Source organism: Pezoporus flaviventris, unplaced genomic scaffold (genome assembly GCF_033815535.1).
Source record: "Pezoporus flaviventris isolate CSIRO_AGI_PZ_B2104156 unplaced genomic scaffold, CSIRO_AGI_Pfla_v1 ptg000007l, whole genome shotgun sequence".
NCBI classification, from domain to species: Eukaryota; Metazoa; Chordata; class Aves; order Psittaciformes; family Psittacidae; genus Pezoporus; species Pezoporus flaviventris.
Genome location: NW_026892555.1, coordinates 38,395,828 through 38,540,006, shown reverse-complemented (window position 1 = coordinate 38,540,006; position 144,179 = coordinate 38,395,828). Strand labels below are relative to the sequence as shown.

The 144,179-nt window shown below is 40.2% G+C and overlaps 1 protein-coding gene across 2 annotated transcripts; it reads left to right on the top strand.

Moving 5' to 3' along the window:
* Positions 1-28,018: 28,018 nt before the first annotated feature.
* Positions 28,019-138,118, top strand: FAM110B (family with sequence similarity 110 member B). 2 transcript variants are annotated; one of them, XM_061448430.1, is made up of 3 exons: positions 28,019-28,150; positions 58,419-58,542; positions 134,863-138,118. In XM_061448430.1, the coding sequence occupies exon 3, from the start codon at positions 135,165-135,167 to the stop codon at positions 136,275-136,277; it is 1,113 nt and encodes a 370-aa protein (XP_061304414.1). In that variant the 5' UTR covers positions 28,019-28,150; positions 58,419-58,542; positions 134,863-135,164; the 3' UTR covers positions 136,278-138,118. The 2 variants fall into 2 exon arrangements, with proteins under 2 accessions (XP_061304414.1, XP_061304415.1); XM_061448431.1 differs by lacking the exons at positions 28,019-28,150; positions 58,419-58,542 and adding an exon at positions 79,932-80,102.
* The last annotated feature ends 6,061 nt before the right edge of the window (positions 138,119-144,179 follow it).

Genomic DNA, 144,179 nt, shown 5'->3' with positions numbered 1-144,179 from the left:
GTCTTTTATTGACTGCATTCAGCAGAGCCCTAATGGCAGTATGGTGAGAACCCAGCTTCCTTGCTGGGCTGATAAGGTTAATTGAGAATTCTCTAATGTCTGGTTAGTTCATGTTTTCAACAGGCATGATTTTATGTTGCCTAACACTGAAATTCAGTTGCCATCATTCATTTGGAAAACTGAGGTCTGAATAATCCTCATCACTCTCTTCTAAGTCATCTTGACTCATTTTTTTCCCCAGTGATCACTCCTCCTTTTAAGTCACATAGATGTGTATACAATAAACACTACATACCTTAACAAGCTGATGTATCATATCCTAATCTTAACCACACTCTTTATCACTGCTTCTCCACCTGCTCTTCTTGAAACCAGGTCATGGGTGGCTACAAAAGACTACAGCAGCTTTGCTGGGGAGAATGCGCTTCACAGCCACGTGAGAGCAAGGCAGCCTGAAGGGAGCCAGTGATGAGCAACACAGGCTGCAAGCAAGGTAAGGTGCCAGTTATTATCAAAATGCACTACTTCGCACCATCATTACCTCTCCAATCTACACCATAGGTATTGACAAATTAGCAAAACAAATCCATATGTTACTACAGACCACTTCAGATGCTTTAGAGGGTTTGAGTGTGGGATTGAGGTTGATAATATATGTTGCCCACATCTGTCTGATTTGATAAAATGCCAGGAGGAAAAGAAACTTTATTTAAATCTCTGCTATGACTGTATTTCAGTCTTTATCAGGCATTTCATAACAATAAAAAATGCATCATCATTTTTCTCACAGCAATGAAACTATCAGTATTTTGTAAGGCCTGTGGTTTCTGTTCCAGTATAAAGCAGTTCATATTTCCTTCTTACCTAATCCTGACCCTTAGACTGCATCCTGTGCTATTGAACAGTACAAGTATTTCCTATAAGGCTTGAGAAACCTACATGAACTTGGTAAATCTACTTTTCCTCTTTCACATGGAATAAAGCTCCTGGGAATCATAGCGGATAGTTTTACACGGAAATCTGATTGCCTGAAAAACAGCCCTCATTTTCCAGAACATACAGGCATTCAGATATACGCCAGCTATGAATTTGAACAAGTTTGTCCAAGCTAAAGATATATCTTTGTAGAAAAATCACTAATAAAGCTATTGCTGTGCTACTGTTACGAAGGATGGGGGAAATAGATTTAACAAAACAAAATGCTCTGATATATTCCCTCCAACAGCCAAACTCTCATTAAATATTTTCAGGGTACATCAAAATTCAGTTGATTCCCTGTTACTTTTAACCTTCTTCATACAAGGGCATCTGCTTTCATCCTATCCTTTAACCAGCTGCATGACTATAGGAGGATTGTTGTACACAAGAGCTGCAGATTCACTGGAGGAAGGAAAGTTGTCTCTCCCAGGAGTTTCAATCCAATTTTTCACATCAGAGTTGTGATAAACTCCAGACACATTTTAAAAATACTGGCACTATATTAATTCCAACCACTGGACTGTTTGGGTTTGTAACTGATGGTCTGGGCAGGAGATGCAGAAGCAGCTGCTAGTCTGGGTAGTGTTTTGTACTGAGCTCTAGATCAGAGCAAGTGATTGACTCCCACTGAGCTTACTCCCTCTTTCTTTGGCAGACCTGCCTTAATTTTCATCTGAAAAACAACAGTTCAGTTTAGGCACCTTAAAACAGTAAGCTGAGGAGGCTGGCATGGCTCCTGCTGTAAGGACTGAATTTGAGGCAGACAACACTGATTTTCACTCCTGCCTTCACAGTCTGACACCTGAGTCCTTTCAGGATGCACAAATAGCTGTGTAATGTCTGAGCTGTGAAATACTTAATTGGTGTAATATTGTCTGGCAATACTAGCAAAAACTATGAACCTATTAGGAGTACCTGAACACAGAATCTTTTCAAAACAACAAATGACCCATATTAACAGATAAAGTTTATTACAATGTATTATGAAGACAAAACAATGAGAATGGTCTTCCTGTTCTGGGAAACCGCTGAGTTTTTAGAACTTAATTTTCACTCCCAAAACAGGTCAAACAATCAATACGGAAAATTTCCTCAACTTGGTCACCAGTAATGACAAGAAAGAACAGAAATTATTGAAGCCTTTCAGCACAGAAGTGGTTCATTTTGTTTGAACGTTCTCTAATTCTTTTTTCTTTCCTACAAGTTAAATCAATTTGCCTAAATAACAGCCATCACAGCATGAACAGTATGGGGTTTTTTGTTTCAAAATAGAATTCATTTTGATCAATTCAGAGCATTTTTAAAGAAAACAAATCCCAAATAAGAAATTCATTCAAATCAGTCATTTTCCATAAATACACTTGAGTCTTCAGAGTAAAAGCTTTTGATAAAAAATAAATCCAATTTCTCTTTGCTCTTTGAGTAAACCAGAAACTCACTGTTCCTCACATCTTTCTTTTGCAAATAGCAGAGAGCTCCAACTCTTATAACAACATGATTAAAACCGTTATTTTTCATTTGCATAAATATTTTAGCAACTGCTGTAGACTCCAGTGTCAATGTTTTTATCTCAGTATATGTAGGAACAACTCGTCCTTGGGAATCACTTCTCCTCACTTTCATAAGCTTGTATAGATATGCTTAAACCAGACTCAGTAGGAAATGTGCCATCAGTGCATTTCATGACCATGGCAGTTTTACTACCATTTGATTAGGCTGCTTCATTCATTCCAGTTATCTTCCTCAAGGTCAGAAAAAATCAGTCCCGCAACAGCTGTTTTCAGTGTACTTTTCCTGTATACTAACCTATACCCTCCCAACAGCGCGAGGGCAAATAAAGTAATTAACTGTTCATAAACAAAATGGTGATGTATTATAATCACAGACAGGGAAAAAAAACCCACCAAAAAAGCTGCTACTTCCTGTAAATGTAAAGAGATGTGATTTTCAATAAAGTGAAGGGGAAAATGGCACCATTCCCAGTTTTTCAAGGCTCCAGTATAAGGATCCATTTATCACCTCAGTGACAGAAGTTCTGGAACTCTTGTCATTAATGCTGAAGGAAAATACATTTGAATGTCATGTCAATAAATCATTTGCCAACTAGAGGGTTGAAGGGTTTTACAGTTGTTAATCTGGCTGGTCTGGGAATAGAATTTACACACCATTTTCATTCATTACTAGGAACAAAATAAATCCAGATTAGTGCAATCATAGAATAAAAGAGTGAGCCTCGGTTTCAAAGATTTTTAAAAATTAAGAATATACACAAAATAAAACTGTTTAATATGAGAAACATATTTTGATAAGAGGTGATGTGCTTCGCTTTTTTTACTCTGATCACTACATGAAAAGTGTGCAAAATCCAACTGCTTGCCAATTACTTAATAGAAAAATTTTTTTTTTTCTCCAAATTAATTGCACTGTATTTTGTCAAGAAGCAGACAAAGCAAAAGAGCACTGAAGCACAAGCTGAAAATAAGCTAATTCAAAGCTATTCTGGGCAAAGGACAGGGAAGCATTACAGACTTGCAAGCCTATAAGGTCAACATCTGTCAGCAGTTTACTCTGTCCTATGAAATGGAGGTCAAACATCAGCATCTCGCCTGCCTGTAACCATGTCAGTGAATCAAGAAGGGCATATGTGATGGGATCTCTCAGGCAACCACAGCATGGTTGTTTAGTCATTGCTATATTAGTTTATGCTCCATTTATGTCTTTTAGAGGATACAACTTTATATAGTGGAAGGCACCATCAGAGCAATGATAGGATAGAACCCAAAATAGCTTCTTCAACAAATCAAATCTTTATAATGTTTGTATTCTAATTAAAAGTGACAATCATCTACATCTTCAGAATATGAGAAATGCAAAATCCTTTCCCACCACCACCTTAACCAAGTGCATCTCTTGTATTTTTGGGGTGAGGAAAAGTTCGATCAGAACAAGAGTTGTTCACATAGAAGTTTTCAATTTTGAAGTGTATTGTGCTTTTCATAGGATAAATAAGCCAATGGGCCAGAATGGCAGCATGGTGGATGAAGAAAAGACAACAAAAAAAAAGCTTGAATGCCTTAGAGAAATGCTGTGGCTATATGGTGGCTGTGGTGAGCATTGTAAGCTCAATTCTGAAAGTGTTATGTACAAGTTCCTTGAGCAATCTCACTCTTTTTCTGACCTCACACCAGGGATTAGGAAGTTAGTCAAAGCATAAATATGCACACGGAATCCAGTGAAGAAACCTGAGGCAGCTGAGGCAGCTGCTATACCATAGAGACCCCATGAATTCTGGTGTTTGCAACTCAGCTATTGGGGAGGCTCAGTGCTTTTGTGTCAGCTCTCTTCTAAGGCAAAATGCCAAGGTAGGATGTTGGTTTTGAATTAACATATAATATAGTAAATGTGCAAAATACCATGGAGCTGTAGGGTAATATAGATGAATCTGATATATGCCAACTTTACAAAGAAAATAACAGAATCATAGAATCATAGAATGGTTTGGGTTGAAAGAGACCTTAAAGATCATCTAGTTGGGTTCCCCAAAGTTAGCATATTAAACTCAATTACATAGCTCAATTGGTTGCAGAAGACTAAAACTTTGGACCAGATAAAAGGTTTCTGAATATTTATGACTGGTCTTGATAGTGTACAGAAGAATAGATCATGAGTAGAAAAATACTGGAGTACCAACCAAGCCCTCATGAGCCATGCTATTTCCACCCATGGCCTTCACAGAATGAAAGTGTTCACCCCAGGCAAAGTGACATGACATTCAGGTGCTAAATAGGATTTCATATATGAGCAAGGACTGCTCATCCCCAGGGAAGAGATGAGCTGCTGGAAGACACAAAATGCCTCCTAGAACATCTGGGACTACTGAAGAGCCTGGAGAGCTACCAGTCCTCACAGATAGTGCTCTTTGCTCTTCATGCACACAAGTACAGCTTTGCTGGCTGCTGCAGGGAACAGTCTTGACACCCCAGTTGTCAGTGATCCCAAAAGTATTGAAAAGAGAGATTTCTACCCTTGGGGTTCAGAGATTCTTGGGCTTAGTTTCTCCTGCCCATTTAAGAATAGGGCACAGTTTCATCAGAGACAAGTTCATGAGATGTGGGGAAATTAACAGTGCAGAAGGTATTCTAAAAATAAGGCCTCATTAATCACTAATTCATGAGATCTTCAGAGAGGGGATTATGTCAGAATTCTCTCTTCCTGAAGAGAGAACATCTTATAAATAAGCATTATATTATGCATATTAATTAGTCTAACAGTATATGCTTTATATTAAGAGGCCATATGAGAGAACAATGACTCTTGAGGGGACAATTAAATGGGAAGTATGCTGTTGCCAGATTTAATAGACTATGCTTAATATACCTCTGAGAGCAAAACATGCTTGAAGAATGTAGAGAGTAGCTCGTCTACTGATTTCTTATAACTTCTTCTGCCATGGAAATTAGGCTGTACATAATAGCCCTAATTGAAACTTCAGTTACACGCTTGCAACGTGCAAGGCTATGGTAGAGTTTCCCAAATATAGCAGGGAGCAGGTCTGTTCTTCGGCAGTAGCAAAATTTATCTTGCAGCTAAAGAAGATGATTTAGAGAAGCTTAATTCTGGAGAAGTAAAGATTTTTTTTTTTTCCCAAGTGTACTCAATGAATATCTTCTTGAATAGATCAGCATAAGGTGGTGTTCATTAATCTGTCTGAAATTACAGGAAGTTTCACTTTGAGTTACGTCTTCTTATAGTAAAGAAAATTCTGGTGAAAACTGTCATATTTTAAATGTTGACTGCAATTTGCATCCAAGGGGTTATTAATGACTTGAGATGTTCATTTTGAGAGAGCAATTGAGTTTTTAGTTGAATATTAATGCCTGCGTGGCTTATGAGAGAAATTTCACTTCTAGTTCACTCAGTTTAAATGCTGGTGTAAGAACCCCTGGTACAATTTTCACATTCAAACTAAGGTCCGGGTCCATGGGTTTGGCATTAGGCCACGATAAGCCCCACAAAATAAATTCCTTTTAATTTTGAGGATCGTAGTAGCACCACCAATGGTTAGGATTCACCCATAAAATATTAATGTAGGATGTATTCGATAACTAGAAGGTACAGTCTTTAGTTTCCTTGTTTCAGGAGCTCAAACGAGCCTCATTATCTTTTTTAGCTTCTTAATGCATTTGTTCTTTTGTTCTGTCCAGGCAGGCATTTCATGATGCTGGTAGCAGGGGATAGAAGGGAACTGTTAATTAAGGAATCAGGTCTGGGGAGCAAAGACTCTTTGAGGAGACCGTGAGGAGGTACACAGGGTCTGGGTGTATACCCACAGAAGTCCAAGAGACAGACAGCTGATGAGTAGGAAAGCTGTGGGAATAGAGTTAGCTCCTGCTTGCCCAAAGCAGTATCCACAAGTGGACCAAAAGCAGGGATGGATGCAATGGCAGGCAGCCTTGGGAAGGCACAAAGCATTTTAGAAGGACCTAGATTTAGCTAAAAGCTTTTTGAAAGACACTTAGTATGATGTTTCTAACCCCGCTATAATGGCCTTTGTCAGGTGGATGTTCACCGCTGAGGTTTTCATTTTAAGCTGTCTGTCAAAAAGAGAGAGAAATAAGCAGTCTCAGGCAGCAGTTCAACTGACCTATTTTAATGTATTGCTGAATAGGGGGGTGAATTGCCCAGAAGTGGATATTTCTGGTCAGATGAATTTATCAAATAGTCAAATTAAACCCACATTTACTCTCAGCTTTGGGAAGAAGAGATTTATGAAGAGGAGCCCAGAGTAGGAAGAATGTGAATGGCTATGGGTCGATTATATTTGTTTTAGGTGCTCTGACCTTATTTAAGCCTGTGTAAGGTAGTAAATGAATATGATGTTTGATGATGACAGAAAGTGTCAGATTCCCCATGTGTGCTGCACAGATGGTCCACAATAACCCCAATTGTGTATTTGCTGTGCATTTGTACCACACATATGCAGGAGATTTGAAGCCTTCCAGAAACATCAGCCTCATCGCACACATGGTGAAAAGTTAATCCTCACATAGCAGGAAACCTGTGATGAAGAAACTATCCCAGATTGATTCTTTGTTATCTGTAAATCTCAGGCAAATGTACACATTCCTCACATGCCACCATGCAGCTCTTCCAGAGAGCCAACAGGAGGATGTATGTGGGGAAATCCAGATACTAGATAGCCCTTCCATTAATGTCATTAGGAGAGCAATCCTTCAGAGGGATCAGTGAGCTAAAGTACCATGATGGCAGACACTTGGTGTAGCAGAGCTGGAGACGGCTGTGTCATAGAAGGAAAAATACTTTGAAGGTTGATTTAATCCAGGCTCCCAACAAAGAAGAAGCTGGAAAGTCATATAGGAATCTTATACAAGACTGAAATTTGCCTCCTATTTGTCCTAAAAGAATCATGTATTTAGAAAGATCTGCAATTATCATTGAATTTAAATATCTTTTCTGTTAAGTAATCAAATTTTAGTGTCTAAATCTGGTTGCTTTTCCTCAGTTCAGCTAATATTTTGCATCAGTTCTGAGAAAAAAACAAGGCACTACATTTCATATACTCTGCTACTATTTTAACTTCATAGTTCAAAAGGACTATACTTTGCAAAATGACAGTTTCTCCCCATCTTTCAACTGGCTGTCACTGATACTATGCCACCAGATTTTCTGTTTTCTATAGTCTTGTGCAGTTTGGGTGGTGTATACAGTGGTAAATCAGTGTGAGGCTCCTGGACAGTCTAGACTTGCTCCTGTTTAAATTACACCCAAATCAGGTATTTTGGGCCATCAGGTCTTGTATGACATGCTAATGTATGACTGTAAGATATTAACTGGATCTCCTCTGAAATTCTACCCATTGTTTTGGTCAACTACCAAAAGACCAAAGCTTTAAAACCAGTTTATTTGAATTAAAGCAATGAAAGCCTGTTCATCCTAAAGCCAGTTGTACCCTTAAGTGAATTTTGCCTACATGTCTGAGTAGATTTAGAAATGAGAGGTAAAGGAATCCTCACTGAGCAGCTAATGGATTGGGACACTCTTTCTGGACCTGAAAAGACTGAGTTTGATGTTTTCTCCAGGTATAAGAGCACTTCTTTGCTCCACTAGAGAATACAATATGGTATGGGAAGAAAACTCTTAAAGCCAAGTTAGGTTTTGTACAAGTCCTTAAAGACTTATTGAAAAAAGGTAAAAAACTCCAGTACAGTCAGGGAAGTGGGTTTTGGCTTGCCTGAAGAAGAGAGAACAGAAATTTAATTCCCCCCTTTGTTATATGAATGGTTCTCAGAGCTCCCTTCATGTTTTCTCTCACTAGAGTTTGTTAGTTGCCCTGATTGAAAATGAAATGCTATAATTTTGGCATGCCTTGTTCTTCATTGTGAAAACGGGGAACAAAATGCTTTCATTTGGTTAAAAATGTTCTTTTTGATTTGAAATAAATTTAACCAAACTTAGTCAAGGAAACCAGAAAAAATTAATTATCCGCTTAATCCTCTAACTGGAAAAAATGAAAGAAAAAAAACCTAAGAATTATTTTATGGTGGAGCTTCACAGATTTACACATAGGATTGTGACAGCAGTAGCCTTTCATGGCACAGTCAAAGTGGGTCTTCACACTCCTGTGTTTCTTTAAGGTTTCTCTTTAATATGAGTAACAGGAAGAAGCTGAAATTCAACTTGAAGTGTCCAAAGACAAGGGAAGGATTTTTATTTTCCTTTTTTTTTTTTTCTCTTTGAATGAGAGAGCAACTGAAAACCCTGTATTGAGGAGAGATTGAGGAGCTGGTAGCCATGGGAACCAGGCTGATGCTAGTGTCTTTGTCGAAAGGAATCAAATCTCTCAGAACTCCCAGAAACATCTTCATAAGAGCAACAGCAGCAGAGCTGACAACAGAAAGAACAGCTATTGATGCCCTGCCAGTAGAAACTGAGAAAGTCAGGACTTTTGAGCACTGCGACCACGATTTAAAAGGAAATCCATAGTATATGCAAAAAAAAAAAAAAAAACCCAGAAAAAACCTCAACAAATGCAAAACCAAAAGCTACAAAAGATACTGTGTAGCAGCTGTTGGGAACATGGGTTTGAATGTAGGAGGGAATGAGTCAGTCCTCAAATAAGCAAGATGTGCAGGCATAAGTGTTACTTGCATGCAAATAGGATGGAATTGGGTTTCCAGCTCAGAAAGTGGGGTTGGCAGCTTTTAACCCTTGCACTGGAAAGTGAACTGCATGGCATATTTTATCCCTGTGTTATAGAAAATCTTTGGAATCCTGCACGGCTCCTTTTCAGAAGTGCCAGCCTTCCTAAAGGCTGAATACAGTGGCACCACAAAAATGTCTGCCTACGAGTAGAACTGAGACATTCCAAGCAGCACGTCCATCATCACAGCAAGATGGAAAATGGTTTCATAGCTGATATGGGATAAGAGCATCCCTAGGCAGATGGGACTTGGCCAGGGAACCCAATCACAGGAGGCTGATCTCAGAGTACCATCCTGCCCAGGGCAGAAGACACACACTAGCACCTCTCCCCACATGTGCCAGAAGTCAACGCTTCTCCTCAACACTAGACCACACCAGTGCCCAAAGCTGCTCCTGACCTGGCAGCAAGCACAGATCAGGATCTTTAAAAATGTGAACATAAATCCAAACTTCCCTTCTAAAAGCCTAAGAGTGGTCTGATCTGTGAAGAGGCCGAACCTCTGATCCTGCAGATCAAAGGGACTATCTCAGCTGCATAGAGCTGTGCTGACTCCTGGCCAGCATGTTCAGGGCATTGCAGAGCTCAGCTTTTTGTGCTCCTCTTTGACTGCGCAGTGCGTGAGAAAATCCCGTTTTGCTCCCAGCCCATACTTTATGTAGTAGTTAAAATGCAGCAATAGGATACCTGGAGGAAAAAGATCTGCATTTATACATGCGCTGTTTCATAAAACAGATTAAGCCCTAGGGAGCTGCTAGCAATAGGCTAATAGGCATTCACCCAGCCAGACATCTTATGGGAACCTGGTTTTACTGATGATCAATAGGAAAGTTTCTGGGAAGTGACACAGAGCTATTGTCTCAATGTCATATAATATCTTTTGAAAGAGTGGGAGCTTCTGATGTTTTAACGCAGTAATTTCTTGAAAGGGTATCTGGAAGGAGTAGTAAAGATATGTAAAAGTGGCATTTGTTGGAGGCAGATATCCAAAATGGGGGAATTTCTGGGATGAAAACGCTGGTTAAAATCCAAAAGTCTGAGCCAAACTGTTTCAGCTGCATTGATGACTCCTCTGTGAGTTTGTTGAACAGTTATTGTATGATCAAGTCATGAAAATTTCCCTCCCTAAGGAAGCAGTAAATGTTTCTCATCACAGCCAAATTGGGAAGTTTTATTAATTAATATTGGAAATCCTGACTTGTAAATGTTTAAGACTGAAAAAGAGTTGCTTTTATCTATAAAGTTCTTTTTCTTTGTAAGCTTAAAATTTATGATGCCCATATAAATTCTGCTCAATATTCTGAGTACTCCTCCTATGCTGCCTGATACTTTAAGGCAATACCCATTTTTTAGTGCCAGATAAATATGATGTAATTTTTTTCTCCTTTTCTATATGTATTTGGCCCTTTTGTTTGGTGCCAACCACAAAGCAATTAGACTTTGTGGTATTTTCACCATTACTAATGCTATAATAACTTGAAGTAGTACCTGGGAAAGATCACAGAGCCTTTATTTCCAGCAACAAATACTTTACCGCATATGTTTTTACATTTCCATATCCATTTATCCATATCTTTATTTCTAAGGAAGTCAATATTCATTTACAAGAATACATTTTAAAATGTGTCATCATGGCAAAGCATTCTTTATGGGAGGTAGAGAAGAAATTGCAATCATTTTCACATTCAGAGGTTAGTATAAAGAGATTTCACTTTTTTTTAACATACTCTTTATTTTACCTGAGAACTTCCATAAAAGTCAGCAGACTAATGTCTCAATAGGGAAAAGAAAGCTAAAAATATTTTTAAAACTGAAAAATCTGCTTAAATTCAGCATCTTGCAAAAAATGTCCCTTTAAATGATTCCTTTTATATCCTGAATGCAAAATTAATCTAATTAATCACTAAGCTGTCTTAAAGCACAAATTGAGTAGAATACTTATTTGTGTGCATAATTGCAAGTATATGAGGTGTGCAATCCTGGTATCTACAGTGACGTCACTCACAAGTCTGAGCAAAAGCATGTGTTTAACTACTTTGCTGGATCAAGACTTTCAGAAAATTACTGTTGCAACACAGAAATGAAAGTCTCACTGATGGAGCTCGACTGTTGTGAGTTTAGCATGGGTGATACCACTTACAGAAACCCTTTGCGGGGCAACAACATACAAACAGCAAAGCATTTTCTTCTTGTTTAGAACTCTAATTAATAACTTTCTTTCCCTGAGATGTAAATATTAGACAGAAGTCAAAGGCATTACCTCTGACTGATTCTGACTTCTATTCTGGTTTTGTTGATTCCAGGATGAAGTATTTTTTTTTATCATTTCGGAGTATTCAGGTGAAAAAAGAAAGCCAACAAAAAATGAAGGAAAAATAAGCTTGCTCAAAGAGGATTACTGGGGGAAAAGGCATGAAGGGAAATCCTGGCAATATCTAGATTTGAGGAGAGCAGAGAGAAACTACAGGTGAGAGATTGTCAGATAAAAGCTGCCAAGAGTCTTAAAAAGGAGGATAAGGAAGCCTGAATTGTATAAGGAAGATATACGAGGACTCTGGTGAGTGAACCTGAGTGTTCGGTAAAGTTTATTTGAAATGGTGGATGTTGGGTAGGTTAAAGAAAGGCCAGTTAAAGAGAATAATAGGAAGTGGTTAATGCCAGTTATGAGACGATCACTGCTGGATTCTTTTTTATCGCATACCTACCAAAAAGGGGTGTTATTCTGAATGCTTCAGGGTAAGCAAAAAGATTTAGTGACAGTCTCCAGGTGAGGAGGAGAATAAAAGGAAAAAGATCAAAGCTAATTCTGAGCTTTAGCATTGCAGAGAAAACTGGTGATGGAGCAATAGTGGAGGGAAGGCATTTTAAGAAGAGAAACTCTATTTTATTGCCGCTTGATTTTGAGAAGCAACAGGAGCTTCAAGAGAAAGAAGCGGAGAAACAGATGTAGAAACAACACGCTCAGAGGCAAAAGAAAGGATTCGGATTTGGGGGTCAGAAGTACTGAGGTGAGAAAGAGAATGAGAATTAGCCAGGCCACAGGCAAAGAGCAGTGAGCAATAGAGTTTGGGAATCAGTTCTTGGAAAATCTAGTTATTAAGTGATGACATCTGAAAGCAATGGAAGCATGTTTTTTATGGGGTGATGACGCTGTCAAAATTTCAGTTCTACCCCTCCAGAATGATGCCAGGAATTGAGGAAAAAGGAAGAGGAGAAGCAGGATTTGGGAAAAGTTGGAGCCAAGAGAAATAAAGGCAGCAAATTATATCAGGATCATTCTGAGTAGCACAGAAGAACAAGAAAGAAAATGGGAGAAATTAAATGTGAGGCTATTGCTATAAAATCTGAAACACTCTTCAGGATGGACTGTTTCAAACTTTCCCGCAAAGAATTATACCCTCTGCAGGATAAGGGTGTGTTCATCTAAAATGGTGGCTTTTACGCATCTCGAATGGTATTTGACCGGTATTTAATGGGATGCATTGCAGTTCAGCTGCAGGTATAAAGCAAATGATGCATTTCTTTGCTTGAGGCCCTCATTATGCTCTGTAAACAATCAGAATGGAGATTTATTCTTCACTCACTGATTTCCTGCTCTCAGGGAAAGCATGAGGGGCGCATTAGAAAGAAAGTGCTAAGATACTGATTATCTGTTTCTCCAAGCCAAATTGATTTAGGTTTATCTAGGCCTCCTAGCAACAGCTTTATTATTATGGAGTTATTTCCCCCCAAATACTTTTACAACAAGTAACACATTAATGTTTCAGATAAGTAGTAAGCATATTCATTAATTCTCACAGCTGGTCCATTGAAACAGGAACTTCAATGAAACGCGTAAGCATGGTGCTAGTACGGTTTCATTTTGGTATGCTGATTTTGCTTGGGTTTTTTACATTATTTAACAATGAATAGTTAATGATGTTCAATATACAATACACCCACTCTATAAATGAGAAAAAATAATTCCTGTTAGCAAATATTTTTCTGCATTATTAGCATATTTCATTTATTATCTTTTAATCTAGCTGTAGATATGAATCACTGTACATACATGCATCGCTTCTGTTTACTTACAAACCCGCTATACTGCTATACTGCATATTATGTTGGAAGTAAACATATATATGAAGAATTTATTCAGATCTACAATAATTGCAGTTTCTGTTGTTTACAACATTATGGAATTCAGATTTCTTATAATTTCCCAGGAGAATTATGGTACATTATAAGAAGTGAAGTAATCTCATAAATATGTATTTTTTGTTTCATGGTAAAATTTTCAGAAGCTGTTATGGTACTTAGACTCATACCTCCTAATAACCAATTTTTTTAAATCCTCAGGTAGAAAATCTATTACACAGTCTCATTTTCAAAAGCAGCTTAAACACCAACAAGTCAATGAGACTTGGGCTTACAGGGCAGTTTCTGAAAAAGTATTTCTTCAAGCTTTGAAAGACAAAAGAAGATGAGTATTTTCACTGCTGTTATGTAGACCATTACTTATAATTTAATGAAGAAAAGATGTAGAAAGGAGTACTTTTCTCATTCCCTGACTTTCCTCCCATGGCACAACTGCAATTTTTCAGGAGGGACAGTGGGTTTTTTTGGTGCTATCTCATGCTTTAACCATAGCTATAACCATCCCCATTGCTTCCTAGGGGAATGGAGGCTGAAAACTTCTTTTTCTTTTCCCCTATTCATTATTTGGCTTCATTATGAGATGCCATAGGGATAAGATCTCTGGTCGGGACAGCAGCCAGCTTTGTAGTATCACTTCATTCAACTGCACCATGATTTGCAAAGCTGATGCTGCAGGACACACGTTTGCCAACACAGGCATGCTCTGCCGCTGAGGGAATGTGGGAATGTCCTTATGAGTTTTCTTAACAGAGGACTTTCTTGAGAGAGAGGAAATGAAGAAGGGGTAATCCAGGTATCTAGAGTTCAGGACTAAAGATGTAGAGACTGTTACATCCATATTGCAACACTCAGGTGCTGCTTTGGGTAAAACGCAGAATGCCAACAGTTTGGCCTGCAAGGTCTTTTTGTCACTAGAAATCTTACTGGTAACCACAGGACATGACTCTCTTGAAGGCAGTCAGTTTATATCTGCTTAACTGTTCCTAGACATTGCTGTTCTATTCCCTCCTTCAAGAAAAAGGCAATAGACCAAGGAAAATGTACTCTGTAGCCCGTTTTGGTAAAGGGAGACTGTGCAGGAAAAATTAACACAAAATTAGTACTAACCTGTGTAAAAATTAAATAGGATTTCGCTTTTATTGAAAACATTGTGCTTCAAGCAGTTTTGCATTTAGCACCTCTTTATGACTGAACTGAATTCAAGTGGAAGCAGTTTCCTAGTTGTAGTACATGTAATGAAAAAGATCTAATATTAGAAATATAGATTATTTAAGAATATTAGAATGGATAAAATATTATAATATTAGAATAGGTAATGTAAAACATTAGAAATATTATTTTTATATTATTAATAATAGAAATATGGATTACTGAAAGACAGCAAATCTTATTGTGAAACAGAATGGTGCAAAATATTTTGAAGCATTAAAAAAGAAACCTTTCAAAATGTCAAGAAGATTGAGAGAATACACATTAGATGCTTCCATTTAATTTCACCTGAGGCCTAGGAGGATAGTTGTTTATAATACAAGATTTTGTATGAACAGTAGCAATTTGTAGCATAACGTAGGGTGATGGCCCAGAGATGAGTAGTTCTAACTTCCGACTGTGTTTTGAGCGTTCAGTATCATCAGCAAAACCATACTTTGAGTTTAATACACTCCTTATCTAAAATAAAATAAATAAGATGAAATCAAGTAAATAAAATAAAATAAAGTCTTAAGGTTGTGGTTGCCCCATCCCTGGCATTGTTCAAGGCCAGGCTGGATGGGGCTTTGAACAACCTGGTCTAGTGGGAGGTGTCCCTGCCCATGGCAGGGAATTGAAATATATGGTCTTTAAGGTCCCTTCCAAACCAAACCACTCTATGATTCTTCCAGTGAATGTGGGACAATGAACAGGGACAGCCTAGGAGGTTTCAAGAAACAGAAGGAAAGCTGTTAGCTACAGGGCTGAACTCAGTATTTTTATTCTTTTTAACTGGTGCCACATCTAGAGGACCAATTGCAACCTTTCCCTGCCGAGCAGGTTCCCCTGGCACCACACCATCTCATGGAGGGGTCAAGAAATCCCTCGAGGTCTGGACTTACCCATAGCACTGAATTGAAAACATGTGATGCTTGTACATCCTTTTATTCTTGAGATGTCTCCCTCTGGTTTGACCAAAGCAACTAAAATCCAGTGTCTCCAGAAGAAAGAGTAAATACAGTATGAACTCTGATTCTTTATAACTTCTGTGAGTTCCCCCCAGCCAGCTCTCTGGCTAGATGAGTGATGCAGTTCTGTGTCCACCATATTGCTATGGGCTGCCTGAACACAGTGAAATAATACTGGAAATATATAACCAACATTACTTATAAGAGATAAATTATAGAATCATAGAATCACAGAATAGTTAGGGTTGGAAAGGACTTTAAGATTATCATGTTCCAACACCCCTGCGATGGGCAGGGACACCTCACACTAAACCATATCACCCAAGGCTCTGTCCAGCCTGGCCTTGAACACTGCCAGGGATGGAGCATTCACAACTTCCCTGGGCAACCCATTCCAGTGCCTCACCACCCTAACAGTAAAGAACTTCTTCCTTATATCCAATCTGAACTTCCCCTGTTTAAATTTTAACCCATTATCCCTTGCCCTGTCACTAGAGTCCCTAATGAAGAGTCCCTCCCCAGCATCCCTATAGGCCCCCTTCAGATACTGGAATGCTGCTATGAGGTCTCCATGCAGCCTTCTCTTCTCCAGGCTGAACAGCCCCAACTTTCTCAGCCTATCTTCATACAGGACATGCTCCAGTCCCCTGATCATCCTCATGGCCCTCCTCTGGACTTGTTCCAACAGTTCCATGTCCTTTTTATGTTGAGGACATGAGAACTGCACACAGTGCTCCAAGTGAGGTCTCACAAGAGCAGAGTAGAGGGGCAGGATCACCTCCTTCGACCTGCTGATCATGCTTCTTTTGATGCAGCCCAGGATACGGTTGGCTTTCTGGGCTGTGAGCACACACTGAAGCCAGCTCATGCTCATTTTCTCATCAACCAACACCCCCAAGTCCTTCTCCGCAGAGCTGCTCTGAATCTGTTCCCTGCCCAACCTGTAGCTGTGCCTGGGATTGCTCCGACCCACGTGTAGGACCTTGCACTTGGCATGGTTAAACTTCATGAGGTTGGCATCAGCCCACCTCACAAGCGTGTCAAGGTCCCTCTGGATGGCATTCCTTCCCTCCAGCATATCAACCGAACCACACAGCTTGGTGTCATCGGCAAACTTGCTGAGGGCGCACTCAATCCCACTGTCCACATCAGTGACAAAGATGTTAAACAAGACCAGCCCCAACACCAGTCCCTGAGGGACACCACTCGTTACTGGTCTCCAGCCGGACATGGGGCCATTGACCACAACTCTTTGTGTGCGGCCATCCATCCAGTTAATACACTAATATTAATATATAATTATTAATTAATATGAAATATTAAAATGAATACAAATTAAAACTATGTCAACAGTATACAGTACATAAGAGGCTTTTTTTGGTCATTTCTTGAAAAGAAATCTGTTTAGCCATATAGCGATGTTACAGAAATGGAAAGGTTTTGGACAATAATTTTTTTTTTGAAAGATCGTAAGGATTTGTAGTTTCTTGTTTTCTGACTGGCAAGAGACTGGTGATTATAAGTGAACGCTGAATCTGGTCCAGAATGAGGTCTATACCTGTGCTTTGCATCTTAGACCCAAAACTTGACAAAATGTTTTTGGTTTGTTTTGTTTAGTTTTTTAACAGGTGTCAAGGCAGACACAGAAGGCACAAAATACCATAGTATTGAAATGTTAATTCATTTTTCCTCAAGAAAAGAAATTATTAAAGCACCAACAAATATTTGGAGTCTGCTTCGTATTCAACCTAACATTATATGCTTCATGCTTCTCAAAATTCCACTGGGAACTAAATGCAATAACTTGACATTTGCACTGATGTTTCCTGCCTGGTATATTTAAATTTCTTTCACCAAAACAAAGTAGATATTGCTACAAATCAACCTCAAATCTAATAAAAAGGCAAAGGACAGAACATGTTGATCCCCATGTCCATAATTGGATGGGTACAAACCCAAGCCATCCTTTGCTGGTACGATGATCCTGCACAGCAAGGCACAGTGTGAGGGGAACAGCATGGTCCCTGCAAAGCTCACACATGAAATCCCCAAAGTTTTCGAAGTGCTGGGGATTTTAGGATATCTGAGATCTCTTTCTGCCAAAGAACAGCTGTTTTCCATGGAGACTTTTATTACTTAAGGACCCAAGTTTGTTTCTGCATTATTGAAAATACCTATTATATCGTACAGCAAACAAGCAATGATTTATTATGGACTCAGGAGGATTAGCAACATAGTTTTGTCACTTTCTTTTATGAATAAAACATATTAGTAACAGCTTTATATAATGAAGGTAGGGCATAATATGCTAAGGCATATAATAAATAAAAGTCATAAACTTTAATAGGCAAGAATATTTGCTTATTTCTCTCCTTGAAATCAACTGTATGAAGCCTTCTTAACTATTTTACATACCTCTGAAGAAACTTCCTTTAGCATACCACTGAACGTATTTAAAGTTGAAGATATGCTTAAATTTAAATCTGCAGCATTAACAACAAATAATTCCCAAAAGGCTAACAGCGTTCTGTCCATATTATTTAATAGATTATTAATATTACATATACCTGGTCAAAATTCAGGGAAATGCTTAAGCAGTAGTTGAAGTCTATCACTGAAAGCATGAACTAAACATTAATTAAGTTTGAGGCATCCCTCAAAAGGGATGCTTTGTACTCAGGATGTGCTTTGTATTTGTCATAAACCCTGCAAAATTAGGAGTTACAATTGTAAGTAAAGTTACACATATAGATTGTGACAATATGCCATTAAATATCACACAGTGGTTTTGCTGCATCTGTGAAACGTATTTGGGCGCTTAACGGTGTGTAAAATGCAATAAACCAACCTTTCTTCACATGCACCAACAGCTCCCATTGTTTCATTCGCATAAAATCTCCTTCTTGCTAGTGAAAAAGGGTTGATGAGTAAAGTAGGATATATCCCAGTATATGGAAACTTTAATATAACATCTCCCAGTTGAACAGCTGGGAATTACTTTCGGAATAGTTCCAGAAATTCTGGAAAAGAAAGAATAAATAAGAATGACAATGTTAAATACATTTATTTAAAGAATAAATCAATTTTTTATAGCCAAGTCTTTGTTGTAAGTCATACTTTCAGTTTCTGTAATGTTACTATAATGCTACACCACACCTTTGCAGAGTGTTCCTTTCCTCACAGAAAACCTCTTATAGTTATTTTGCACACCCTTTCAAAGATAATTCTACATGACACTGACATTTCCACAAAACATCTACAACAAATCTGCCTGGTGTAAAATAAATGCTTGCCTTGCTTCACATAGCAATCAACTAAGCAACCTGTTACTCTTTTAGTCTAATCTATTATATAATAAAGGTACTATATACCTAGTTGTGTGTAGTGCCTTCCAGCCAAGACCTCCCTGCTATTTACACATCTTATCATATAATTTTGCAGAGGCCCTGCAAAATGAGGAAATAAGAAATGGTTATTCTGTTCCAGGACCAGAAACATGTTTTCAAAGGTAGCATCTCGGTTCACAGCCCTGGAAGCACAAGCATTTGGATGTAGTTTGGCACCTGCAGCTGCTGTGGAAGTGGAGCTGAGTGCAGTCCTTACCTTGCCTTACTCAGTCTTGGCTCCATCCCTTCCTAAAAACTTAATGTAGGGCTTTTCTGCTACAATTAAGTCCCACAAACAGCCAAATCCAGAAAGGAGGCAATTGATGCTCCACTTCTGTAATACAGTATTAAAATCCTATATTTTTTAACCTGTGGATAGACAATGGGACTTTTCCATGATTTATGCTATTTAAACATTCTGACTTGCATACTTTTCCTGTTATTATGTTCAGTATTCTGAAAAAGTGTGCTGACTGACATCAAGTTTTATCTGACAACTCTTCTATGTAAAGCTGCTCTTTGACGGTAACAATGAGACTACCACGTGGGAGCTGATACTCTGCCTCAGCCATTGACTTACCCTGGAAGACCCTCATCTCTCTTCTGGTTTTCTGATGTAAAATATCTCCTTTAGGAATGTACTTCAACGAATGTAAAGATTTGCCCTCTGATAGATTATACCTGCTCCTGATTTCAAAGAAAGTAATAGGCAGCGTGTGAATAAAGAATAGAGAAAAAGTACATATTACCTCACAGTTTATTACTCTCATCACCATTTTTAGCCTACAGAAAATTAACAAAGAAAAGCAAAAAGTCTGAATGAAAATACAGTCATCAGCTTCACTGCAGTCACTGAAAGAGCCCCAGAAGTTCATTCAAATATCTTCCCTTGCATAACTCATCTCTTGCTGAAATAACTGCATTGTTCTTATGGGGGTTAAACATAATATTTGTTTTACAGCTCGACTTCATCACCATCCAAATTGCTTCTACACTACACATACACACCACCCCACCCACTCCTGCTGTGTATTTTAAGTAACTTCACAGAATCTTCTTTAACTTGCAAACTATAAATGGGACTTCAACACGTACTTGTTTTACAGTCATTATTGACTGTATATAGGAATTCAGACTAAATTTACAAACACTTTCATAGTTTTTTTCCCCTGATCTGTTACACTGCGATTCCTTTCTTCAGTTTTTCTCTTGCTTTTTTGCAATTTTATTAGTTTCAATCCATTTGTATGTCCCTATTCTCCCTTTTAATACTCCTATTCCTTTTTCTCTTTATTAGCTTATTTCTACTTGTTTTTTCTCCTTTTTGGTTACTCATTTCTCTCTTCTGTGTTTTCCCTCATCTCCTCTCCTTCCTTTCCAGCTAACAAACATAGACTGTATTTACAGAGTGGATTTTTTTTAAGAATAACATACCAAAGTCAGACTACAAATATTACTTATGCCTGATGTCAGTTATTCACTGCTTGTCACTTTCAATGCACACGTCGTCAAAGAGCCTCCACTGACTCTCTGGCCCAAAGTATAAACCCTCTACCACTACATTTCAAAACATAACAAATCTTTTCATGTATGAGCTATCAAAAGAAGCTCTCGGATTAGCTAGCAGAGGAAGGGACACAGTCACTACCCACACACACTATATAAGCCACATAACTACTAGAAGCAAGAGCTGATAATTCTGGGAGTGGAGAGCCTCTTCTGAGCACCTCCAATGCAGTAACATAGGCTTATATATATATTTAAATCTGCCCTTGCCGGTGTATTTGGTGCAGTCCTGAAAGCAGGGTCTAGGGGGAAGCAGCACCTGGAACGCAGCTGCAGCACTGGTGGAGGAGTGCCATGGGTGAGTACCAGCATGACATTGCACACTGGGTGTTAGACAATGAGTAAGGCCATCCTTTGCTGTCTGCTGAGCTGTTTCCAGTGGAGAAGCCAAGTGAGAAAGAAAAAACAAGCTATGGAAGGTGGAGTAGCTCCAAAAAACTGCTTTAAATAACCTCTTTCTGATAACCTTACCACAGAGGGACATTCATGCACCCCACTACACCCTGGTAGCCAGGTGGGTGATAGAGAAGGTGTAAGAGAGTTGCTGCCAGCTCTAAGCCAAAGGGGAAATGAAACCTCTCTTGCTACTTAAAACTAATTGGCCTTCTAGATCTCTTTTCATGTAGACTGGAAAAAAAAAAAAAATGGGAAAGAACTGGTTCAGGGCAGCAGTTCTCACAAATGCAGCTCTTGGGAAAGGGGCACCTGTTCCTTCTACCAGAGTGCTTTAAGGAAAAGGAGTTAAAAAAATGCACATAGCTATAAATAGAGTACAAGGTTTCATGTGTTAATCTTATGCTTCAGCCTTAAAGCTTTTTGCTTGTCACATTAGTGTGTTACTTTGATTGCAAAGTACTTCAGTATAACCAGATTCTCCATACTTGGAAAACTGCACAAATACAATAGATATCATGAAATAAACATGATTATCTTTATTTTGATAATCATAGTTGTTCAAATAAATTATTCATTCCTACATATAACTCACTTCATGCTCATTTTCTAATATTCCTTCCTTTTCCTTAACCATTTCCAAGCTCCTGGTAAAGCGGACCCTCTTTTCTGAGAGTAAATAGGTAAATACGTCTTTAGAAAGGCCTATAGTAAGCTTACTTTCAGAAAAAAACCCACCACTGTCTGGGTTAATGTTTAACCAATCCTAATCATTTTTAGCTCTTGAGAACTAGGTGAGTTGTTCTATCCTCTTCCCCATGTGTTTCTGAGCTAGTTTTGCACCTCACACCTCACACGCCATCAAATAAAAATAGATCTGCTTCAATAATGGTGAGACCCTGAAATCAGAACTCACTGCTTCCGGTTTTATTCACACTCTGACATCCACACTGCAATTCAGCTGGCTTGAATGGTACTCAGTCATGCTTGGCAATATTGACCCATCTCTCTTCATCTTGAATTTTCTAGCTCCTGGCAGTTGAAGGGGAAAGCCATGTAACAGGCAGTAAATTACTCTTGTAGCAACTCTCTGCCAGTGTTTACTGTGTGCTATAGGAACTACTAGATATTTCTCATCTCCTCTTCTGATCCAGCCTTCCCTGGCAACATCGCTCCCCATGCTGGCTTGATTAGCAGAAGAAATGCCTGCCTGGTGCTTGAGAGCTGTGCAAGAGCCAGAGAGCTGCAGGGTAAAGGAGGGTGGGGGCTTTTTCCATGGATAAATTTTGCTTCGCAGTCTGATGTCATCACATTTTCTATCTGTTACTGATTCTATTATTATGTGCCATTCCCAAATGTGGTCATGAGTGTGTTTCTACATTCCTCTGGTACAATAACGAGAAATGTGATGCTCTGTGGTTTTAGTCCCTGTAATGAGAACAAGACAGCTCTCCTCACAAACAAAACCTGCATTTATACAAGAGTATATTGTGTTACTGGCAACTAATTAGAACTCTCTGTTGAGATGGCATTACTTTATTACTTACCATTAACATAAAATGTCAACATTAATGATATTTTTAATATGAAAAATAGGCCCATTTTTGTAAGTGAAATCAATGAAACTACAGCACCTGAAATATTATTATTTTAACATATTTTATATTGTTGCTGAAGAAGCATGGTCAGAACTTTGCCATATAAAAATAACAAAAAGGGAATTCTCCCTTTTAAAAATGCCAGTGATTATTCATTTTGTCTTCTGCATGTATGATGCAGATTAAATAAATTCAAAAACACATGAAATGCCAAAAGGGGGTGGTGGTGGGTGGGTGGGCTGAAAGTATAGTATTAAGCTCATATTTCCCTCTATATTCTTAGAACAGAGGGCACACATTAACTAATTTACTCTCCTTTTCTGTGAAGTAATATTATTATCATATTGCATTCAATTGAAGTGAAACAAGGAATTGAAATGAGTTCCTCCTGGCCAGCCAGTAAGTAAAATAAAATACTGTTGCTGGGACAATGACACAGGCCTTTGCTCTTCAGAAGTGGCTGAATATCAGGATATCCCATACACTTCTCACTCATGGATTTAACTGAGGACAAGGACAGTAAACTATCTGTTGTTAGTGGAAAGCTGTTTTGCAATGACAGGTACACACAGAAAGCAAATAGGATGTTCAGAGATTGACTGAAAGCTTCTTACTACCTCTAACAGGTTTAGGACTAAAATAAGTGTATAATCACTTACTGTAAGGTTGTGTGATTTATTGGAGTAATCAAGCAATCACTCTTGTAGTGCATTTACATGCGAGGTTTGAATGTTTGTAAACTAGATAATAAGCATGTTTTTCATCGGGGGTGTGTAAGAGACATTAGTGAATTCAAGCCGTATTTCCCAAGGTACCTGTTCCTTGACGATAGTATGATGTTGGTAACATATGAAAGCAATGTGAGGGTAACATTCCCCTGGCAGCATACTAAATATGCTGCAAGACACATAACCAATGGATATAATTTGTAAATGCGTATGGAGAATCGGTCTTGACAGTTTTGTTTACAAAGGCAGGCAGCTATGTGCTGAGAACAGATATGACATGCTATTCATCTTGCTGCTACTAAGCCAAAGGGATTGTAACTATGATAACAAACTGTTAGGTTTGATTGTTGGAATGCTTATGCAATGCTAGTAATAAAGGGTGTTTAAAAGCATATCTCATTTGTTCTTGGGCAATCGCATGGTATTTCTTATAACAATTTTCCTGGGGCACTTGAAAGGACAAGACTAATTAAGGAACTGATATCTGTCTGGCTCAGCTTTAATGGATCTATGTTTTCTAAGTAGGTGTATGTCGGAATAACAAGCAGACATGTCTTTAGTTCTCTGCTTGCATGGGTTGAGGCAGAATGTCAAATGATGTAGTTGTGGCCTCACACCTTTCAGTTTCTCCATTTCAGCTGGGGTTACCTCCACACACTTTCTGAAACCAGAAAGTAAACACAGCTGTAACAACCTGTAAGTAAAACCCAATGTTATAGTAGAGAAAAACAGGAACAAAACTAATGCCTTGTGCTGGACCCTAAATATAGATAACTTCAAGTTGATGGGGAGAATACAGTGACTGAGGGAAAACAACTGCAATTCCTCCTATGTAGTGCTGAGGCCTTCAAGGAGCTGAAAAGGCGGATTCTGGCTTCTTGTGGCATTTGAGCACCAGAAGACCAGGTCAGCATGATTCTCACAGCTCTCTGTTGTCACGAGCCCCTGCATATTCCAACAACACTGAAAAAACACTTTTCCCAGCACTCCTAAATACCTGTCCCATTTACAACCTCCACTAAGATGTTGCTCACACATTTTCTACAGAGCTCATTATTAAAGTAAAAAACCAAACCAGTCCTCCGCACCCCCACAAATGTCCCACTGCACAAATACAGGACTAGAGTGTCCTTGTTTATGCAAGGAGCTGGATGTACATGAGGGGTGGAGAAGGAGAAATCAGCCTTTTTGTGGGAAATACTGCTCAGTGAGCTTCACTGAATGTGCAGACACCACTCAGTGATGCGTAGGCATGGGCTGATCCAGCTGTCACAACTAAAAGAGGTGCTTTTCTCCAGCCATCTCACTCCCACCTCGGCAGGCATGGCTGAGGTCATGGCTGGATGGGCTGAGCAGGCAAGAGCAGGCTGATCATCAGAAACCATGCACATGCCTCACTCATGGAGTTAACCAAGTACAAATACACTAAAACACTTGGTGGTAGTGTAGATGTTGTAGGTTACAGCTTGGCCCACTAGTGCAGGCTGTTGCTGACCTTGGTTCACACCTCCTGGTCATCAGACTAGAGGGTGTTGTACAGATGTAGAGGTAGTGAGGAAAGCTGTACGTTCAGTACTTGACTTCTTGGGGCTAATTCAGCTTGAGTGCCACAGTACTTCAGGCAGCAGTCTGCGTTTTGAAATATATTTTGATCTTTTCTAGCACAAGCAGAACAGATTCAAACCCCAAACATTCTGCAGCCAGGACTCTGGAACTAAATGGAGGGAGATGAGCTGCTTTGCTCTTACTCACAGTTACAGGTGACTTTGTGAATAGCATGCACAATGCCAAAATACAACTGACGTTCTCTTTGAATGCAAGCAGGCCTTAGGTTTAGAAGCAGCTGTGAGACTGAGCCTTACTGTTAATGGCAGAATCAAGAAGCATGAACAATAACAGCACATTGTTTCAGGTGGACAGAGCTTTCTTTACCATTGTGTTGAGCTGCATTAGGACAGGATCTTGAGAACTTGTGTTAGTTAACACTATTTTAAGTAGTGTCAGATGTTTGTGACTAGGACAACAAATAGTTTATTCTCAATTTTGTAGAAACCTGGATTTAGGAAGACAGTTATGATCAACAGGTGGGGTTTTAATTTTTGTACCTCAAACCTTTTGAAAGTTGCGAAGTATTTTAATAGACTGACAAGGTCAATGCATTTCATAATAATCTGTTCTTAGGAAAGTGTAAAGAAGAAATAAGTCTGGAACAGGGTAATTTTATGTCCATTTCCAGAAGTTCTCAGCTTAGTTCCAGACAACACAATTTCTTATGTACCTTTTATTTTACTCTTATTAAGTGGTTTTATTGAATTAGATTAGTTCAATCAAGTATATGCATGTTTATAGAATTACTTTCTTGACTTAGAAATTATTTATAAATCAGGGGTTATGGCATCCCAGCATGCAGAGTTCTCTGTACAAGGATAATAATTTAAGGTACCCTCAAACCTTATCCTGGGGCCAGGGTGCTGGTTCCATTAATGGGATTTAGAACATCATGAAGTCAGTAGGTGTTCATGACCAGCTCAGGTCAGCAGCTTGCCTTGCTGTGGGATCTCTGGCTGCTGCTTCAACAAGATGGTCATCTATCTGAGGCACAGGCTAGGCTGTCTCTGGTCCTGAAGGTGAGAATGAAGAATGTGTTTTAGTAGCTATATTAAAATTAAAAGGTGAGGCATTAAATTGTATTATTCCATACTACTTCCCAGATGCAGCAGCTGCACAGTGCGGCATAATTTAATAAAGCCATCCATCAGGTGATGCCTGGGTGTGAAAAACTTAGCAGTGTAAGAATCAACTCTGTAGTTCTAGTTTTATCAGTAAGGGCACAATAGAAGTGCACATTCAATACACATTCCTAGGCTCTAACAAATGTTTGTATATTGATCTGGAATTGAAATATTTGTAAGCCTCTGTTCTGACCAGGAATGTGGAAATCTTCTGGCCAGAACAGGTTATCTAATTTTTCACATAAAAGAAGATGAGCTGCATTTGCCTACTCCTCCCCCAACTACAATTATCCAGCCTAATGAATGAAAGGCAAAATGCACCTCCTGTAAAAGGTGGTCACAGGAGCCAGGGAGCCAGGGTGCTTGTGTATTGATCATGTGACAAACAAGCACCCCACTGTGTGATGTGCTCCTTTTTAGCACAGGCTACGGGACTGACGGTTGGCTTCTGACCCCAGTGAATAATGCAGCAAGCAGGTCTAGTACCTAGGATATATGAGGTAGCTTATGCCTCTAGCACATTGGCTTTACTTAAGGCTGCCTGATGGCTTAGGCAGGCTTCTCCACATTTATTACATTGTTTTGCATTTTCAGACTTTTTTTTTGTCAGCAGGATATCAATTACCCTTCCTTTTTTAATTTTAAAATAAATAAAAAAAAACCAAACTTATCCAGTCCCCTCCTCCCCCCAACATAGCTACAGGAGCTGATATTTAAATCACATACTTTTCTTTCCCATTCTCTATTGCAGCCATGCTAATATGTGCAGGGTACAGGAGGGGCTTGTTAATGACGTGAAAGAGCTCAAGTCCTGCATAATCTCCTCCTTCCTCACACCTGTGCTTTGCAGCAGGTACCACATGGGTCTCACAGACAACTCCTAGGCAGTAGCTCGAGGAACTGATAACACACTTAAAGAGCACACCAAAGTAGCTTAGTTTAGTACTAAGCTCATGGAACTGGTTTAGCACCAGCAGCCTTGAGCTACCCTATGCCTTATGGCCTAACGGGCAGAGCTCTGGGCAAGCAGTGAGAGCTCCCAGGTGGGACCTTTTAACTGCTGAGCATTAGGGGGGGAGCTTTTAAGGGAGGCTGCTTAGTCAACAATCTTCTTAGTTTATGCCTGCTCCTAACAACCCCAGGATGGTCTAGTTTTGTCATTGCCTTCTTACAAAGGTCACTTGTAGAGAGATGGTTCTGCAGTTGAGTTAGTTCATTTGTTCCACCTCCATACAAATAACTGAAATCTACCTGCCCATCAGAGAAGGCCTCATACAATAGCATTTGTGAGTCTGTTAGTCTCTACTAAGTGAGACATGAATGAGAGGAAATTCTCCCCTCTTTACTATTTTAACTGGTGTGACAGTGCTACGTGCATTGGCTCTGGTACCCGAACAGAAGAACTGAAATCAGGAAGGTTGGAGGAGGTTTACAGGATGAGCAGTGGAGTACTATGGCAAGAAAATGAGTGTGCTTTCAAAAGGTACCTCAATGGTCAGTGAGCAACTGGATGTGTAGATGAGCGGCAATATTTGGAAGAAAATCTGAACTACCACAGACAATGGAAGAGTGTATCTGAAATTCGTTTACTAGTTTTTGGTGCCTGCCAAGTGCAGAAAGCAAAGAAACCACTCTTCATGATCCCATCTACTCTCTGCAATAGAAAGCAGAAAACACCTTAATTTATCACGAGTCACCATGCAGCTCCTGGGGCATAAACAGGCAACTGCAGCACTGTGTGTAGGCTGACTTCAATGCCGATGCCGAGCAGCGTTTGGCACAGGTGGAGGGGGTTTTTATCACAGACCCAGATTAACCTCAGTGAAGTTACCCTCTGCCTCCCAGGGCCGGAGGAACAATCTCCGGGTGGGAGAAGCGCCAAACAAAGGCGCCACTGCCGGGTCCCCTTTGCGCAGCGCAGGCAGAGGCGATCCCGCCCGTTTGCCCCGGGCTCCCCGCCCAGCCGGCACTGGGCGTGCCCCACGCCCCGGCCCCCACGCCCCGGCCCCCGCGCCCGACCCAGCCCGGCTCCTCTCGGCGGCGGGTCGGGAGGAAGCGCCGGCTGCGGGGCGGGCGGGAGGCTGCCAGCCGCTCGGCTCCCCCGGCTCCGCCCCTCCGCCACCGATCCTCCGCCCTCTCCTCCTCCTCCTCCACCTCCTCGCGGCGGCGGTGGCTTTTTCGGCCCCGGCTCTCCTCTCCTCTCTTCGCTTCGCTCCTCTCCGGGAGGCTCCCGCGCCGCGCTGGCGAGGACGGTGAGGGCGAGGCGCTGCGCTGGGCTGGGCTGGGCCGGGCCGGGCCGGGGCTCCGGGCGCGGAGCCGCCCGGGGCTGAACGCGGCATCGTCCCGCAGCCGTTTCCTTGCTTGCTGGGGGCGGCCCTGGGGATGGGAGCGGGCGTGACCCCCACCACTGGCGCCGGCGGAGGGGCCTGGGGTGCGGGGCTGGCAGCTCCGCGCTGCCCCGGGGACGGGCGGGGGGCTCGGCCCGCTGGACGCTGCGGCAGGAGCCGCCCTCCCGTGCCCACCCCTGCCCTGCCCAGCTGCCTGGGGTCGGCGGGCGGCTCCTCCGGTGACAGAGAGCAGCCCCCACGGGCTCGGTGCGCTGGCGGGTGCCCCGCGCGGAAGCGCGGCCGAGTCGGCTTCGTCCCCTGCCTCAGGGGACGGCGGTTCCGGCCGCCTGCCTGCGAGCGGGTCCGGGGCGTGCGGAGCGGTTCGGCTTTTCTGAAATAGCTCGCTAATGTCAGGGGAAAACAGATGGCCCAGGAGAAAGCGGCTGGAAGTGATAGGTCTGAACTCCTCCGAGTTATGTCCCCGGGTCGGCGCGGAGTGTGAACTTCCTCCCCTGGGTGCCTTTTCGGGGGTGGGGGCCGAGCACATGGCTGCTGCCCCGAGTGGGCGCTCGCTCTGCCCCGGGTCTGCTCCGCATCTGTCACAACACCGCCCGAAACCGGGCCTGCCGCTTCAGAGTGCTACCCTGACCTAAAGAAAACTTCAGCTGGGAGAGGGGAGGAGGCTTGTTCGAAAGGTAATTTACTTAAATACGGATTTTCGTTCCTCCTTCTTCCCTTACTCGGACAAGGCATCGCTGAAAAGAAGGGAAAGCAATGGAATGATTTGTGTCCTGCAGGGTCAATGTATATGGCAGCTCATAGGGCAGAGAAGAAGTTTAACTTTCAGAGACCTGGCACTGGCAAATTACCATATCCAGTGAATCATAGTATTAACTTTTTTAAACATGAATTTTATGGTCGTTTGCATGTTGATCCTTGCTTGTGTTTAAAGTCTGCAGTTACTGTGTTCAGATATTTAAGGATGAAACATCTCCTTTGTGCTTAAAACGACAATGCTGTTGTGTTTCATAAGCAGCAAGACAACTTTTACTTTGATGCGAACCTTTTTATCACTTGCCTGTAAATACTTGAATTGTTTGTAAATCTGCCACTGGTTTGGGTGTTTTTGCAAAGGTCACTTTAGTTCAACTTAATATTTTTATAAAATGCCTGTATTGATTTAATATGATACTGGGTCAGAGTTGGCATTTATAATTTACTTAACATTAAGTGCCGTAAGAGCCATGCTTCGTAAAGTCACTTGTCCTTGGTTCTGCCTGTAAAGCCCACTAGTTGGTCTTGGTGTGTGTTGTACAGTAAGTGTGCAGCTTGGCTTGTGTCTACTGTTAAGTGTCCTACTTATTTAAAAATGTTGAGAGCTCTAAAAGGGTCAGTGTAATCCATACCCCATGTGCGCTCAACTGACCTAGAATTAATAAGATAAAACACTTTTAAGCACTTCTGGAGTAAAAGGTGGCCTGTTGCGTCCTTGTTTTCAACTAACAACAAATTGTTTTTTTGAGGTGTCCAGTGCCATGCTCCTCATTTTGGAGGGCGCCTGAACACTGTGCTGCTGCAGAGGATTGGTTTGAGCTAGTGAGACTGGTCATGAGAGCAGAATGCCAGCAGTGTGAATTTGCTCCCTGGGGAGAGGTGCCTGTTGGCGATGGTGGCCGATGGAGGTGGGTGCAGGGACCACCATCAGTTCCTTCTGGGGCAGCTGGCAGTCCTTGCCATGATGAGGAGCTGATGGAGCTGACAGAGCTGTATGTGTGCAGGGGCCCCATTTTATGTGGATTAGTAAGTTAATCATCATAGAGCAGTTTGGGTTGGAAGGGACCTTAAAGCTCATCCAGTTCCAACCTCCTCCCATGGGCAGGGACAGCTTCCACTAGACCGAGTTGCTCAAAGCCCGGTCCGACCTGGTCTTAAACACTGCTAGGGATGGGGCAGCCACAGCTTCTCTGCACAACCTGTACCAGTGCCTCACCACCCTCATAGTGAAGAATATTTTCCTAATATTTAATCTAAATCTCCCCTCTTTCAGTTTAAAGCCATTCCTCTTTGTCCTGTTCCTACATGCCTTTGTAAAAAGTCCCTTACCACATCAGTTGACATTTCATGCTGCAGTACTGAGTTTCTCCTCTCTGGGTTTCAGCCTTTCTAAGCAGGAGGTAACAGGCAGGTGCCTGCACATGGTGTTGGAGATGCAGGTATACCAGGAATGTTGTGGTTAGTGTGATTTACTGCCTTGATGGAACTGATAGCCTATGCCAGCAAGTTCACTCTCTTATATAGAAGGCTTGTCCGTGTTAAGAAAATTATATCACAAGCTAAAATTAAGAGGGAAATGGTGTTTTCAGATTCATACGGAGATCATTTGCTCTCACTTTGCCAGAGTGGTTTTTTGTCCTGCTGTAGCACTTGGCCATTAGGCCTCCTTCCCTGGTCCTCATAGGCTTGTGGTGCGTATGCTGGAGGCATCAGATCTCAGAACTGTTGCTGGAGGCACTTAATATGGGTGCAGTCTTCCAGTGAACAGGAGGTGGCTTTCTCCTGAAGGTTCATATTATGCTCCAAAATCTAGGGGGCTAACATTGATTTAGTGAGGTAAAACTGAGTCAGATTATAGACCATAGCCTTGTAAATGTGTTCTGTTTGCTTAGAGCTACAGAGCGTTTTTGAGATGCTGTGCTAAGTGTTATAAAAGGAACGTGTTTCTCAATTGTGCTTTTATGTTTCCCAGTGGTGGCAGAGTTAGATTGGAAATCAATACAGTGAAGTATCCTAGGGTAGATTTTGGCCATTAATTGTAGTGGAATGCAGAGTAAATGAAGGCTCATGTTTGCAGCCTGCCTGAAACTAGAGGGCATATCTCTGAACTCTGGGTAAGGAATGTCTCTGGTCTCTCTGGGGCTGACACTGGGTCTTGCTTTCTCCTGCTGGATTATGGGTCTGGTCCTCAATGCCTCAAGCATATGTGTTGATTAGCCACAATTTAATAATTTTAAATTAAACTGAAGGATAAGTATATGTCAACTACAAGGTGCTTTTATTTCAAGGAAGTTTTATTTTAGCAGGGCAGGTTCTGAGAAGTTAGAAGAACTAGTTTGTGAAGTCCACAGGGATAAAGACACGTAGGAGTTGGAGGTTTAAAAAAAATAGGAAGAAAAAGAAAAGAAAAGGCTTGGACTGTTTTAAGTGGAAGGTATGATAGCTGCTTGGAAACTGCATTTTAAGGAGGAGGAGAAGCTTGCCAAGTGGGGCTGTGGACCTTGCTATGAGAATAAGATACTGCAAGTTACCAGAAAACCTGTAAGGAATGAAGTTGGAGATTGATCATCAGAGAGCAGAAACTGCAGGGGTAGCACATGAATTGCCAAAAGTTAGAGCATGGAGAAATACAAGATGATGGGGAAAAAAATGAAAAGAGGAGAAGAGGACTTGGCTATGATAATGTGAGGACCAGGCTATAGTTGAAAAACATGTCTAATGCCTCCAAAGTACCAGTTGTAACCAGCTTTAGATAGAGATGAGGATTCGAACATGGTGAAAGATAGGCTGCCAAACAGAAATGAGCAGAATAAATATTTTGTGCCTGCTTCCATATTTAACGCATTCAGACTAAGGAAGCAAAGGGTCTCTGCTTTGGGTCTCTGAAACAGTTGGTGCAGGACACTGGAACCAGGTTAAAAAAAAAAAGGATTGATTTTTAGCTGTCAAGTTGAATGCATCAGTTACAATACAGCAAAAGAAATATACTTGTATTTATTTTTAAAAGGAGAAGAAATTGAAATCTTCATGTGTTTTACTCTGGTCTAGATAGTATTCAAGGACTTGGAACAGATTTGGAATGCAAAAAGCAATTAAGTATACAAAGATAAGTGGAAAACAGGATAAAAAGCATCGGGGATTTGCCACAATTAGGTCATGGAAGACTAAAGTTGTGTTATTACTGGTTAAATATTAAATGTTCTAGACAAAAGGAGCAGAAGTCTTCAGTTCAATGTGTATACACCATAGCAGGCGCAATGCCAAAAATGACTAAATTGGAAGTGTGGGGCTTGGCTCAAGAATGGCGAGGTGTCTTCTGAAGGATAAATTGTGACTGTCTGCATGAATAAAGGAATTAATGCTCTGGATTGGTATTAGTGGTGGGCTGGTCATTTTACTTCACCATGCTGGTTGACATAACTATACGCGAAGGACGATTGCTGAAGAGGCAAAGTTAGGAAACGTAGTCGGCACCAAGCAGAGTTGGATTGTTGCACAGGAAGAACTGAATGCCTGTGATGACTGAAGCAATAGGAATGAGAGGAAGTTAAAAACTCTAAAAGCGGAGTTATCTATGAGTGATTGTTAAGAACACATCTGCTGTCACTGGCAGGTTATCCCTTGAAACAGGCCTGGAGGAAAGGCCTGAGTGCTGTACTGAAACAGGGATGACTATTTGATGGTGAGCATGAAATGAAAGCAGATGTTATCTTCAGTGAGAGCTTTTCAGTGAAGACAGGCAAGTTATTATGCAAGTCATCAGGGAGACTTCATATCAAATACTGTATGTAGTTCTGGTCACTGGAGTACAGAAGGTATTAAATTCCAGTGGAACTTGTACAGGGACATCCAGGCTGCAAACATGACGGGGCGTCAACAGTCTGGAGTTAGATGAGAGACCGTCTAACTGTGCTAACATTTGCTGTCTTTTCTAGCTTGGTAATGGCAAACAGGGGAGATAGCAGCTGCTTATAAATTCCCTGGAGCAAATTCTTGGAGACAAGGAAGGGTCATAAACTGAAGTCTCATCTGTAACTTTGGATTAAAATCTTGATGTACTGGAGGATGATCTGATGGCTTATTGAATGAATGTTGGAATATTATGCACAGAGAATTCAAAATGAGTTTCCTAACTGTCAGATTTTGGATGCCCTCCCAGCTGTACATCTCTCGCGTCCCAGTGTAGTGTTGAAGTTTGTATTTGATGGTTAAGGAAATGGGTAGTTCAGGTAACTGAAGCTACAACAGATTTTATGCTTTGGTTTTCGCTGCTAATTAACAGAAATAGAAAACACTTATGTAAAGGAGGTGTGATGAGCAGAAATAATTTGGGGATATGTTGTCCAGTCACTTGATAGTGAATGGAATTTATAACAACTAGAATCCCCCATCTGTGGTGTTAGTGGCTGCTTGTTTTTTCTTACCTTTCTAGGGTATAATGGAGTGGAATTGAGTATAACTCATAAAATATTAAAGATAACCACAAATTAATATGTGTGGGACAGAAAAATGCATAAATGGATGTGCAGGCTGGAGGTTAGGATGGCTGACTTGAACCCATAAATAAATAAATATGTTCTCCTGTTGAGCGTGTGACTGTATCTATCCTCTGCTTGATTTCATGCTCTCTGGTCTTATGAGTGCTCTGTGGGACTGGCTTCATCCTCTTGTTTGAGGAAGAGGGAGGCATTGCCTGGGGAGGGCTTTGGACAGAGCCTTTCAGAATAGCTGAAGTGCAGGACTTATGAAGACCCAGTGTTGACGCTCCCAAATGTGAAGACGTGTGCTTTGTTTTGTAGGTGTAATACCTGATCTAGGTGCTGGTGCTGAGCTTTACAAAGGCCAATACAACCTAACTGCCCAGAACAAATGGAGGCATGAGATATGCCAGTTTAGGCACTTCCTGTGCTGACTGTTGAAGACTTGTCTGGTATTACACTGGAGAGGTGTATGCTGCATAGAAAGGGTAATGATGGTGTATGTGGTCTGAAGGCTACAACATGTTGACTTAATTTCACCTTCGCTGTAGTATCAAGGTCTGTCCATTTATAAGCTCCTGTATCTGGCACTTGTATGCTCAGTTAAACTTCTGGACATTTAGAGACGACTCTTCAAAAAGGAAGAAGAATGTAGTCATCTGCATGGACAGATGTTGAGAAGAATTATTGAAAGAATAAGTAATTTTGAGTGTGTTTATTCGTGAAAGCAGGGTCAGTCTCTTGATACTGCTTTTTGTCTATTCTTTCTGGTGTCTTTCTTAGAAATATTTCAATTGCAAACTCCTTTCCAGGATAGTTTTTTAAAAATCTGAGCTATTAAGTTTTAGGTGTTTGCTTTAAACCCATGTGTGTGTCTTTCTTTAAAGAGGAGCTGTGTGAGGAGCTTAATGTGTCATCATTCCCCGTAGGAAATAAACGTGAAAAGATTGTGTTGAGCCATCAAAAGAATAATTTAACAATCCCAGGGAAAATTGAATTTATTGTCTTGGTAGCTTTTAGCATGTATTATTAGGTTTTTCGCTTATTGTGATTTTTTCATCTACTCCTGTTGCTCTTTTATGAGAGTGTTGGGTGTATCATTGAAAAAGATGAGACTAGGGCGATGCTTTGCATTTGTATAACGTCTTTCACTTGACAGCCTTCGAATTCCAAATATTAATGGATAATGTGGAAAAGTTATTTCAGACTTACAAAGGAGAGATTCAACCTTTATTCAAATAGTCTCTAGAAAATCGAGGAGCAGAACACTTGTCTCCTAATGCTGTGCTGTGTTCTTTTAAACAAAATCACTCAATAATTTCCTGTTACAATTTGAGGTCTTGGAAAAGTCTGTATTAAGAAATGGGAGGAAATGTTTTAAGACTTTATTGGACAGGGAAGATAACAGCATCCAGCATTGTCTGCAACTCAAGCAAATGGAAAGGAATATCCTTCTTGTTAGTAGCTCAAGGGACTGTGTGTTTTTGGTAAGCATGGTCAGACTGGGAAGCAGAGAAATGGATTGGAGCAAAGAGCAAGTTATACAGGAGATAGAGGTAAAACCTGGAAAATGCACACATGAAAAAATACAAGAGAAAAGTAATGAAAATGAGAATGAAGTGGAGACTGAATGAATGAACTGGTGGACAGGTAATTGAAGGAGAAATACTTGTGTTACACATGAACTCAGTATGCATGTTAACTTGTGTTCAAATTAAATTGGGAAGCTCACATTTTATTCATCACTGTGAAGTAACGGTGGGGTATCTATTAGCTGTTCAGGGTTGCACTGTTTACAAAAGTACATTTTTAAATCAACAGAGGTTGCAGTGGGGAAGGAACAAAGCAGAATCTTAGATTAAACTGCAGGGGGAGCCTTTAAAGGTGTAAGTATCTGTAATTACACAGTGTCTTGTATAATTCAAAAGTAAAGGAAAAGAGAACATTTGTGGAGAGAAGAATGGGGCAGGAGTTTGTTCTTCAGCCTTCAGTGGTTTAACTTTTAGATTTCCACCTGATGGGCTTTTTGTGCAAATAAGAGCTGAAGGAGTGTTACCGTTGCAAACAGTTTTCCTTTCTGTCCAGGGCCTTTACATAGTATTAGACAAGTCTTTTAACTAACTACCCAAAATCATGAGTGAACCCAGACCTTTGGATTTGTAATGACCTTTGTTATGTTGTCATTCTCTATTTGACAAGTTAATCTGTGTGTGTTACCATTTGGGAGGTTAGAGGGCCACTAGAAACCATTTCTTGTGTATATATGTGCACATATGAAGCTTAAGCTTGGATGGAGGAGAATCATTAAAGTAATGGTTGGGTAGAACATTTTTGAAGTTATGATGATGCACATGGTTTCAGTACTTTTTTATATTAAAATAGTGATGTTGCTGTGATCTATTTGACAGACTGCTATTTTTCTTGTCCACCTCCAACTGTTTTAGACCAGTTTTTTTAAACTCTTAATTGTATCACTTCCCATATGCACGCATGTACTTCAAGACTACATTTAGAGAAATTCAAATTTAATACTAACATCTGTAAATTAGTCATGGAAGTACAAGTACTTACAATGTGATAGATTTCACTTGCATGTTGTATTTAATTGCAAGATTTTTATTGTCTCTGTTGTTTTTCCTTTCTGAGCTGTGATATTACTGGAGTTTATTGCTGTATAGAACTGTTGAGTTCTTCCAGTGTGTTAAGTTTGGATGTTGAATGATAATCGCAGTGACAATCCTGAATGTTAGGCAGTGTGAATGGGCCTTCATGGGATGTCTTTTGCTCTGTTTGGATAGATGTTATTTTCTCACAGAAGATGACTTGGGGCTATCTGACTTCTCTCTGCATAATAGAACTTGATATAATATGTAGAGACTTACTGATGAATCGGTTAATTCCATTAATGAATATCTGCTAATCAGAAACTAGAATCCCAGTTCTGCAACATGTGAGATTTCTGGACTGTGTTTGTGTAAATGCTTGGGGAGCATCTGCAGATGTGAAAGTCTGCTCATTCAGATTTCCTGCAAGGCCTCCACATGTTTGCTGAAAGATTTCAGATGTTTTAGTTAGTTTTTCCTTTATTTATTGTCCCCATCTTGCAATGTTTGCTGTGCAAGTTCAGGGTGTTACTGCCATTGTAGTATTGGGTCCTATTTCAGTAAATGAAGGGATGCATATTAGGTTGAGCTTCAGAAGTTCTAGCTGAAGTGAACCTCCCACATCTTTGTGTATTTAAATCCATACATTCCAGGTATTTCTTTCTTCCTGTGTGATAGACTGTGAGGAAAAGGAGAATCTGACTAACAAAGCATAGCATATAGGAATGCACAGTGTAATTTTATCTCTAGATTCAAGTGCTTTTCCTCTGATCTTTGCTGTAATGGTTTGAGGTGTTCACTTGTGACTGTAATAAATACATCTGTTTATTTAGGGGGAAAAAAATCTCAGCTAGATTTTTATTTTTATTTTTTTTTCCTGGTGGCCTGTTTGTTGTAGTGAGTTTGTGCTATCACAAAGTTTCTATTTTAGGAATGAGATATCTCCTTCACCCCCCCAGTTTAATTGAAAGATGATTAGTGTCATTTCTCTCTTCCTTCCCTTTCCATCCCCCTTAAAGCAAAACAAAACCTTCAGTCCTTAAACAAAAATGTCTTTGTTTTTACATTTGTTTTATGAAATTGCTTAAATCCTTTGGGAAAAGCTTTCCTCTCACAGGAAGAGAGGAAAAAAAAACCCAAACCAAAACCTAACCTAACGAAACCAGCAAGCCTGCCAGACATCAGTGTTTTGCTATCTGAATCGTAGCAGATTGCATAAAAGAAGCAATTTTTCATTTTAATGAATGAAAAGTGCAGTTGCAGAAATGCACAGAAATAGACATGGTTTTCACTCAGCAAAAGTAAAATTGGTAGAATTTTGGGAAAAAAATTGCTGTGTAGCTTTCTTGGAGCTTCTTTGGTAGTTTTTTGTCAGGAGTGGAACTTTAAATGGGATATTTCAGAGTTCTGAGTGATGGGAAAATCTGCCAGCCTTCCTGATTTTAGTTACATAAATATTATATATATAAAAAAATCATTCCTAAAAATCTCTTGGTTCTACATCTTTGGGCTGTTCTGATGCTGTGGCTTCAGTTGTGAAGTCATCCATACTGGTACACTAGTCAGATGTGTGAATTACCCTCTCCTGATCTAGGAACCTGGCAATTGATGGCAAACATGAGTTAAGTGACATAATGAACCATAAAGACCAAGAGCTATGTGAAATGCCGCCCTGCTAATTTGTCTGCATGGGCTTTATCCAGAAAATATACTAAGGAACAGGAATGCTGATGAGCTAGAACAAGGTTATTGCAGCTGACTTTCTCCCAAATGTAATAAAAATGCAAAACCAAATCAGTGGCCTACTGTCCTCAATCACCTGTATTATGTGGGCTGGAGGGATCAAGGATGAAGGAATATTTTTCCAAGCAAATGCTGAATGTGAATGAAAAAATAGGGAGGCCTCCCATAACACAAGGAGGTAAGGGCTTATTTTCTGTAAAGTAGGAAATCAGACACTGGACTAAAACAGTCGTACTGAGCTGTTCTAGAGGACAGTTTTATAAGCGTTATATGGAGAATTTGGAGTATGATAACCTCCCTGGGACTCAGTAGTATCTCCTGTAGCATCTCTATGCATCTTGGGCAGCCCTTGGACCTTGCTTGACATTCCTTCTTTGTCCCTTCCGTTGCTCCTGTCCCCAAAGCCTGTACTGTGTGAACGCTGACAGCATGTGTTGGACTTCAGTGTGTTTGTAGCCTATGGAATTGCTGTAGCTTTAATACTGTGCAGCCATGAAACAGCTGTGTCCTCGTGACTGGCTTGTCCATAGAGTGATGATGAGCCTGCATGTCGTTTTCCTGAGTTGTTTTTATACCCTCACCTCATAGGTACAGCTGCTAATCCTTTCAGTGCCCAGGAGGGAAACTGTGCACTTCATAGTACCTTCTGGAGTAGCATCCTTACCATTCATAAAGAGGCTTATGCAGAGATGGTTGTATGTATGTTCACCTTATATTTGAAACAATTTTAAGTGCCCTTCATGAAGGCTAAACCAGAGACTTACAGGCTTTGGGGAGACAGAAGCTAAATTAACTCATGCTTTGCTGGCTAAGCAGTATTAATTACTAAAATGGAATAGGTAAAAGCTGTAGGGGGAGGCCCTGCCCTCCAGCTGTGCTGGGTTTAATGAAAGATAGGATTTTTCCTTCTAAACTCTCATTACCTTTAAAGCAGTTCCTGGATATAAAATATGCTGTTTAGATTGTTGCAATCAACTAATTTGATTTCCGTATTACTTCTAGATGACTGTTACTGAAAAGACTATAAGGCTCCCCACCCCAATATGAAATCAGATCCTCACACTCCACCTCCTATGTACATTTTACTTCATGGTGCGGACTGCACTGCTCAGCCAGGGAGTGGAGATTTGCCTCCTGCGCATTATTGACCATCATTATGGTCAATACTAATCAAATACTACTGGTGACATTAGGTTTGTTTTGGTGCTGAATAGCAGGATAATGTTGCATGTTTTAGTCAGAGGGGATTGGTGGAGCTGTGGAGTGGGAGAGCTGTCCCCCCTATAGATCCTTGCTCACTCTCCCAGTACCCTTTGTTGCCATTTTGCTGCAGGGTCAAAACATTTTCTCCTAAATTTGCGTCCTGTTGCATGAGGTGGGACAAGGTGGAGACTGGATGGACAAAAACTGATATTACCAAAGTCCTGGTAGTATTTGCACTGAATAATGCTGCTGTGGCTTAGGAGTGGGCTTGGTTAATATTGCAGTCCTGCAGGCCAGTGGTATGTCACCCATTACTGCACTTTAAGTCTGAAGGAATTGTACTGTGAGTGGGAGAGGAAGGCAAGGAAGCAGTTTATGTTACGGCAGTTGTAGAGATACTGCCTAATACAAAGTTGTCTCTTGTATGGTTCCAGTCTTTCTGCTACATCTTTCCCATGCCTAGAACTTCCACTAATTTGAAGTTGAATTTCTAATGAGAAACAAAACCTGTTCCTTAATCAGTGTGATTTGTTTTCATGAATATTTAATTCAACTTAGTGCAAATTTTGAAAGCCATCTAATATTTTAAAATGAAGTCAGCTGTTCTTGAACCAGACTGAAGAGCGCTACCAATCCCTGTGAAGTTCTTTCAGTGAAGTGTAATTTGGTACTGTAATATACTGAGCTGAAAGAAGCAGTAAGATCTGCACTTAGACTTTTTCACAGTTCTGGAGTTGCAGCAGAGGATTTACCATTGTTTCCTTGATACCTTTCTCTTACTAGGGAATATATAGAACACCAAACTCTTAAAATCCACTGTAAGTATAATCAGAATAACTGTTGGAGTGGAGAAAATATTCTGTTGTTCTTACTTAATAATATTCATGTGGATGCAACATTTGCTGTTGATTTTTCATTATTTATAGCTGTTTTGCAGAGTTACACAGAGCTGCACTGATCTTCCTAGTTCAGGATTTTTCTAAAGTCAACATCAGAACTCTTTCATACTTGCAAAGATTGAGGTCTCTGTCACTGATGTACACCTCACTTTACTTTTGTTTATCTTGTTCATCGAGTCAGACAGCTCTTACAGTTATTATCCATGATCAGCTAGCTCATTGGCATGACAATTAATAAAAGTATAACTGAGAATGTAAGAAACTTTGTGATTGCCACGCTACAAACTTGACTGGCACCTCTAGTAGCATCCTCTAAGGATAAGGAAGAGGCAGAGGTTGGTAGGAATATGGAGGAAGGAATTGCAGTGCTAGAATGCGACTGCTGTGCTTTGTACCTCTGAAGGCATCTGAGAAAGGAGGGAGTGTGCCATTGGGTTGCTGTCCAGAGTCTCTTTTGTCAGTTTTAATATTATCATGTCCTTGGTCACAGCTTTACAGCCTTTGACAGCTTCTTTCACCTGCTGAGAAAGTACGGTATGTACCTGCTTAATTGTTCTCAGTTACATGATGGATTTTGTTTTACCCAATTCTTTTCTGACTTGGGAAGAAAAGGGATGTATTCTTTGTGAAAAGGTATGTATTCTACATGAAAACCAATGTACAACTTTTTCAGACTGGTTTTCAAATGTGCTTTTAAACAATCTGCATTATCTTGAATTATGTAGGTGGTTTTCAGCCTGAATACATATGAAATGTAAAGTAACGTAAGATGAAGATGTCTGGTTTACTCGATTGCTCACAAAAACAGCTAGCTAGTCACAAGGTAAAAATCTCTGGGGTAAAAAAGTCAAGTACTGCCTTACTGTCTCCATTGTTACTTTTCTGTTGACTTGTTTTCAGTTAGATTATTTTTTTCCCTTTCCTTCTAAATCTCTAGGACATGCATTTAAACTGACCATTAATGCTGAGTTTCTGTCTGTAGTACTTTTACCTTTATGCTAATGTATGTAAACAAACAGGTTAGGACTTGACCTATATAATAAAAGTGCCTTGATTTATTCGTATGTACATACCAGGGTGTGAATACTTAAATATAATGGGGGATAGAGGGAGGAAGGCAGGAAGATGAGCTGGTGCCGGGTACAGTAACTGTAGCTGAAGACTGACACCTGTGAAATGAGTGCAATTGTCAAACTGTTCACCATCTGATGCCTTTTTTTTCCTGTCCCTCCTTCAAAGGCAGCTTGTGGAGACACATCTGCAGCAAAGCAGAAGCTGAGTGCTCATTTGGGGCTTTCCCCAGTCCTTCATTTGGTCTTGACAATACATGTGCATTGGGCTTGCCCTCACAGCAGGGTGTGCCTCATGGTGATGCTCCCTGATGCTATTGAGAAGAGGCAGCTCCAGAAAGTGCTGGGGCTTCCTGCTACTCCTCATGTGCAGGCTTCCCACTACAGCCTGCAGTTTGTGGCCTGGCCTGTCTTTCCCTGGGTTTGGGGCATGGCTGGCCTCTGGGTTGGACCACAGGGTTTGTGTAGTCATCCCTCCTAGATCCCTTGGTGTTCTCTGCCTCTGGTTCTTTGAGAGATGGTGAACAGGAGAGCCACAGCTGAATTCAAGGGCTGATATGCCAGGAGCCCTATTGTGCAGAGCACTCACAGGTTGTAGTTGAGGTTTTTCATTGTGGATAAAAAGCAAGCAGTAATACATTCAGATAAAATGCTGTGAGAATACACAAAGCAGTGTCCCCAGTAAAACACGCATGCATGAGAAGAAAGAGGAGGTAACAGGGAGTCTGGTTTATGATTTGCACCACTGCCTGTGGGACGTGCAGCATTACTCAACATTTCCAAAGTTGCCAGGGGATGGGAACTTCTATCCATTCTACTCCTACCGGTTTGATGTCAGTGCCAGTAGTAGATGCCCAGTACCTGGAGAGGGATCACAGGACAGCAGGAGAGAACCTGAAAATCTGCACAGCAGAATTCCAGCTGCTCCAGCCAGTAAGTCAGCTTCCTCATGGACCCAGCTTAAATGCCTCTATGCATATATAGCATGGGGGATAAACAAGAGGAGTTAGAAATACGCACATGCCTGCAGGGCTAGGATCTTTATTGGCATCATGGAGACCTGGTGAAATGGCTCCTATGAGTGGAGTGTTGGAATGGAAGGATTTGGGCTTTCTAGGAAGGGCAGGCAGGGGAGAAGAGGAGGAGGAGTTGCCCTCTATGTAAGTGACTGGCTGGAGTGCATAGAGCTCTGCCTGAGAATTGGTAAGGCACTTTACAAGGCTTATGGGCCAGGACTAAAGGGAGAGCAGAGACAGGAATATTTATGTGAAGCTGTATGCATGTCTGCAGGTAATCTTGGAGACAAAAGACTGAACCCGCCTCCCAATCCCTTGGTATTTTTGTCATAATGTGATGGTGTCCATGTGTACAGATGCATAGAAGGTGTTTTTTTTGTTTTGAAGTCCTAAATGTTTCTGTAGGGGCCTGTTCTAATCTAGATGAGCTTTCCCTTTTGCAGCTGTTTTGGACCAGATCCATGGAAGCAGTTACAGTACATGATCTGCATCCAAAGGAGAAGTGTTGTTCCTCTGGGGGCTGTTAGCTATTCTGTGAATGTAGTCCTTAGTGGTGGGGCTGGGCTCGAATTCATGTTCTGCCCTGGGTTTTGGAGAGGTTGTCCACAAGTCCTGAGCTATGATCTTGCTCTCCTGTGTCATCTTAACTACAATGTTGCTCCAACATAGTTTCTGAAGGGCATTAAACAAACTGGTGACAAAGCAGAGTGAGGTAGGAGCCCAATGAACTTTATTACCCAGGCCCCTTTCTCAGGTATCTTTCCTCAACTACCTTAAATGCCTTTACTTTTCACCTGCTGTCTGTCCTCTGAGTTGCTTTGTCTGGATGTAGTTACTTCTTGCAAAAGTTCTTGCTAGTGGTATAAGATAACTTGGCAGCATCTGTGAGAAAACAGTTATATGTGGAAGAGGTTATTGTGAGATTTTTGTCTTATCTGGAGAGCTACCAAAAGCTGGGAAGTGCAAAATACGTGTGGGGTTTTTTTTATTCCTGAAATTTCACACTGCTTTTCAAAATAAGTTCTTCTGCCTTTAAGTGGGTGAGTCCTTGCTCAAAAATAGTGATTCCCAAATGTTCTTCTTTGAGCCAAGTATAAAATCTTTTTTTATGCAATTTCTTCAGAGCCTGGCTTTGAGAAAGAATTTAGTCTTCCTTTAGAGTCTTCATTCTCTTTATAGAACATAATGAGTTTGCTTTTCAAAGGAAAAGCTGAAAATTCCAGTGAAGATGCTCTTGCATATTTTGGTTTGTTTTTATGCAGTATTAAACTGTTTAACATTTAATACAGTAAATTCTTTAAAAGCGTAAGTTATTTAAAAGTTCATGGTAAGTACATAACTGTTAGTATTAGTACTTGATTGTCAGTAAGAGCACATTAATAATAATAAATTACCAGATAACAAAGCAAAGATCTGAGCCTTTCTCTTACTAAGCTGAAAAACAAGGATGCGGCTCTGTAAGTAGGAAAATGGTTGTAGGTATAATCATATTTTTTTAATGATTTTTTTTTCTTTTTATTTATTCCTATTTGCATATCCTAATTATGTAGAAGTCTTCAGTTTGGAAACTGAAGTGTTATTTTATTTCTCCAAGTATCTTTTGGTATCAGCTCAGTGAGTGCCAGTTTCTTGGAGCTTGTTAACTTGCCCATGACAGTTTCTTCACGGCTCAAATATGGCAGCTGATGTCTGACTGCTTTAAAGTAATAACGAACACTGTCAGATTCTTTGTATACCTAGTAGTGTGATCCTATGGCTTCATTTCAAACAAGCAAGCGTGTGTATGGAAACAAGTTCTCCCTTGCTCTGTGATTTCTGTTGGTGGACTGTGGTTGACTTCTGGCAAGAATACTACCTAGTGGTAGAGTATGAAGTAGTGTAAAACCAGCCCTGATACCAATGGGCTTGTCATGTATGCTTGAGGCATAACGGTCAGAAAATAGCTTGCAAACATTTCCATTTGCTAGTGTTAAATTGTGGTTTTATTTGTCAGTGTTGGCTAAAAGTGAGTGAGGTAGGAGTTGAACCCAGTTTATGAATAAATGCCGCCAAATTGAGTTCTACTGCACTTTAAGGGAAACAGCACCAAATGTAAGCAAAATGTCTCTTGTTGCTTTGGTATTTAAACTTTTATGGCAAAAATGGCTTAGGATGGAAGCAGTAGTTTCAGTCTCAGTGGAAAATGGAGACTCCTCAAAGCTGCTGCACTGGAAAAGTCTGTTGTTGGCTGTGGTTCTCCCTTTTTATTGCACTCTATGCTAAGCCTGTGATCATGGTATTTAGAAACCCCTCCCCTTGATTAGTGACCCAGTCTTTCCATGAAACTACATGGGTCTATAGGCTTCTCAGTGATTGCTGTACATTTAACTCCCAGGTGCACCAGAATTGCTCTTAGACACAGACAGAATTCCTGAGCTCCCAAGCCCAGCTGGATGCTTCCTGCTGTAGCACCTAACACAACTTTGCTTCACGGTACTATGAGCGTATCAGAAAAGATTGTGTGAGGCAAAAGGACATGGTAGTTAAAGATGAACCTTGCTCTTTTACTAGTCACTAGCACCAGATTATTTCATTGTAATGGAAATTCCGTTGTGTTTGAAGGATTCCTCCTCCCCTCCTCATTTTGTGAAGACCTTTAACTGAGTGCTTAGGCTTCATCACTTAATCTAGGAATTTACAGAAAGGTAGTGCAGAGTTCACAGAGTAGTGGTGTGATGTGGTGTGACTGTGTCAACTTGAATTGTTTAGTATGTTTGCAACAACTTGAGCTGCTTTCTCGCCGTCAAGTCCATTCCCAAGAATGATGGGTTGAGTGTGCGAGTGTCACATCCAGGTGTCATTCTGGCAGAATCACTGGTGAGCTGATGTGTGTGGCTATTGTTTCCTTTTGAGGAAGGCAGATATTACACTTCCTAAACCAGAAAGAAACTTTTCTTAGCAAAGCTTGATCTTTTGGTAAGTATTTGAAATTCTGCCTGTGTATTGCAGGTGAATGCCCAGACTCCATGCTGCCTGGTGACTGCTACCTCTGTGGCCAGAAGGATTAGAATTTCAGCCCCCTGGGTTTCCTGTGCACATTCACTTTATAGTTTTATTCCTGTTTAGTTGCCTGTGTTAAAGAGCGTGTTTTTATTTATACTTGCTCTCAAAAAGAAAGGCAGTAATGATGGTGTATCGATTTTTATTGTATTGAACTATGTTAGGATTTATGCCCCTTTTTTTTTGTCCCCAGATGCTTTGCAGGGTGGTAGTTAACCACGTACTATGCAAACTCTTGCAGGAAAATGAATTGGTTATCTGTTAATGAAAACTAAATCACAACAATTTTAGCTTATTTCAAAGTATCTAACTTATTTAGGATCTGAAGTCGTAATTTTTTTCAATTAATGCCTTAGTCTACTTTTTTTTCCTTTTAAACTTTAAAGTAAATATAAATGGTTTCTTATGTGCAAAATGATACCCTATAATAAAAAAAAAACCCACAGTTTTTGTCTTCCTCAGGGCTTGAACTGACATTTAAATGTGAAAGATGTTTTCATCATTTATTTTAGTAGTCTTACTTTTTGCACTTTTTATGATTCCTGCAGTTTTAAGTGTGGCTTGCACAAACTGAACCACATGTAAAATATAATATTGGCCTGTATGAAATCCCGGAACTAAATTTGTTCACCAATAAGTTGAGTTGATCAAGAAGCTGGTGAAAGACTGCTTTCTCCTTATGCAGTTCCTTGTATTTATCTTCAAAAGTTTTATACTTGGGGTGCTATTTATCTGTTACCATTAATTAAAGCATTATCTAGCATATAAACTGGTTTAAGCAGTAGAGAAAATAGTTTCTTGGTGCTCTAAGAAATTTAAAGGAAATGTTTTTGAATTGTGTAGTAATGGCATATGATGGCTTTCTGCTTAAAGGAAAAAAAAAAATCAAAACCAAACCTAGAAGCATATGTTTGTGGTGTGTTGATTTTTTTGCCAGGTTTTCATGTCTTAATTTCAGTTTCTTTACCAGTCTATTGAAAGACTCAGCTTGGTGCCTTGTGAGACCTCTGAGGGTTGGTGTGAAAATCTAGAAAATCTAAAGTCAAAGCTTGAGAGGTTTCAAAACTTTTCAGTAAGATTTTTGGCATGGAGATGGAATTAATTGAGATTTGTAATAACAGACGCTGTCGTTGGTGCTGCAAAAATATAAATCCAGGTTAAGACATACAGGAAAACGTATGGAGGTAAGTGTAGGTACAGGGTTGCTGGAAAAATTTCGGTATTGACAGTTTTACAGGTGTGTTTCTGCAAAATGATTGCTGGTGCTCCCTTTTTTTCACTAGTCAAAAAGATGGTCAAGTGAAAATGAAGCCTGTTTGGAGGCACCACTAATTAGTTCTTGTGTCCATGAGCTGCCCCCTGTGGGGGAGCGGAGGGGAGGGTAGGAGAGGAATTCTTCCATCTCTGATCCATATGTTTGGAAATCCCTACTGTTATTATTCAGAGGCCTAAAAATATACTGGATTTTGTTTCAAAACCAAGATTGAATATGTGTATATATTACTGTAGGAGCAGTGGTTTAGGTAGTTTAGGCAAGAAAATGGCTGATGTATAATAATGCCTACGTAAGTGTGGAGTCTTCTCTTGGCTTGTCTTGGAGACAAATAAATTTGTTTTCTATTTAATTGAGTGTTGGGCTGTTTTGTTCAATTCTTACAGAAGCTCAGCCATAAGCCTTGAGCGCAGAATAAATTCTTTATCCTGTGTGATTTGTGTGTATTTGTCTTTTAAGTCTGTTTAACAAAGTAGCACAACAAATTTAGGATTAGCGACATGCTAGTTAGCTTTGCTGAAGGAGCCTGGGTCAGAAAAATGGGGAAAATCATGGTTTTTGCCTTAGGTATGATTAGCTGGCACAAAGATTAGCTGTATCATGCATTTCTTTTCAAACGGTTCCTGACCTCATGGGTGCAGGGAAGTTGTGATCCAGCTGTAGCAGTATAAATTTGGCAAAGAAAATAAGCAGAGGGTTTGTGCAGATTTGTATATTGGCAGTTTAATATTCTCAGCACACGGGCTTTCCTTTTACTTCTCACAAATTGAAAAATAATGTTGATTTAGTACCAAGTGTCTGTTGTTACACATGCCTGTTTGTATTTAATGCTCTTTACTGCTTTTAGTGCGTTTGTTTTTTTTTTTCTCTGTATCCACTAACACGATATGGAAGGCTGTTAATACCAGCTTACATCAGGTATCACTTGCTGAAGTTTCTGATACATTATGAATACAAATTTTAAATTTCAGTAACATGAAATGTGGACTCTAAAATCCTGCTTTTAATCTAGGCTTATTTGGTTAGGCTGTGTTAAATCTATTCCTAAAAATACTCAAGCTTTATTTTTTCTATTATTTTCATTTGGGATCAAATCTCTTTGAAGTGTGTAGACAAGCACCTGTGCTCATTTTAATCCCTGTGTAGTTTTCATCAATTATCACAGCAGGCAAGAAAAAAATCGAATTGTAAAATGCTTTTGAAAAGTAAATAAGTTCAACCTGGCGTTCAGGTTTCTGTTTTAATCAGACATCATCTGTATTCATGTTTTTACACCAAGCTGGGTAAGGGAGGGGCACGAAACACCTTTTTTTGTTTTCGTTGTTAAATATCTGTTTTGAAGTGCCCTGGTGTAGGATGGGTCTAATACGTTAGTGTTTGTGTGTGTGCAGATTTCATATATTTATTTTTTCTAAGCTGAAGAAAAATCTAGGTCAAGAGATTTCATTCTTATTAATAACTTAAAGCTTGATTCAACAAAAATTCAACAGTCTCTGTGGCTAGAAAGCTTCCTGACTGGGAAAGCACTGGTGGAAAAGGAACCTACTGCACTCAGACATGGGTGGGAACATTTGCCTTTCTATTGGGGTGTTAAAACACTCGCCTCCCCCCCCATGTGTTTGCGATGGCCACAATGAAAGCTCACTAGGCCGCGCTCTTTCTGTGTTTCTCAGTATAGGGCTATGCCTGGGGCTAGGTACTGTTGTTGTTTCTCCCCCGTCCCGTGTATGTCCACTGTCCAGCCTATGTCCCATGCCATGGCCCCAGCCTTCCAGTGCTGCTTCGGCCTCCTGACCATGGGTCATTGAATCATAGAATCAACTGGGTTGGAAAATATCTTTAAGATTATTGAGTCTAGCCTTTGCGGCAGGACTGCCAAGGCCACCACTAAACCATGTCACTGAGGGCCTCATCTACACATTTTCTGAACGCTTCCAGGAGTGGTGATTCTGTCACTTCCCTGGGCAGCCTGTTCCGATGCCTGATCACCATTTCACTGAAAAAAGTTTTCTTAATATCCAATCTAAACCTCTTGTCCTAAAATGATGATGATCATTTGTGTGGAATGTGATCATCCGTAGGAAATAAGACGGGTCTTGTGGTGTTGCTCTTGCCACAGCACTCTTCTACTTACGAAAACATTTCTGTGAGCTAAATAAATAAATAAATACAAAACGTTGCCAATTCTTGTTTAATTCATTGAGGGATACTAAGACACGGAGTCTCTCCTTTGGCCTTGTCTAGCTTTCTCATTCCTCAGTCACCTCCTTGTGTGTTTAGCTCCACAGCACCAGTGCCTCGGCCTGGTGTTAAATATGTAAACTGGAGAAACTGGGAAAACTGTTAAATATGTAAAGTGGAAGAACAGGGAAATTCTTGTCTCTTTTAGCTACAGTAATCAACTCTATTAAAATTTTAAACAAACTTGGAGAAAATACTTCTTATGAAGTCTTTAATTTTCCCTTAAGTTTCTGTGTTGCCCTAGAACCAAAAGCAAGGGTAGTTAAATTAGGATAATTAATCATGCAACAACTTACACACGCAGGAGATGTAATGAATTTTCCATCAGTTTGCAAGTTCTGTAAATCGGGATAAGAGGTTTCTCTAAAGTGTGCTGTTTGTAAGCTATGGATCTGTACTTGACAAAAAATTTAGGTTAAGTAAGTTTGATGCCATCTGTCTTGACATCTTGGAGTTGTTTCTGGAGCAGTTGCTTCTAATGTGATGTTTTAGAGAATTGGTCTCTATTTTGATGTCTAATACTGTATCAAGGAGTGCAGACTTGAGGGAGGAAAGGTCATTTTAAGTGTAAAAACCTGATGCTTCCTTTCCTCCTGTTCTTCCCCAAGATCTTGTGGATGTGAGAGAGGTCAGAAACCTTCCCATCCTCTGGTGCAGGACCTGCCAATGATACCTGTCTACCTGCAAAACTTGGGTTTGTGCTGACAAAAGGCAATAAATATTATATTTATTGCTTTTGGGGGAAGTTTTCCAGTGTGTGGAGCTGCAGGTTGTAACTTCCCGAAGTGGGATGCGCAGAAGCCTTAGGTACTGTAGTCAGCCTGTGTAACTAATGTAATTGCACCTTCTCGTTCAATAAGTACTATAGATGTGAAGCAGACTTCGAAGCAACTCAGTTGACACCCACACAGGACTAAATAGTAACTTCCCAAATAAATTGCTGTGTGGTATAAGTGCTAAAGTGCTGTCAATACAAAGAGAGCTAATTCCCAGCAATTCTTTATATGTTGAAAATCTCTGTTTAATCCAGCAAATTTCAACTTGCATAGTTAGGTTTCTTGCACGTAAAATGAGCAAAAATTATCAAGATCACTAAAAACATAAAACATGAGAGAAAAATGTCAAGGTGTATATATACCTCATCAAATTCTGTTCACATCCCATATATTTTATTTACGTTAGTGACCAAAGGGTGACTTACCAAATACTGCCTGTCTTGGGTTCAGCTATAGCAGGAACAGTATAGCTTCTTTGAAGTGTAATAGAATAATTATTGTCTATTTTATAGCAAGTGAATTGGAACATACTCTGCTTGAATTGCATCATGTGAACCACTTCAATAGGGTCTTAAGGAGGCATGGTTCTGAAAATGTCTTCCCTCCTTTATTTGCACACAGACATAATTGGAAACTGAGATGCATTGTTTGCACAGTACGAAAATGTAGCAGTAGAAATGATAGCACTGTAATAGAGGTTAAAGTAGAAATATTTTTAGGTGTTGGACTTAATTTTGAGAGTGTTTTTCTTTTGTCTTTAGTGCTTTGGAACTTACTTTTTTGCTACATGAGCACCTTCTTAGATGCCTTATATATTTGAGCTTACAATTCAGAATGTTCAACTTCAGTGTTTGGGGTTTAATACTTGTTTGGGGGTCTGTCTTTGTAGATAACTTGCACAGAATTTTCTGCAGAAACATCATCATATTTGATATAGCAAATGTTAGCAACTTTTACAAAGGAGAATATTGACATTTCATTAGTCTGGTGACTAATCAAAATCAATCATGACTAATCAATCGTCAAAATGCACATTGGTAGGGATATGTGAGGGACTCTGCTGGAAAAAAAGCATGTTCTGATATACAGAAATGTTGCATGTATTTTTTGAGATCTTTTTGTAACCCAAATGACCAGCATTATTTTCTTAGCTGTGGCATCATTTGAAATGCCAAAGATTACCCAGTGCAAGTTTTAGTGATCTATCTCTATTATTTAAAAAAGAATTGCCAGGTAGTTTCAGAATGAGTGACAGGGGTAAGATGATCTCTCAGTTGCCCTTTGGCTTCAGGGTAGAAGAGACCTAGCTTTATGGACTGATGACATGCAGCTTTCAAGTTGCAGCCTCCCATGCATCCTCTCTCTTCTTTCTGACTGCTGCTGTGAAGTAACTATCTTCTTTATGAATTCTGTTCCTGTTTTGGAAGCTTCTTTTAAAATACTGGATGCTCTCTGCTTCTTCCCAGACCTTAGTGCTGTTAAATGAGGATGAGAGTTACCAAAGGAAGATGATGCACATGACAACCCATGTAAAAGCCCTATCAGCTGTCTGGTCTTTCATCCTGCATATAGTGATACAATACAAATGTTTGATGTCCTACTTGGTATTTTTATTTATAAGGTATAACAAGTGTCAAAAGTTTATGTTCGAGTTGTCAGAACAGTGTGAGAATATAGTCTCTTAAGCTCCTGATTTGACATTTGACAAAAGTGGCCCAAATCAACATCAGACTGTTGCCACTTTGATGCCTTGCCATAGCAACCTGACACAAGGTTGATAAATCTTTATAAAAGAAGCAATAAGTTGCTAAGTCCTCAGAAAGGAAGTGTAAAACCTTCTGATTCAAACTGGTGATTTATACCGCTCTTAGCGGTAGTAGTTGGTTTGGCTGCTTGCCCCTTGCCTGTGTTTGCCAGCTTCCTACTACTTGGAGAGGATCAGTTGCCTGGATTCACTTTCTCTGGGATGTGGAAGTGCTGTAGCGCTCCACTGATATTCTGGGTAGTGATAATTTGCGTTTTCATTAAAATCATTTAACCAGTACCCAGATTTTGATAACTAGCTTTAAACAAGAAAAAGTGAATAATCATGGGATCTTATATATTTTTTCACTTTGGTCCAGAATTGCCCCAAGTAGCCTAAGCTAGAGTTGCATCAGTTATGAAGCTGCTTCCTTCTCTGACTCTCAAAATTGCAGCATGCAGCATAAGAATGTTATTAAAGGCGTCTGATGAAGGAAGACTTTGCAGACCTGGCATGTTGTGCTTAATTCCTGCTTTTGTAAGTACCTGCTGGGTTGTTCTAAGCGCTGAGCCCATGGCCTAGGGGTGGATTTCACTTCTTGTCGTCCAGGGAGGAAGGCCTTTGGTAAGACGTCTCGTTCCCACGAATCACTGAGCATGATGCAAGGGACTCCTGTTCCAGCCTCATTAAAGTTCGATTATTGATATCCTGTGTTCTACTATATATTGCCCTTGTACCTGGCTTTTTTTCCAGTGTAGGCTGTAAAGTCTTTCAGGCCAGAGGAAAATTTGCCTTTACAGGCTGTAACATCCAGCTGTATTTCAATCATGACTAACAAAGTGATAAATCGGTGATTGTGTTCCTCAGTTTATTCCTCCTGCCAATAGTTTCTTATTTCTTCTGAAGTGCATAACTGGGGGGGTTTGTGTGTGGTGTTTTTTGTGTGTGTGTGTTTGCAGATGTCTCATTATTAATAATTTGTATTTATTCTAGTTCTCAACTTTATATTATAAATTCTTGTTGTCTTGGCTAGTGAGCAAACGAAGGTGACCTGAAACTCCTCCAAAATGTGTGCATGGCTCGGTATTCAGTAACCATCTGGCACTTTTATACTTCTCTGTCTTCTGTAGATCTGATGAAAGTCCCCTACTGCCTCTAGTCATTCAGGTACTTTGGAGAACCACTCTTGCAGTTGCCTGGCATTGTTCCCTGGCAGAATTGCTTGGGCAGGTTTTATCTCGGCATTTGTGTCCTGATAACCTGAGAGCTGTCTTGATCTGATCATTTGATGGTATTGTGTATCACTTTTATTGTTTTGAATGTGGGTCATTGTCCCTTGATTATACCTGGGGAGAACTAATGCATCTCAGGTGGTGGTTCAGTACCCGGATAGAAGGCTTAGGACTCCCAGGTCTCTTGCACAGCTTGTCTTAATGTGGATATGGCAAGATGAGGGGACGATTAGAGGCCACAACAAATTTGTTTCATAATTTGCATAAAAATTGTACTTCTCCAACTGTGGTTGGATTTGAAGCAAAAACAATCGTGAGTCCAAATCTGTTGAAGGCATTAAATAACATTGTGTAACTTTGATGTTGCAAAGACTTTTGAAAGGGTCTGTGTGTTGCAGAGTATCTTTCTTAAAATCATAATGGTGTCGCTATTAAAAGCCAGAGAGGTGTCACCCTTATCAGGTTTAAAATCTCTAATGCATAGTTCGTGCTTTTAGTTCCATGCTTTTCTTTCATGCTTAGTTGAATTCCAGCTCTGCCCATTAAGTACTGCTAATCTTCGGAAAGTTTGTTGTGAGAAGGCAGACAGGGTAGTGTAATACATGTAATTCTTTCTGCAGCTGCATATAATTACACTCATGTATATTTTCATGCATGTCTTGTGTTAAGATTTCTCCTAAATATCAGGCAAAGATAATGACAGCATATGGTTTCTTCTAATGTCTGTCCTAAAGTCAAACCAATTACTCTGCTTGCATCTCATGAGCTACAAAGTGGTTATGCTTTCATAGGGACTATGAAAAATGAATAAAGCTAAATTGCAAACTGGAAAAAAAGGGGAGTTAGGATTTGGCTTACTTCAGGTGCTATACCCAGGCTGTCTTTCAGAAACCCTTGTACTATACATAACTTTAAGAATGTGTGCATGACATGTTCTCTAGATCATCACTAAAGACTCAGTGCACGCTTTTTTTTATAAATGGAAATATCCAGGGTTGTGTCCAAGCCTTAATTCAGTTTTAGGACCCCCAAATCATGAATCTCATTGGTATCCATGAATGAGTTAATTACTTTAATGATGCCCTTTGTAGGACCTTAATTGACTTTAACTCCTAGAGAAATTCTTACAAAGAGTCTCTTCTTTTGCCTTAATGTCAACTTCTGTTCCCTATTTTATGGTTCTCTGTAATGTCTGTAGTAATAAGGCAGTGTAGTATTTTCCTGTTTCCTTTCACTGGGAAAACTTAAACTGGATTGTTCTGACTGAATTTCCTAGTCATATTTACTTAAAATTCATCGTGGTACCAAGCTTCCTGTTAAGCCTATCTTCTCTCATTACTTTGTGCCGATTTTGGCTGGGGTAGGGTTAATTCTCTTCACAGTAGCTGGTATGGGGTTATGTTTTGGATTTGTGTGGAAACAGTGTTGATAATACAGGGATGTTTTCGTTATTGCTGAGCAGTGCTTACACAGGGTCAAGGCTTTTTCTGCTCCTCACAGCACCCTATGCTTGAATCGTTATACTTGCTTTTTGTCCTATACCTTATTTTCCTCACTGTTTCACAGCTTTTCTTTCAAGTCTGAGCTCTGCCATTGTCACCAAACCTAGAAACGTTCACAAGTATACAGGCTTTCTTCTTGTGAGTCCCTTTGCAAGAGGTACAGAGACTGTACATTAGAAGATTGTACATTAGCATATATGCTCAGCTCATAGATGTGCTGTTGCAGTTTTTACTTAGTACCTCTTGAACTGTGTTTGTGCTTTGAACTAAGAAGTACTTTCAATCATCTGCTGCTTTTCAGTGGAGTTTCTTGAAGGAGCGGTTCTCCATCACAGTTGTGTCCATCCTCTTTGATAACTACCTATCTTAGCTGTTTGTCTTAGCAGACCTAAATCTGACTGCTTTTTTTCTGTTGTCATTCATTTGCTTGGCATCCAGCTGTTGTTCCTGAGGTACACAAAGAGAGTGGCAGAATGGAAATGCATTAGGTCCATCAAATACTGTAATTTCCCTGCCTTTCATTACCCTCCAAAACAATTTCTTCCTCAAGAGACATACCATCTCTTTTTACTCATCTTTGGAGCCCTGTTTTACTGGGCTCCCCACTGATGTTTAAAAATCCTAATTATTTCCATCATAATGTCTATACTTACTTTCATCCTTTTTTGTTTTTAAATCTAGAAAAAGAAAACCCATGCTGCAGAGCCAGGTAGTATGCTGGCCAGAAAACCTATTTTTCTGTTTTCCTTTTTTCCTTTCTTTTTCAGTTATACTTTCATAACTGATTTGTCCCAGGAAAGTGTGAGACTTCCATTAAAATGTTCCTAGAATAAATACGTATTTTATTGCTTACCTTTATAAACTTAAGAGGAGTCCAGTGAGGAACACTGGAAGGACAGGAGCTCTGATATTGTAAGTAATTATATGATTGTGTTAAGGACTCTGTTTTGTTTTCCTGATAAATGGTACAGCAGTGGATGTGGATTGTAAATTGACAACTTGTCTGTACCTGATGTGTCTATTTCCATAGGCATAGTTAATCCATAACTGATACAAACCTTAAATAAAATCCTTGGTCTTGGAGACTAGAAAAGAGACCATCTGAGAATGTGGGCAGAAAGCTAACAAAGGTAAAATGAAAACTGTGCTTTTTTGTCTCTTACTTATATTTTACAAATGTTCATATATATGTACCTGCAAACAAAAAAAAATAGTGTGCTGGGTTTGCTAATCTGCTTTTGGTGGAAGCTTTCTGTCAGTATCATTAACATTTAGGAGATGAATGTACCTTCTGCTTCTTCTGTAAATGTGTTGTAACTTTCTCTGGCAGTATATAGTGTCTGGATAGCTGTGCTGATCTAGAGCCTTCTAGTGGGATGCTTACAGCTGCGAGAATAGTGGTAGTGAAACTGTGAAACTTTTAGATATTGCTGCCTTCCAGCTGTCAAGTTGATGTAGCGCTTGGTTGGGAAAATTAGCAGCATTTTCTTCAAACTTTGTGGTTAGTAAGGCTCTGCTTAGTTTCTCATAGCTGTTGTCTTGCTTTACGATGAAATTTATTATTCTTGGTCTAAGTTGGGGTGAAGTTTTTTAACAGCTGTGAATAAAGTCAGACAGTGTGAAAGCTAAGGTTACCAGCTCAGAAGTATAACGTCCGATAGTGAAGATAACTTAGGCATTTATATGCCACCAAAGGTAGTAGAGAGCAGTGCATACCATAACACTCTGTGAAATGTGAACATGGGAAGCCTGACTTCTTTTTTTTTCTGGTTTTCTTTAATTTAATTCTTCCATTTTTTTTCTAGTGGTTTAATGCTGAGTAAGTGAGCAGATTACAGTTTAGTTTTATTGTTGTTTTTAATGAAAACATGTCTATCTGCAGGAGTAGGAACTGTTGGAATTAGTGAATGTGGCTGCTTCCTAACACACTAAATTTTCTGAAAGTTGTGTTCTGTAAATTGACTACACCTTCTAATTTATGTTGAATGTGAGCTTTTTACCTGAAAATGGTAGAGATGTGAGAGTAGTGAGTCAGAACCTTCTGCCTATGAAAATTTAGGGACTGTATTAAGAGGCTAATTCCTACCCCTCCCTTCGCCAATATCCACTGGTAAATATTTCTTTGTTTCCAGTTATGTGTACAGCTGTGATCTCCTATACCTCTTCTGCTTTGTTAAATAACTTTATTCTCATGATCTGTGGTCCGTTTGGCTTCAGAAAGCATTCGTATCTCTTTTGGCACAGAAAGTATATCTTATTTATGTGAGTAGCTAGATTGTCACTGGGGAGAAACTGAAGTCAGGAAACTGAAACAATGATTAAGGTAACGCCTTATCAAAGCATTGGCTATCAAATGCTTAATCATTTGCTGCTAAGTTTCCATATCAGCTTATTTCTTTGTCAAGAAATCCTGCATTTTTAAAGACTTTAGTTTGGATAATGGAAGCCTCAGGGTAGGCTCAAGTGAGGTTTTATAGTTTAGATAGGTGCCTTTGCCATTGCTGGAAAATAAGCTCATTCATTCATTCACAGATCCTTCCAGTGTAGGTGTGGCCTCTCTTGAGGTGCATATTTTTGTAAGTACTAAAACTTTGATTTCATGTTTAGCAAGGGAATGAAAGAGAGGAAGAACATAGCAAGTGAGGATGAAAACTCTTTTTAGAAAGAAAGCCCAAAGACTTGTTGATACTGGACAGCGAAGCAGGAAACGATGTGTGTCATAAAAGGCGCTGGCTTGTTGAAAAAAGGCTGAAACTCAGGATGTAGTCTATAAATACAAAACAGTTTCATAAAAATGTTTTTAAAGTGCAGTTCTGAGTGCCTCAGAGAAGCTGACTGATAATTGTGCAGCTACTTTAGTATATATATGTATATATAGTGCACTGGCATACACACACATACACTCATACCATACTTTCTACTATAAGCATGAATATATTTAACTTAGTGTTATTTGTTTTCCATAGGAGACTGGCAACATTGCCACCACCAGATGTAAATTTGGGAGCTACAACCTGTATTCTTTGCAGACTAAACCAGCAACTTGGTGGAAAAGCAGAGAGCAAGGGACTCCAATTTCAACAAGGCAGAAAGGGAGGAATTCATGAAGCTAGATGTTTTCCTGCACAGAAATACCCAATTTTTTTTTTTCTCCGCAGTATTGTATCACAAGTTCTTCATTTCAAGCAGCACATCCAGCAGCCTTGTAGGGGTTTTGGAGGTGTATTCTGTTCTGACCAGTTGACAGCTGTAAAAATTATCACCTAACTTGGAGATAAAACTGCTTATATTTGAACTTGCTTAAGATGCTGGCCAAGAAGCATAGCATTACTAGCTGTAATTAATGGCCATGTTCCCTTTTTTCCCACTGACTTGCTCAATATGAACTTACAGGGACCTTCAACTATGGGTTGTTGGCCATAATTTTGTTCACAAAATTGTTAGTTTTGAGACTGAAATGAGTGTCAGTTCAGAGTTACTGCTTAAAGTACAGTGATTTGGAATATCAGAATAATTTGTAATAATACAAGAATGTGTTTTTCATTGGTCATCTATTTTTGGGCTTTGTTGTACTAAACAAGGCAAGGTTGTTAAACATACCTGTTTTTTCCTCCCATGGTTTTAAAATGCTCGGGTGTTTTTCTTTCTTCTTTTACCAAATACCATAATAATGCTACCACAGCAGTCCCATAACTGAGCAGCTGTAATGTTCTGTCACTCTGAATGTCTGTGCCTTCATCTTCCTCTTGTTAATTTTTGAATTTATAAGCGCTTGTGTGAAGGTGCCCACGTGTTTCTGAAATCCCTCCATTGTTGCTCATTTCTGTTGTACTGCTGTTTCAAAGGCATCTGGTCTCAAAGATGAAGGTCCATCCACCCACCCAACATAAATGAGCTCTCATCTTAGGTTCTTAGGTGTAGTCATGTCAAGGCCCCAAACTCATGCAGGCTCTCCAAAGACTCGGAGTGGGGAAGCCCAGGGTAACTGATACCTCACAAATATTGCTGCCTGTTCAGTGTGTTAACTATGAGACAACTGTTTTCTTGAATTTATTGCTTGAATGGGATTTTCCTGAGTAAACTGTTCTGGTGTGCATATTTAACAAGGGTTTCTTTGTCACTTGAGTGGAGGTCATTTGCAGGGAGGTGAGACAGTTTGCAGGCTGGGTTTCTTGCCTGCAGTGGCACAGCACTCTCTGACTCCTGAGCAGATGATGTCTCGCCACTAGTGCTCTTTGCTATGAAGCATTCTCAAAGTGTGTCTCTAAGCAGTTTCAATACGTGGAAAATAATGACATGAGAGTAACCCAGAATTGATACTTGTAGTTGCCTGTTGGATTTTGGAGCTTGGAGATTATGCTGTTAGGACTAATAATACAAGTGCTAGGGAGAATGTACAGCTGACTGTTTGGCTGGTATCATTAACCACCTCTTTGCAGCCTTTCAGTCTCCGAAAGATGTACACTTCTGTTCCCTGAAATTTACGTTGCGTAAGCTGAAAGATTCAACCTAAAAGGACACTTGTTGCCTGTCCTAAAACTGCGGCTTTGATGCATGATAATGATGAAGCTAAATGCTTTCCCTGTTCCTGTGTCTCCAGGCACTGTTGCAGGAGCCTCTGGGAGCCTCTGGTTGAAGAGACCTGTCTGGAGACCTCTGCTAAAGGTGAAGACCTCCTAATAGCCCAGACAGCCTTAGCAGGAGCTCAGAAATCTTATATCAAGGTAAAGAGATTCATTTTTTAAGAGTGAATTCAAGTGGCTTATACAATTTTCAAAATACAGATTTCTTTTCTTGCTAAATAAACACACAAATGCATCTCTGAGCTTTCTGCTGCTTTTATGTGTATTGCTGCTTGCTACCTGGTACAAATGTTGTCATAGAAATGCTGGGGGAGGGGATAAAAAAACCAACATAATGCATTGTAGGTTAGAGCCAGAAGTAATTCCTTATGATATTAGTAGAAAGATATATCTGCAGGTCTTTGACAAGGGAACAGGCTGTTTCAGAGCTCTTACAGCATGCTCTGTTTTTAGAATCATATCCCACTTTAATTGCTGCATTCAGAGCTTGCTTCAAGTGGCCGCAAAAATATGGAAACGCTCTTGGATGTCTTCAGCAAGGGGAGGAGAATGAGTCTTGCATATGATGAATTTCTGTTTATCAGCACTATAATTATTTCTTCGTATGGTCATCCAGAACTCATAGTGGCTTGTAAAGGACAAATACTGATGGACGAAAGGGAAACATGACCCCAAGAACTGTGAATGTATCGGCACCTCAGACCCAGGCACTTGGGGAGATTCAGCTACGCTGTGGTTTTGTTAGATAGCCAGGATTTTGAACGTAGTGATGGTATGTGCAGAATCTTTCCTTCATACTGACAAGATTAATCTAACTTTATGTAGAGACTTGGCTGAAAAAAAGTGAGTAGTTGTGGAAATATTTTCTACAGATTTCTTCAAGATTAAATGTAGGTTCTTAAAAAGGTCTGCCAACTTCTGTATTTTTTTTTTAAGGTGTTAACTTCATTATTGGAAGGTTCCTTGAATAAGTATTCCTTGATTTATCTGAGAAGAATTGCAGATTTTCCTTGTTAATCCTTTATTGATCTTTTTAATTTAGACTGGAATTAGAGCTCTGAACTAGACCAAATTTCATTGTCCTACCATCTGTAGAGTAAAATAAAAATCTGTGCAACTTTTCCCATTAGCAGTGTCAGCATTTTGACCCATAATCTTAATAAATGATCTGCTCTATGTGCCTGGCAGTAAGACCACCAAAGTGTGGTTAGGCCCACTCATTCCTTTCCTACACCATTCCCTTTCTTTCTCACTTTGAATTCAGTTTCAGCTGTGTTTCTCCAGTCCACTGGCAAGGTCATCTTGAACAACAGGTACTGTATTGAAACCTTGGTAGAGTAGAAAAAATGATGGTGATTATACAGTGATTTCAAACTGGAGGAGGAAAAACAGTCCAGAGATATTTCTTCTCTTAATGTTTCCCTATGTTATATTTGCCTTAGGAGTACATGAAATAATACAAGTTGAGATAACCAGGCACTAAAAAAAAACAACTAGAGCATCTGTTCTGAACATTACTTAAAAAGGGCAGTTTTATGCATTGAGAGAGTAAAGACTTCAAAGAGGATATCTGCATAATCCCATGGGATGCGTGCATGTATCGAAGTGTGGTGGTGGTTAGGATTCAAGTACAACAGTGTAGGGTACTGGCAGGTTTTGGGGATGCAGTGTCCAGGATTGAAATGCAGCCTTGAATGCTGTCACTACTTCCAGCAAGGCAGTTTGCTCTGTGCTTTTCTGTCTCTTGTTTCCCTTTGCTGGAGGGGTGTGTTGCTAACCAGAAACACATGATATGAGACAGCCAAATGTTCTGGTGAAAATCAAGGGCACTTCATAGCTGTGAAGATTTAATATTTGCCCTAGATTTTCTTTTTGCGTTGATGCAGCTGTAACTGTTGTTGTAAATTACATGAATAATTGATCAAGGAGTTCTTGTTACCTCAAGTAATGTTATGCTTATTGCTTCTTCAGAACTGTGCTGCTCTTTGTTGCACTACAGTATTGCTCATACTCTGTTCTGTGTTTTTTATTCCCTTAAAGTTTTAGTCCATTCCTTCCCCCTTTGCTCTCCCTTTCTTTCCCGTTCCCTGCAAGATATTGTTGTTTCTGCTTCAGTGTATTCCATGTTTTAACTGAAAAGCAGGGTCTTTTTTAATCAACAGCAGTACATGTAGAAAACCTCCAAAACCCTGGGAACTGTGCAATATACGCATCTGGTTTCACATAAGCATGAATTGCTGGCTTTACAAACACGAAACATGTAGTCCTTGCCACAGTTAGCTAAAATGTTCTGTAACTTGAGATTGCATTCGAAATAAAAACGAAATTGCATAGCTTCTTTACCATACTAATGGAAAACATTTAATTTACTTCTTCAAGCCAACCAAAAGAATGACGCAATGCTGCTCAAACAGATTTACAGTGCCTTTCCTTCCATAGAAATCAATACAGTTTAAAGGTGCTGCTGTGGAAGCTGGCTAGTTGACTGTGATCCAGCTGTGTTCAAATGTAAACTTCTGTACCACAAACCAAAACTGATGATTTTGATTTATTCAGGCATTGCTGTATCTCTGAGACATTATTGTTTTGGATTTTATTCATGCATCTTCTCTGCTTTATTGCAATTAATACTAGATTGGAATTTTGGAATAGCAAGTTCAGTCTGCTTATGATTGATTTTTATTTTTTTTCTGAAATTATTCAGTTATTTTCTGCATTTCCTGAGTTAAAATACTTTGCCCTGTGGTAGTGACATCAGCAAAAGCAGCTCTATGCATGTGCCATGTGTGCCTTTTAGTGGAGATTTTTTTTCCCAAAAAAACCCAAATATAATGGTTGCAAAGCCAAAAAAACGTGCCTTCATTCAACTGGAGTGTAAAGGGCTAGCATAAAAGCTTTCCACTTTGTACAGAATAAGCTCTGAACATTAAATGTTCTTTTGGTTTTTCTCCTGCTAGAGGAGGTAAAATGCAGCAGCATTTTGGCTCCATCTAAAAAAGTTCTTGAAATAGAACCACGTTGTGTGTTTTGTTTTGTGTTGGGTTTTTTGTTTTTTTTTTTAAGAACTGAAACCAGCAGTGAAGATTTTCATAGTACACCAGCTTTTATGCCTTTGTTTCCATTTCTGTTCCCCTGTGCCCCCACTAATACCTTTGACTTTATTTAAACTCAACTATAAGAGGCTGATGGTGTTTCTCTCTTCTTCTTTTCTTTGTTAATGGGATTTCTGTCTTGCTTAAGTGCTTCTGGCAGAAATTGTTTCCTAAAATACCTCTTGAGGTGGCTCCTCCTTGCGCTGCTTTTCTCCCCACGTGCTGTATTTCCTTGGGAAGTCTCTCACTGGTGGTCTGTGTGCTGTTCATGCTAACTTCTACCAGAAGGAAAATTGTGATTTGATGCTTGTTTGCTTGCTTGCCTGAAGTACATTTGATCTTTTTTTTTTAAAGATAATTTCTACTTCCAGTTCTCAAGTGGCTTTGATCCAGGTTTCTTTATTATCTAACCATTTTTCTCTCTCCTATAGTCAACAATCTCTCAGTAAACAAATAGCTCGAGAAGATGATGTAGAAGAATTGGAGTCTTTTTTGCAGGGGTGGCTTGGGATGCAGTGGCATAGCAAAGAGGAAGAAGGGGATTTGAGTTGTGTGAGAGTCTGGGCTTGGAGGCTTTCTGGATTACTTACTTTCTCCCTTAAGAGGATGGAGAAGGTGATAGATAATACAATATGATGAAGAATAGTGTTGCTGATAGCTGAATTATTTTCTTTGCAAAGGCTGCCATGTGAGACTTAATAGAGAAGGGCATGAATCCAAATTACAAATGTTAAGGGTTTGGCTTATTTGGAGGAAACCAGTCAAAATGTCAGAATTACGGGGCTGAATTTTAGTACCGTTTCAAGCATACTTTAATTTCGTAAATTTTCAAACTACTGAGTAGTTTTATTCGTAGTATATATACAGAATTTTTAAGTTGTATGGAATGTATATTCTACTACAAAATTTTTTTGATAGTAGTGTGGGGGAGCATGCAGTGACAGTGTGATTATGTTTCCTGTAAACATAAGGACAGCTGTTATCTAGTAGCAGCTAACTTAGGCTATATGATAGAAATTTTGGGATATTAGATACTGGCAAGAAACTTTGAACAGCTTAAATTTATTTTCTAAAATGCTTCCTGAAGATGGATGAAATGCCTCAGCATCAGTGTACCTTAATCACAGTGACAAATCTGGATCTTTAGCTTTTGCCCAGTCATGAATTTCTCCTGGGCTGCTCTTTTGTGAATTTTGTCTTGTGTGGCAGAATATCAGATTACCAGAGGTACTGCCCCCAGTATGCTTTCAAAGAAAGGTTGTTACAAGGAGCAACACACATCTGTAGAAGAGGCATTTCCAATATTCAGCCATTTCTACTCAAACCATCTCTGTGGAATGGAAAAGTGTTTGACTTCAGCAAACCGGTTGACGCATTTTGGCAGTATGTTTAACCCACTGGTTTTCGGTTTGACTGCTCCAAAATTCTTTTTAACATGAAAGCTCTGTCATTTAGTTTTCCTTTTGCCTTTTTCCCTGCACTGGTACTGGTGGTCCAGGATGCAGTATGTCATAAAGACTTTTAAAGCTACACTTTGAATAAAGCTTACATTTTCTACAGCATATTTGCTTTGCATGGTTACAGTAGTAGCACTGTATTCCTGTGTAAACACTATAATGAAGTTGTTAAGAAGGAAAGAAATGCTTATGGTTATTTGCACTGAAGTTCATGGAGCATGAGATAGCTATGTTTAGGATGCTTGTACTTTGAAGGGATTAAAAAAAGCTTCTGAGAAATAAACATAAATAATATTCTCAGACTAGCAAAACAGTCTGTCAGTGATGAGAAGGAAGGCACTAAGTATTATGTAGAGAATAATCTGATTTGAAATGCCACAATGGAAGCCATGTTATGGTCTCGCTTTCCTAAGTATGAATTGGAAAGCAAGAAAAAGTACAGGGCATGATCTAAAAATGGTAGTCTGGAAGCTTCTTCAAGTATGTTGTGTCTTATTTTTGTCTAGCCTGAAATTTAGTTTTTCCTCTTGAATGAAACATGAATAAAGTGTTTTGGCTGTTTGTGTTGTCTTCGTGGTTCCAGCTCTGCCAAACAAAGCTATTGCTACTTTATTTTAAGAATGACTCTTACTTGGACTTTGAGTCCTGCTGAAAAAAGAATGCTGTCAGGAGGATGCAGTCTTGCTGTTAAGAAACTTAAATAAGATAAGGCTAATCCTATTGTATTGCTTCCACTTCAGGAATTAGTGTAGAAACTTCCCTTTCCTAGTTATGGCACCATACCATTGTATACATACTTTGTGGGATTTCTCTCCCCCCCACCCCCCTGAATTTTTGGCTGGGTTAGACAGTGTTCAAAATGTGTGACAGAGTTTTGGATCATGGGACTATACTGTGCCATTATTTCCAGACTTCCAGGAAAAAAAAAACCTACAAACCGCATGGTTTTGATGGGTCAAAGAAGGCAAGCAAAGATAAATGTGCCTATTAGTCTCTTTGGTTATGTCAAATTTAGGTTTCTTTTATGTGGGATGTTTAGTTATTTTATTTAGGATGCAGCATAGCTTGTGAGTTTTTGCTCAGGTGATCTACAGTTTTAGAGAAACTGCACATAAGAATTTTTGAATTGTCATTTTGGATTGGTACTGAAGCAAGCTTCACTGTCTTGCCTTCTGGAAGTGCTAGTATTGGCTATGTCAAGAAAACCAATGTAAGAATTCTCCTACAGGTGCAGAAGGATAATGTACTTTCAAATTTTTTTTTTTAATCTTTTCCATTTAGAGACTGAACTGCAAACAGACTTCAGGACAAAGTTGTCTTTTGAGTTGTCTAAACCAGCCTTAGGTTTCTTAAAACTTGCAGCATGGTAGAAGATCAGGATGTAGGGAATCAGGATACTAGAGAATGTTCTCAAAATGGGTTAGTTTTGAGAAGGTACTCTTTTCAGACTCTTAAAAATCAGTAACTTCTGTAAGTAACTTCATGCATGCGACCTTTGCTTAGGATTTAAGTAATTACTTGCCAGTTGGTCTCTTCTTTTCTTCTAAAGAATCCAAAACTTTTAGAAGACCAGATAGTTATCAGTAGGTTGTGACTCACTGGGAAGAAAGTCTAGATTAAGAGCAGAAACTTTTTGTTCTTAGGTCAGCAGCTAACTTGTGATGTGGCCTTGGGCATGTCCTCTTTTACTTCCTAGCACCAGTTTGCCATTGTATCCACTGCTGTCACCACCAGTAAAGTTTTTATAAGCTTTGGTGTCAAAATACAATTGAAACTGTTCATTGTTCTTCGTGGACTCAACTTCATTTGCTGTGTGGTTTCTCAGGTGCAATGTAAAGTGCAGTGGAAATACACAGTTTAGTCCATGAAGAACTTCAGCAGAATTGACGCATCCTGCATGTGGATGTACATATGTTGCACTAAAGTGGATTTGAAGAAAACACACACAGTTTTATTTTAGGGGTACATATCTGTACAAAGACCGTGAAGGGGGGATAAAGCTAGTTAAAAATGGGAATGCTGTGACCAAAATAGTTAAAATAAGAGGGAAAGAAAAGATCTGTCCTAAAATGAATATGTGGCAGCCTTAATTTACTTGAATCCTTAGCACAAGATTTCCACTTGTGTATTTTGCCAAGTAAATTAAACTTATGAAGAAAAGCTAGACACCAAGTATTGGACTGTTAGTGTCTTTTAACAAGGTTAATGTGTTGATTATTGATAACAGTGAGCTGACGTTTAACACTGGACCAGCTGAAAGGTCTTTGTGTTCCGATGTAATGTGAATATTGAGTGTCCTGTAAATGTATTGTTTTGTGTTTTGTAGTTACTTTTGCATGCGTGCCAGGACATGTGCTGGGAAGAGGCATAAACTTCTTTCCTTTTTTTACTTTCACGAATATTTATTTCCTGTCTAGAGCTGGAAGAGAGGAGCAACAAGAGGCTGTTTTGTTAAATACAGCAAAATCTAATTACAGCTTGATTTAAAGCCACATTTACACAATGGCTAAGGGGTGAGTTCACTTCCACAAAAACAAACTCTTCGGCTTCCTACTGTGCATCGGGAATGTGAAGATGAATGTCCTGGAGAAGAGCTGCCTCCCTCTACTGGCACCAACTTTTCTTACACTATGCTGAAGCTCTGCTACATAATATAAAAATATGACTGTGCTTCTTTGCAAAAGAATAGGGATTCATGGATTCACTGGTGCACAGTCCTCTTACTGGTTATGCCCCAGGTAGTGCGTGCTACATCATGCTATATGTGATAGGCTTGATGTCTATTTTCTGTGAGCTGTAGTTGTTCCTCAGTTTGTTCCTCAAAATGAAGGATTGTTTACTCCAGTATGCATTTTGAACAGTTGTGTCCATGCTGATTCAAAGGAGGAATGTTGGTGGATAAACTGCCTTCTCTTGACACCATGGTTTTCACTGAGTGTGCACCTCTGAAAGGTACAAGCTTGCAGGTGCACTAGTAGAAACGCAAAACTAGAGAGAAGGAGAACCAGGGTTGGACAGCATGTGCAAGTAAGTCAGGGAGATGAGGCTTTCTGCAATATGGTTAGCCTTGCAGAAAAGAAGAGGGATATAGGTCTCTGGAGGGCTTGTGAGAAAAGTGGTGAGTCTCCAACAGGGCACTTCTAACAGATAATGAATGAGCCAAAATTGGGAGCCCTCCGTTGCAATAGTTGGGCCAGCATGCGAAGAAATGGAAAAGTTGCAAGAGAAGAGGAGGGGCAGGATCTTATAAAGTGAATCTTTTTTTTCACTGCTAGAGTGATCTCCTTCCTTTTTGTTTGGTGTCAGCTCATTTTACATTTCTTGGAAGATTTCAGGCTCGGCCATATTGGTGATATATCTGTATCTGAAGTCATACCCAGGGAACTCTGCCCATCTATTCAGTTTACATAAGCTTTTATAAACATCAGCTCAACGTTTCTTTTTTCTCACAGAGAGAGAAATAAACCGTCTCTTCCAGAACTGTTTTGTCTGCGTTGTATGTGGCCTTCAAACCCTAAGGTGCCCCGAACTGCTAGGAGGATCAACTTATGGTCTTTACCTCATGGTCTTTGCCTTTTCTATTATGTAGTGTTGGAGTTTTGACCTAGTAGAAGGAAGGAAGTGAGCATTCATTGAGAGGAAAAAGCTGACAGGTCATCCACCCCCCTTCACTAGTCCTTTCAAAACCAAGGTGAAGAAAATAGTGATGGGAAGGAGAAATCTTTGAGCACATGAGAGTTTCCAGGGATCAGTCATGACTTGATGGTGGCTGCCAGCTGAAAAAGAAAGCTGCATTCACACTGGAGTACACAGTGTCCAGTGAAGTACTGCTGTTGTGACCCTTGTGGTCCCTGGCTGGAGCTGTCCCAAGTGGCTCTGGGCACTCGCTGCTGGAAGCCAGCAACAAGTTTGGTAGCTTTTTACATGGTCTCATGCTGACCTGAATTCCTGCAGTCAGTTTCACTAGAGGAGATTACCTGAGGGGCAGAGGTGTGTGGATTTCCTTTACTTTTTCTCCTGATTTTTTTTTTTTTTTTAATAAACTCTTAAAAACCCAGAACAACCACAGTTTGGTAAGGTCTCAGCTATTAGTCAATGTTGATATGCAGAAATGACCCAGGATGAGTTGCAAGCTTTATTCTTTTGAAAACGTTTCCTTTAGCTGTGATAATTGTTAAGTTTATTCTCCTAGGAGATGCGCAGACCTTCTACCCCCATTCCCTAAGAATTAAAACAAACTAGGTGTTCCTGCTGTCTCTTTAATGGATACATTTTCAGAGATGACAAATTTTTCAGCTACATTAATTGCTAGGAATAGGGTCAAAATACTAGGTATGTGATTTTATTACTTCTCTAGAAGAGCCATAAAACCCAACAACAAACAAATCCTGGACTTTGTAAAGTCTTTAAAACTAAGAGTAACTTATATTTACGAAGTAGGATATTCCAAAAACATGTAATACAGAACAGAGATAATTTTCTCTGTTCTGATCATATTGCATCTTCTCTCTATTGTAAAAGAATTTAACTCCTGTTTTTGTTTAGCACTAAGTTTTTTTTTGCCCTTTCCAAATGGTTAAAAAAAAAAAAAGGCATCAGGTGGAATAACACTCTGGTAGCATCTACCAGATACAGTTGTGTAAGGGACTTGAGACTGTGCTGTGTACAAAATGCAGCCAGTAGGTCACATTAATCAATTGACTGCTAATCATGAGCAGTAACTGCCTACTGTGGACTTTACACTTAACCCTGGTGCTGTGGTTTAACCCCAGCTGGCCAACTAAGCCCCACACAGCTACTTACTCACTGCCCCCTAAGTTGGATGGGGGAGAGAATCAGAAGAGCAAAAGTGAGAAAACTCTTGAGTTGAGATAAAGACAGTTCAACAGGTAAAGCAAAAGCAGTGTAACAAGCTAAGCAAAGCAAGGAATCCCTTCCCATGGGCAGGCAGGTGTTCAGCCATCTCTAGGAAGGCAGGGCTTTATCACATGTGATGGTTACTTGGGAAGACAAATGCCATCACTGTGAATGTGCCCCCACTCCTCCCTTTCTTTTCCTTCCCCTAGCTTTACATGCTGATTATGATGCCATATGGTATGGAATATCTCTCTGGTCAGTTGGGGTCAGCTGTCTTGGCAGTGTCCCCTAAAAATTCCTTGTGCACTCCCAGCCTACTTGCTGGTGGCATGGGGTGAGTAGTAGAAAAGGCTTTGACTCTGTGTAAGCACTGCTTGCAGAAACTAAAACATCCTTCTGTTATCAACACTGTTTTCAGCACAAATCCAAAATACAGCCCCATACTAGCTACTGTGAAGAAAATTAACTCTACACCAGCTAAAACCAGCACGCTCTGCTTAGTGGTGATGAGTAATAATAATATTGAGCTGTTTGGAAGGTCAAGGCTGTGTGTTTTTCTGCATCTGGTGAAGCAAAGTAGCTCTCTTTTTTTTTCATACAGTGTGTTGAGCCTTAAGTGGACTTCTGGGGCCATCTCCCCACTTGCCAGAAGTTACACCATTCCACCAAATGCAGCTTTTCAAGGTAGTTCTTATACTTCCATAAGGGTGGGTAATGTTGTGATGGTTATCATGCTAGTTGATCCAGACTTACCTGCTATGGGATAAAATTAAATGTTTTAACTCAGGCCTGTCTTTTAGAGTGTGAGTTGAATGAAAAGAATCCCTATTTAATTTTTCCCAAGGAACTAGTACTAGACTCTCTCATTTATTGAAGTCTGAGGAGTACAAAGGACAGAAAATAATTTTCCAGTGAACTCATTCATGGCTGATTTTATCTTTTCACCATTGTCCCCGAGTCCTCCTACAATGGCACCATGGCATGAGAAGAGCTTGTTACCACCAACAGTTAACAAGCTTCTTAATAATAGGGTTCTTAATAGACTTAATAAGTATAAATACTTACGCTAGATAAATGCACAATCTGGAACCTAAATCAGTCTTCCCTGATTTGTATGTGCCAACATCTTCTAAATAGTTTTCTGATCTGTAAGGTATTTTCCAGAAGGACATGTTTATGCATAGATCTGTTTAATATTGTTAAAAAGAAAAGGTATGTACTTTGTTTCCTTTATTGCTGCCTGTTGCAGCCACAGTTTGTAATTTATATTAACTTAGGTGCTTTAAACTGTCAGAGTATTTTCTCATGTCTTACATGAACAGTATTTGATCATGAGTGCTCAACGGTGGACTACTTAAGCAAAGCACTACTAAGATACGTAAACTCATCTACTTCACTGTGATTTAAGTTATCTCTATCCAGAACTGCTTGGCACTAAAATGCAGTCATTCTGATATCCCAACTTGGTATGTTTGCATCAACTCTAAATGAAGTTTTCTGTTACCTGTGGATTATTCCAGTAGGGTTTTGTCTTCTGTAGCTCTTCCTGTTTGTCATCTGTTTTCTCTTTTTGTGTGTTCTAATAAGAACAGGTTTGAAGAAATGAATAAACTTACATAGACCACATTTACTTTGTGATTGTTTTGAGTTACATCTTGATAATAATTTCTACAAGAACATGTTCTTCTGCAATGCTCATTCAGTTGAGCTTTCAGTGATAGGCAGCCTGTAATGAAAATGTTGACTCACCTGAATGATATCTTTGTTTTCTTTTTGTAAGTCAGATCGCAAGATAATTTTAAATTACAAGTATTAGATCACATTTCCTTGAACGATTGGTTATGATTATGTCAAGTTGCTGCACTCACCTATTTTAGTCATAGTCAGTGTTTTAAATTTACATGTTATGAGAAGGAGAGGAAGGTGTTTATTATATAGAGTCCTGAATGATGATAACTTCATGTCTTGTTAGCTTAATATTTTGAGTCTCTTCAAGTTAATAGTCTTCCTTGCGTTAAAAAACTTTGTATAAAGAACAAAATGGATTCATCTTGTCATATAAAATAAAGGTATTCTTAGGGAGGAGGAGGAAGAAAAGAATCTGTGAGATGTAGCCTGGATATGCATGTAATGTAGTCTTCCACTCTTACAGATGGTGCGCCAGCAGCCTTTAATGTTCGAATGCTTTTATTCTGGTGCTGAAATGACTCACTAGTTATCTGAAGCATCAGGTAACTATACCTATATTTAGCTTTGTTCTATCTTATTATCTTTGTTTCTGTCTTCATTTTCTTAGTTGTAAGCTACAGTGTTTCATTAATGTTTAGAAAAACAAAACCCCAAAACAGTGTGAGAAATGTTCCCAGGTGTTCTCACGAGTACAACCTCTGCAGGCTCTTCACAGGCTTGCTCTTCTGATGGTCAGGGCACATGAAGGATAAGGCTTCTACCTTCTTTCACAGTACATTCAAACACAAAATACTTAACCCTACCTGCCAGCAGGCTGCACTTTTCAGTCGGAGGTGATACTATTTTTAAGAAGAGGCATCTTGTTTCTGATACTTGCCATGAGGTCTGCCCTGGTGGGGCTGTCCTCAATAGTGACCTCATCCAGTGAAGCTTTCATTTTGGTGGTTGATCTTTGCGAAGACATGACCCCAGACTTACCTGCTTTCCTCCTCCACTTCCAAAATGCTGTGTGCTGCAGACTGCAGTATTTAACCACTGGTAGGGGTGTCTGCCTTTTTAGCTCGCTTGATCAAAGTGCTAAATTGCAGGGGGTCAGATAAGAAACCAATACTGTTTTCCGTCTGGCTGCCTCGAAGACTATGTAAATTAAGTATATTTATCTCTAAAAGAAGTGATACCTATGCTGTAAGAAATACAGTTGGCAACTATGAACTGCAGCTTGTGTTGCTGCTGGGAAAGATCTTGCCTGAGTGGTTTTGTTTGTAAAGTAGTTTCAGGTAAGTTCCTCTGAGATTTGGAGTAGTAGGATGCAAATAGTATATGCAGCAATGACAAGTTTTTTTCTTTACTTCCGAGTTTTGTAGATCTGCTTCTAGTAAACTTTGAAAGCTGATGAGGTTAGCAAAGATGTACTGCCAGCTGGAAGGCATCCTTTGTTTTCTGGAGTTCTTTGCGTATCAGTACCTGTTAGGTATATATTTTCTTGTACCTTTTCTCGTTTTTTTGTTGTTTTTTTTTTTTTGTTCATTGTGGTCTTTTTCAGACAGTGAACTTCTCAAGTGCAGGCATGCATCTCTCTCCACAAGCAGCTTCTAGAGATTTTAGGCTTTATTTTTTTTGTTAATCTCCAGACCATCTCATATATCCCCGTTTAGTTTGCCTTTGTATTTTTGGTATTTTTACCTCTTGTATTTTTATTTACTGGATGAAGTTGCCTGTAAGTTATGCCAAATGTTAGCTCATACTTCAGCTGCAGGAAAGCTGGAGAGATAATCATGGGTTAAGAGACATGAGATATATGCGTCATTGGGAAGGCTTTAAGGCATCTCTAGTTTTATGCCAATCCCTTCTTTCACTAGTTTTGGGAGTTGAAAAAAATATGTATACAGAGACCTCAAAAACTTTGTGACTACTGCAAGATGTTTTTTGGTCTAATTTTATTCATGAGATGCAAAACAATAGTACAAGCTGCTGTTTCTTGATGTAGTGTATTAGTTTAACATTAAATGATTATATTCCAAGTACCCAAAGAGAAAATAAGCCTTCTAAATTATTCTGTACATCAATATTTCAAAGCTATTTCAATTTGTTTTTAATGAAACAGATAAACAGTTATATGAATGGAGCAGCTGTAAGTACTCAGAGTAGCTTGAACACTTGAGGTGAGAGAAACAGATTTTGCAGGTTAGCCATGCGCCCACTGTAGCGTGTGTGCTGAATTGATCACTGTGAAAACTCAGTGCTGTGTGCAGGGTTATTTATATTGCTTGCCCTCAGTCCTTCCAAATACGAATGTTTATGCTAGTTTTTGGGATATGGTGGATTGCTGGTGGTTGCAGTCCAACAGAGTGTAGAAATGATGATGGTTTTAAGTTATGCAAAGTTTTTCATAGTTATGTGGTTTCTATTTTAAAATACACAGTGAAGTCAGTGTTAAACGCTTAGGCAAATTTGAAGCTCCTTCATGTTTTCCTTCTGTAGCAGCCCTTTTACTGTGGTTATGCTGCTTATGTTTTGCCTACAGACTGCTGGAATTTGCTTTGAAAATATCAGTGTCTGTTTTATTTACTGATTAGCTTTGGCACAGCAGCTTTTTTAGATCCTGGTTAAGGCAGAATTTTGGGGAATAGGGAGAGACTTCTTCAAATTGCTGAAGACTACATTATTGTAGAGCATGCAGGAGACACATATCTGAGACAGAATGAAAGCTCCAGTTCTGACTTCACTTAATTTTGAGTACTCACCTTTTGATGTTATTTTCACATATTTGTACCTAATTTCTATAGGGACAAAAAAAAGATTATTGTTTGATATTAAGGTTATGATGTTATGGAGTTACTGATTTCCCATTCCACCTCTGACATTTTTGGGATTTTAAGACTCACCACAGAGATATCACCTTCTTGATGCAGTGGACAACCAAAGATCTCAAAAAAGCTCTGTCCTTCACAGGGTACAAAGGTATTAGAAAAGATGAGGCTGCATGTATGTGCTCACAGAATGTATTTGAGTCCGCAATGAAGACTTAAGTTCAGGCCTATAACTGTTAGTCTATTCTGGAAGTACACAGGATTTGCAGCTAGGACAAAGGGATAAAAGGTTCTCTCTGATTTGAGACTGGTCTCCCGAAGGGTCAGCACTTCATGAGGATGGGCGCATGAAGAAATTCTAGTTATTAACAGCAGTAGTGTTACAAGTGGTGACATGTGTGAGGCTACTATGCCATGCAGACATGTTCTATGAAGAAATTGGGTAATATTTTTTTGCCCCCAGGTCTAGGAAATCAGGGTGAAGAAAATGTCTGCTGTTTTGCCGAAGAAAAGTTTGAGAAGGCAGACCAGTAAGTAATTTGTCCCTGGGATGTGTCTGAGTTCCTCTGGTGCATGTTTCCCATCTTCAGAGTACTCTCTAGCTCCCATGCCAGTTTTGGTAGGATCACTCTTGCCCTCTCACCCTAGTTGGAGTGCTATGCAGGGAGGGGAATGTCTGCTCAAATGGTCAGAAAAGGGATGAAAACAAGGGGTGAGAGTCTCTAGGCTTGAGGGGTGGGCACTTGCCTGTCCCCATTTATACTAATTTTTCATAGCTTTAGTTATGCGATTTGTGTGCTCATTTTGCATTAGAGGATTGGATAAAAGCCACAAGCCATTCTGGAAGAAGGGTCTGGGATCTTATCAGCCCCACAAAGTTACTGCCAGGTCTTCAAGCTGCCTGAGATGCAAATATGCTTTTCTTGAGGAACATTATGTGGAATGAGAGTCCTGAAGACTCTCTCATAAAAGCACTTTTGGCTTGCTCTATTTAATAATTAAGCCTCTCTTCCTGGAGAGGCTTTTCTTCTGTGCCAACAAAACGCTTCTGGTTTCTTGTAAGAAGACTGTGAGACTGGGTTCTGGTATGGCAAGTCACAGTTGCTGTTTTTATATGGACACAATTTCTAGTCATTAAATTAACAATCTTTCTGAGATTAAAATCCAAATTTATTTTACATTTGGCTTAAAGGTCTTGAAGTTTAGTAGGCTGTCTTCAAACTTCAAACTTGAAATGGTAACCAAAGCCATTGCATTCAGAGCTAGTTTTCTTCTGGGATTCATTGTGCTGAATATCCCCGACTCCTGTGTAAAGTAATAAGATCTGAGAGTTTCTCTGAAACTCTGAATTATGGGTGTGGACTGGAGACTTGAAGTCTCAAAGGTTTACAGCCTCTGAGCTCACAGTGAGCTGGCTGACAGCAGGGTGGGTTTTGAGTAAGTGCCTGTATGCATTAGCATCTGCGAAGAACCACTTCATGTTCCAACAGTTGCATCCTGACTTTCTTTCTAGTTGCATCTTGCAGCTCAACATAAACACCTTCTCAAGATTTAAGAGAGCAGAAAACAGTCTTTGAAGAACAAAAAACCAATGGACTCTAGAGAGCTTGATGGGTCTTCATTGTCATCATACAACATCAAAGAAAGCCTCGGAGCTGCACTTTTTACTCAGAATTGGAAATAACATTCTTAATTACAGAAGTGAGCAAGTCTGATGGTGGTTTTCCTTCAAAGGGAGGAATGCAACACTTTATCCTTCAACTTTTGCATTCTTTTCAGAATAGCATTTTTTAAAAATTACACCTGTCCTGAGATGGAAGACTTGCATTTAAATTTTTCCTGGGCCCATCTATAGGCATGTCAGATTGCCTATAGACACCAAATAGTGTCACCCGTTGCAGTAAGGTGGTCATATTGAAAATGGTACTAAATAGAGAAGGAAGTGCCAGTAGTGGTGATGAAGATTAATAATGTGCAGGTACTGGAAGTATACGGCAAACTCTTTTTTTTTCTGCTCTTCCACTGGGGAAAATCTGTACTTGTCTATCAGCTTCCTGGCTTAAGTAATGCTCTCAGAATCCCTATTTTCCTCCACATCAAGTATGAAAAATGTATCTCCACATATGAAGAAGCAGTTTTGTTGCTTGTTCCAATATAGTTTTAACCTCCCATGTCCTTGTCAGCAGTTGACTTTGCATACCTTGTTTTAGGACTTCAGCATCTTATATCAGTCATGTATTAGTTTGTTCTTTTTCTTTTATTTCTCCCTTAAATCCGCTTGTTAGTGGCTGCTAATGTCTCTTTCTTGGCTCTTTGGAAAGAGAGATTATCTTTTCTACAGTATATTTTACAATCTTTGGCTCATTAGGTTCATGATCATTGACTTTGTGCAAGTCTGGCATGCACTACATGGGGTCCATGGCCTGGATGTGCTATTTAAGGCTATTTCGTATGCTTACTGTGTTACAGATAATCAGTGTGGTGCCTTTCTGTGGTTCACCGACTTCATGGACACCTAGCTGGTCAGCCAGAGGTCATGAAAGTGGTGGCTGGGAGGTACATGTTTCTTGCTAAGAGGTCTTGCTAAGGCCTCAGTTGTGTTGACAGGGCCGTTGCCTTCTGGAACGGACAGTTCATACTGATTCTTTGCTGCTAACTTTGATGAAACATAGTGGAGGGAAAAATATCTATGGTGGAAAGTCAAGAGGGCACAAAGGATATTTGCATAGTTTGAAGTGGTTGCTGAAATATGGTGGAGGGAAACATTGCACTGAAGGAAAAATGGAAGGAACTTGAGGGGAAGTGAAAGGTTAGCATTGGGATGGAGTTGTGTTGGAGTGGTATGTGATGAGAGACTTGTTCAGGGCGATGTGAAGTCTTTAAAATGACTTCTAAATAACCACAATTTGAGTTTGGGATTTCTACATTCTTAAGGATACCAACTGTGTTCTTCCACATCTGTTTGTGTAGCCAGAGTGCAAATGCTCAGTGTAGTAAACCTCCTGCCTCCTGCAGGCTTCACTTCAGATACTTCTTTACTGCATCCACCAGTGGTAGAATGAAACACACATCACTTACATCTTAACTGATCCTCTCCTTCTTGTCTGAGGTGGCAGTGATGTACTGGTGTCTTCATTTCAGTCAGTGAGTGAAGATACTGTCAACAAGTAGGGCTGTGGATGTGATGGGTGGTGATGTCCTTTGGAATGTGGGTGTGGGGGGATTATTTTGGTTTTTATGATTCTGAGAAAAAAAGTGAATGTGAATGCTATAAAAAACACTCTGTAGGATTCAGTCATAGGGCTGTCCTGCAGAGGATCTCTGGCTTTAACATTGAAAAATTTCTTTGGGAAGGAAAATTACAATGGGGGGAAATTTGTGAAAGATAAAATAATCCCCTCATCTTTTATTCTGTGTAAATGTAAAAAGTGCCATATGAAAATCTGAAGATGATGTTTTTGTTATGTATACATAACCATGGAATGGTTTAGCTTAATTCTCAAAGTCCAATGAATGCATCAAACCAAGTAAAATACTCATTAGAGTAGTTGGTTCGGTTCAGCCTCTCAAGATTACAATTTAGAAATATACATACTATTGCCATTAGAAATGCATCATGTTGATTCACCAACTTTTTTGCTCAACTCATTTTCATTACATATGTTTACTGTACTTTGCAAAATCTAATTAGCTTGCGGTAGCAGATTCCAAGCAATACTGGGTATATTTTTAAGTCAAAGGTTAAGTTGTTAATCCAGAGTGAAACGTGTTTAAAGACACATCAGACATTTTTCATTTTAAATATTTTTGTATTGAAGTCATTGGATGGATAAGTACTTATACAGGTGATCATAACATAGTAAAAAGTTATTTGTTCCCAAAATAGTCATCTGTTAATTCACTTAGATATGCCAAAATGAAGTGTAAAATTTATTAATGTGCTAGCTAGGCAGTTTTCACTGCAAGATGCTGGTTCCAGTGTCATATGATGAATTCTTCGTACCCCCATAGGCTTTCCTTTCTCCTTCCCTCTGTGATGGGCATCTGCCTCAGGCCATATGGTTTTGGAAAATTTTGATCAAAACTGTTCTGTCAAGGAACGGGGCTAGAAAAAACCTGACTTGCTTTTAATTTCTAAAAAACACTGTAGAGACCTTCTGTTTCCATGCGGAGAAACAGGAACTGGAAGCTTAGCACAGGCAGATAACTTTTGCCAGGGACAGGCTTTTGCTTTCGATGAAAGTCTGACGAATATTGGCTAACTCGTGTACCTTTCACAATTCGTTCACTTCCAGCAGAGCCCTGCTGCAGTCTCTTGTGACTGTGTCCTCATGAAACCTGTGCCACCTTGCTGGGACTTCAGTCTTTTGTGACTGTGTCCTCATGAAACCTCTGTTGCTGGCATGCCTATACATGGCTGTATCCTGTCGCACGTCCAGTGCATGGTCCAGGCACTCATGTGCAGTCACCATGGATGGTGTGACAGGCTTGTGGAGCCCTGTATTAGTCTCACTTGGAGCTTTAGCTGCCTGCTTTTGCCAAACGTGGGCCCTCGCAAACCACCCCTGGCTCCATACGTCAGACTTGCAGTGCTGTTCCCCACACCTTCCTTGCCCAGCACATCATCACAATGGTTAAAAGTGACTAAAAATTGAGGCGGAGGTTTAGTGAGTGTTGATTATGTTGCAGAGGCAAGTAAGTGTCTCTTGAAATTCAATTTCAGAGTTGTCAGTGGGTCCCCCAAGCACAGCTGTCATCATGATGTTTTAAAAAAGGAAGCAACTCCTAGAACCCTGCTGCAGTGGTATGCTGAGAGCATGCTGCTATGGCAGCCTGTGTTGGGGACACGGGCTTTAAATGCCCTCAGAGCCAGCAGCTCTGTGGGTTGGAGGCAGGAGGGAGCAGTGAGGGCTTGGGAAGCTGCTGGGCTGAGATGGGGGATCCGTAGGCTTAGCAGCTTGCATGGGAGGCAGCCAAAACTGAGTGTTCCATGGCAGCTGAAGCCTGTTTAATTCCTGTTTAAGGATTCTTGGTCATTTTGTTACTTGTCATAGTTGCTGTGGTGGTCTGTGAATGTGGTTTACAATAATTTAACTCTCTTCGTTTTTCATTATTTTATGTGTGTCTTTTCCTTTGCTTAACAAACATGAGCATTCCCAATACCTGGATCAGAGGACTAGAGTAAAGACAGTTGTCTTCCCCTGTTGCTGCCTTTGGAAAAATGTTGTTCAAAAAATCATTGTGGATCTGATCATCAAATAATTGGCTCACCTCTTCTTCACATGTCTCTTTAACTCTTTAAGTTTGTAACAGTTGTGTAACTGGCCTGTCTGCCTTTGTTCTTCAATGCATAGTTTTCTGGCTTCAAGCAGTGCTACTGAGAAACTTGGAATATTCTACAGTATTTTAAAGAAGCACAGTTTATAAAAATTGATGAGCTCCTTAGATGATGTAATCTGAAAAGGAAGACTTAATAAAACAACCTCCTTTGTTTATCGTAACACAAAACTTAATGTTGACTGAATGTGGAATCAAGGAGAAAAATGTCACTATTCCTGCATTTCATTTTTATTTCTAGCCATATATTGCTTTTAGAATATTTTTTTGTACAGAAATGAAATCTGCTTCTAGCAGAGAGCAACTCTATGAGCAATTTTCACTGGCAGATTAAGAAAGCTGTGACACAGCTATTTACATACTGTCAATAAATACGGTCTTGCACTGTTACCACATTGAAGTCTTGTTCCATTAGAAACATTTTATGTAGTAGCAGATACAGTTTTTTTGTACTGAAGTAAGTATGTTAGTTAAAAATGTTTATAAACAGCCTTTAATGTCATGCACTTGGACTGTGCCTGATACTGATTCCCTGCAGAATTAGGGAAAATGCTGGTGTGGGCGTATAGGGGTTTTGGGGTCTTGTAAGTGTAGTGTTTATGGATGTGTTTTATGCATATCTTAATGGAACATCTTAAAAACGTAAAGTATGTATATGTGTAACAGTGTAGTCTTATGATATTTTGGCAATACTGATGGTGAAAAATGTACTATATCTCACAAGAGACAGCTGGCACTGTCTCCACTTTGGAGAAGCAGGCTATGTACTTCCATCTTGTCACTGACGTTTGTAAACTTTTTGGTCAGGGTAGAGCTTAGGTGATTATATGAAACATTTGGGAACAGGAAACTTGGGAAGAGTGTTTTCCTATTTATGCTAAACAGAGTGAAGATTAATTGAAATACACTGTCCACGAAGACTAAACTAAAGGTGCCTGTATCTTTTTTTTCATGATTTACTTGATACTGTTGAAGCTCTCAGCGTGTTTCAAAAACACAGTGCTTTCTTAGATCATAACATTCCTTAGTTTTGTGGACTTACATATTTATAGGATGCCTGTAAGCCTTAAGTTAGTTCCCCGTATTTGTAAGGAGTATTTGCTCACATTAGGTATTTTCCAAATGAGTTCAGTTGTTTTGCATAATGGCAAAAATTTCCTTGGCATTTCTACTGTAGCCTCATGAAAGGTTAGTTAGGACTTTATGTGCCAGTGCACACAGAAGCCCTTGGGTCATCTGGGTATCTGCCCACGTGTAAACATAAAGGACAGAGAGGGTCCTGTTGACTTCTGTAGGGTTACTGTGCATTGAGACCATGCATGTGGTGCCTCGCTGATCTGAGGACTGCATTGTAGATTGTGAAGTACTGTACATGAACTGATCTGAGATGTACCTTGTGTATGATGCTGGTAATGTGTACGTTTAAAACAAGAATAAACTTGTGCATTTTTTTGTCTCCTTCTGACCGGCTTAGCAAACTATAAGTGATCGGCTTCTGAAAGAGAACTCCTAAATATATCACTTTTTTCAGAGTTTGAGACAAATTCCCTTTAGGTGAATTATTTGGGAAAACAATAATAATGACAAAAAAAAAACAAACCACCACCCAAAAAACAGCCAACCAACCAAAATAAACACAACAAAAAACAAAGAGGAGTTATTTGTTCAGCCTGGAGAAGAGAAGGCTCTGAGGAAACCTTATAGCAGCCTCCCAGTACCTCAAGGGGATCTGCAGGAAATCTGGAGAGGGACTTTTTACAAGGGCATGTGGGGATAGGACAAGGGAGAATGACTTTAAGCTAAAAGAGGGGAAATTTAGATTAGCTGTTAGGAATAAATTCTTTACAGTGAGGGTGGGGAGACGCTGGAACAGGTTGCTCTGAGAAGTTGTGGCTGCCCCATGCCCTGCAGTGTTCAAGGCCAGGTTGGATGGGGCTTGAAGCAACCTGGTCTAGTGGAAGGTGTCTCTGCCCATGGCAGGGGTTTGGAACAGGATGAGCTTTAAGGTCCCTTCCAACCCAGACCATTTTGTGACTTTTTTTTCTTCATGCACTCAGACAAATACCAGTCCCAAATGTCGATGCTTTCAGCTAAAAGGTGTAATAATCTGTCCAGCTCTCATCTCGTGTGCGGTGCCTCAGCAGCCCTGTGCTACGGTGAAGGGCTATAATTAGATTAGCAGCCAGCTAAGCAGTGGTGACAGGCTGCGAGCCTCAGCGAGCATGTGCTGGATTCTGCATGTGCCTCGCGCTTATTGGTGGGCGAGGTTGCTGCCTGCCGGTTTGATAGGTTTCCCCAGTAATCTTTATGCTGCATTACAGACATAGATACAGAGGTACTGCGTGCATGCAACGGGAGAGGTGCTCAACTTGTAGCATAAAAGAAAGCCCACAGATGAAAGGCACTGGTCTTTGTTGCAAAACATCAGTACTTAAGGACTGCTAGCTGCAAGCCGAGAGGTCAGTGAAGGAGTTTTACTTGGTGGTAATTACTTTCAGGTCTTTATGTCTCCGGTAAAACAGTCATGCATGAAATGAATACTGTTAATCATGTCATCTGTTTAATTTGATTTTGCTTTCATTAGTTTCATGTGTACTGTGGTGGGAAAGCGATCAGATGACAAAACACATCATTTGAGTGGATTTAGTTCAAAAATAGAGTGTATTTACACAGGAATATTGCTTTCATTTGAAAAATTAAGCCTGTGCATGTGAGTGATTTTACTGGTTGCCTTTTGTTATGCTAATGGAAATATTTCTTTTATTGGGATGTTTTCTGCCGAGCAATTGAATTAGAGCATTTATAACTATTGGCATGTGAAGATGAATCTCTATAAATAGCATTTAGTTTAAATAATGATTCTGTGAAGTGTTCTTTAATTTGATCACAGCCGTAACTATCTTCATGGTTCTCTTGCTACAAGATAGAGGGATGAGGAGTAATATGCTATTGTTCTTTCAACAAAGATGCTGGAGCCTTCATGTTTGGGTGGATTCTTTGTTTCGTCTACTGGGTTTTATTTTAAGTGGCTTTCATAATTAAGCTAAAGGCACCTGCCTGGTAGATTACGGTATATCCTTTGCTTGCACACAAATGTATTTTATACATATAGATAGATAGATATCTGTATTGTTCTCAGTGGCTGAATCCTGGCCCAAAGCCTTGTTTATATGTATCTTGTATAATAAGATACATATACCAATCTTTTCCTCTGTGATTCTGAGACTATTAGAGTATTTATCATAGCATCATACTCATTTAAGTTCTTTTCATACTTGACCTATGCATCAATTGATCCCAACTTTTACTATAAAAAGCATGCATATTTAATGAGCACATTTTACAGTAAAAGCTGTTCAGAACAGAAGGAAGCAAGTGTGAAGTATTAAAAAAAAATCTCTTAATGTAGTCATGCCTCATTTGTTGACTTTTGAATATTGAAGCTGACTGTTTAGACTTCAGAGTTAATGCCCTTGTCTCTGTCAGACTCCAGGGCCCCCATGAACTTGTATATTAAGTCACCAGTCATCTGGCTGGCTGGCTGCCACCATGTGTCCGAGATACGAGTAGATAGTCTCAGCCAGGATCAGAAAGGTGTTAGGAACTGGAGCTATTTTGGTATTAGTCTTCACTTTTCCCTCCACACCTATCCAAGAAGAGGTTTTTCCTTCTGTGTAAACCACAGCAAAAATTTAAGTTGTTCGCTCTTAAAAGTATGTGGTATGAAGCTGTGTTGTTACCTCCTGAGTAGATACCCTTAAATGCGAGCATTTATTCAGTTACTAGCTTCATATGGCTGTGAGGACAACAAATACACGTTCTTTCTTAATTGTGATATCATATTCAAAAGGAAAAATATTTGGGAGGTTTAATCACAGCTGGTACATGCCAGTTTCACTGAATTTTTGATGTTAAGTGAAACAGTTATCATGGTGTCTACATTCACCTAGGTTTTATTTCCAGAGCTGTTTTCTTTTGTGTAGACTTGGAAAATGTCATTTTTGCATGGTAACATTTAAGCCGAAGCAGAGAAGACTCAGGATGTGAAGGCATGTTATTCTCGGGCTGTTTCATATTCCCTCGTTGCTCCAATTGCCAACCAGAAGCATCTTAAAGGGGTTAAGTTAAACTATGCCTTCTACCTTTTTTAATAAGAAGCTTACCTAAATTAATATATTTACATCTTTATGACCTCTGCGACAGCATCCCATGAAGGAGTAAATAATGACGATGTTAGTAATAAAGAAACATAGAAAATAATATCCCCAGCTGAATTATATGTTTACCATATCCAGACAGCATGTTTACAAGAGGTGAGAGGCTGATATTTTCTGTTCCACATATTGAGCTATCATTACTGCTAAGTAACATAAAGCACAGCTGGTAAAATGATATAAAAGTTGCCATATTTTTTGGTGGTGGATACAGGTAATACTACCACCCACTGGAACTCTAATGCTGCGCCAACAGGTACTGTGGTGTGTACATCTCTGTCTCCAAAACCAGCTGTGATGATCTGTGCAAGCATCACCAGGAAAAATGACAGTCATGAAACAAACTAGTGGCAGTATAATTTAAATTTGCAATGCATCAATAGCAAGGAATAAGCTACTTTGTTAATGCTTCCCATTTTGTTACATCCTCATTGTTTTTCTGGGTAAACAGAGAAAACAACTGGAAGTAACAGTTTATGTGGATTGCTCTTTAAAAAAGTTGTCAGCTTTGTTGCTATAAACATGTTTTAACTGTAACTAACGTATTGCTGCAGGAACTGTAGCACACGTCAAATTATTGTTGATGAGATTTTATATACAGGCTTTGCCAATGAGTTTCTTGATGTGAAAGTTTTTAATTACTCTTTGTTAGAAGAGGCAAGAATAGCATGTTTGCTATGCACCTCTTGAAATGTTCTTATTTCCGATATGTTGTGCTGTAGATAAGCCATCAAGTCCTTTGTTATCTGGAAGGGAAACTTTTCTTTCCAATTAGAAATGCAGTATGCATATGTATGGTAAGGGCACAAAAGTACAGTGCAAAAAATAAGGTCTCAAGTGTTTTATTCGTATATATGTGTGTGTATATATGTCTGAGAAAGAATCACTTATACCATCTAACCACTAAAATATGTTTGTGTAGAAATGAATATATTGTTAACACTTTTAATGTCATACCAGTACTCATTATAATCCAATAGATATATACTCCTTGAATGGTAGTGTTTTCAGAAACACTACCTTTGGCTGCTAGCTGAGCATGGATACATTTAGTAAACTGAGTGCCTGCAATTAACAACGCTACACTAGCTCTGTTTTGTTAAGGTATTATGTCTTTTTACTGCTACACATGTAAGTGAATTTTGCATTACTTTTAAAACCATACCAGGTCTGAAAGGGAAAAATGATACTTAAGGCTAATGGTTTTTGTTTGTTTTTTTTTGTAGTCTGTTAGCAATGAAAGAGAGACTCCTGAAAAACAGTTGCAGGGATTTAAAGTATTACCACAATGTTTATTTTTCAGGATTTGTACTTGCAGTTTTTGAGTAGCAGTAAGTGATATATGTGTAAAGGTTTACATTGGAATGAGAAAATGACATTGTGCCCTAAAGCTCCTTTTTCTTTTTCCGCTGTTTTTGGAACCAAATCCAGTTATTACTTTGCTGATGAAATGTCTGTCTGTTTAAATGGTCAGACATCCAATAGCCCCAGTTTGGGGCATGAGTGCTCCCATGCCTAGGGACTGGGCATAGGCGAGGGCCTTCAGTGGTGAATGCCTGCCCTCCCGCAGGGCTGTCACCTGCCTGGCACAACTTAGTCTAGGGACTAGCTACACAGAGTCAGAAACTTAAACCGTGGATGAAATATACCTAGCTCTACGCATCTGCATGTCAAGCATTCACAATGTTTAGAGGAAGGTTGTGTTTTATACAGCAGGAAATGAAATATCTTCTACTTGCCTTTCTCACCTGCGGTGGTATGGAAAATTGAAGACAAAATGCATATTATTAATTTCTTTTTACAATTAATCTTCTGTTACAGTTAATTTTAATTGTTCTTAAATGTATTACCTGCGATATTAACTGTGTTGATAGATTTAATGTATAATATAACTGGCAAATAGTAATCCTGGATGCTTTTGTCTACATAATCCTCGTAACAAGATTCCTGTCTCTGTTTCGTGTTGCTTTTCATGGATGCACTACAGCTACTTGTTACAGCCTTTCCACAAAGCACCTGAACCATCTCCAGCCCGGTTCCTCACTTTGTAAATATGTTGTTTCTAAACAAGAATTGTCCGTTCCATAGCAGGTATTACTTGGTTTTAAGTCCTGTCATGCAGTTGTCTTATCCTTTGGTGATATACTGGTTTGTTAGTTGAAACTGCATATTATTTATACTACTGATGATTATATGGCCATCTATCTTTATGGCTGCGTTATCTGCTGGGTCTTGTAGAATGATTTTACTGTATCCATTAATACCTTCCTGATATGAATGTGTATACTACAGAATCCCAAATAATGGCAAAGAAGGATATAAAATTCTTGCCTCTCTTTTGAAGGAGCTTAACGTTTTGGAAGTTGGTGGAGTAGCCCAAAGATTAAGCTGTTCTGCTCCCCGATTAGGAAGTCTGTAGAAACACATCCTGTGGCAAGGTTATACAATGTGTAATACAACTTGCATGGGTTAGTGTCATTTAACTGAGAGAAATATGAACATCCGGGTTTGCAGTGGTATGCACATCTTCACAAGTTTGTGAATATTTGGCTCCTGCATCTGTTTAGGGTCCATGGTAATAACTGGTTCTTTTAAGGCTTGGCTACTGGTTTTCATAGAATGGTTTGTGTTGGAAGGGAGCTTAAAGATCATCCAGTTCCACCCCCCTGCCACAGGCAGGGACACCTTCCACTAGACCTGGTTGCTCAAAGCCCCATCCAGCCTACCCTTGAACACTGCCAGGGATGATACAATCACAACTGGGCAACCTGTTCCAGTGCCTCACCATCCTCTCAATAAAGAGCTTCTTCCTAATGCCTAACCTAAATTTACCCTAGATTGACGGTAGAATTCAGCTTAAAGTCATTCCCCCTTGTCCTGTCACTGCATGACCTGGAGTCTCTCCAGATTTCTTGTAGGCCCCCTTTAAGTACTGGAAGAGTGTTACAAGGGCTCCCTGCAACCTCCTTTTCTCCAGGCTGAACAACCCCAACTCTCCAGAGAGTTTTGTAGGTAATGATCCTGAAGAGATGTTAATATGATGTGGTGTGTAGGCCTATAATGCAAATTCATAATACGCATGAAGTCGCTGTTCCAAAATGGATTTTACCTGTATAATCTAGACAGAAAAAGGCAGGAGAGGATGAGAGAAACAGAGCCAAAAAAGAAGAGGCATTTTTTATGTGACCACAAACTGTAGGCTTGCAAGGTAGGCTGAACAGTCTGTGCTTTAGGATTATAAACTGCATTATTGCTGCAAATATCTTTAAAAAGAGTGAAAAATATTGTAAGATCAGTATAATGATCCCTGTCTCTATAAGCACTTGGAGTACAAACTTCTCAGGATAAGGATGATTTCCTTCTGTCTCAGTCATAATTGGCATTATGTATTTTGGGCATTGCAGTCATGTGGAAATGAGTGTGCAGCTTTGTGTTTCTACCATGACATTACAGCAGCAGTCTAGTCAGAAGATGTATGAGGGACTTGATAAAATTATATCACTTCCTCTTCCTTTGCTGTAATATCAGCCCTGCTGCAATCCATGGTCCTGTCCTGTCCCCTTCCTCCTCTCCCTCCCCTCCCCCCCACCCACCCGATTTACCTTTAACGTATTGTGGAGTGCACAGATTGCTATTTTGGTCCCTATCTCCCCAGGGACTGGGTGAAGCCCAGCAGCAGCAATATGACTGCTGCTAATTTTACGTGGAAGGCTGGTACAGCAGTGGGTGCAGCAGAGCAAGACCTCAAAATGGTGTCATTGTCCTTCAGTGTTTCGCTGCCTGTTTCTCTTCCCCACAGTTCTCTTGTCTTGCCTTGCTGCAGCCTCCTTTCTAAATTTGTCTGCCCCATTTTCCCATTCAAATTACTCTTCAGTCTGTCTTTCTTTGCCCTTCAGCTTCTATCCACCATTCAACCATTTATGTGTTCTTTGGCATCTTCGCAGCCACTGCTCCTTTTTGGGCAGGGGTATGTGTGTATATCCAAAAATACCTTGTAGGCAGAGGACAGCACCCAGGTGAAGAATTTAAGTTATCTTACCAAAAGATTCTTGGTATTTTTCCAGTTATTATTTATTTATTTGTTTGTTGGAGCAAGATGTCCTTGGCTTCTGCTTGGAAATCTCATTCTGACAGTTACAAATCTTACCTCTGACCTTTCTGAGTCTGAAATATCTGCTTTTATTTATCTCAGCCTGTTACCTCTTTACTGAAAGCAAGCATCTCCCTTCATCTTCCTGTCATCCCTAGATCAGGCCTTTCCAAAGTGATTAATGACCTTTGCTGACTGCTTTCTGCAAGCAGGGCTCCTTTCCATCATGCATCCGTGCATGTATCCCACACCAGCCATACTTCTGTAAGAGCTTGGGCTAAGGAGCTCCTTCCACCCCTTCTGCTCTTTGTAGGTGTCTCAGGCAGTGGTGGCACATTGCTGACCTGAATCTTGACAGCTTCACTGCTGCCTGCGGGGCTCCAAGTTGAGTGAATGCTGACTGCCTTAAAGTCATTTATTTTAACTCTTATTTTTGCCGTCACCTTGGCACAATTGCTGCACTGGGTGCCTAAAGGCTTAGAGGCACTTAAAGGCTCTCTACTGGGAGGAGGTTTTGCAGAGTGCCTTCGTTAAATCCTTGCAGAGCAAGGACCAAGTGAATCATGGTCCCATCTAGTCCTAAAGTGCATAGGGTTTGGATTCTTCATCTGTAGTACATCTTGATGAGGAGTTGTACGGAAAACTGGGATGCTTCTTTACTATCAACTGTCATTTTTAGTTCTCCAAAGAGCCAGAGGTTTTGCAAGTATTTTTTTCTTTCCTTAAGCTACAAAGCAACTTAACACTTCCTTGTTTTTTTACTTCAGCATGACTCTGTAGTCTAAATTTGCAGCAAAAGCACGTCTGCAACTAACTCTTAAAACGCATCCCTTCTTAGAAGACATCTACAAATACTAAATCCATCTGGTGCTGAATTACCATTGATTTTTTTTTTTTGGGGGGGGGGAGGGCTTGCTGAAACTGCATTGATGCTTCCCTCATCTCCAAGAAATATGTGCATCTGCTGTTTATAGCAGCTTCTGGCTTTTGTGGAACATAGTACTGTGGAAACACGAGAATCCTACACAGAGCTTTTTTTTCTCCTTCTCACTAAAATTAAGTATGGAATTATCAGTGTATATAAGTACCTAACAGGGAGGAGGAAGGAATCTGGAGCCAGGCTCTTCTTACTGGTATCTCATGACAGGACAAGAGGCTGTGGACATGAACTGAAATACAGAAGATTCCATTTAAGCTTAAGAAACCCCTTTGAGGATGGCCAGACACTGGCCCAGGTTGGCAGAGGTTGTGTCCCAGAGAGGATGAGTCTTCATCCTTGGAGGTATTCGAAACTCAGCTGGGATGTGATCCTGGGCAGCCTGCTGTAGGTGGCCCTGCTTTCAACAGGACTAGACAGTCTCCAGAGATGCTTTCCAGCCACAGCTGGTCTGTGATTCTGTGACTAGAAGTCTCCAAACACCAGACGAAGCAGGCCTTGTAACTAGTTATTTTTTCTGTATTAGTTTTGCTGTCTAAAATTACTTCACATGCTTATTCTTGGGTGTGAATGTGCACATGAATGTATATACCTACCTGTTTCTGGCTGCTGTGTAAGGATACCTGAATGCTAGGACAAGCTGGATACTTAGATGAAAAAAGGAGGATGTTTTTATATTTTTCTTAAATGCATACAAATGCATTTCATATGGTTTTCTGTGCTTTATGCAGCCACTGAAATATTTTTCCCTTCCACAATAATGTGCTGTCTGTATAGTAAAAGTTGCTTTAAAGAAAGCTTTACTTTTCTTAGATGGTTTATGTTGAGCACAGCTCATACTTAAGTTACCTCTTTGTTGCAGTCCACATTACATTTTAAGTGGGTACAAATTGCCCAGCAGGAGATCTGTGAGAGAGGAGAGCAAAAGGCTCTGGGTCAGAAGAGGGAGGTGTGCCCTCAGCTCGGCTCCCCTTTCTCAAATACATAGCTCCAAATTAAGTGGTAAACATGGAAAAACTGGCCTGAGTTGAGAACTCTTTACAGGCACTTTGTATTTATGCACATACTTACTGGAGTCCTGCAGTTCATAATTACTGATCTGCTGGTATTCAGCCCTGCTTCTGCAGCCCACGGTAGCTGTGTAGGTGTGACAGCATTGCTGAAAACTAGGGAGCTGGACAAGGCTTACTGCTAAAATGACATCTAGTCTCTTGCCATATACAAATGAAGCACCAGGTGACCCTCAGGGGCAGCGCTGGAAGCAGCTGTCTGTGAGCATCCTTTGAAGTATCAGTTGGTTAACTCTGTGTGGAAAAAGGGACACTTGCACAGCTCTTTGTCACATCCCTTCAAAGATACTAATCTTGCCTTATAGCATTAACATGGTTTCTTTCTTCTTTTCAGCCCACATTAAAGTCAATTTTCCCCTTGTTTAAATGATCACCATCATTAGTATTATATTGTTTGGGGTTGAACAGGTTGTCTTTGTTTACATCTTGGCTAAGATAAATGGTGGAGCATGCAGACCTGAAGTTTTATATTTGAAGTTGCAGAAACCATTATCTTTGTTCCCATAAGCATTTGGATTTTTGCTGTTTAAGTACATGTTAATGCCATGTTTTCTCTTCTGGTTCTGTGTTCAAATATGGTGTGGGATTTACTTTTTCCTGCTTGTTCACAGTTCTTCACATAACATTAGAAATGCTATTTGGACATTTCTAAGACATTGAAACACTTGCAGAAATAATAATAAATTTTCTATTGAAGATGAAATAAACCTGTCTGAACACTTGCTTAGTCTGATGCTTAACATGTCAGCTTCAATCACAGCCACTAGAAGATTTTGCATTTTTTTGCTGTTGAATTTTCAATAATTAATAAATCCCTTAATCCTTATGAACTACACCATTCCACCTCCTCCATCTGTTTCATTTTAGTTTCGCAGTTGGGCTTTACAGTTTTTACACTTGAATAGATTACTTTCTTTGGTCTATGCAATTATCTTTTGAAAATCCTTCAGAGTTAACCTGTAGTGGAGAGGTTGTCCTGTCAGGTATCACAGTCATGCATGAAGAAGGAGTGGGTTTGTATGGACAGCTCGAAGTCTCTTTTCCTAGCTCTTCTTTCTCTTCTTCCATGTGTGTTTTCAAGCCATTCCTTCCTCTGTCTGTCTTCCAGCCACTTTTATCCCCAAGTCTGTAATGCTCACATGTGCTGTGAATTTCAGTTTTAAGCAGTGTTTGGCCATCTGAAGCAAGAAGAAAATGTCCTGTTCCATGTTTTAAATTTAAAACTTACTTTTCATTTCTTTTTTCATGATATATGTGGAAACATTGCAAACGTTTGATGTGAAGTTCCTCAGTAAAAGTGGGACCTGTCTGTAAATCATGCTGCCCCACAAGTAAGAGACAGGCTTGGCACTGCTAGCAGTGAATGAGCAGTAGGTTGTCACTGGTGTGGCTGTTGCTTCTTTGCATGATCCTGCCCTTCCAAACTCCATAGGGAAGAGGTGGTAGAATGGGCAAGAGTTCCTGTTCAGATGCTTGGAAGTTAACATGGCTTTCCCCCAAGGAAGAGTTTGAGTTTTAGTGACGTATTATCAGATCTTCAAAATGGTTCTAGCAATATGCATCTTCTGGAAGCAACATGTACCAAGGTGCGCATTTCCTTCTTTTCCTGACAGCTGGAAAGGAATTTTTTTCATTAATTGTGAAGGTGTTGGATGAGCTCCTCCCATAAGATACTTTATTCCTGAAACGTGCCTTTTGGAGGTTCCTGTAACATCAAGCCCAGTGGTTTTGGAACAAAGACTTCAGGTTACACAAAGGCAGATCTGCACCCAGGCACTTTTGTGAGGGACACTGGGGCAACTTGAGGTGGTTACAACAACTTGAGATTACTGCAGTGATTAGTTTCTCTCAGCCAGAAGCACCAACCAAAACACATTCCTGTGCCTTGTACCATTGCATCAGCACTCTTGCTCTGCTATGGAAATATTTAGAATCTCTGCATTTTTCTATAAAGAGGACAAAATCCCAGCTGCAGTGATGCTTATGGGGATCCCATTTTCATTTTATCCTCAAAATGAAGTTATCATATTTAGAGCTGAGTTGCAAATACTGTGAAACAGCCTGATAAAGTTAGTTTTTACTACTGCTTCATTTCAGTTTTTTCCACTTGTGGGAGAAGTCAAGTGGCCCAGTTACCAGTGCAGAACTGATACAGCCTCAAAAAAAAATAATTGCGTTTTTTTTTCTCAAAGAGCAAAACTATACTGGGTGTAATTCTTTTTCAGTCCCTGTTGTATCTAGCATGATTTTAGCATAGTTTTGGAGTCCAGGGGGATTTCCTTAAAATCCTTATTTCACATGAGCTGTTACCTGAGGTGATTTGTATTTCTTTAAATGTACTCTCCCTTGAAACTTAAGTCCTTAAGTACTCTGCATCAGTTTTGAATGCTTGTGTTGCCTCTGATATGGGTAGATTGCAACCTTTATTTCTGTATAAAAGTGATTTTTGCCTGTGTAATTTTTAAGTACATAAAACCAGGACTAGCATTAGTCTCTCTTCTGAGTTGTCCTCTACTCAGCTGGAATCTTGAATTTGATTTTAGGGTCTTTTAAACCCTTGAAGTGTCCCAATATTTCTTATCAATAAAGGTCACTTTCTTGTGTAGCTAGTGCTGTTGTTGTTAAATTAATCTACTGAGAGCCATGTGTCTTAAAGAGCCTTTATGATAATCTTTCCAGACTAAGTAGCGCTTACACCAGTTTCATGATTTTTCCTTAAGGTAAAAATTCTGCAATCCACTTGAATCAGAAAATACCTTTTTCTTCCTGCCTTAAATCTGTTAATCATTTGAAATAATGATGAAAAATAAACACATTTTAAAAAAGCAGTCATCAGATACTGTATCAGTGAATAAAAACTGACCAGTTCTTCCTACCACAAGGCCCTTGCAAGGAGGAGAAGCCCATATCTTGAAGATTTTCCCAGCATAGTGTGTCTAAGATGCAGCCTTCCCTGTCTGCCTGTCCTGTGAAATCTTCCATCATACTGAGGTACTGCACCGTCACTTTTCTATCCTGCATGAAAGCAGTCTTGTCCCACTTACATCAGTTCTAAATATTGCTTGAAAGAGCATTTCCCAAGCCTGTGGCTTTGATCATATCACCCCTCTTTACATCTTTTTGTTGGTTCCTTTTTCTCTGTTGTGCCCAGTACTGGAAGTCTTGGTAAGATACCCTAGTGTTATCTGCCATCTTTCATATATTAGCAAAATACTGGTTTCCTGTCTCCAGAATGCCATTGTAAGTCACCGTGTCATTACACCTTCAAGCAGTTATCTCTTTGCTTTGTTTTACATCCTTTCCACCCGGGAAGACCTAATACTGTTAAATCAGTTCAGTGTGCTCCACTGTCTTATGGTCTTACTTTAATTTACCTTGTATCACCAGGCAATCGTGCAAAATGTTAAGACCTACAAAAAGGTTTTTTAAGGAGGATCTGCATTTGTACTCATACCAGTTCATCTAGAGAATCATATCTGCTGGGAAGAGGAGGGTACCTCAGCTGCCCCTGGACCCCCTGTGCTGGGACAACTCACTCCCAGGGTGGGATGCCCTTGGCCATGCTATGCCGATCCCATTGCCACAGTCCACTTTGCAGTCAGTGGAAAGAAGTGAGCAGGTAGGTGTGGTACAACTTCTCCAGCCAGCTCAGGTGGTTGAGGTGGTCCCTTTGATGGCTGTGGAAGGGATGGGGTAGACAGCTTGGATGTAGCTGCAATTTCCTGGATGTGTTGCTACTCTAGGAAAGCTGTTTCTGAACCAAACTGTAGCAGTGGTTAGAAATGGTTTAATTCCCAGCATGATTTTTTACTTTTCTTAGGGTTATATTACATGTTGATAATTTAAAACTTGTTGCACTGCAGTGTGGTGTGGCTCCCCCCCCCCCCCCCCGTGTATTCTTCTGATTCTTCTGTGGCATGGCACATCTGGAAAGCATAAAAGATTTTTTTTTTTCAAGTATAGCTTCTTTGTATCATCTCCTCAGGTTTATGTAAATGATGTGGACCTAGTGTCAAGTTTGCAGAAGAGTGGTGGAAGAATCCTTGTTCCCCGTCAGAATCTGTGCATACATGTATATATCAGGTTTGAAAATCTAAAAACTCTTGGCATGATGGTAAAAACACTTGGCATTCAGAGCAGCCCTGCGGAGAAGGACCTGGGGCTGTTGGTCGATAAGTAACTTAACATGAGCTGGCTTCAGTGTGCACTCACAGCCCAGAAAGCCAACCGTATCCTGGACTGCGTCAAAAGGAACATGACCAGCAGGTCGAAGGAGGTGATCCTGCCCTTCTACTCTGCTCTCATGAGGCCTCACTTGGAGCATGTGTGCAGTTCTGGTGTCCTCAACATAAAAAGGACATGGAACTGTTGGAACAAGTCCAGAGGGGGGCCACAAGGATGATCAGGGGACTGGAGCACCTCCCGTATGAAGATAGGCTGAGAAAGTTGGGGCTGTTCAGCCTGGAGAAGAGAAGGCTGCGTGGAGACCTCATAGCAGCCTTCCAGTATCTGAAGGGGGCCTGTAAGGATGCTGGGGAGGGACTCTTCATTAGGGACTGTAGTGACAGGACAAGGGGAAACGGGTTAAAACTTAAACAGGGAAAGTTTAGATTGGATATAAGGAAGAAGTTGTTTACTGTAAGGGTGGTGAGGCACTGGAATGGGTTGCCCAGGGAGGTTGTGAATGCTCCATCCCTGGCAGTGTTCAAGGGCAGGGTGGATAAAGCCTTGGGTGATATGGTTTAGTGTGAGGTGTCCTTGCCCATGGCAGGGGGGTTGGAACTAGATGATCTTAAGGTCCTTTCCAACCCTAACTATTCTATGATTCTGTGATGATGGTGTGTGATCGCAGAGGCCAAAGCATTTATGCAATTTGGCCATAGCTTCCCACTGAAACTGGTAACAGGCATGGGAATAGCTGGTAATGGTCACTGCCATGCATTGTGTGGCTTGGGAAGGAACCCAGTCTCTACCACAGGAGAGCTACTTCAGAGGCAGCTTTTCATTCTTGACTGCAGTCCTGGTTTGTAGGTGTGTGGTAACTGAGGGAAAGGTGTAGCCAGCCTCTTCGTAATGAAATATAATCTTGTTACCAGCACACAGGTGCTTTGCAATGCCTTTTAGTGCTTCAGGGATTTTTGGGATGAATGAATAAGCAGAGACTGGAAGCAGGTTTGAAAGGTGAGGAGGAACTTGCTGGTGTCGAGGCTGTGGACATCCTGGGGCTGAGATGTCTGACAGCGTGGTGGTGCACTTTATGTCACCGTCAACACGTTTATAGGGGTGTATGTGCCAACTCATTCACTGAAGTCTCTTGGGGTTTTCTAGCAGTTGCTAAGCAACTGCAAAACACTTCAGAATGGTATTTTTCTTCCTCTCCCTGCTGCAAGGGCAGTCACAGGGTGAGGAGAGGGGCAGCGAGGAGCACAGTGGGGTGGGGTGGCTGCCCAGCAGCCACTGTGCTTCCTTCCGTGTGTTCCTGCAAGACGGTGGAGAAGGGTCCAGACTTGTACTGCGCTCCCCTTGCAAATTCACACCTCTTTTATACTGTCATGGCAATTTTTTTTTTAATCCATGTGCGTAAATATTGCCCTCAACGGGAGGAGACTGTATTTTAAATGTTTCTCTGACAAGGAGTGAAATTCTCCAGGTATTTTAAGGCAAGCAATCAGACGTGCAGCAAATGGACATAAAGCAAGAGCTCTGCTGTCGCTGATCCACTGGTGCCCTTCACCCCAGAGGACAGGTGCATTCTCTGCATGGGTGTCAATGAAAATAATTTTTACACCTTCCCAGCAGTTCACATGGTATAAATGCTGCCAGGTGTGTGAACCATTTTAGCAGTTGGCATGCCAGCTCTTAATTTGTACGCTGCAGTTATTTCAAGTTATTTCCCTTAAATTATGACTTACACTTAAGGAATAAGTTCAAATTAAGTGCAGCTTGAAACTGACTGGCGCTTCCTGCATTTTTATCATTAAAATACAATGTCCTTATTAGCAGTAGTTTAGTTTTGGTGGGTTTTTTTTTTGAGCACCTTAGTTTTACAGCTCATGTATTGTCGCTTGGCACAAAGGCAACTGCTTGGGATTCAGAGCCACTACTACTTAGCAGTAACAACTGTTGGTTCTTGTCCTTACCAGTTTTTCTTTCCAATTAAGATGCAGCTGTTAGGACTTTTGGTGGAGGGGGGTGGGGGGGGTGTGTGATTATTTTACCTAATGTTATAAATGGGATAATCCAAAATGGGATCTGCCCTTCAGAGCAGACAGAAAAAGATCAGGTTGTGAGACCTTAAAGTCCAGCAAGAAGTACCCTGGGCTGTGATTTTTGTGGCAATCTACGAAAAAGATTTCATGTAAATTGAGGAGAATTTGGAGAAGATTATCATAAAGGATTTTTCACACTGCATCTTTTATAACGTAATGGGGGAACATACATTTGCTAATGCCATTAAACTTACCATTTTCTTGTGACATTTGGAGCACTTGCAGACATTGGGCCTTTTTACTTTTTAGTGCACAGATAAGTTTGTGGAGTTTTTAAATCAGCAGGAGAGAAAGCCATACATACAGATCACTGCAGTATTTTGCAGACTGTATTGCTATGCTAAAGCAGCCATTTAAAGTTAGAAAGTCAAGCAGGCTGAAAATGGTCGTTGCTAGATCTGAGCTTTATGCGTGATTTCACTTTGGTGGCCAATTCATGCAGGTGTGTTTTTTGAAAAGAGTATCATGTACTCTTCCTTCAAATTCCAACCATGCAGCAGAAAGTTGCTTGTATGTAAATAAGTGCATACACTTACTGGAAATCATACTAGTTAAATTGTAGTGCTATATATGCATACAGATAAAGCAAGTATGTGCGTGTATGTGTGTGTACATACATATGCTGCTACGCGTATATGTCACACCAAGCTGTGTGGTGCAGTTGGCACGCTGGAGGGAAAGGATGCCATCCAGAGAGACCTTGACAGGCTCAAGAGGTGAGCCAGGCAAACCTCATAAAGTTCAAGTGCAAGGTCCTGCCCATAGGTCAGGGCAATCCCAGGCACAAATACAAGCTGGACAGAGAATGGATTGAGAGCAAGTCCTGAGGAGAAGGACTTGGGGTTGTTGGTTGACAAGAAGCTCAACATGAGCTGTCAGTGTGTGCTTGCAGTTCAGGAAGCCAGCTGTATCCTGAGCTGCCTCAAAAGGAGCATAACCAGCAGGCTGAGCGAGGTGCCTCTCCTACTCTGCACTGCTCTCATGAGTGCACCTTGAGTACTGTGCCCAGCTCCGAGGCCCAACACAAGAGGGATGTGGACCTGATAGAGTGAGTCGAGGAGGGTTACAAAGACGACCAGAGGGCTGGATGACCTCTCCTATGCAGACAAGCTGAGAGAGCTGGGCTTGTTGAGGCTGGAGAAGAGAAGGCTCTGTGGAGACTTTGTAGCAGTCTTGCAATACCTAAGGGGAACCTACAGGAAATGTGCAGAGGGACTTTTTACAAGAGTATGTAGTGTCAGGACAATTGGGAATGGCTTTAAACTGACAACAGGGGAGATTTAGATTAGATATTAGGAAGGAGTGCTTTACTATGAGGGTGGTGCCCAGAGAAGCTGTGGCTGCTCCATCCCTGGCAGTGTTCAAGGCCAGGCTGGATGCGGCTTTGAGCAGCCTGGTCTAGTGGAAAGTGTCCCTGCCCATGGCAGGGGAGTTGGAACTGGATGAGCTTTAAGGTCCTTCCAACGCAAACCATTCTGTGATACCATATATTTTGACTAATGTACCTTCCCAGGTGGAAGATCTTTCGACCAGGAGAGCAGCTTCTCTTAGATATCTTCTGGATGTAAGTTTTTGAAAGCTAGGGGCAGAGGGGGACAGGGAACTAAGCTCAGTGCTGCTATTTATGGTAGAGAAAAGCAAGAAGGAATCTTGTGCTCGTGTAAGTCTTTTTGATGGGATTTTCATAGTGTCTTTGGACAGTTTCCTCCTTTCACTCCAGCTTTCTGAGAGGAATACGTATTATAGCCAGTTGTTTCTGTAAATCAAAAAATTATTTGGCATTACCTCTCAACTATAAATGATAGCATTACCTAAAAGAATAAAATCTAATCAGCCAGATCAAAAGTAGAGAAGTTGAATGTTTGACAAATACTCCTAGTAATAAAAACGAGTAAAAATTCCTATTATTTTTCATAATAAAATATTCTAATTTCACAAATCATTGAACTCGGTGATCCGCTTAGAACATTAGTGCTGTTGGCAAGTGATACTATAAGCTAGTGCATTTAGCTGTTACTGATGCAACCAGAAGCCAATGACTTTTTTATTTCAACACAGCAAGAGTCAGAAAAGTTTCATATAATCTCAGTATTTTTCCAAAGATATTTACGAATGGTAAGACCAGAGGGATACCCCCAGGAGGTTGTTAGAGCAGACTTATGACACAAATACTCATATGCAATGAGATGCTCTCTTTTAATAGAAAATATCCATTAAATAGAAAATATCCATTAAAGATTTTGATTCAAATTCTTTATGCCATTTGAATAAAGACCATTACACGAAAATTTGTGGGGATGGATGGAGATCCATTGTCTTCATGGGATCCCATGGTATTGCTTGTATGAAGGCGCTGCATGGTGTGGCTGGTTGGTGAGAGTTGGCTGTTGAGAACGTTTGTTGTCAGGGTGATGGTGGTTCTTAGTTTGGTTTTTGTTTTTTCAAGATATAGAGAAACTCATATTTTTATCAATTTTTTGTGAATGTTGGACAGATACTCTGGACTGTGTGGATGTGATGACCTTGAAGATGATGTCTTTTGAACATTGAACTTTGTATGAGAATGCTTTTAACTTGAATATTCTCAGTGTGAAGATTGTCTGATCAAGAATGGCAGGTTGACTTTTAGGGCATCTAGTGCCATTTAATGTGCCTCAGGGTATTTGAGACAGCGTGATGGGCAGGATCTTGGTGTGTAAGAAGCTCTGAGTGAGGTGTCACAGTATTTTAAATATAATTGTGACAGGGAAATAGTGTCTTCTGCTTGCAAGCAGTCTGCAAAAGTAAAACCAGAGATGGGGTGTTAAAACTGTGTATGTCTGGGATCTGAAACTAGAGGCACTTAACACATCTTAAGAACTGCTTTTTTTTGGGTGATTCTTTTTCTGCTTATACAGGATCTATTACTGCACAATAAACAAAACAAATATCGTGTGTATCTTAATATTAATTTTAAAACAAAAAGCTGTAGGAATAGTTTAGGAAAAAAAAAAAAATCAGAATCAAACCCAACAAAAACCCAAACCCCAAAATTGAAAAAGCAGAAATTTTTATAACTTCCTTGGTCACTAACTTGATTATAGCGGCTGTATAAAAAGTGGTCCATTTTGGTAGTACGTTATGTTACCATGGTAACACTGACTTGCTAATTTAGAAGCCCTTCAGGCTAGTTTTGAGAACATGAACATTGTACTATTAGATCAAAACATGAAAACACTTATTGTCAAAGTAACTGCTAAATGTTTTGGGTGAGTCCTGTAGATGCATGTGGACTTGTTTTCACCCAATTTCTATTAGGATTCTCATTGTCTATATTATAAAAATTATCTATGATCAGAAACAAATTAATGTTCAGTTATCTTAATGGTTGCTCTGGTTTTCTTATTATTTTCTTCTTGGAATTGGACCTTTGGGGTCCCACTGTGAAAGCCATGCTAGGTACAACTGCTTAGCCTCCCAGCTACAGGGGCTGTTATTAGAGGTACATGCTTCCTGCTCCTGAGTCCTCGATATTAACAGGTTCTGCATCATCTTGCTTGTGTGTGGTCACAGATTTTTTTCCGATGGTATTGATTTATATCAGCTGTACTCACAGTGGGGAATTTTACTACCATTTATTTCTGCATATTTCAAAAAGAAAAAATGAAACTAATAATTCAAATGTCCTATTGAAATGCTGTGTAACTACTATTATGTTTATTCTCATTTAAGAAACAAACAAAAAATGAAAATTGCCAGCAATAGGGAGGATGAAGCAGTCACTGGGAATGCAAATGCCTGTTTCCATGAGATGTGTCCATGTCACTGTTTCTTACTACTTTTATAATTTCCATTATCTTACTGTAAAAAAAAACACAAAACCAAAATAAACAAAATCATCTCTTATGGATAGCTTTCTATGCAGTGGAGTAATTTGTAAATTCAGCTCTTAGAACCTGTTCTCATAACACCGTTTAAGTCTGCAGTGAGCCCTTATTTCTTGCTGAGGTTGGTGAGAACTGTGCTTGTGTGGGACTAGCAAGGGATGTGTATGCCTGGTTTGCTGGTAAGTTACGGCCTTTTCACCAGATCTCATCACAGGCAATTTTTTGCAACAATTCTTCACCTGCAGTAGAAAATACCCCATGCTTTTCTGTTGCATATCAATATATATGTGTGTACAACTGGGTTTGTCACTTCTTCACCTAACTCAGTTAAGTAAAGCCAATTTTAGCATAGGCAATAAGCAGTATTTGTTAGGTTTCAGTTGAACTGATTCTGCAGTCTAACTAAAGGAGACTTTTGCCAGAAAAGAAGTGACAAAAAGATTTGAATATCAAGAAATACAGTTAAACCAGACTTGACTGAACAGTAACAGTCCTTTGCAGAAGTATGTTTAACCAAATCTGCTTTGTAATGACTTGGTATACTTCTTGTTTGATGATAATTTCTTAAGTCCTTTTTCTGCAGCAGAGGTAGATTTCAATCGTACTTTCTAAGTGGCACTAAATTGACAGATGTGGAAATCAACAGCTGGGATTATATTGCAACATCAGTTTAGCCAAAATCTGGGCTCTTCTAGGTTCTGAGCTTTTATTAAAGAAAAAGGAAAAAAAAAAAAGGCATTTCCAGCTCCTCGGGTCATGAGGATTACTGTTAAACCATCAAGAAGAATGCAGCTGAGGCAGTCATGTCTCTGTACTACCTAGAGCTTGGAGACATTTCATCTACCATAGCAGGTAGAGAGTGTTGACTCTGAAGCAGAATGACTGCACCCCATGTCTGAAGGCTGCTGTATCTTGTCATCTGAACATTGAAGCAATGTGTGCAGTGCTTCTGTGCAGGTCGAAGGGAAAACCCCAAACCAAAACAATACGATGCTGTGTTTGTGCCAGGATTTCCAGCTTTCCCATAACTGTTAATGCTGTGCAGGTGTGAATTTATAAGGAGTAGCCACTGCTGTGATCAGGGCATGTCAGACGCAGATACTTACATTAAATAAAAGAATTAACATGTAGATTTTTAAGGTTGGGGGAGCATGTGTTACTGAGCTATTCCAGCTGTGTTCCAGCTGCCCTCTGCTCCCTTCCACCTGCAAAATAAATGGATATTTAGAGTGGGAATTACATGACCTAGCAAAACAATTTCATTTTCTCACATACTTCACTCTTTATAACTTGGTAACAGCAGTAATGGCATTTGGGAATTATCTAGAGATAAAAAAAGAAATTGTAGGTCTATCTGGATTTACCTATCTAAAATGTATTCTGACAACAGTGATTTAGTTGAAGAACTTGTGTGTTACCTGAGCAGCCTGCTTATTTTTCCTAATTCCATCTCCCTTTGCTACTAAATGTAAGTTTTGGGCATTTGAGAGGCTTTTCTTTTCTCATTTGTGCTTGCTAGACGACAAGTATAGCAAGATTTTCCTAGCTTGAAATAGCATTAGGGTTATTCTGAGAGCGGGTACCCATAGCAGGGGGTTTGGGGCAGCAGAGTGTCCTTTTTTCTTTTGTTTTTGTGGTTTGTGGTTTATTGGTTCTGTTTTATTTTATTTTTTCTTTAAGTGTAGTATCTGCCTGCCTGCCAGTTGAGGAGAATAATGCATAAAGGAAAAGCGGAGGTCTGCCTTGAGTAGAAGCAACCACCCGCTGCATTGCTGCAGTGCAGAATGTGAACGTCGAGCCCGTTTCTTTCCACTCCCCAAATCCAAATGTCCACTCACAGCCTCCTGATACAGGCTGTTTGTGGGCCAGTTTGTGAACTGCTGGTACAGGTAGCTCGACCTTGTCCTCTCCCCATCCTTTCAGCTAGAAGGAAGATTTGGGTGATGCACTCATCCCACAAAGGTGGGGTGCTCTTGCCCACAGCCCCTGAGCCATTGTCCTGTTGGGCACTTAAGGTTTGGTTTTATGTGCTAGTGCAGAACTGACTGGTTGGATTTATAGAAGAAAGACCCAGGCACCTTCTCCAAGCATGCTATTTGGATAAATTTTTGGTGTATGTTTTTCTGGAAAGGCCACATGCATCCTGCTCGCTCCAGAATGTATTTGCATCTGGTTTATCCTAGCTTCCCTCAATCCCTGAGAAGTTACTGTGTAATTTATCCACCCAGTGATGCTCCTTGCCAGAAAAGAGATAGCTTGCAGAGCAGCTTATTCACAGTTGTTGTTCTGAGTGTCCCCATTTTTACTTTACCTACGCATCAATATTTGCCAGACCTGATGAGGCTGGTTTTTGCTGTTGGTGTCAGTTGCATATTTTCTCACAGTCTAGCAAAGGAATAGACAGAGAACAGAGCTGTTTTTATGACTGGAATTAACATACCATATGGTGCCTACATCACCTTTGTCTTATATCATTGTCTACTACAGAAAAACTATTGGAAACAGTCTTTCATTTCCAAACTCAAGTCGTCAGTGCAGATTGTTTTGTTCTGTCCCCCGGGTTCCTGCATGCTGTATCTGTTGGTCTTAGACTAGCAAATAAAAATCCTCATGTGCTAAAGATAACCTAACTGTAACTTCATAAAGAATTGTTTCCTACTGCTCTTTACTTTTTAAGCAGCTGTGTTGTTTAGTATTCCCAGTAACTGTGCATCTCTTGAAGTGTCTGTTTTTCTCCAATATGGCAATACAATCTCTGATCCATGAGTCTGTTACTGATGTTTTTCTCTTCAGTTTGCTGCTTCCTATTGCTTTATTAAAGAAGTCATCCCAAGCTTATATAACTTTAATTCTGGGTTGTTGGAGGTTTTTCTTCAAAATGGGTTATATTCCATTTATGCCCGTATTTTAGGACTTGAAGTCAAAATTGCATCAGCAAAAGTAATCTGATGGCTAGTGTGATAAAGCAGGATTTAACTGTTGCATGTTTCTTCAAAAGCTTTGTCCTGCTTCATGTCTCCAAAATACTTTAGTTTCATTTTTTTTTAATCTGATTATATGAAGGGGATTCAAATGCAATATGAACCACATTCAAATTAGGAAGAGCTGAGAATACAAGTCTGGACAAATATTTAAAGTTCAAACGAATCAAAGCTCAAAAGAGGTCCGGAACATAAAACAAAATACAGAATGGTAATTAACTTTACAAAAGGTAATCCCAGATAAAACTATTGCATGTTATGGAGAGACTCCAAAAAGGGTAATGCCATTTAAAACAAAAGGGAATAATACTAGCAGTAGCCTGAAATATGATGTGAGAGACCCTTACAGGTATTGGCTGTATAAAGATGCCCAACTGAGCATGCTACACAGGGGAGTAGCAGCTCTGAAGGTCTGATCCTGACCCCACAGGTCTTGTTTGGACACCTTGAATAGGCAGTCACTATTATATGCTATATCCCTTGGAAGAGGTCAACACTATTTGAAGGATTTTAGGGAAGAAAAGCACAAATGCAAGAAATAATATTGAAGGCAAAATAAACTTGAAGTACAAAAGAAATTTGTATCGTGGCTGATGTGACAAGAATCAGGGATTAACAGAAAAAGTATAATCAAAATTTATTTTAATACTCATTTTGTAGATGCATAAATCCAGGGGATGGTCTGCTCAGAATCTGGGAAAAGGCTCTAGCACTTGTCATCTCTAGTACTAGGTCTAACAATCTATTAGCTAAGAGATGGTAGAGAATAATCTTCTAGCTGGCAGAGTAATGGACTGGAGAAGGGATTGGCTCTCTTTCCTAACATCTGTGATTCGCAATTGCTTATTAGACTTCTACAGATGTGAAAGTTATAATAAGACTGCCTTTCTCTGATTCTCCTGCAAATCTTTCATCAGAGAATAAATTGTACCCCATAAACGAACTTTGCTTTTTTCTCTAAAAACCTATTAACTAAGTAAGACAAATTGAATTCTACTTATTATGACAGATCTGGTTTCCGTTGTCGTAATACAGAGATGGGTTTTCTTCTATTTAGAATTTCATTCTCTGCTTTTTCATGTAACCTATAGCCGTTTAATAAAGTGAGGTTTTTTTCCCCTTCCCAAATTGAATCAATTCTGATAGATCATCTGGATATCTCCTTACTCTTTGTTCTAAAATTGAAAATCATAGAATCAAATAGGTTGGAAAGGATCTGTAGGATCATCCAGTCCAGCCATTAACCTAACACTGCCGAGTCCATCACTAAACTGTGTGACTACACACCACGTCTAAATGTCTTTAAAGGATGGGGACTCAACCACAACCCTGGGCAGCCTTTTCCAATCCTTGACAATCCTTTTGGTGAAGATACTTTCCTTAATATCCAGTCTAAACCACCCCGGTGCAACGAGGCTGTTTCCTCTTCTCGTATCATTTGCTACTTCAGAGAAGAGACTGAACCCCACCTCGCTACAACCGCCTTTCAGGTCGTTGTAGAGATCAGTAAGGTCCCTTGTGAGTTTTCTCCAGACTAAATAACCCCAGTTCCCTCAGCTGCTCCTCTTAAGGAGATCCTCTAGGTCCCTCACCAGCTTCATTGCTCTTCTCTGGACAAGCTCCAGCAAATCAATGTCTTTCCTGTAGTGAGGCGCCCAGAAATGAACACAGTATTCAAGGTATGGCCTCAGCAGTGCCAAGCACAGGGGGACAGTCACTTCCCTAGTCCAGCTGGCCACACTACTGCTGATCATCCTCTGAGTAAAACATCTACTGATCTGTGGATTTATTCACAACTCCTTAAGACAAATTTTCTCCTCATCTTGTGAAACATCCAAAGTGTTTCTTGTTTGTATACCATTTGCAATGCCCAGTGACAAGCTTGGCTGACTTAATTGCTAGTGAATACTCAGTAGATGTAGCTTCTCCAGTGCTACGTCTGCTAGTCTTTGGCTAAACCTACAACCGGTGGGCAAAAATTGTGAGAAGTCATCTTCCCTTGGATTGCTGCACTGCCTGTGCTTGGGAATGAATGCCTACAGGGGAGCCAAGCAGCTTTGAACCAGTACGTAAGAATTATGGGTCGAGCTAAAATATCTATGCAGTTGTGTAGGAACCATTCTGATGTAAAACCATGCTACTTACATTGGTGCATTAAGTGTATAATTCTACTTATTTTATTTAAGAACTATAGGATAAGAAGAGCACATGGTTGAGCCCAGCAGCTAGAAAGTAGTTTGAGTACATGTGGGTGCTGAGGAGCCATCAGAGCTTGCCCTGCCACGTTGCTCTGGAATGGCTTCAGCTGCTATGGGAGACTGGGTGCTCAGGAGGTCCCACTCCAGACCTTCAGGGAACAGCAGAGCCCCAAGGGAGGAGAGTCGAGGTTTTCTGCCTTTCACCTTCCACCAGCATGGAACCTAGCTATATTCTCACCTTCCAGCGGCAGGCAGTTACTTCCTCAAGGAGTTTTACCCTCTCAAAGATGGCTGGGTGAAGAAAGGTGCAGAAAGCACCTTTGCAGAAAGGTTGGTAGGCTGCCAGTTTGACAGCCTCAGTGCCCAAAGTTCTGTATGTATCTTTAGTGAGGTTCAGCCTAAGTACTAGCTCCCCCCCAATGTTTGTCAGCACTCAGCAGCCTCCAGCAGAGAGAACTCCTATCGTGTGCTGCTGGCTCAGCTCCACTTTTCCTCAAATGATGACAGTTTCTGCATGCCATCGGTCCCCTCTTTGTGTCCTGGTCATGCAGACAGCAAATACGACTAAAGGATGCATATTCATGCAGTTTTAGTGTTTGCACTTTCAGCCTCCAAAGGCAAACTTTAGGAAAGTTAATTCTTATTCCCGATCACTTTGGCCCTTTCCTGCCATATTTATTCCTGCCATCTCATTTGCTGACTTTGCTCTTTAAATTGCACTGGGGCCGTCATCTCATTTGAGTTGCAGGTCAGCAGGAAGGCAGCCAAGTGTGGAAAACCACGCTGTCGCTGTTCCCTGGGATTGGAGCAGCATGGGTGACCTAAATTTAAATGCTCCATGCTCCGTGGCTGATCCTGCATCCTCAGGCTGCAGCTTGTCTGTCTGCTGCAATTGCAGACCAAGAAGTGCTTTTATTGAGGAGCAAGATCTCCGCCAGTTTAATCTACTAAAATTTGGAGTTAGGAAATCTACAATAAAATGGAGGGAAATAGAGAAAGCAAGAGAAGGAAATGCAGAAAGAGAGAAGTTGTACTTGAGAAGCTGGACCAAAGCACAAGAGTGTGCATTTTGGTTGTACACTGGGGTGTGATGTGGTGTTTCAATTCATTCATTTTCTAGAACAGGCATGTAATTGCTATATTTATGTATATGGACAATAATAAGAAGCTAGAAAAGCAACACATTAGCTTTTTTGGGTAAGAGGAGAAACTAAGAGCTGCCTGAAGGCAAAACTTTTCTGTTTATTTTTTATTTCTTTCTCTTTTTTCACTTTGTTTTTACAAAAGCTTATTTTTTATTGTTTCTTTTACTGTTGCCCGCATGATGCTGAAGAGCATCTTTGCAGCCTGCATAAATTGATTCAGTGGGTAGCCGACTGTGCTCAGCGCTTCCTCTGGGTCATGGCTGCTACAATTTGCCAGTCTTTTACGCATCTGTGAGCATGGGCACACACCTCCAAGGTGTAGGAGTGCAAGCTTTAGGAGCACTTGGTAACAGCCTCCGCACATTCCAGTCATGATGACTTCTTACAGAAAAATAGAGAAGCCAGGGAGATTTTCCTGAGGAATAGTAAGGTGAAGCTTGTAGAAGCATGCCTCAATTTGCTTTTGCTGTTAAAAGCATGTATGTTTTGGTTTACCTCCAGGCTACAAAATGCTCCTGATTTCTTCTTTTCTGACTCCCAGTGATGGCACCAGTACCCCAGGAAGGGATCCTGTCATTCCCTCTTGGATAAGAGGCAGGCTCTGGGTCTGTGGCGATGACCCAGGAGTATTTTTTGCAAGGTTCATCTAACCAATAATAAGAACTGATTCAGTTATTTTGTTAGGGGTTTTGAGCCCAACAGAAGTCAAGGGTTTGGGGTGGATTCTCCCCTCCCTTTGTTTTCCTTGATTAAGAGGAGTTTCTGGGTGGTTGTGCTGGTTGAACAGTCTGGAGGAAAACAGCAGCATTCCTGCAGGGGCTTGCAAGAGTTTATACTGGGTTTTGCTGACACCTATTTTTATATCAGAGAAGGCAGAAACATACTGACATATCTAGTCTATCTGCCTGGGAATAGATTTAATTTCCATATGCATCCAACCTTGCAGTGGGTTTAATAAGTTGGGTTACTTGTTTTAGCTCATCCGCGTTTCTCCCTTCCCCTGGAGCTGATCCACAAAAGGTCTTGAAAGAGAAAGGGTTTTATTTGTTTGTGATTTGTTTTGTTTTTTTTGGTTTTTTTTTTGTTTTTTTTTTGGGGGGGGGGGGTGTAAAGTAGATCTGATTTTCAGCACAACAATAATTGAAAAGTCTCTCAAAATTTGATGGCCAGATTTGATATCCTGTCGTTTCAAACAGTCTAGAAGTGTTTTGCTCTTCTCTCTCCAAATATGTGGGGATGCTGATCCTCTGGTCTTTTTATTCTTTGTATTTTAATCTAGGAACTATATTTGCAGTTGTTGCCCAGAGGAGCCATGACTGCCCCATCCCTGGCAGTCTTCAAGGTCAGGTTGGGCCAGGCTTTGAGCAACCTGGTCTAGTGAAAGGTGTCCCTGTCCATAGCAAGTGGCTTGGAACTGGATGATCTTTAAGGTCCCTTCCAACCCAAACCATTCTGCAACTCTGTAAACCAAATAACTTCTTTAATTAATGGGTTTGCTCTTTGGCAGTATTTCTGACTTGTCACTTACTCTTATCTCTGCCTGCCATGAGGTAAATTCTGTTTACTCTTTATAAAATATTTCATGTTATAAACAATGACATTTTACTTAGGAACTTCATCCTCCTCTGCAGGAATTAGAAAGTATGCTGGGGAGGAAAGCAGTGATTTTTTTGGGAGTTCAGGGTAAATATATATAAATAAGTACTATAAACATACATAAATATGTATATAATACAAAAAAAGAAAAGGCTTTATTTCCCTTTCCAAGTTTTAAGTTTTCTTATGCAATATTGACATAAATAGCAACATTTGACATTTCAGTTACTCATTTTCTACTGGAGCTACTGATGATGAATGAAGATAAATGAATCCAAGTAAAATGGGGGGGGGGGAGATATTTTATAAGGATTAGTAAGATAATGTAAGAAAAAGATAATGAGCTTTAACAGAAGTTTTCACTAGCAGCCTGGTATATGTATTTATCCTCCAGTGCATGTATAGCATCACATGGAAAAAAGCGGAGTCTGCTACATTAATGAAATCTAGTGCTTTCACTGTGAAAATGAAGCAAATGTCGATGTATTTAACAATTTTGTGGTTTAGTTTGTTGGTTGTTTTTTTTTTCCCCAAGCTGTGCTTCTTTATACTGAAAGAGAAGCACACATACGTATTTAGGTCTTGTGCATTTACTGACATGAATTTCTTCAGAAATACCAGTAGTTATTCACCTTTGTGCACTTGGAAAATTGGTATAAAATTATACTTGTTAAATTTTACTTTGATCTACTGGGAAGAAAATGAACAGGTTTATCCAAAGACCATGCCCCCAAAAAATTGAATGCTGTATGTTTTTGCTGGAGCAAATACAGAGAAATAAAAGAGGAACATGAAGAAAGAATTAAAAAAACATACACAGTTGTTCATTTTAAGTTTTATTAAAGGTTCTTATCATTGTTGCCCAAATTTGTGGCTTTGACAGATTTTTTGTTCTGTTTTGCTTATGATACATTTTAAAATATAAACCTTTCAAACGTGATTTTTTTAATATACTCATTCCTGTTTTATCTTACTTTTTTTGCTTTTATCCACATAGTTTGATCCAGAACTCATAATGATATACAAGCTTCAAAAAACATTCACAAAATCATTGATTTAGTACATGGTTTGTCACTTTTAATTTAGTAACAGCTGTAAAATAAGTAAATAAAACAATAAAATCTTTGCAGCACAAGGGCAGGCACTTTTTCTGATAACTGCTTTCCATATAAGATTATGGCTAAGAAAGAGGGGAAGTGCTGAGTTTCATAATTCACTGAAGTTTGACACTTTTAAAGTTTGTGTTATAACAGCACTTCATAGTTTATAGATGGGGCTGTTTGAAGTTCTGTTGTAAATCTGACTTTACAAGGCTTTAATGTTCTGTGGGCTACTAAAAAATCACTCTGGATTGAATGTGTGAAATAAAAAGTTTGATGTTTTATTATATTTTAATGCTCAAGCACTTTTTCATCTTAGATGTTTTTTCACTGAAATTTCAATGCTCTTGAATTTTGGAATAGAACTCTAAAGCTTACCTTCAAGTCTGGGGGAGGGGGTGGAGTAAAGGTAAAAAAGACAGCCTAGGAGACTTGGATCTGCACGGTAAAGTTTGAAGTATCAACTTGAGCTTTTGGCACTGGAGAGGATGGCATAAATATTGAGCATGAAACTGATTAATGATAAGTGATAACATTTTCACATGCTTAGAACACAAGCCTTCATATGAGCTACAAGGGATAAGCTGTAAGGCCCAGAAAGCTAGCTTTTCTGGAAGGCTACTGCTCTGCTCTGCATGTACCTCCTTGTTTGAAAGGTCTGAGGTTAAGCAGGAGAGGAAATGGTCCAGTGTGACATTTTGCAGTTTTATGTAGTTTTTGTATAGTATTGTTTGAAGGATTCACTAGCTTGGCAGCATAAAATGAGAAAAATTGTTAGTAACTTTGATTAAGAGAATATGTCTTGATTGCACATAAGCAGCGATGAGTAATGCAAGTTAGCTATTAGTCAGCATGCTTCACCATTTTAAGTGATCTTGATGCAAGGCTTTGAAGGGCTGCTGTAACAACCACCTTGGAAACTTTAATCCCTTCACTTCGTGCTGGGGATGTTCATTGCTAGAGTTGTTGTTTCTGTCTCTGTTATCTAATCTGAAAAGAGTGGGACATCACATGCAAGGGTGACAGCCAGCTCCCCTGTGACTTGCCAGCAGGGCTTTCAGTGGCCACCTATTTGGAAGGAAGTAGGTTTAGGAGTGACAAACATCAGGACAGGAGGGACCCTGCAGAAGGGACCTACAACTTCTCTCCATCATACTCCTTCCCATGTTTCTGTAGGCTTGAAGCACAGAATGGTTTGGCTTGGAAGGGACCTTAAAGCTCGTCTAGTTCCAACACCCCTGCAGGGACATCTTCCACTAGACCAGGTTGCTTAAAGCATCACTGCCAGGAATGGGGCATCCACAGCTTCTCTGGGCAGCCTGTGCCAGTGTCTCCCCCATGCTCACAGTGAAGAATTTCTTCCTGATGGCTAGTCTAGATCTACCTTCTGTCAGCTTAAAGCCATTTCCCCTACGTGCCGTTGTAAAACATCCCTCTCCAGCCTTCTTGTAGGCCCCCTTTAAGTATTGGAAGACTGTTACAAGGTCTCCCTAGAGCCTTCTCTTCTTCAGGCTGAAGTTGTATTAGTTTCCTTTGTGAGGTATGGTAATCTTTGAGAGGGTCAGGGGTTGGTGACGGTAGCATGCTGTCCTTCTTTAGTGGGTTGTGGTTTCTGAATATTGACATTGTTGTTCCTGGCTACTTCCATGCACAGGGTGTGCTGCATGGCATTTGGTTGCTGTTGGGTGAAGAAGAGAGAATTGGGGAAGCTGCTGTCTCTGCTCACCACATAAACCACACTGTGCAGACCTGAGGGATCCCCAGCAGTCATGAAACCTATAGCATATACATTTTGGACAATGACACAGTGTTGGTATGAGTTTGTATGTAACTTGGCTGCTGGGAGGGACACTGCGCGCTGTGCAGTGCTTATTTGGGCCAGTGGAGATAACACAGGTGCACAAGAGACCTGCTGGGAGAAGGGGAAATTAGCATAGGATAAAAGCAATTCCTAATGATAGTTTGCCCTGTCACCTTGATCCCTGATGAGGTGGCCAACTGCCAGCTCTTCCTGGCTGGCTGCCATGAGGCCTCAAAATGAACTGGCTGTTTGTCCATTGCTGTTCCATGTAAGCAATTGCAGAAACTTGTATAGTGATTCAAATAAGGGGGAAAAAGCAGGGGGAGTGGTAGTTTTTTACTATAGCTGGATCTGTACTTGAACAATTTTGCATGCTGTATTTTTTGCTCATGTCGTCTAACTTGGGCTTAAAACTGCTAGGGAACTTGTTTACCTAGTTCTTGCCATGAGGAATTATTGGAAGGAAGGGATTTTTTCCCCAGGAAGGACAGGAGCTCCAGGTGGGTACACCAGGGCTTCTCATAGAGGAAGGGAATTAAGGTATCCTAAGTTTGGTGGTATAAATACTCTATTGCCCTCAAATTATGTGCATAGAATCCATGTTGTACTGGAGTCATTCCGTATCAGGCAGGACAGTCGTTCAAGGGTCCAATACTGTGAGCATGCATGACAGTGAAATCCTTTAATTATGGCAATAGCTGGTTGGCTGTTAGAAGCATTAGACGTAGGAGGTTTTGTGTTAGGAAGTGTAAAATAATGTGCCTTCAGGCAGCTGTGCAGCTTTGGTGTGAGGAAGATTGGGGAGGATGGTTTCACAGGTGTGATGCAAAAATATTCATGCTCATTTTAACCCTCTGTGCCTCTTGTAGTTTCATTTCGAAGTGCTGTTTCTGTTCCTAGTGGCGGTGTAGTTAAGGGGTATAAACATGGGCAGGTTTGAACGCAGAGCAGTTATTTGCTTTGTTTTTAATGTCCGTTGGTATCAGCAGCGCATGGTGAATTGGCAGCACAGCAAGTCCTGTGATAAGAGTGAATGTCTGGGTGGTAGATCTTCCCTGTGCTCCCAACATGAAATCTTCTGGATATCTCCTGCTCTGAACAGGATTGAAAGTAGCTGGAGGGTATGTTGTTACATATAGTGAGAAAGCATCTGAGTTATTTCTCTTCTTGAGAGGTGCTGTTTGGATTTGAAGTGGGAGGAGGGGAACGGAAACCTCTCTACATCAACATTGTGATACTGAGTACCTGCTTGCAGGTACCATCTCTTCTTGTGTAGTGGCGGTCACCAAATAAAGCCAGGTTTATGCACGTACATCTTTAATGACATAACCCTTTGAGGGTGGCTTTGTGTACTTGTCTACTACAAGATCAGAAAATAGGAGTCCTATTAAGCTCTCTGCCACGTTTGTTGAGGTTGTAGAAGCACAGCAGTGAGGGTTGTTTTTGGGTTGTGTAGAAAGTGAATTCTTCCTTGGGGATCTGCTTATTTTTACTTTTGAATGTGTGTGTGGATTTAGCTAAAGAACATGTGTTCACACGGTTGTGCTATTTAAGTTAATACGGGGTGACTCAGTGTGTATTCACTACTGTTATCCCACAGCGACTGCGACAGAACATTTTATTGTTTGAAGACAATGCTAATAATAGTAGCATTAAAACAGCATTGTAATTTCACAAGATGATATTCTGTTCCCAGAACTGCGAAGTGACGAAGAGATTTGCCATTGCCAGGCAGGGGAACGGGAGCTGACCTGCAGCACAAACAGCACCCACCACTTCAGCTAGGCTGGGTTGTGCTGCCTCCCTCTGCTCCGCTTTCTAGGAGCAGCCTTTGCAAAGCAAGCACTCCAGTGTGCATGCTGAGAGCTGTTGAAACACAGCACCTTCCCAGGGCAATCCTATCCTAGGCTGCTTTTATCTAGCAGGTGAGCCATCCACAGCTGGAATGGCTGAGAAAGCACACCCTGCTTCTGGCCACCCCTCACGTATTGCTGCTCTGGTGCTTGGCTCCAACAGGTATACCGTTTGCTGGAGGAGAACTACTATATGAGCTTTGCACTCAGTATGTTGTAGATACTATGGGAGCATTCCCATATCTTACAAAGCAGCGGTTCAGAAAGGAAGCATTTTACCTTAGTCATGCTTTTACTTTAACATGAGCTTTGGTGGAGGGATTGTAGGCTGAAAGCAGCATGGCTGTAGTGACTAGCGGAGGGTAGCTGTGCCGGTTTTGTAACTGAGGTATTGCTTATAAATGCTGATAAATTCTCAGTATGAAAGTAGTAATTATGTTATTAGTCTTTAACATGACTTCTAATTGTGTAAACTCATAATGATAATTTCCTTTTCAAAAGAGTTGGTAAGAATGCTTGGAACCTGAAAACAAAGATGCAGTGGTGGGAGCCATATACATTTATTATTTTGTAGGAAATATTAAAAGTAAAACATTTCGACACCTGCAAGTACTCCTTTTCTGTGTGTTCCCAGTATGCTGTTGTGATAATCACATTGGATAATGAGAGCATAGACAATGCGATGAGAAAATGAACTGAAAAAGAGATTGGCAGAGCAGAGACAGTGGTTTGAAACCTCACCGACCTTAAACTGCATTTGTAGTACTATGGCTTGCATACAATGTGGACAACATCTGCAGCATAAAGCCATTTGGAGGTTCATTGATGATCATGTTGATATTATCATTGCAGAGTTCCTATGCATCAGTAATTAGCAGATAAGATAGCTGTGAATCCAGACCCTGAGATCTTGCACTGAGCATCTTTAAGATGCACAGCCATGGAGCAGGACTTGCTTCTTTAATGGCTCCCTTCTTCCAGCAGTGTTTCCCAGGAGCCATGTCACAGAGTACCAGAGGGTTGTGCTTTGATTTCAGTAGCTTCATTATGGAGTTGTGCCCATATATTAAGATGGGTGTTTTTAAAATGTAATTTGCATTTGATTGGGATTCTGAAGAAAAAGAGCTGATTTAAGGAAAATTAAATGGGGGAAGAGCATGCTTTACAGTCTTGAGATTCCAGGCATCCTTGCTGTGAAAAATGGGAGTTTATTTAATTAGCCAGTCTCTGTGTGGGTTTGCTGAGTTGCTTTGGTTTGTTTGTTCTCTGTCAGTTTCTAATAGTGCAATTATTTATTTTCACTGAAGAGAAAAAATGAGTTTGGTGATCTCTGTTGCTCAATGTCTGCTGGGAATACTGCTTCTGAGTTCTATCACTACAAATATTTGTATGTTCTTGCCTGTACTGTCCACAGAAGCACTGGGGAGAGCCAGACTGACTCAAGATTGTTTGCATATCTTCTATTTTCTTTTGACAAAATCCTCGCACGGTTCTGCCTAACCATGATCTTCCATAAGCTGCAAGGAGCAGATCACATCGTTAATTATCAGATAGTTCAGTCCATGTGATGATGTACCACAGAACTTTACCTGGGACATTTGGTGATTTCCCTGCCTCGTGTGTGCGTTGTGGGATCAGAAAATCTCCTTTGATTAGAGTTTCTAAATAGCAGTTATGTGTTATACCCGCCACCTAGTTCTGTCCCAGTATATCCTGTCTGTCTCTGTGTTCCTGTGTATCTATCACCAGTGCAGTGTATTTGGGTCTCCCATAGCATATTCAGTGTTACAGCGTGAAAGCCAGGCTTGCACAGAATGCCACAGCCCATCATCCCCCTGTTTAGTCTCCACTGACAGTTAAACACCACCAGCAGCAGCTTCTTGTCCTTCTCAGTCCTTCCCTGGACTAATTCCCACATGCTGTACACAAAGAAGTCCTGCACAGCACTCACTACCTGTTAATTGACTGCCTTGCTGAATATGTTGCAGGTGCCCACTGCTAAAAAGGAGAGATAATGCCCTTTTTTCCCCCAGATAGTCCTTGTTCTGCATCAAGTTTTCTCAATTTCCTCAAGTCATCCTGTTTTGTGTGCTGTTGACAGCTAAATCACTGAGAGGTGCAAAATCAGAAGAGCAGAGGAAATGCCCAGTGTGTACTGAGAAGCAAATATCAGTCTTTCAAGAATGCAAAAAAAAAAAAAAAGAGCAACAGAAAGAAATTGATATGTATGGTGATGAATTTTAACATGTATATTGTAATATTTATCATGTGTCTCCCATGTCTGGATCACTTGTTGCTGGGGAGAAGGTGAGGCAAAGAGACACCAGTTTTTGCTACCACTGAAACAGATGTAGCAAGACGAGATCAGAAAACTGCGTAGGTTGGAAGAAGCCTCTAAAGATTACTTGGTCCATCCTGCTGCCCAAATCAGGTCCCATTTTATCAGGCTGCTCAGGGCCATGCAGTTTTGAGTATTTCCAAGGGTGGAGGTCCAGCAGATCCTCTCAGCTCCTGTTCCAGTGTTCACCTCCCTGACAATAAAAAAAAGGTGTTTTCCCCTGTATAGAGCTGGAATTTCCCATGTTGTAGATCTAGCTGATGCTTCTTCCCCTGCCCACCTACCTTTGAGGACAGCCCGTGTCCTCTCCCATCAGGGAGTTGCAGACAGTGGCTAGGTCCCCTGTAGCCCTCATTTCAGGGCTGAGCAGCAGTGTTCTCATCCTCTCCTATGCTCCAGCTGCATAATGGCTCTGGTGGGTCGACGTAGGTCTGGCTCTGGGCAGCCAGTGCCACTTCAGGCAGTGTGTCTGCAGGAGGAACTTTCTTTTTCCTGTGCTGCATCCCAGATTAGGTTGCCCCTGGTATTTCAAGAGCCCTTATACAGATACTGTATACTCTCGCAGCAAATCCAAACACAGTTTAGAAGGGCAAAGCACAGTTGGAGACTGGCTCAGTGCCCAGTCTGCTTTTAACCTCTGCAGGGGCACTTCTCTTTGTCAGCATTGTTGAATGTGGTATAGATATACAACATTTTCTAGCCAGGAGAGAAAAAAAGAAAATTTCATGATAGAATTTCCTAGTCTTAGTGAATCACCTGTTACAAGTCCTGGCCTGAAAGAAGACATCAGTTTGTATAGGTCCTAAGACACAGGGTCAAGCATATTGTAAACATCCAGGTTAATGAGCTTAGAGCTAAGGCACCCAATGAATACTAATGTAATTTTTAAAGTTACCCATTATCTCCCAACTGAAAATTCACATTCTGTTGCTCTGTATATATATTCTAAAAGCATTATGGTATTCAGAGTATATAATATGAAACAGTAGGTTTTGAATTTTTTGATGTGCTGACCATTAAATGTTGCCTAATGTATGTATGAATTCTATGTGGCTAATTTAGACTTTGAACAATACATTTTCTTCTTATGGGTATTTTTGAGCATTCCTCTAGAATAATCCATTAGACTCATCAAAGAACTATTAGCTATAGATTAAAAGAAATAGTATGTGAAGAGTTTGACAGCTTGATTTTATGTTGTTATTTCTCACTGAATGAAGAAATTGGATCTTTCTCTCCCTAAAATATAACAAAAACAACACAATATTGACCCATTCTTGAAAAGCTGTTGCTCATAGCGTGACGCTCCTTTTGTAACTTGACACAATGTGCATTCCTTTACAAGTTTCATAAATAAAATATTAGAAAGGTAAAGTTTATGACCTAGTTAGGAGTTATGTGCATGATCTCTTCTTGGTTGAACTCAGGCAACAACTGAAGTAAAGCAGGGGATTTTTTTTACATACAACAAACCTGGTATTAATGTTTGGTTCCTTTTAATGAAAGGGACATTTATGAGTGTATGTTCTTTTGATTTTTGACTGAACTTTAAACAGCTAGACATCAGAAAACTTATTATGCACAGTAAAATTTAATTAGGTGACTGCATAAAAATCAAAGTGCCCTTTTTTTTTTTTTTTGTGGAGAGGAAGCAAGAATCCCCTTTTGGTACTAGAAGCACATATGTAGCTGAATCCTATTTTCATCTCCTCTTCACCAAGAGGTGTTAGCAACAGATGTGTATAATCTTCTACCAGGGGTGATGGGGCAGGGATATTAGCAGGAATGGACTATATTCCTTATGTCCTGCATGGTGCCTTCTTCTTTATTTAGCAAGCATGCATGAGGTCTGATATTTCAGAAGATAGCCTTTAACTTTGTACATATCAGTTTGAATTGCTGTATTTGGTCTCCAGAGATACCAAGCACCTATTCCTTCATGATCACAGTTTGACTTGCCTATGCTAAGTACCTCTTGAAAGTATGCACAAAGGCTTTACATTTAGGCATAATTAACCGTTTCCATGAAAAATACAGGCCTTTTTCAGTACCTGAATTCATATTTGCAAAAAAAAAAAAAAATGTACAAAATGTAGCTATTTATATGGTAACTGTTGGGATAGGTAATATGTAAAAAAGCCTGATGTGTTCTGGTTGGACTGCTCCAACTACAGCTGTTCATTTCAGAAACTGGTTTTATTTTGTGGTAGATTAGGCAAAACTGAATTCAACTAAATATTCGGGGACATCTGATCATCATTAACTCTGAGAATGTGAGGTTACCTGCAATTTTTTGTTGATCATAATTATTGCAAGACCCTTTAAAATAAATAGATAAATAGAACAAGAACACAGCTATGCAAGCGGACAAAAGCAGGGTTCCATAGTGGAAAATACCAGGTACATTTTCTGAGTGAGATAAGAATGTGGCACATCCAGATGTGTTTCACATATAGCATCAAACCTTTCAAGTCACTTCTTGGTGGCAGTACCAAGCCAGAAGAGTTTCTCCATGATTCATGCAGGCATAGTTCAGTGATTACTTGAGTTTCATTCTCTTAAAAATTTCCGTTTAGTGTTTGCAGCTTTGTAACTGTCTTGAGTTTTTTGGGTTTTTTTTTGTTTCCCTCCATTATGGTCTTTTTTTTTTTTTTTTCTTTTTCTTCAAAAAAGCAGTGAGATTAATATTTTTACAAAGAAAGATGTTTGGGAGGTGTTTAACACAATTTCCAGTTTTTGTTTTCAGCCACAGGAAACATGTTGTCAGTAAGCTGTTATACGTCATGCAGCTTGTGATTCCAACCACCTGCTGTATTTCATGCATTGTGTGCTCCTCAGCCGAGCATGGGCTGCAGCTTTGAGCTCCATCTCCATTCAGTAAGAGGCTATCCAGCTTGGGCACACAGCATTCCTCTCTGTGTGGCTGCACGTGTTAGCGTGTGGTATCCTAATTAAGATCTGTTGTCATACAGGTAGTTCAAATAAAGTTGTGTGTGTGGTTTTTACTTTTCTTGTTGTGGTATTTCTATGGTTTTAATGTTCAAGGTCAAGACTTCACTGAACCTGGATGAAGGCAAAAAGCAGAACAGCTATGGAAAGTATATTTAGGTATAAATATTTTAGTGTTTCTTAAGGAGAGTAGACTGCAAGATGCTTTTAGTTGGCATGATGTTGCCCTCTTGAAACTTGTTTTATAATAATTTCATTCCAGTTGTATTTTTTTTTTCGATTTCCATCATCGAACAGGCTTTCTTTTAATTATTCTTCATTAAGATTCAGATCTCTTGAGACTAAACAGAGATAAGCTTTGGCAATTCTCAGGTTGAGGTTATCTAAGGAAAAGCTCAGGAAGCAATCTCCCTGGTTTTCAGCAAGTAAAAATTTCTGCGAAGAATCAGGTACACTCCCTGAATCCTCACCACAGTGCCTGTATACTTACCGCAGGCATGGGGGCTCATCATGCTCTTCAGTTAAGAGATCCTGAAAAACTATGTTCTTGGCAGTGCCTTTGGGAATTTGTTATATGTCCCTCTGCTGATAGTATCCAGGGCCATATGTCTCTTTCATTCTTCAGATGTATCTCAAATAAGAAATCCAGATGTTAGATTTGTCTCTTTTTCCAATTTAAAATCCTCACTGGATCTTGCTTGTGTGACAGATATGCTGGTCATTCCTTCCCTTGAGATTTTGAAGTTTCGAACATGCGATGTCAGTCACAGGAGTCGGTGTTCTGGGCCCCACAGTATTTTTTGTCATAGCATAGTGCTTTTTATTGTAAGGGTGCTGAACTGACCAGCAGCCAACTAAAGGGACAACTGGTGGGCCAAAGCAGTTTTATGGTCCCACTGATTGGAATTGTACGTGACCTCAGAGGATCGGGTACCTTTAGAGATACCCACAGGAAGAAGTAAGGATGCTAACTAGAAAGAGAAGGAAATCTTTATTTTTGTATGTTACTCTTGAATTTCAGTGACTTTTAATCCTAATGGTTTCAACAGTGTTAGGAAGATACATATTACTTAATGACCATTCTAAATGTGGCATGTTACTGGTCTGTCTAGGCACTATGGACAAAAGGGGAGCTACTGTCCTTTCAGCACCCAGCTGACCAAATGATTAAAAAAAAGGGTATCTGAAAATAGTAGAAATGTTTAGAATTTACTTAGCTACAAATTTAATTTTAAGATCCCCAGATCTCCTCATAGTAGCTGTTAAGTTTTTCACTTGACCTTGATTACATCAGCAGATGAAAGAGACTGTTAAAATTAGGATAACAAGCAATTGAGGTATGCCAGCTGCTTGGCCATTGTGGAGTGTTTTTCTAGGCATTCCAGAAGGATCTCTTGGAGACAAATTTGAATGAGGCTGTGGGATTTTATAGAGAAAAAAGCTATAGAGAAACGTCTGTTCAGAGGAAAATGTGATCGTTCACACCCATATAATTAGTTGATTTGGAAAATGTAGAAGAAATTAATATTTTCAACAGTCTGAATCTAGTCCAGAGTTTATCTTATCTTGGTTTGGGAGCTTCCTGTCTAGGTGTCAGGCCTGTTCTGCCCTTGGAACAAAGGAGGTTAAATCTTCTGGCTAAAGCTCAGAAGGTAAAACTGGCTTATGTACATGGCTCAGTTTCATGGGTTTTTGTGATTTCTAGAAGTCTTACATCAGCTTTTGTTGTGCTGGTTTAGATCTGAGCTGTTCTAAAGTATTTCTTTTTTTTCTCTTTTTTTTTTTTCCCCTCTCTTTTTTTTTTATTTAAGAGAATTGGAAAGATAAGGACAGTTGTTTTAATGATTCATGATGAGGCCAGAATTCAGCTACATCCCATGTACCTGTTTAGTAAAAGCCAGTGACTGATGAGTTCTTTGCATGGATACCATGTCTTTCGCACTCTATCAGCGTATCTAGTACTGATTTTTAAGAAAAGTATTGTGGGACCACTTATTGTTCCTAGAAGAAAGCTTTGTGGAGACCAGTCTTTCCTGTTGAGGTGATACGAATCTGCTAGCACTGGCCTTGTTATTTGAAGGGGTTAAAAATACCTGGGAAAGAGTGGCAATGAGAAATAAATGGCATGGTAACTGTGCACAGCTGACAGTGTATGTTGTGGCAGGCATGCTGATGGGACTTCCCTGCTGTACCCTGCCTGTAGAGAGCAGGTCTGTGCATCACCAGGAAGCAGTGAGCTCTCAATAATCATACATGCTTGCAAATGTTTTCAAACTCTACTGTGAGTCCAATGTAAAACTGTATGGCAACATGCCTAGCTGTATTTTCATCTGAATCATACATCTGCAAGGGAAATGAAATCCTGGACCTCCAAGCTCAGAAATAAATCTGAGAAAGAATTACAAAGCACCAAAGAATCAACTATATGCCCCATCCCTGGCAGTGTTCAGTCCCAGGTTGGAGAGAGCCTTGGGTGACAGGGTCTAGTGTGAGGGGTCCCTGCCCTTGGCAGTGGGGTTGGATCTTAAGGTCCTTTCCAACCCAAACCATTCTGTGATATTAGTTGTCAGTGCTGAGTTCTTTTGCTTTCTTGGAGGCCAGGCATTTGGAGGTATTTTAATCACAAGTAGCTAGGTTCTTCCAAGCCAAGGCTGGCCACATGTTATGCTACAAATTCCCTGGAAGGTGTGGGACAAGCAGAGCCTGTCTCTTTTGTCATCTTCCTTCAACCTCATGGCCACTTGGTGGTGGCCTCTCTGGGTTGCTCTGTCTTGGGGCTGGGCCAGATAGGTAGATAGGTGGAGGAACCAAAAGTTTGTGACAGGGATCTGTCATGGTATATGCAGAGGGGATGAGGCTTTCTAAAGACATTGGGATTATACCAGTGTGAATAATTAGAAGTTGAGAAATGACACCTTTTATACTAAACCAGTATAATTAATTGGGAGGATTTGGTGCATTTAGCTGTCCTGGTACGTCCTCAGTCATACTTTTTTACTGAAATCTATGCTATATTCTGTATTTTCTCTACTTTTTCCTGCAGTTGAATGTTTATTTTCAAAAATATTAACTGTAATGCACTGGTCCCTCTTACCTCTATTAAGGTTATTGTGTTGATGCTGAAGTTTGTCTGAAATATGTCACTGAAGGGCACTGCATTTAGGTGCACTTCACTGCACTGAAGGGACTAATAAAGCACTACTGGAGCTTTGTAACCAGAAAGGTTTATCCACTTAAAACAGTGCAGTGAATGTGTGGCTCTGCCTTGGGCTGTTCATCTTGCACTTGCAAACTCCAGTGCTGCCTGCCTGCGCATTTGCTTTCCTGCTAGTGTAGGCACCCAAGCTCACACAGATGATTGTCCATGGTAGTGCTTCGTGATTGGTCCCCATCTATGTATGAGATGCATAGACTGGAGATTATTGTGCTGTCAGGCTGAAGAAATTAACCTAGTACTCAGTCTGACTCCATAGTACTCTATCAGCCTTATCCATTCAGTTTTGTTACTGCATGCTCCTTTTGCAGACACTAAATTGGATTGCTGGTGGTTTGTTCCATAGCATGAATGCTGCAACTAGTCGTGTGCTTAAAAGCTCCACAGAATGTTTATCCATTCGGGTTTTGTTTGTATATCTTCCTTACTCATTACTGTCCTGGGTCCAGATCCGAGCTGAGTGAAGCCTGTGTTGTTTGCCCCTTCCTACTGATTCCACAGGAGAAACCCATGAGAACTGGAGCGGAATGTTTATTGTGGAACCAGAGGATTATGGCAACCCATTGTATGAGAGCTACTCCAACTTCCAATTTTATTACTATGATCTGTTTCTAGCACTTAGAAGATGCAGAAGGCTCTACATCTTTTAAAATAGTTTTCACTGCTGTTCACTAAACAAGAACATATTCCAGTGTATAGTTCACACTGACAGTCACATCGTAATTGTGTTGATCCTTTTTGCTCTTTGAAATAACAATCTGAAATAAGTGTTATAAATCTTGAGTCTTGCCAAAATTTTGAAGGGCTTTATTTTTGTTTCTAGCTACTATCTTATGAATAGTTTTAAGCCCATTTGAATTGTTAGTTTTGGAATAAACCATATATATGTGAGGTTGTAAGCCCCATATATATATGTGAGGTTTTATGTCTATCTACTTGTATCAATTAAAAAAAAAAGTATATACATGTTGGTATGGGAAGAAGGAAACTTTTTGGTGTGTGCCCTTACATGATGTCTGTGTTTTGGAGCTCTCTTCAAAGACATTGTGCTGGTGAGTCTTCCTCAGCTTGGCATTTCTACCCTTCCTGCTAAGTGTCTCAGTATCATAGCAGGGTTAGGAAAGCTGCTGCTTCCCTTCCTGCTTCAGTGCCTTCCTGTGCATAAAAATGTGCGGAGAAAGGCTGTGTCCTGGAGCAGAGCTGTTTTCCTCCCAGATGAATACACTGTTTTATTTTACCTTTGCTATTGTGTATACAAATACTTAATTGCAGGAATATAATCTCAAAAATTTTATGTGCTGTTGTCAGCCTATTGTATTTTGAAGATTTTTACAACTATTTTTAGCAGGTGCCACAAAATACGAATGTTTGGATTTTTTATATGCATCAATATTAATAACTGTTTTGAATACCAAGAAATTACCTAATAATTTTGGAGAGAAAAAGGAGAAGATATTGCATATGAAATTAAAGATGTATTGATAGGCTAGGCAGGACTAGTGTTTTGTAAATACACTACTGCCATAGTTTAAAAAAGCATTCTTTAAGTGCTTTAGAAAAGGGAAAGAGGCTAATAGAAAAAAAAAAAGGCAAAATTAATAGCTTTTTAGTAGTTTTGTGCCAGCAGTTGAACATTCTAATTCTTCCATGAATAATCACTTCAAATAGGTGTTGAAAAAAATAACTAATTCCTACAAGGCATAAAAATTCCATGGTAATTTTTGGCAGAGTTGTTAGTTTGTAAAATACGCTGTCGGCTCTCTCTAGTTCCCAGCAGGGAGGTGTGTGGGGTCTTAAGCATACAAACTTTTTGCTCTTTGACCTTAACTCTGAATATGGGAGGTCACTTAAAAACAGTTCATCACTGCAGATTCCATGTTTTCATGTCAAAATCAACTAGCAGCTGCCCTGAAATAACACTAACATTTACATGTTGATATTTTCCTTCAGTTACTTGCAAAATAGCTGAAGCAGATTCCACACCCTGCTAAAGCTGTATCATGGAAATAGTGCTGGGATTTTTTTTTACGTTATTAGCTCTTCTTCATCTGGACATAGCTAAAACCAAAGCAAAAGGGATTGTTTATCTGCAACAGGAACTTAAAATGCACAATCTTATGTTGTCCTTCAGCAGTCAATTAAAAAAATTCATGTTGTAATTTGGCCCTGTTTGCATTTATACATTGATCCACAGCATGGCTGCATCTCGTCTCGCACCTCCAGATACTGCAGCATATGCGAGCTTGTGTTCTGGGGCTTCCCAAATGACTTTTTAATTAGTTGTTATTATTACACAGCCCATAGCTTTTCCAGTGCACAGCCATGTTGGTTTCGTCACTTATCTCATCCTTCATGTGAAATAGTTCTGGTTGCTCTTGTGGCTGCCTTGCGTTTCTTTTCCTCCCTTTTCGTGGCATGGACTAGCCTTGGTGTGTGGTTTCCTTGACCTCCAACATCACAGCAGCACTGACGTGTAGGCACCTGCTGCATTACCACTCTGTTGGGTGTTTTTTTAATAGCTTTTTTCATTTTTTGTTTTCCTCTTTTTCTTAGAATCCCCTGGAGCATTACATCCCCTCATGAGAGCGTGGGCAGGAGTTTGGCATTGTACTTTTACAGGTACCTTTTCGAATTAAAATGCACGTTTTTCCTGGGGTTTGGTAAAGGAGAGCAATTCCAGAAGAACTTTATCGTGTCCTTTTCTGCTGTCCTGGTAGTGAATTTCTCTTGCTTGACCTTTCTTAATAGATTGGGTGGCAGATTCATTAGTTGTAAATATATACTTCGGTACTGTTTAAGAAAGATTGAGGTTTGCTTTTGCTGGCCTCTATCATGCAACGATCTGTGTGTCAACATGGCAGAATCCATTTTGGAAACAGTCCAGCAGTTCCAGGGTTTTTCCCATCCTTTATTCCCAGCCTGCTCTTTGGTTACAGTCTCTCCATTCAGGATTGTGTTAGCTTTTTGCAATGGAGACCTTCAGTGCAAGTAAGCATTTCTAGCCTTAGTCCTCCAGAGCTTTCTGTTATTGCCCTGGTTATTACTAATATGCTTAAAAGCAGAAGAAAGCTTAAACATTTCAGAACCCTTCCACAGTACTCTGAGCCTGATTTCAAGGTCTGAGCAGGAGATGAACATTAAAGTTTAAAATCTTCTACTCATCATTAAAGCTCCTAAACAAAAGGGGGAAATCCAGTTTGGGGAATAATGGAAAAAATGTTATATATCAAGTAACTTCATTGTTGGTGAATACAAGGAAACCAGCGGAAACCCGAGGGGACAGGAGCTGTACGTGTGGCACTTCATACCAGTGATTATACAATTCTTGAAAGACTTGTAAGAAAGAAAATGAGTGATCAATATCTGATGTGTATTATCGAATCACCAACATGCTTCACTAATACTTAGCTTTAATTCTGCTCAGTAGAAGGTGTTTCATGTTCGTCTGTTTCCAATCACCATATTTGGCTCTAGAATATAAATTTGCATTGTGTGGGGTCTTAAATTAACAGTTATCACTGCTGTTTTATTTCAAGACAAAAATGTTAAGTCTGAGAGTACACATGGCTAATTTCAGGGTAAAAATCTGTTCCCATAATGTAGAAATCATTTCAGAAGCCATTTCTGTCAGCTGAGGAAATTGAGAACTTGAAATTCCAAATACATTGCAGTATGAAATTAAAAGCAGCAAAACTGTCTTAGCTGTGCCAAAGACTGACATCAGGAACATTAAAAGCTTTGTAAGGGATCTGTGTTAGTTTTTGTGGTCACAAGTTAACCTACACTAATTCCACAGTCACATTGCATATTTTCACCTTCCTAATGTCATGTTGCGTGGGATTTATTTCTGCTCTCTTAGCGAATGGATTCGATCTTTGGTGTTCATACAGATGTTTCAGGAGGTCTTTTGTTGTTGGAGATAAATTGAGTATTTTGTAAATGAGGAAGATCAGATCTGTGATTTGTGATGAAAGCAGCATTTGGTCCTGGCTATGGTGATGCAGCCAGCCCTCCCTGGTTATTAGCTTTTAGAGAATGTCTTGAAACCAGTCCTGATCAGTAATGAGCTGGTGCTAGTGAGTGAGGGACATATCCTGCACTGGAGGGACTCGGTTGCCCAGCAGTGACAGGCATGGTGTGTTGGCAGGACTGCTGGACAGGAGAGGTTACCTTTTTGCAGCGGGCATGGGCAGATGAAGAAATGGACACCACATGTCCTCACTTGAGGCTTGGCACCTTGGTTACTGCATCCCATGATCTGTCTGGCTTAAGCAGCTTGGCCCTGTGATGTTCATGTTCTCTAGATCCACCTACTTAAGAAGTTTATTGATATTCATCTGTAAAGAAGTAACGGTTTATAGGAGTGAAGCAGGAGATACCTCTATCCAATTTCTGGGTTTGGAAGAAATCTTCTATGTTACTTTGGGCATTCATACTCAATTCTACATTTAATTCCCTGTTGGAGATTTTCTGTTGTTTACATGAGGGGACCTATTAATGTGACTGCATATCACAGATCTGAGAGAGGCACAGATACATACCAATGGTTAGTAGTCTGGTACTATAATGGGGGTAGGAATAGAGAAATTAAGCAGTTTTTCTAAGTAAGGCACTTGTGAAGGAGGACAGAGTCGAGAGCATCCCGAGTTCAGGACTCTGTGGGGACAAGCCTATTGCATGTTTCAGCACGCAAAGAGCACATGAAAGGGAGCTGAAGCAATGCCAAAAGGAAGAACTGTTTATTTTTGGAGGAGTCTACAGCAAACCTTAGTACTTGTTTGATTGACTGGCTGGTGTTTCTGGTTGACTGGATTTCCCCCACTGTTTGTTTTCCTCTTGAAAATGTATGGGGCTCCAAGGCTAGTACCTTCTGTAATCTCTTCCTGCCAACCACCCCAGCGCCAGCTCCTCTGCCTCCAGCCTGCTAGGCTCAGTGGACAGTCTGCCCTGGGCACGGAGGCTGAAGGAGGGAGGAGGGGAGGTATCTCTCACCTGCAACCCAAAAGTGGCCTGGGTTGGAGGGAGCTTTGCTTCAGGAGGAGCCTCACTGAGTCATACCTTTCTCCACTGCAGCTTTTTTCTGTTCCCTCTGCTGGACAAGGGATGAGGAGGAGCACTTGAAGTGCCTCTTCGTTTTTCCTCTAATCCCTCTTTGTCCTTGTAATCTGTTTCTGCTTCACAACCCATTTTTGGTGCCCCTGTCTTTATTCCCAGCAACTTTTCCTCTCCACTCTTTTCCTGATAATTGCATTTCTCCTGTATCTCTGTGTCTTGCCAGTTCTTGCTCTTGTGTCTGCCGCCACACTTCCAATTCCAGGTTTGTTTGGTTTGATTTTTTTATTTCCTTGGAGCTGGGATGCCTCAACCCTCCCTGCTCTGCCTTCCTCTCTACTTGATTAAATGCACTGGTCATGACTCAATACAGCTTTTGTTTTCTGTAAGGTAGTGAGGGTTTTATGGTTTCTTAAAAGTTGTGGCCAGGAAGAATTTCCATTGTCATAACAACTTCATCAGGCCCCTCAGATACGAGAAAGCCATTCAGTGTGCAGACTCTTGACAGTCTGATTTCTTAAAAGCTGCTTTCTAAGAACATTTAGTAAAGAGTCATTACATTAAATAATGGTAATACAAAAACATACTTTGAGCATCAAACCTGGATATTAAACAAAAGTTTGGATGCTCATTAACAAGTATCTAACTAGATATTTATATACAGTCAAATAGGATGTGAACAGTTTGTCAAAGATCTGTAGTTTTAATGTGTGGACTTTGGGGGGCGTATATTTCCAATGCAGCGATTAAGAAGAAAATGTGTATTCTAAGAGCTAGCAACAACTCTAGTCAATAAATCTGGTATAGTCTAAGGGGTTACATACACAAAGCTGTAATCATGCCATGCACATACAGCCTAGCGCTTAGATTATATAGCTGTATATTGCATTGTGTTCTGGTGCCAAAACTAGTATTTTAAACTCTATCCTTAAAGAAGTCTTAAGTATACAGATGTGTCTTCAAGACATAGTGTTACACACTCCTTTCGTTTTCTTACTTGACTTCTAACACCATGTGTGTATTTAGACTTGAGGCTGGAGAAAAGAGGAATAAACTGTCCAGTGCTATGGGAAAATATGCTCTTATCTAGAGAAAAACATAGCTGTACCAGTCAAAAGATATCATTTGTGGAATTGCTCTGAAGGTTGCAGTGCCCTGGAAGGCTGCTGTAAATCATGTGTGGTTTGTTTTTGTTCAGGTCATTCTATTACTAATTCTTTGAAAAAGACCTGATTTTTTTTTTACATAGTCAAAACTTTTAAAGTGCATTTATTTAAGAAAAAATAAATGGGCAATATTTCATTATGTAAAAAGTAAAAATTTCAGTGCTTGGAAGTGGTTAACTCAGGGCAGTTATGGTGTAGAAATTATTTCAGAATAGCCGTTCTGACCTTACCGCAGTAATATCTCATGTTACAGAACAGGCTGTTTAATACAAAGAGTTTTGACAGACAACACCCCACAGCTAATCAGAAGAGTGGCTCAAAGTCCTCCTTTGTCAGAATTAGGCCATTCTATTGTACTTCACTGGCTGAACATTATCATTTTTCTAATGGCACTGCTTTTAGCATACTGGATTTTTCATTGTGCCTACTGTACTGCCTGTTAAAGGTGGTCTGGTAGGTTCTTAATAGCAGTAAGAGAAGTTCACTGACTATATTTTAATACTTATTTCTAAAGATAAAACAGTTGTGTCCATATATAGAGTTTATTGGAAATACTTTCCCATATAACAAGATAAGAGCAAGCTGTAAAAATAGGAGAGAGATTAAGTTTTAAATCCATATATAATCTACATGACTTCCTGTTTTCGTGCTTGTAAAAATCTGGTACATGTTGTAAGAAATATTCCATACATTTTTGCACTATTTCTTTCAAATATATTTGCACAACAGGTGAGGAACTCCAGAAAGATGCTATTAAACTTTTTTTTGAAACTTAGAAAATAACTGTTTTTTAAAGTTTCTCTTACTGATTATATCTCTGGCTAAAGGAAAGAAAATTTTAAGTATGTTATTTTTTCCACTTATAATAGTTCTTTATGGTTTCTGGTTTTCTCACAACATAGACTTGGGGGGGGGGGGAGGGGTGTGTCTTTTCTGGGCTATATTTGTTTACTTTTGGTCTTTGTGTATTTGTAGAGTTCTGGAGTTTTGATGGTCTAGTAACTGCAGGGGAACGTCTAACTGCAACTGTTTTCATTGTTTGTTTTTATTCCTCAAATATAATCTGTTTAGAGCTATGTTACTATATTTCTTTAATGCATTTTTCATTGTAAACAGTTTTAGAACACTTTTCTCAATAAATCAGAGTCTGAACATGGCAACTCATGATTTTCAGGGCTTTTGGCCTCTTACAAGATCCTGCTAAATTTTTTTCTTTCCCACAAAAATGAGCTGGCAGCGGCAGCAGGTCCAGTTATGTCCGTAAAATCAGAGATTGCTGCACTCTTTTGAGAATGGGAGGCTGGATCAAATCCCCAGTCCCCGAACAGGGGAAAATTTCCCACCTCCTGAGGAAGAACCCTGTTGGCAGAATATTGAGTGGGTTTTCCTATTTCAGCTGAAATGTCCTACTTGCTAGAAAGTGCTTAATTGCACTGGAGCAGAGTGAGTACCCCAGTTTCTTCCCCAGTTACCCTGAGTGGGCTTCCTTTGAAAAGAAGTGCTGGGGAAGGATGCTCAAAGCCTGATACTTTGAGCATCTCCCCAGGAGGGATGCTTCAGTCTGCACTCCAAGGGGGGGGAAAAGGTGTTTTCTTTGCACCCTCATCATCCCTGACTGCATTTTTAGGGACGGCATGTACCTACCTACCTGCTGCATAAAGTGTTGTGAATGAGCAAGATGGGCAAGGAATTCCCTGGTTCCTGTACAGCTTGGGAAATGGCCATCAGGCTTAGTTAGTTGTGTGTGTGCCTGTTAGTAGGAAGAGGTCTGCAAGAGGCCTCTCCCCCTGAATATCTCTCGTGTCCCAAAACTTTATGAACACTGCAGTTAATTAAATGGTGAACATAGAGACTCTTTCCCTACAGAACTTGCTATTTAGGTTTGTGTGGTTTTCAGTGTTAGTTTCAAGTGCTTGGCTTGAAGGTGCTTTTATAGGTTTGAATGAAGCAAGATGTCAAATCTCAGAAGGACGTCATGTCACCTTGCTGCAGTAGCTATAAAGGTGGTGAACCTACTGATGTCACTTGGTTATAGGTCCTCAAGTCTCTGAATACAAGGCTGTATTAGTAGACACACTACACATTTAATACAAACTTTCATATTGAAAAGCTATACTTTTAACTTTATCAGTTTAAATCTGGCTTGAATTCTTAGTTTTTCCAAGCTTGCATGCAGAAGAAGTTGTTCTAAGCCAAGTTGGGTTAGTCTTAACATACACTAGGGCTCACTCCAAGTCTGATCCTGTAGTTGCACTGGTGATGACAAATATGCTGCATTAGGGTGCTTTAACATTTGTACAAGCTTCAGACATTTAAAGGATTTAGGACTATGTTTAATTTATCTGAGTGTGTCAGATGGCCCAGGACTGGCATGTGGAAAATGCTACCATCAAATTGTATGTTCCAAAGTGGAAAGGTTTTTGGTGAGGGATGCTGCAAAAGTTAGAGCTTTTTCCCAGCTGCCTAATTACTGATTATGCTTGTGCTTCTGTTGTTCTCTGCAGGGCAGAGGATCAGACTTTGCTGCGTGGTCAGAGGCCATGTGGATGTCTGATGTATGGAGCCTGCAAATCCTGTTAGTGAGGCATCATATCTCTGTGGTAACACTAGAAGGAGGGTGCTTTGCAGGTCTGTCCACATTTTTGCAGACAGATTTTTATTTCCTTCTTCACTAGTGCATATGATTTTCACTGAGCCTACTGCCAGTAGATTTGAGTAGTTTAAAGATTTGAGTAGTTTAAAATACATCTCACTCTTAAGACAGACTTCTTAAAAATTGCCACAGATTTGAGATGTGAGCTAAGATTAATAATGTTCCATTTAAAATGTTTTTGCCGAGCTTCGTTATTAAAACATTTTGTGGCTCTGCCTTCCTCTGTTCTCTGGAATCTAAGCATGGCTGTGAAAGACAGGAGCAAGTAGATGAGGTACTGGCTTTTCCTATCGGTAGAGAAGAAGGGAAAAACAGAATCCAGGTAGCAGTGCCCCTTCCACCAGAGCAGAGCAGTGCAAAAACAGGGTGGTGCAGTGGGGAAGTGGTTTAAGGAGGAGGAGGTGAAGGAGCAGAGAAATAAGAATCCCTCTTTTTCCAGATAACATGAACAAAACAGCTAGAATGATGTGCAGCAGGGACCAGTCTCAGGGTCTGATGAACTTCTGAAATATGATGGAGCACCAGGGCCAAGTGTCCTGTGTTGAAGAAGGGGGCTGTGTTAATTTCTAAAAGGGCAGAAAGGATCCTGGGAAAATAATGTAGGCCCAGGAGATCACAGGATAAATTAGGAATTGTGACCTTGTTGTAGCGAGGAGGCTATAAATTTAAACATGATGCCTACAGAGAAATGCAGAATTAAAAGGATAAAAGTTGTTTGGACTTGGAGCCGTTGGTACTGACTGGTGAATGAGCCCTAAAGGTGTTTTCTGAAGCTTCCCAAGCTTTAGGAACTACCTAAACCTAGTTCAGTTTCCTAAGCTAGAAGTATTCACATAAAGCTTAGAGCTACACATGTAACAAAAAGTTACATTTCTTCTTATACTTTTGTAGGCCCTTCTGTTTTTTTTTTTGTTTAAATGAGAGACTAAAATTATTCCAAAGAGTTCAGTACAGTGTGAGCAACACAGAGGTCCAAAGTAAACAGAATTGATTTCCATTATAGCTTTTACAAATGCAGCATGTAATATCACTCTAATAAGATGACTTACATTTTTTATGTACTATCTAGTTGTGATGAAGTTTCATTTCTGAGCTTTCTTGTGAATTTGGGCAGCTGTCTGCGCCTTTCGAAAGAAACCAGTTTTCATGTTTGGGAGGCATCTGTAAGGCAGTATTTACCCAGAAGCAAGGATTGCTGAGAGTGGATTATTGCTACTCGGTAGGAAATGTGGCTGTGCTGGATTTCAGAACTAAAAAGGAGTAAAATACTTCCTGAAGATTTTTCTTTCAGAGGGGCATCTCCATCCAGCTCCCAGTGAGCACTAAGCACACATTATGGGGCAGTATGTAAGTTTAGCTAAGTTGCTTTCCTGCTTTCCAGGCATTTGTACCTCCATGGATTTTTCCAGAAGCTATTTTTCTGTAAGCGTTAGCATTTCTAGTTATGGCAGCATCCTGCATTAAACCTCATAATTTTAAGTGTACACTGAAATAGAGTGTTAAGTGGTGGCAGTGCTTTGCTTATGGAGAGTTTTATCTTGGAAGACTTTGAGGGTGATGTAAGAGCAAAGAAGAATTAGCATAAATATATCAGCCTATTGTACATTCATCTACGCAAGTTAATACAAAGTTAATGCTAGCAGTAATTTGGGGTTTTTGGTTGGAAATGGTACATCAACAGTGAAAAGTGGCTGTCTTTGACAAAGTTGTTACCTTCCCACTTGGTGGAGGTTCCCATGTCTGTATAATTCGGCCACTCTTGATTTTAGGTCACATTTTTTGTGTCCTTTTGAAGGCTTAAACATCCATTTGAAGAGATATTGCTCTTCACTTACTGTTCACTGTTTCATGTTTTAGGGGGGTGAAGAGTTAAAAATCAGCCATTTCAGTAATACTTTCAGTCATGGTAGATCTGAAAGATTATTCCATCTCCTCATTTTGTATCTTGACAAGTTAATATTATGTGAGACCAAATCTATAGCCTTACACATGTTTATCTAAAATTGGTTTCAGAAGTGAAATACTGCTGCCATTCTGGATGTGGATTATCTTATGTCAATTTAAGCCTAGTTTATTTAGGCTTATCCTGTATTTTTAAACTTAGTAACATAAATATATAAGGTTTAGAGTGACAGTTATCCACAGAAGAACTTGTATCAGTTTTAGACGTACACAGTAGTGTAACTTAGACCTGTAGCAAGCCATCCTCAGTGAAACCCTCATTTATAGGCTTAGGAGGGACTGTTAACTAAGCAGCATTTCCATTATGGGACCTCCAGCTCTAAAGTGTACCTAGTCATTACCAGAGCCAGATATTTTCCATCTGTTTCCTATGTTCCTATGCAGATTTTGTTTTGTGATCTCTTTGAGTCATCTTGTGATCACTTGTTGATTACTCATGCTGGAATTTATGTGATGTTTATGGTGCATCTTGAGGTAGTGGTAGCTACATTTTATCACCTGAAAAAGAAAATTGACAAAGGCCTTTAAATATCCAGGAAAGTAGAGTAAAGGCTGTCAGCCTTTGTTATATTTATCCAAGAGGGATGAATTAAGACCGTGAGTTTCATTTTAGCTTTTTTGGGGTGAAGCTGAGTGCTCGCCAAAGTCAAGAGCAGAAATTTCACTGATTTCATTTGGGCCACATTTTCACTGTTGTTTTTTACTGCTTTGTTTCAGTTTGAATACTGTTAAAATATGGAGTGCTCTTCTATGGGTGCTTTTAGGCAACGACTGTCTGAAACTTGGCCGGTGTGTAGGAGCTACAGGGCAACACAGAGACAGGAAGGAAAGTGCAATATTTGCTGCCAGCGACATTCAGTCTGTGTTGAGAATGCAGCTTTAGGTATGAAATCAAAAATAAACTTCAGTGTTGTACCATAACCTTGTGTTAATAATAGCCCTAGCGATAAATATTTGCCAGAATGGGGCCAAGTCATACATTTTGTTTAAATTTAAAAAAAAAATGCATATTTAGACTATAAGTTTCTGCACAGTGTATGTTCTCCTACTGTCTTGGCTTTAAATCTAGGAAAGAATATTTTATAAAGGATTTATTTGTAGTTAATGTTAGCTGCATAGCTATTGCTGCTCTAGGCTATGTTGTGTTCCCCTAAATCCTGCAGATAGCGCATGTGTTATTTAACTATGAATATCTGACAAATATATTACAGATCTAAGAGTGATCGGAGCATGATGCCTAGATTTAATAAATGCTTTGGATCTCTGCCTCTGTCACAAAGGAATCCTCAATCTAAGTATCTGGCTGAAAAACACAGCTTAAAAAGCCCAAAACCCATCTCCCCTTTGCATGTTTTATATTCTGCTCAGCAGGTCTGCAACAGGCACAGAAAGTTAGAGGAACTCAGTTAGAACTTTAAGAAAGATTTTATTAATGCATGCATAGTATTAAAATGAACTATGTTTGAACATGTGCATAAGCTTTTAGCTTTGTTTTTCTTTAAATAATCAAATCTGCCAATTGTTTTACAGAAGAGTAAAAATGGAGATCTGGAGTGAATCCTGACAAACATTTTCATCCATGAGAAAATTACACCTACAGAGTAGATCTTTGGATGTAAACAGAGTAAAAGGAACATTTCTTAGGCCTCTAAGTATATTTCACACATTTTCTGCAAGTGGATGAAGAAAACCTATTTGCCCTTAAATTGCGGCACTGCAAAACTGGTATCAGAGCTGTACACAACAGGAAATTCAGATGCCTAAGCCCTGAGTTTCTTTAAAGTATAAGGCAGAAGAAAGCCATTTCTATACCCCTGTTGCTTCAATGATGATTTTCACAACTGGAAACTAAGTGGCACTGTTTTGTCTTCCTGAGCATAAACTGTGCTGCTACTCAGCCTTTTTCATTACCAGTGAAATTAATAAGGAGCAAGGCTCTCTAGTGTCGCTGCAGTGTTTCAGGTACTCATGGACAGCAGAGAGGGTTGTTGGAATTGTGCTCACTTTCCCAGCTAGCAGCAGAATTAGCTGCAGCCTTCACCAGAGCAGGCAGGCAGAAGTTGTTTCATTAGCACTTTACATTCATCCACCTCTCCTTCATACCACTTTCTTTTCTAACAGTGTCTGGTTAATAATTTTTAGCCCTCTGAGATGAGAGTACTGAATAAAATTTCCCTTGATACTCAAATGCAGCATCCCAGTGAAATGGAGCAAGTTAAACAACACACAAAAATACAGCCAATCCTTTTTTAGCTGCGTGTACCTCAGTTTATACCAGCAGTCCCACAGGTACAAAGCCTCCATGTCTGGCTACTTAACCACCTGGCCGTTACTCCTCTGGTTCCCTGTGCTGCCTGAAGTGGACATTTCTGCCCCAGCTCCTCAGCAGGTCTTTGCTTTTCTCTCTAGGCATGCCTGAGGCTCACTGCCAGTCACACCGTATTTCCATTGTCTTCAGGCACTTGGCCCCGTAAGTGTTTGCAAACAAACACTCTCAGTCAAATGAACATGCATGCACAGTGGGATTGTTTTTTCCTCCTTTTTTTCCTTATAAGTATGTTGTTGAAGCCAATATAGGTGCTTAGCCTCCTAAACAATTCTTGCTGGCATTCACCAGGGCTGTCCTGAGTGAGGAAGTTGTTAAGTGCTGGAGAAGGACTTCCAAAAGTAGCCTCGAGTCATGCTCACTGGGTGGAGAATGGAGTTGGCAGCTGTCGTCTGGGGCAGGACCATGGTGGCCTTTAATGACAGTGGCCAAGGGGGAAATGGAGGATTGTGGTCTCACTTATTCACGTGGCATTAATTTATTGGGTGACAGTATTTAAGTACAGAGAATTGGGGTTTTGGTTGTTTGGAGGGGGTTCTTCCTCCTGATGAGACCCCCAAATCTTACATAGGTTTAATTTTTCCGCTCAAGTATCAAATATATACACACAATGTAAAAACAGAACATTTAGCCATCAGCCTTTGAGCTGGCAAAGTGGAAAGATTTGATTGTCTGTACAGAAGATAAATGTATGTGTGCAGATGCCTGTTGGGATTGCCTTCAGTGCTTTTGGAAATTTGATACCTAATTTCCAAACAGTACCAATAAATATGTTGATTCAAATGAGGAAAGTGAGCTTTTTCTTTTTCAGAAAGACTTAGTTAAAATTCAGGAAGTCAGACTGCTGAGGAGTTAGCACTAGGATTTATAAAATAACATTGAAAGGGAAGCTTAATTAACATTTCACTACCCTTTCAATTGCCTGAATGTGTGTCTGGTTTATCACCCACCTAAATATGTTAGTTTGTATTTGAGGAAGGCTTGTGACAGTGAGCTTTCAGGAGAAAACTCAGCTTTTTCCTATAATCTCATTACAGCGTTTACATATTTTATTTGCTTGCTTTGACCTTGGACGATTTAGATGTACATACCATGTATTTCTGGGAATCAATACTTGCAGTTGCTTTCTTTTTACTGTTAATGTCTCTTTAGCTGGAATTCCTTTATTTTCGTTGGTTTTTTTTTTGTTTGTTTTATTTATGTAAACAGTGTACTGATGGCACACCCTGTATTAGTAAGTTGGGTATTGATGGATGAGCACAGGATGTCATCCCTGGGTAGGATGCTGTTCTGCATTCCTTAGGATGAGTGAAGAAGTAGCAGCTGCTTTTCTTTTTTTTCCCTGAAGAGCACAGTGATAACAGAAATGGGATATTAAAAAGGGCAACGTAGATTAATGGCATAGTAATAAAATAAATGAGACCCATTAGCGAAATCGCTGCTTGAAAAGTAGTTTCCATGATAAGTGCCCTTCAGTGACTCATGTGGGAAAGATTGTTACAACACTTGTAACATCGTCCATGGTGTTGGGTTTTAGACTGTTGTGACAATCCTAAGTGATAGAATCTTAAAATAATTTAGATGAACATAAACTTCCTTTGCAGTTAGTTCTTGGTAGAAATCTCAAATGATTATTTTTAAATGTGAATTTCTTTCAGACCCAGTCAGAATGTTTTTGTGTGCTCCCTAACCCTTTCATCAAAAAGAAAGCCTTTTTTTGTTGTTCTGCTGCGCCTGTAAGGTGAGCACAAGAACTTGGAAAGCTTTATTTTACTGCTGGAGCACTGGTGCTTTGGGGATTAATGTTCACGCAGGACTTTGAACTGGAATTGGTGGCTTTAGTAAGGTCTCCTACTTTTTAATTGTCGATTTTATATTAGATTAACAATGAAGGCTGTGCATTGCACTGAAAATGTTATATGGCTCTGTGTGCTCTCTGCTTTTTAGACCAGACAGCCTTCTGCAGCATTTAATAAAAAAGGAAAATACATTTCTTAGATTTATGTTGCTTATAAGGAGAAAAATGCTTGGTGATTAGATATAAAATATGCACACGGATCAACTAATCAAAGCAAAGATATTACCTTGAAAGTGCTCTTTCATTGATCTTCAGGAGATAATGGGTTTAAGTCTCTGGATTGTCACATTTTGCTTCCCTTTCTCCCCCAGAAATGCACAGCTCTGTCATGGTGGGGCTCAATTTTTTAACTGTTTTCTTTTCCAGTGTAATTGTATTAAATAATAAGCGAAACATTTCCTGTGGGATGCACGGGGTGTGGGGCGAGAGGGAGCTCTGAGTGCCCTCTCCCCTGCGTCACTGTCAGGAGCGGCGGCTGCATCCCGTCCGGCAGTGGGAGAGGAGGGCCAGGAGGCGGCTGTTGCTATCGCTCTGATGTCAGGCGCTCTCACTAACGTGTGGTTGGTTATTCTGCATTTCAGATCGCTGCCGGTAGCGGCGTGCAGGGGGAAGAGTGAGACTCCCACCTCCTTCAGCGAGAAGAAAGGAGTCAGCGGAGCAGACTAATACGGACTTGTGTCAGGTGGCCTTGCCCTACAAAGGCTGCCTTTAAAAGAGAAACGCAGTGTTATTTAATGAGCTGTGAGATGAGGCGCTGCTGCTAACGCTCAGATCCCAGGATTCATTGGCTATTCATTGTGCTTAATGTACATGTTTCTGCACCGTGCATTTAGGAGATCCCAGAGAAGAATCCAAAACGGCTGCGGGGGAAAGACCACCAAACATGCCTACAGAAACACTACCGACAGGTAGCATGGTGAAGCCGGTCAGCCCTGCCGTGACTTTCACGTCCGCCGTTCCTCTCCGCATCCTGAACAAAGGACCCGACTATTTTCGCAGGCAGGCGGAGCCTAATCCAAAAAGACTGAGTGCAGTGGAGAGGCTGGAAGCCGACAAGGCAAAATATGTCAAGAGCCAGGAGGTCATCAATGCCAAGCAGGAGCCTGTGAAGCCAGCAGTGCTGGCAAAGCCCCCGGTCTGTCCCGCAGCCAAAAGAGCACTGGGGAGCCCCACCTTGAAAGTCTTCAGTAACAATGCAAAGACTGAGAGCGGCGTCCAGAGGGAGAATCTGAAGCTTGAGATTCTGAAGAACATCATCAACAGCTCCGAAGGCTCCAGCTCGGGTTCAGGGCATAAGCACGGTCCCCGAAACTGGCCACCCCACAGAACCGATTCAACAGAGCTGAACCGACACTCATTCGCTGAATCTTTGAAGGTTTATCCCACGCAGGGCCGTAGCAGCCCGCAGGAGAGCAGCTCCAACGTCAGCAGAAGGCTCCTAGATCAGTCAGCAGAGACTTTCTTGCATGTCTCTCACAGCTCCTCAGACATTAGGAAAGTAACTAGTGCAAAGCCCTTAAAAGCAATACCCTGCAGTAGCTCAGCCCCGCCTTTGCCTCCGAAGCCCAAAATCGCTGCCATCACCACCCTGAAATCCCCAGAGATTGAGGCAGTCGAGTCTGGATGCGGAATTAGCAGAAGACCCTCCCTACAGCGATCAAAATCAGACTTAAGCGACAGATACTTTCGTGTTGATGCAGATGTTGAACGGTTCTTTAACTACTGCGGACTGGATCCTGAAGAGCTTGAAAACCTCGGAATGGAAAACTTTGCAAGGGCTAACTCTGATATTATATCCCTCAACTTTCGCAGCGCAAGCATGATTAGCTCAGACTGTGAACAGTCTCAGGACAGCAACAGTGACCTTAGAAACGATGACAGTGCCAATGACCGCGTGCCATATGGCATTTCTGCCATTGAAAGGAATGCCAGAATCATCAAGTGGTTGTATAGCATCAAGCAAGCTAGAGAGTCACAGAAAGTGTCCCACGTGTGAGAAAAAAATCCACCGTAGAAAAAGCAAGGACTGTATCTTTGTCTGTGAATATTCAGTTGTGAAGGGTTGTGAAGTCTACTTGAAGTCTTGTACCCTTCTCAAATCTCTTTGTGTTGCTTGTTGTGCAATGTTTCCAAGTTGCATGCCTGTCAACATGTGAGCTGACCTGGCTTCCACTTGAACAGTAACTAACTACAAAGCCTGGCTGAGCATACACATTATCTGCCAAAAGTTTAAGACGAGAATCTAATTAGGGCTTCAGTATAATCAAAGTGTTTACATGGAAAGGTTATATGACTTCTTTGGTATTTATGTGGTTCCTTGTGGATTTTATATATGTCACTTTTTGTCTTAATACAGATATTGTCAACTGACGTTGCTAGTTTCTAAGTTGAAACAGAAACCCTTTGGGGAAAAGAAAAGCAGAACTGGCCAAAATAAGAGGTTTGGGCAGATGACAGTAGGCAAAACAGCCTTCTCTCTTGTAGAAAGTGCATTATTGGCACATGTAAAACTGTTTCTAAAAGGCAGAGAATGCTAAGTTCTTAAATTATGTATCGTTGCTAAACTGTATATCCCTGCTTGTAGTAAGGGACTGTTCAGTAAAGGTTTCTATTTTCTAGATAAGCTTCCTCAGTTTTACAGCAGAAGTAGTCTAGTGAATCTGTTTGACCTCTCATAAACTAAATGATGCTTGCATTTGGGTTGGTGTAAGCATTGAAATGATTTTGTATTACCCCTGCTGGAAAAGCTTAAAGAAGGTTGGAGTCAACAGATGAAAACAGCGGAGGTGTGGGATTTTGTGGGTTTGATTTCTTTACTTACAGATTCCTGGTCTTAAACTTTTGACAGGAATGATTAGATCCTATAGCTGATATTGAATGCCTTTACTAGTCAAACACATCATGACTACAAACTCCATGCTGTCTTTAAATTTTTTTGTAGAGCTATTCGAACAGTTATTGAACAAAAATGGAAACACACAGCCATATCAATATAGCGCCTCCTATTCAGAAGTAAATACACTCAGTAGCTGAACTATATCTGAAAAGTTGTGATTATGTTGTCTTGCATATGTTATATCTAAGGCTGTGAAAGTTTGTTACAGCTCTAGGAAAGTGTAGAAACATGACAGTATGTAGCTTTTATTCTTTTCTTTGTTTTTTCCTCCTTATGATGGTTAGTGCTGCAGATCAACCTGTTACAAATCTTTTGACAATCTGTGTCTTCCCAGTGGTTTAATTAACTGTCATTTCATCTGGCAGTAGTGGTGTGGTAGCAGAGAAGTTGAAAGTACAGTGGTCTGCTTCATTATTATTGTATACATGCTTTGAAGTAAACTGCAGCACTACGTTATACTTCATCAGCTAATAGGAAACTTTTTTTATTGTGTAAATGCTGTAAGACTTTGTATATACTTCAGTTGTTACGAAATCTTTAAAAGGAAGAGTGTTATGCTAATAAATAGCTACTGGTGCAGGTATGGTAGGGGTTTTGTTCTTTTTTTTTACCCCTCCCCTTCTTAAAACTATATCAGGAACTCAATTGCAGTGTGTTTTAGTGCTGTAGAAGGTCTTGGTTAAATAATAGTTCCAGTAAAAGGTTTCTTTCACTAAAGTGCTTTTCAGAATATAATTTTTTATAAAGTAACTATAGCAGCATGATCTGTCTGAAGAACTAGAAGAGATTTTCAAGACTCCTAAAATAGCTTGCTTCATCCTTACCTAGCAATGTTACTGTTCCCGTTTATAGCATTTGTTCATAATGAATCACCGCAGTCTTCTGAATTATTCTTCAGTAGTGCTTATTTATATATTTGAATATTAAAGATGTTTTACAAAGTCGGGTTCTATTGTTTCTCTGAGAAGCTTGTAGCCCAACTTCTTACTGATAGCCACAGTTAATGCAGCTGAGAATGGAAGCAAAGCCGCACAGTAGGAATTACCCTACTTCAAGTTTCATATAATTGTTTTCCAAATGATTGTTCATGGGGGGGGGGAAAAAAAGCACACAGTTTCAGGAGGCTGCTCTATGGTTTTTACAGTTGGCTTCACAACCTAAGACTTACAACATTCCTAGTTCAGTCAAAAAAATAACGAGTGATGCATTTCAGCTACAGGCACATTTGTGACATTTTAAGCTCCATGGGTTTCAGTTGGCATTGACATCACACTGGTTTTTCAAGCATATTTTTCCAATAGTAAGTTCTACTCAGTTCAGTGACTATTTTGCCAAGGAAAATAATGCTTAAGGGATTAAAGCCAATTGTAATGCAGCTGTACAGCAATGAAATAAAAAAGTTAAAACCGAAATAAAAATGCACTCACATTGTTCTCTCTCAAGTGTTTTAGGAATGATGGTAAACAGGCTATCTCAGCTGTTGTCAGCCAAAAACAGTAATAAAGAAGCCTTTATAACTAGAAAATAGATTAGAACATATGCTGGTATTCTGAACTTGTTTCCCAAGGTTTGTTAAGAAGCCATAGGCTCTTGAGAAATTCATTTCCTTTTAATGACACAAGAAGTTTAGGCTTGTGGGCTATCTGTAAGAGATCATTTCCTCAGCTGGGATCTTAAGCAGCACCTGTGACACAGCACAGGCTCTGGCTTCACTATCCCTGCTTCTGACAATGTGCGCACGAATTAAGACTTTTTACAGGACCCAGACCTTCACAGTCAGCTGAACTTGAAACTCTGGTGAGACTGCAATAATAGAAATCGGAAGATTGCAAAATGTCCACAAGGCTTTCAACAAGCAGGTAACAATTGCATTCGTTTGTCACTTTATTACAGTTGATGCAGATGTGATTTAATTATTTATAGTTTTGCTTTTACCTGTATGTTTGCATCTAAAACAAATCTTTTGGTGCCTGATCTCTTTGTTTTCAAATGGGAGTGACCATTTTGCCTTTGCAGACAGGTAATCCCATCATACTGAGAGGATATGCTGTTTGTCTCTGCCTTAGGAGAAATCCCTGAGTGCCAAAGGCTGAATTTGCAGGGAGTTGTAATAATTAAGCACCTCATCAGGGACCCATTCTGGTCATGTTCCTGTTGTCTCCAGCAGGTATTTACTCTGGTGCAAAGTGCACAGCAAGCATTCATGGTTAAACAGCAACTCTTGTTGCAGCAGCAGCTCTGGAGGGAGATGCAAGTCCGTGGTGTCCTGTGAAAGCCGGTACTGGCAGACCTGACCCTAGAAGTGAAGAAAACCACAGCATGTTTTCAGTATTATGAAGTCATATGCGCGGGCACACACACAAAAGAAACCACCCAGAGGTTTGTGTGGTGGTCCTGTTATTTTGACTTGCAGGGGAGGGAAAGGAAAATGATGTGACAAAGTACACTTTGAAAGCTTTGCAGAGAGATAAATCATTTCTCTGAGTGAAGGAGGCGGGCAGCAAAGTAAAACTGGTCTTTTAATCACTTCATATTATGTAGTAACAATGTTGTGAATGATGAGGGATACAGGATCTGTGCCACAAATTTAAATTCCACAGATCCAAGCACAGAAATTGTCTCTTTTGTGAATACTGTTCCTGCAAGGGGGAGTGCTGTGCTGCGAGCTTATGCATCCTGTGAGTGACCGAGGGCTTTTGAAGGGTAAACACAGAATGATGATGCTTTTGGCAGAGATTCAGAAATCAAAAGGCACGCTCAGAAAACAGAGCCAGTCAGTATTGCTGACTTATCTCTTTTTACAGCAGTTTATCCATCCATGGAGGCCGTACGTGTTTGATTCCAGTCATTCAATGAAAAACAAAGTGCTTAATGGACCTCTGCACTGCAGAGCTGAATAATTTCAGTCTGTCGGAGGAGAGGAGCTAAACCTTAAAAACAGTATTCCAGATACCTATTGATTATGGGATGATAATGTTTCTTGCATTATATTCAGAGCTCACTTGTTCATAACAAACTTTTTATTCGGCAGAGTAGTCAGATCAGTAAATCTGGGGGTTCCAGTTTTCCGAGGCTATAAAACTCACGTTTCATATGATTAATGGTGCCACATCAGTAGCTGAGCACATTAGGTTTAGAATATAAGAGCATCTGGAGCTTTGTTCCGATGAACAGTAAGGGTCTGTTGCCTATTTTGGCAATGAATATAAATGCAGATACAGTCTAATGTCCCTTTGTGCCGTGCAAGAAAATAAATTGGTCAGGGTGTTTTGTCCTGAACTGTAATATAACTCTATATTAAGATCCTTGTTACCAAGGCTTAGATGTTCACTGATATTCTGAATTCATCTGGCATTCCTGGCTGCCAGCAGAAAGACTCTAATAATCTGCCCTTAGAAATACATCACCTATAGCTTAATGGAAAAGGCCATTAAAATTGTCTGTTATGTGGAAGGACTTTCATCTGATGATGGCATCTGCTAAGTGAACCTTTAAATAGGCAAATTTCAGTCAGAAGTATTAACCCATAAACACCTTTTATTTTTCTCCCTGGAAGCCCAAGTGGTGATCAATAGCTGTGTCCTAGCATTTGTTACAGTTAATACGTTGCTGCTAAAACACTAAGATGTCCATTGGGGTGCAGTGCAATCACAAGTGGAGACACCTACAGCACACTGTCTGTCTGGTCCTGGCCCTGGTAGGTATGGACAACCCTCAAGCATATTTTATACTTGATCACAAGAATTTGGTTGCAGCTGCCCATCAAAGCCCAGTAATAAGTGGTGCCTTTCTTTTTCATGACAAACAATCATTTATGTAACAAAACTGGTCTCCTAAATATCATTCTTCTAAATTTAAAATAATTTTCATGATGGTTTTATGACAAGAGTGCTAGTATCTGTGCTATTATCGTTTCTTGCTTTTGGCACTGCAAGTCTTCTCCACCTTCTTGATGTCTTTCCTTTCCTGAGTTCTCCTATCTTCCATTCTTCCTTCCCGCATGTCCCTTCCTTGTCTTGTCTGGCTTTTTCATCATCTTTCCTCTGAAATGTATGACATTTATGTATGAAATCATATTCTCCTCTTAGCTTCCTTTCTTAAGCAGCCTCCTCCCTTAGTTGCATTAATGCCCCTGAATCCCAAAGAAACTTTCCCCCAACTTAACCTTTTACAACCCCCATATTCATGGCAGCCTGTTTCCAAGAGAGTAACGCTGGCTGCAGTTGAGATGCCATGTCCTGAACAGGTAATCTATTTAATGAATTATTTTTAATTTCCTGGTGTTCCATGCTATTTGCAGGCAAGATGGAACTGCAAGAAAGAGATGGTTCTTCAGGAAGAAGTAGTGATTGAAAACACTCATGAAGAGCAAGATGCGAAATATATCTTGAAATATCAACCTCTTGATCCAGAATTGCTTGTCTGTCTTTTGCTGCTTTACCTTACTCAATGCATACTCTTGCTGCTTCTTTGGCTCCATGTAATGTGCAGGCTTGAGGACTGCAGTGTACAAAGGTGATAAAATTTCCAGTGAAGAGAATGATAGAGGACCACTATCTAAGCAATAGTTACTGTTTTGCCTTCTGCTGTTTGGTAACACAGTACTAGTGTGTCTTTACACCTGTGGCATCCAAGCCACTTCCACCGCATGCTCAGTCCCCAGGCAGCCGGATGAAGAGACTTATGTAGGCTGCCTAAAAAGACTTACCATAGAACAAGATGATGGTGGGAGGTCCAGAAAAGACAAAGTCTGTCCTCACCCAGCTACTGTGGGAGACTTACATCTGTTCTAAGGGAAGAGCAGATTTAGAAGCTAAAATCCCTCAGACTAATGCAACCTGGGGATGAGTGTCCGATACCTCAACCCTGCACATGGGAAAAGGGTATCCACATGTTCACCTGGGAGATGGGAAAAGTCTGTATGTGGAAGCAGAAGGCACTTGGGAAAGCATGCTGCTGTTTCAGTAAATACCTGCTATTCAGATCTTTATAAATGAAGAATAAGGGGGGAAAAAAGGAGCACAGGGTTGGAACTTTGAGAACAGCTGTGTGTGCAGATGCTTTCAGACAAGATGTGGAGGTGGGTGGATAGTTTTGCTTTTTAAGAAATGAAGCTTTTAAAAGATCTTGTAATAAATTACCTACTTTTCAAGTATATTAATATTTTATGCATTCAGTCTTGCCATTCTGAACTGTAAAAGCTTTGCTACTCTCAGTACAGAGCATTTAGGAACGTGCTGGCAGTGATTGGGAGTGGCTTAAGTAGCAGGATAAAAGGGTGGTTAGCTGAACGTGAACTTTATTTCACTAAAATTTTGGAGGATGGTGGGTGTGTTCTTTATTCTGAATATGGAGGGGAGAGCAACAGAAAATTAACATAGTCTTATTTATTAGTGTTGGCCTGGAAATAAGACTGGGAAGTACAGGTTCTGTACTTGAAAATTACAGTGTTGGGTTTTGGCAAAGGCTTGATTTTCTTAATGTTTTGTATATCTTGGAGTGTATCAGCTTACATGTATCTGGCACAAATCTCACTCATCCCATCTGAAAACACTTTCTGCGAGCTTATGGGTTTGAATGCATCTGCTGAATTTTCTACAAAAGAGATATTGAGGTGCTGGAGCAGGTCCAGAGAAGAGCAATGAAGCTGGTGCAGGGTCTGGAGAACAAGGCTCATGAGCAGCTGAGGGAACTGGGGGTGTTCAGCCTGGAGAGAAGGAGGCTCAGGGGTGACCTTGTCACTCTGCAGTTGCCTGTACTTCATACAGTTGAAGGGATGTTGGAGTGAGGTGGGTTGGTTTGTTCCCCCAAGTAATAAGCAGTGGGACAAGAGGAAATGGCCTCAAGTTGCACCGGGGTAGCGGGGCGGGGCGGTAGATTGGATATGAAGAAAAATTTCTTCACCAAAAGGGTTGTCAGGCATGGATGAGGCTGCCCAGGGCAGTGGTGGAGTCCCCATCCCTGAAGGTATTTAAAAGACATACAGATATGGCATTTAGGGACATGGTTTAGTGGTGGACTTGGCTGTGCTGGAGTAATGGTAGGACTGGCTGATCTCAAAGGACTTTTCCAAGCTAAACGATTTGGCGATTCTGTGATCCTTTTGTGTGGAAGGACTCTGAACAAATTGCTGTCATAATGCTTTCCATTTCCTTCAGGTTTGTTTCTAGCGTATTTAACCAATGAGACCTCTCAAACCTTCTCCTACGGACCAAGGGAAAATTTTGAGCGGGGCGGGCAGGATTTCACACACTGTCAGAGCTTAATACTTTACTCATTTGTGTGTAAGGCTTTTTAAGGTATTGTAGATCTCATGCTTTAGTTTTCTACTGCTTCCTGACCTATTCTTCTGTCTCCTCAGGATGCACAGGGGAGAAATCCCTCCAGGCGCCACAGGTAGGAGCCTTGGGAGCAGTGAAACCTCACACAGGTGTGCAGCGATCCCTCCTTGCTTTCAGACACCCACAGCAGCATGGGTGGAACACCCCCTGTTTGCAGCCTGGCTTGGTTCGGGGGTTAAAAGACAGCATTTCTCTGACCTTATTTATCTTCCTGGCTTGCAGGTGTGTCCCGTGGTAGACTCGCACTTTTAGAAGTGCATTGGTCTCACCAAGATTGTGTCTAGTGAAGTGAGTCTCCGAAAGAGGCTGTTTCCTCCTTGAGACCTTGCTGAAATGGGTGCCAGAGGACACAGCCCTGATCTAAACAGGGAAGCAGCTGCAAGGTCACTATCTCATCACTAAGTTTTCAATTACCTTTGCTGTGTTTACCCCCGGAAGAGTTGTGCAGTGTTCTGCACTGAACTATCTTAATGCAAAACGTTTTTTCTGCAGAATGTAGATCTGTGACCTGAGGCAAAGAAGAGGTTTGGGGAAACACAAAATACTATTACTGGTATGAGGAGAAGGTCAGGACCTACCTGTCCAGCACAGGATGTATCTCTTTACACATAGGTAGCACACATTATAATTCATTCTCGGGATTTTTATTGAACTGCTAATG

Bases quoted from the DNA above. Each gene is read 5' to 3' on its own strand.
- FAM110B (XM_061448430.1), top strand. From the start codon at position 135,165: ATGCCTACAGAAACACTACCGACAGGTAGCATGGTGAAGCCGGTCAGC.